Source organism: Mesoplodon densirostris, chromosome 5, assembly GCF_025265405.1.
Source record: "Mesoplodon densirostris isolate mMesDen1 chromosome 5, mMesDen1 primary haplotype, whole genome shotgun sequence".
In the NCBI taxonomy this organism is placed as follows: domain Eukaryota; kingdom Metazoa; phylum Chordata; class Mammalia; order Artiodactyla; family Ziphiidae; genus Mesoplodon; species Mesoplodon densirostris.
The window spans coordinates 122,929,864-123,037,380 of NC_082665.1; the positions used below are offsets into that span (position 1 = coordinate 122,929,864).

At 42.7% G+C, this 107,517-nt stretch overlaps 2 protein-coding genes across 6 annotated transcripts; one reads left to right on the top strand and one right to left on the bottom strand.

The window, feature by feature from the left end:
• Nucleotides 1-31,781: 31,781 nt before the first annotated feature.
• Nucleotides 31,782-35,993, bottom strand: DPH3 (diphthamide biosynthesis 3). 2 transcript variants are annotated; one of them, XM_060099469.1, is made up of 3 exons: nt 35,654-35,991; nt 35,067-35,141; nt 31,782-33,101 (listed from the first exon to the last, which is right to left on the bottom strand). In XM_060099469.1, the coding sequence occupies exons 1-3, from the start codon at nt 35,759-35,761 to the stop codon at nt 33,036-33,038; spliced, it is 249 nt and encodes an 82-aa protein (XP_059955452.1). In that variant the 5' UTR covers nt 35,762-35,991; the 3' UTR covers nt 31,782-33,035. The 2 variants fall into 2 exon arrangements, with proteins under 2 accessions (XP_059955452.1, XP_059955453.1); XM_060099470.1 differs by lacking the exon at nt 35,067-35,141 and having other exon boundaries at nt 35,654-35,993.
• Nucleotides 35,994-36,097: 104 nt separating this feature from the next.
• Nucleotides 36,098-97,722, top strand: OXNAD1 (oxidoreductase NAD binding domain containing 1). 4 transcript variants are annotated; one of them, XM_060099466.1, is made up of 9 exons: nt 36,098-36,128; nt 51,441-51,597; nt 53,650-53,767; nt 54,079-54,142; nt 68,961-69,067; nt 81,036-81,177; nt 94,880-95,122; nt 95,868-95,976; nt 96,651-97,722. In XM_060099466.1, exons 3-9 carry the CDS (start codon nt 53,658-53,660, stop codon nt 96,803-96,805), a joined length of 930 nt encoding a protein of 309 aa, XP_059955449.1. In that variant the 5' UTR covers nt 36,098-36,128; nt 51,441-51,597; nt 53,650-53,657; the 3' UTR covers nt 96,806-97,722. The 4 variants fall into 4 exon arrangements, with proteins under 4 accessions (XP_059955449.1, XP_059955448.1, XP_059955451.1 ...); XM_060099465.1 differs by having other exon boundaries at nt 36,108-36,461; XM_060099467.1 differs by lacking the exon at nt 36,098-36,128 and adding an exon at nt 43,650-43,700.
• The last annotated feature ends 9,795 nt before the right edge of the window (nt 97,723-107,517 follow it).

Here is a 107,517-nt window from a genome sequence, read left to right on the forward strand (position 1 = left end):
GGGAGGCTCAAGAGGGAGGGGATATGGGGATATATGTCGGCATATGCCTGATTCACCTTGCTGTACAACAGAAACTAACACAGTATTGTGAACCAATTATACTCCAATAAAGATCTATTAAAAAAAAAAGACCTGGTACCCATCTCTCTTCCAGGTGGATTTCGCTCTTCACATGGTCAGCTTAAAACCTCCCCTCAAAGATGTTGATCTCCTTGGGCTGTCTCAGGATACAGTGTGTTTCAAATAACAAACACTAAGCAGGAGGTAAGGGTTTCTAAACAGTACACATCATAACTATGCATTTCTTCACCTGTTGAAGTCAATGGAACACTGCATTTTTCCTTCCTCAGAATACACTCTAGACCTGGGCGAGGAGCCACTGGTCACATGTGGTTATCTAAATGTAAATTCGTTAAAATTAAAGAAAATTTAAACTCAGTTCCTCAGTTGTACTGGCCACATTTCTAGTGCTCAATAGCCACTGTGTTGCAAATCACAGAGAATAGAACATTCCGTCCGTGCAAACAGTTCTATTGGATAACATTGACCTAGACAGATTTATCATCCCACTGAGAGAAGAGATTCAGCCACCATCGTCTTGCTTCAGACTTGTCTATATGCAACACAAATTCCCCTAACATCCTGAGGCTGAGATAGAGCTAAAAATTCTCAGATGACAACCTTGTAAAGGGTATTATGGTTGAAAAATAAAAGTTAAACAAGACCTCTATTTTTAAAATGAACTTTGTTATTGGCATTGTTGGTATTTGAAGTTGCTGGAATAAATTAATATAATTAAATAAAAGGCTGAATTCAATTGTATAAGTTGTGTTTGACAGTAATTAACAAAAGGACCCAGAAGGCTTATTGCTTAATTGGTTGAACAAAGCAAGAATGTGGTGTTTCTGCTTCTTTAACCATCCCCATGATTTATTACTTTATTACAGAAATGGCGGTCAGCTCAGTCCCTGGCTGGTACTTCAAGACCCTTAATTTAAACAAAACAGATGCCTCCATTTAGTTCTTAAAAAATTCAACCTTCTTCTCCTCATAGAGGAACAGAGTATTCAAATTCTCTTCTCTATGGGCTCATCTCTGATTTTATCCACAATGATCAATTTAAAAGTAGAGAAACTTGGCAGTTGGAAGATTTGATTCCCAAGAGTTTCATTTGTCTACCTGAATTTTATGATTGACTTTATTGTTTGGATTGTAAGACTGAATTCATCATCACCCCCAACAAGCTCGCCATCATTAGTAAGCATCCCACTGAGGGGACAGAGAGAAGTATTCAGCCAACAATCTAGAGTCAACACTCTTTGTGTTATTACACAATGAAAGCAGATGTTCTCCCTAGAGGGGCCCTGATCTATTTCCTCTTTGGTCTCAATGCCATCAATCTCACTGACCAACTTAGAATCCCAACTCCCACAAACATCAAAAAGTCCCCCAGGTCCACGAGATGGTGCTGTCACTGCACCAGAATTTGACATCATTAGAGTTCGTGGTATTGTGCCCACCACAAGAGGAGTCTTCCATTTTCCACTGAAAGGCCATGAAAAACCAGTTGGACACCAAGTGATCTGTGACCAGTCACCAAATCTGGACATTGACACGGGCTGCCTTGATGGGCACCACTCTACACATTGTATACACTGTTTATGCTTATTCTTTAAAAGCTCTGTTCTGAATGCAACTTGTTTGGCCAAAGCCCAAAGCACCTACAAGTCCGGCCCTGATTCTTCAAACACCTTGATTTGGGCATATTTCCAGTGATGATGTTAAGTGCAAATAGCCAAGGAGATGATATTTTCAGGATTTTAGAATCCTCTCCTATTTCTTTATTAATAACAGTCCCTCCAATCTCCAAACTCTGCAGTTTCAACCGCTTCCTCCATAAAATGTGCTCTTTAAATATGGAAGTGTGTCCTTAGCATTGTTTTAATATTGTGAGGGTCTTTGCTGGTGTGGTAATTCTTTACACAGGACTGGGATGTTGATGTTCTCTCATCACTGAAGTCTCTACATGATATCAATACACTATGCTATAATGACATAAAAGCAGCTCCCCTGATTTTATTTGGCTCAAAAACAGAGTCGGCCTGGTTACTTCACTCCTAGTGTGATAGTTTGCAAGCTCAGCCCAAACAGATTAGATTCATGTTTGAAAATGAAAGTTTCCCAACAATTCCTAAACCGTACAGCTAACACACAGTTAACTTATATTCCAGAACCCTTGACAAATGCTAAATGAAGATGACAGGGCCAATTCTGCTGCAACTTGGGCTTATGAAAGCCTTTTAACTTTACAGTAAAATGTGACCAGAGGGTAGGGCAACTTTACTTCACTGGGCAACCTTCACGAAGGCACTGCTGACCCTTCTCCTTTAGGAATTGGCCAAGGGTGGCATTGCTTAATGTTTTATTTAAATAAGACCCAGGAGAGCATGAGAAGCTGTTTTTAAAGTCATGACCTGTCCAGATACACCAATGCTAACCCTGTTCAGAGGGTGGAGAATATCTGTTGTGTGGGAGGAGAGCAGCAAATGGATTATCTAAGCAGCACAATTCTCCAACTCTAGCCATGTGGCTCCAGTGGGACCTGCCTGTTACCTCCACAGGATTCCACCCCCTGATTGGTTCCAGGGAGGACACTTGACCTAATTGGGTTAACCAGCACATTCACCAATAATTTTGTTACTGAGACTAAGAAATTAGTCTCTCTAGCAGAAATGTAAGAGATAATGTAAGAATTTATGAGCACTGAACAAATCAATTAATTGCTCAAATTTTCAGCTGTTCTCTGCTTCAGCTCCTCTCCTGGAAGAATATGAAGGCACAGAAATACCATTTACTATGGACATAGGATGAAAGGCTACTAGAGGTCCTGCCGATAGTGGTGGGGATATGGCCCTTGTCTCGAGGAGGCAGCTGGGACCCTGGAAAGCAGATAGCCCCATCTAAGTAGAGACTCTATAGGAACCCTCTGGAGATGATCCAGGACCTGTGGCCTCTGAAAATAGCCACATCTAACAGAGAAACATGAGATTATACGATCAGAAAACAAATCATGCCGAAACCCAAAATTTGATTCTCTCAATCCTGAATCCCACAGTAAAGTTAAAGCACCATTAACTAAGAAAGAGATGCCAAATTCACCCTTCAACACCAGACTCTGTAATAGTGACATAGAGTGTTCTGGCCCTGCCCACCTCCGTCTGGTCTTACAGTTTCAGTGAGCTCCTGAAGAAATTGTAACAGTGAGCATCTGCATTTCTTTGCCTGAGGGTTTTCCTCAAAGACAAAGAAGGCTTCTTTATGATATGGGGAAGCCCAGCCATGCCTTGGAATTCACCCCCCAGGGGCAACCCTCAATCACTGACTGACAGGAGTTGGAGTATAAACACCTCAGCTCCCTCACCTCTCCAGCAGGACAACTCTGAGGTGCATGTTCTACACCATTTCCCAGCGTTTACTGTGGGATTAAGCTCTGATCACCCAAGTGGTAAATGGCTTGATTGTGCATCTGTAATTGGCTGCATTCCCGTCCACACACCCCAACTGGTACTTCCTAGGCTCACCTTCCAGATAGACCACTTGCCCTCAAATCCTTATCTCCTAATAGGGAAATCCACCCTAAAATACATGGCCTGGCCCACCAGAAGCTTCCATCTACAAGAGTTAGTTAGCTCATCAAATTCCATTCTTCATTTAGTTATCAATAGTCCCAACCCATGCACCAAATACCCCTATTCCCCTGACCTGAAATTATCCCACCAAACAGCAAGACCAGAGTATGGGCTTCCGGGAAACTGTGTCCCAAGAGAAAGAGACTGAGGAAGGGGCACATGGTCAGTCCTTATCCCAAGCTTATCAATAATATTAGAAGTCCTTCCTCTCTGGGTAAGAATGAGTGAGGAGTAGAGAGAGGCCACTCATGTTCCACTAGCTGATGTCCCTCCTTGTGGAAACCTGAAGTCTAGGGAAGCAAGGTCCCCTCCTGCATCACACAACATTTCCCTCTCATATTCCAGTTATTTTCCAGTAACTGGTACATACCAGTATTAGAGGATGTACAGGTATACTGTGTAAGTCAGTAGTGGAGAGCATGATAGCTCTCCAGGATAAAGTGAGGGGGATTTAGATATGAGGTGGGTATTGGGGAGGAGAAGGGCAAAACAACATGGTGAAGACCTAAAGAGCAAGATGGTCGGAAAGGGATTCCTAGTGGGGGCAGGAAGGGTTGCCAGAGGGATTTTCAGAGTGAGGTGTCTAGTCCTCAGTCTAAAGTTGTGTGCTTTATTTCCATCACTCCACACTTTCAGCCAAGCCTTCCACACTGACCATGTCCTGTTTTGGAGAACGGGAATCAAGGAATTGGGATGAGCTCACTGTCCAGGACAGAGCCAGCAAAAAGTAGCCTTTGCAGTCAGATATATCCAGTAAGACTGGGCTCTCAGGAAGAAGAGCAACATTGGTATAGAAAAGAATGGACACCCATCCTAGCCACACGCCACCACACAGTGCCGATCAAGATAAATTCACTTAGGTCAGAGAGTATTTTTAAATTATATTTGACTGTGAACTAAAGCAGGGGTCAGCAAACTTTTTCTATAAAGGGCTACATAGTAAATATTTTTGGCTTTGCAGCCCCACAGCCTCTGTCACAACTATACAACTCTGCCATTGTAGCAGTAAAGTAATCAGGGTCAATAATAAACAGATGCCCATGCCTGTGTTCCAATAAAACTTTATTTACAAAAACAGGTGGCAGGGGCTTCCCTGGGTGTGCAGTGGTTAAGAATCCGCCTGCCAATGCAGGGGAAATGGGTTCAAGCCCTAGTCCAGAAGGATCCCACAGGCTGTGGAGCAACTAAGCCCGTGCACCACAACTACTGAGCCTGCATGCCACAGCTACGGAAGCCTGTGCACCTAGAGCCCGTGCTCCGCAACAAGAGAAGCCACCTCAATGAGAAGCCCATGCACCACAATGAAGAGTAGCCCCCACTCACCACAACTAGAGAAAGCCTGCGCGCAGCAACAAAGACCCAACACAACCAAAAATTAATTAATTAATTAAAAAAAGAAAAGAGGCTTCCCTGGTGGCACAGTGGTTGAGAGTCTGCCTGCCGATGCAGGGGACACGGGTTCATGCCCCGGTCCGGGAAGATCCCACAGGCCGCGGAGCAGCTGGGCCCACGAGCCATGGCCGCTGAGCCTGCGCATCCGGAGCCTGTGCTCCGCAATGGGAGAGGCCACAACAGTGAGAGGCCCGCATACCGCAAAAAACAAAATAGAAAAGAAAAGAAAAGAAAGTCGGCACCGTTTTAAAAAAACAGAAAAAAAAACAGGTGGCAGGCAACTAGAGAAAGCCCACACGTAGCAACGAAGACCCAACGGAGCCAAAAATAAATAATAAATTAATTAATTTAAAATAATAAATTAATTAAAATAATTTAAATAATTTTAATTTTAATTTTAATTTAATTAATTAAAATAATTTAAAATAATAAATTAATTAATTTAAAAAAAACAGGTGGTGGGGCAGATGTGGCTCACAGGCATCCTTTACCACCACCTGCACTAGAGTTTTTTGTCTCATTCCAGCTGCAGAAGGAGACAAATGACAGATGCTGTAAAAACAAACAGAGAAATATTCCCAAAGAAATTGTAAATAAGCTTGAAAAACATAAAAATAGGGTGTTTTTATAGTATAAATAACCAAAAAAACACAGAAAACAGAAGAGGGGAAATATTAGATCTTATTGTAAGCAGACTCCAATCCTTTTCAGAAAAAAATAGAAATAAGCAAATGAATCATTTTTGTAAATCAAAATATAAAACATTGACACTGTAGCCCTCAGCCGCCTTTCTTTTGGACACTCAGATGCCACGGGCCCTCACTGTTGACAGAGCTTGGGCAGGACCAGCTTTCCTTATGTGACCACAGGCTGCAGTAAGAACATCAACGGGAAAGGGAGGGCTGCTAAGAAGCAAAGCAACTCTCAGCATTTCATCCAAGCCAACGGGATTCAATTGTAGTAACAGATGAAATATGACACTCGAGGTTTTATGTTATAGTGGTGCAGAGACTCACAAAGCACAATGCACACACTCCCTGCCTTCCCCCAACACAATTCCCTTGCAGTTGGGATGTGAGGACAATCAGATATAAGCTCTTGCGTGGAGCAAGAGCCATAGCCTCTATGTATTTATATAAACTCCGATCCTTGGCATCCAATTCAGCCAGACTTCAAAACACCAACAGGAGGAGTCAAGCCAAGTAGAGGGACTCCCAATAGCAGGGCTTGAGGGCAGGCTGTATGAGGCCAGCAAACCTTCCTCCCTGTGCTCCTAAGCCAACATGGGCCCATGGAACATGTTTAAAGGCCAGACCCAGGGATGCCTCCTGCCTGTTACAACCTATGTTCGGGGCTGCCAGCCCATCATGCCCTTGGAGCGTCAGTGCCGGCACATCCAAGTCTGGCTCCTGATAAAACGAACAGCCTGAGGACCACCTCCACCCCACATGCACAGACAGTCCAAAGCTGTCCGGCCCCATCTCTACTCTCCACACTGCTGACCCCACTTGTCACTGTCCAGCAAGCCTTCACCAAGCACAAGGACCAGGCAGCTCCATCACTCTGGCCACGCAGTTGGGAGGAACAGCTGAGGCCTCTTGTCTTCTGCTGCGGTGAGATCTTGGTTTGTTCCTCCATGTTGGTCAGATGCCTCTTATAACAGAAGGATGAGAATCCCCTATTCTTACTCTTTGTTGGGAATGCTATTTTCTTCTCCAGTCAACTCTTTGAGAATATCCTCGACTGCTCTCCATGGGAGGCCTTTGCACATGGTTCTAGGTGGTGGTTGGTTTGCTTGGTGGTGGAACTCCTACCGTCTCCCTGAGGCTCCACCTCCTGACAATGACATCTCCTCACAGATTGATTTGAGCAATGGCCCTCCCAGCTGGTCAGGTCTCCAGTGCCCTCCTCCAACCCGCTGGCTACATCCTTACATTGCCTCCCTACCCATCTGGCCTTAGGCTAACAGGTGGGATCCAGATGGAAACATGATATATGTTTCCTTAAGATGGCCCTTGTCCGACATTTCTGTTCAATACAGTAAGTCTCCTACATATGAACATCCAAGTTGCAAAATTTCAAAGATGCGAATGTGCCCCTGTATGCCAGTTGTTGTACTGTACTACTGTACTTTTCAAGGTACTATACTGTAAGATTAAAAATGTTTTCTTTATTTTTTGTGTTTGTTTGTTTTTTATGTATTATTTGTGTGAAAAGTGTTATAAACTTATTACAGTACAGTACTACATAGCCAATTGTGTTAGTTGGGTACCTAGGCTAACTTTGTTGGACTTACGAATAAATTGGACTTACGTATGCACTTTCGGAATGGAACTCTTTCATCTGTAGGGGACTTACTGTGTAGTTCATGATGGAATTCTATCCCAGACTAAGCAATAGGCTTTTTTAAGCAAAGAGTCATGGTCCATACTTCCTTGTTCCCCCTAACCACTTACCAAAGGGCTGGATGCTCGACTCCATGGATTCTATCACGGAGGAGAGAAAACCAGGAGCTGGCATACAGATGAATGACGTTTCAAGAATTGGGAGAAGGGCCTCCCTGGTGGCGCAGTGGTTAAGAGTCCGCCTGCCGATGCAGGGGATACGGGTTCGTGCCCCGGTCTGGGAGGATCCCATATGCCGCGGAGCGGCTGGGCCCGTGAGCCATGGCCGCTGGGCCTGCGCATCCGGAGCCTGTGCTCCGCAACGGGAGAGGCCACAACAGTGAGAGGCCCGCATACCGCAAAAAGAAAAAAAAAAAAAAAGAATTGGGAGAAAAATCAAGTAGAAAAAACTTTGGACACTAACTGGGCAAGAGACAATACGACCTCTGTGAAAAAACATATGTACCCATCATCAGAAATAATAGTAATAACTGCCACAGGTGTTAAGCCTGTGCTTAGCCCTTTACTCACACCATCTCTTGTTGTATTTACAATAAGCCAACAAAGTAGGTACCAATATAATCCTCATTTTATATTATCCCATTCTATAGTTGAAGAAAGTGAGGCTTACGTGGATGAAACAATTTTCCCAAGGCCACACAACAAGAAAGGGATGCAGCTGTATCACAAACCCAGGTTCATCTGGTTCCAAGGCCTTTACTTTTTATTTATTATTATTATTTTTTATACAGCAGGTTCATATTAGTTATCCAATTTATACATATTTGTGTATATATGTCAATCCCAATCTCCCAATTTATCATACAAACCCCCTGCCACTTTCCCCCCTTGGTGTCCATACATTTGTTCTCTGCATCTGTGTCTCAACATCTGCCCTGCAAACCAGTACATCTGTAACATTTTTGTAGGTTCCACATATATACGTTAATATACAATATTTGTTTTTCTCTTTCTGGCTTACTTCACTCTGTATGACAGTCTCTAGATACATCCACGTCTCCACAAATGACCCAATTTCATTCCTTTTTATGGCTGAGTAATATTCCATTGTATATACGTGCCACATCTTCTTTATCCATTCATCTGTTGATGGGCATTTAGGTTGCTTCCATGACCTGGCTGTTGTAAATAGAGCTGCAATGAACATTGGGGTGCATGTGTCTTTTTGAATTATGGTTTTCTCAGGGTATATGCCCAGTAGTGGGATTGCTGGGTCATACGGTAATTCTATTTTTAGATTTTTAAGGAACCTCCATTACTGTTCTCCATAGTGGTTGTATCAATTTCCATTCCCACCAACAGTGCAAGAGTGTTCCCTTTTCTCCACACCCTCTCCAGCATTTGTTGTTTGTAGATTTTCTCATGATGCCCATTCGAACTGGTGTGAGGTGATATCTCATTATAGTTTTGATTTGCATTTCTCTTATAATTAGTGATGTTGAGCAGCTTTTCATGTGCTTCTTGGCCATCTGTATGTCTTCTGTGGAGAAATGTCTATTTAGGTCTTCTGCCCATTTTTGGATTGGGTTGTTTGTTTTTTTAATATTGAGCTGCATGAGCTGTTTATATATTTTGGAGATTAATCCTTTGTCCATTGATTCATTTGTAAATATTTTCTCCCATTCCGAGAGTGTCTTTTCATCTTGTTTGTAGTTTCCTTTGCTGTGCAAAAACTTTTAAGTTTCATTAAGTCCCATTTGTTTATTTTTATTTTTATTTCCATTACTCTAGGGGGTGGATCAAAAAAGATCTTGCTGTGATTTATGTCAAAGAGTGTTCTTCCTATGTTTTCCTCTAAGAGTTCTATAGTATCTGGTCTTACATTTAGGTCTCTAATCCATTTTGAGTTTATTTTTGTGTATGGTGTTAGGGAGTGTTCTAATTTCATTCTTCTACATGGAGCCGTCCAGTTTTCCCAACACCACTTATTGAAGAGACTGTCTTTTCTCCATGGTACATCCTTGCCTTCCTTTGTCATAGATTAGTTGACCATACATGCGTGGGTTTATCTCTGGGCTCTATCCTGTTCCATAGATCTATATCTCCTTTTTTTTGTGCCAGTACCATACTGTCTTGATTACTGTAGCTTTGTAGTATAGTCTGAAGTCAGGGAGCCTGATTCCTCCAGCTCCGTTTTTTTCCATCAAGACTGTTTTGGCTATTCAGGGTATTTTTTGTCTCTATACAAATTTTAAGTTTGTTTTGTTCCAGTTCTGTAAAAAATGCCATGGGTAATTTGATAGGGATTGCATTGAATCTGTAGATTGTTTGGGGTAGTATAGTCATTTTCACAATATTGATTCTTCCAATCCAAGAACATGGTATATCTCTCCAGCTGTTGGTATCATCTTTAATTTCTTTCATCAGTGTCTTATAATTTTCTGCATAAAGGTCTTTTGTCACCTTAGGTAAGTTTATCCTTAGGTATTTTATTCTTTTTGTTGCAATGGTAAATGGGAGTGTTTCCTTAATTTCACTTTCAGATTTTTCATCATTAGTGTATAGGAATGCAAGAGATTTCTGTGCATTAACTTTGTATCCTGCTACTTTACCAAATTCATTGATTAGCTCTAGTAGTTTTCTGGTAGCATCTTTAGGATTCTCTATGTGTAATATCATGTCATCTGCAAACAGTGACAGGTTTACTTCTTCTTTTCTGATTTGGATTCCTTGTATTTCTTTTTCTTCTCTGATTGCTGTGGCTAAAACTTCCAAAACTATGTTGAATAATAGTGGTGAGAGTGCACAACCTTGTCTTCTTCCTGATCTGAGAGGAAATGGTTTCAGTTTTTCACCATTGAGAATGATGTTCGCTGTGGGTTTGTCATATATGGCCTTTATTATGTTGAGGGAAGTTCCCTCTATGCCTACTTTCTGGAGAGTTTTTATCATAAACGGGTGTTGAATTTTGTCAAAAGTTTTTTCTGCATCTATTGAGATGATCATATGGTTTGTCTTCTTCAATTTGTTAATATGGTGTATCACATTGATTGATTTGCATATATTGAAGAATCCTTGCGTTCCTGGGATAAATCGCACTTGATCGTGGTGTATGATCCTCATTTCTTTTTCTTTTTTCTTTATTCTCTTCTGAGCAGTGAATTCCACCATTGTGTCTTCCAGCTCACTTATCCATTCTTCTGCCTCAGTTATTCTGCTATTGATTACTTCTAGTGTATTTTTCATTTCAGTTATTGTATTGTTCATCTCTGTTTGTTTGTTCTTTAATTCTTCTAGGTCTTTGTTAAACATTTCTTGCATCTTCTCAATCTTTGCCTCCATTCTTTTTCTGAGGTCCTGGATCATCTTCACTATCATTATTCTGAATTCTTTTCCTGGAAGGTTGCCTATCTCTACTTCATTTAGTTGTTTTTCTCCGGTTTTATCTTGTAACTTTTCATCTTGTCTATATTTCTGTGAATGGGTTTTTGTTCTACAGGCTGCAGGATTGTAGTTCTTCTTGCTTTTGCTGTCTCAAGGCGTTTACTTTTAACCTCTACATTTTATTGCCTCCCAGTGTTTGTGACAATGTCCTTCCAAATGGGAATGGGTGAAAACAAAGGTCAAGTTGTTTTAGCATCTGCAAATATTAGATGCATCAGTTCAATTAGTTCAGGTGCAAGTATAAGAATAACTAACTCCCAGAGGCTGAAGAAATAAAGATCTTCAGTTATTTCACACTCTTGATTCAAAGGTAGGTTCCCCATTGGCTGCAATAGCTCACAGACAGCATTCATCAACTGGCTCTTTTTAACCTTCTGTTCACCATTCCTGTTGGCTTTTGATTCTGATATCTACTGCTTCGTGGTTACAGGATGTCCATCACAACCCCAAACATGACATCCTTGTCCTAGCATCCCAAATAGGAAGGAAGAGATGCCACACAAGGAAGCTTTCCTCTAACATCTTTGCCTCTGTTGGGAAAGAGAGGTCTTTCCCAGAGACACCCCCCCCCCCCCACTTCCCATCAGTGGACTTCCCTCTGCCCCAGTGGCCAGAACCATGCCACGTAGTCACGGAAAGTACCCCACAGGGAGGAAAGGGCTGGGCACACTGCCACACAGACCTCACTGGGGTTCTGTGGGCCAGGAAGCTGGGAGGTTGACTGGTGCAGGGCCAGTGTCTGCAGTTGCAGATTACCCCTGTCTCAGGCAATACTGGGCTCTGCTTCCGTTCTTTATCATTATGAAATGAAAATTGCCAGACCCTGAGTCCAAGACCTATACAATTCTGTGCTCACAACTCCAGGGTGTTATCCAATCAGCTCCTGCCCCACCCCAAGGTAGAGATCTTCCAGCACCCCCAAATCAGCTCGGTTTTCTCAGTTTGGGGGTGTGGGGAAGGCATTGTGTGCCTGCCATCCACATCCCACCTTCCACCACCACGGCTGCTCAGACATGCTGAGAGGCAAAGGTGTTTTGATCTCTTTTCTTACACACCCTCTGGAAAGCATTGTGGCCCAAAGCACCATCCCATAAAACTCTTCCTTTATTCGCGTCTCTGAGAGACAGGTTTCTATTTGCTTTCTAAAAAAAAAATATGAACAGCAAGTAAGTACGGCTTCTGAAAGTGAGAAGGGAACTTCCCTTGGGATTTATAATGAATTTCTTCCTGTTTTGTGTATCATATGGGAGTACATGATATAGGAAGTTGTTTGCAGATTTTATATAAAACAACAGTTTCAGCCTGTTAACTCCATCTGCTTCCCATGAGCGGGAGAAGTCATTACACAGCAGTGCCAAGGAGCCTCTGGATTTCCTCAAGGCTTTCTCATAATGCGAGTGCTTAAGACAAAATCCTTCAACACTTTGGTCCTAATCCTCGCCTTCTTTGTCCAGTCATTAAACACAGAGGTATGGCATCTGGTGAAAACCGTTCTGTGCTCTGACAAATTTCGATGCCTGGGCTTTCGGAGGCCCGCAAAACACAAAGTTAAGTTTCTGAATGATAAGTTTACTAACAGCAACCAAGACTATATTGCTCTTTCCAGAGTGATTTCTAAACACTTAGGGTCACTTTCCAAATTCAGAAACTACAAATATTTCTTGAATCTCTATTAAGTACCAAGGACACGGCTAGGTCCTTGTCCCACGTGTTTTGTTAGGAATGCTAAGCTTGGATGACCTTGATGAGTCACCCATGAATCAGAAAATTGCAAAATATCATCTTTAATGCATATTATGTCACCACAGACTCAGATGGAATTGGATATGTACCCTCAGGTTTCTGGGAAGGCAGAGCTATTTATTTCAAAAACAATTCCAGGAAAGTAAATGAATATGCTTTTTTTTTTTTTTTTTTTTTTTTTTTTTACTACATTTGCCAAGTGGGACAAAAAATAGACTTATATTTGTAAATAATTATTTGTCAAAAATTGCCATGGCCACAGGCCCAGCATCAAGTGACCCTTTAAATACCTATTTGTGATGTAATAATCCACCTGTGTTCAGATAATTCCCAGGTGTTTCTCCAGCCTTAACCCCTCCTTTGCAGGATTCACTCATTCAAGCACCGTCAGTCTTCCATAAAGCTCAGGTGATCTCACCAAAATGCTCCCCTGATGGACCCCCCTCCATGGCTCCCCATTATTTTCAGAATAATGCTCTAGGTCCCTGACACGGCCTGCCTACAAGCTCCTTCCTTGCCTAGGCTTCAGCCTCTGGACCCACCTCCTGCCACTCATCCCACTGTCCCCTAATATATCACTCTTTCTTTTGTCCCTGGTTTTGGACGCTGTTCCCTCTGCCGAGAATGCCCTTTTCTAGAGAACCCTCCTACACTGTTGGTGGGAATGTAAGCTGGTGCGGCCACTATGGAGAACAGCATGGAGGTTCCTCAGGAAACTAAACATAGCCTGGCTCTAGGAGTCTCAGCCTCTCTCATGGTCCCTGCAGCAGGGTTGTCAGCTCTCTTACCCAGCGGCTCAGCACACCCAGACCAACACAGAAGCTGCTGGTCCTCTTAAAGACCAGACCTGGAACTTGTATAGCACCCCTTCCACTGTTCTCCTTGCTCAATGCAACCAAGATCAGCCCACATTCAAGAGAAGGGCAAACAGACCCCACCCAACAAAGGGAGGAGTGAAAAAATGCAGTCACCCGTAAAAATCCGTCCCCACAGGCCGAGCGGAAGAGACTGGGTTCGTGTCCTAGAATCCCCAGCAAGAGCTCTGAGGGTCACTCTGGTTAAACTGGCTTGGGGAATGCGCATGCCCCTGAACCAAACTCTGTGACCAGGGGCTTGGGAATTTTGACTGGAGCTGGGGTGGGGGAAACAACCCCAGCCAACATTACGGCTAGGAAATTCTGCAGGCAGGAGCTGGGGGTGGGTGGGTCCTAGGGAGGCGTGTTACTTTGGGGTAACTTAAGAGCAGACGGAGCAAGGCCTTGGATGTGGGTGCTTTATTTGAGAGGTGACCCCAGGAGGCAGGAGGCAGGAGGCAGGGAGTCAGGAGAGTGGGGCAGAGAGGGAGCAAAAGCCAATGCAAGGGGATCGGGAGCTTGGTTCTGCCTACTCTGAGATGCCTGCAGAACATGTTCCAGAACCATCCACCGGAAGGGCAGAGGCCGGGACGTTTTTCCACCAATTTTTCTCCCTTCCTGGTTGACATGACCTCTGGGGACATCAGCTGTCTCCAGGGCACCTTTCAGACTGCAAGGGCAGAGCAGCTCCCAGGCTTCAGAGAAGGCCCCCAGGCAGGAAAGTGGAGAGGCCTGGGCTTGACCGTCACACGGTGCAAGATGAGTCGGAGCCCGCATGGAAAGGTGCCCTAGAGCTGAAATCTGGAGGTGGCCAAGGACAAGACATTGGGCACCAAAATGTGTGCCACAGGAGACAATCAAATGCCCCCCGCAGGGCCAGAGCCCCAGTGGCTCCCCCAGTGGCTGCTAGGAGCACTTCTGCAGCTGTTGAGGTGGCTCAGGAGCTCCAGGTCAGCACTGGCCTTCTCCCAGCCAGCCAACACCAGCAGGGATACACCTGTGGCCGCGGAACTTGGGGTTATTGCCCAGAGAGACCACACACTGTGTGGAACCATGGGGATCTCAGCAGGAGGGTGCAGAGTGGCTTGCAGATCAGAGCTCGGGCAAGGGGACCTCGGAGAGGGTGCTAGGAAGCATGGTCTTGCTCTAGACTGGATGCGAGCAGAAAATGGGGCAATTTTATGATTGGGCATCTCACTTTTTTTTATTTTTACTTTTTTATATATTTATTTATTTTATTTTTGGCTGCATTGGGTCTTTGCTGCTGCGTGGGCTTTCTCTAGTTGCGGTGAACGGGGGCTACTCTTCATTGCAGTGCACGGGCTTCTCATTGCGGTGGCTTCCCTTGTTGCGGGGCACGGGCTCTAGGCACGTGGGCTCAGTAGTTGTGACTCGTGGGCTCTAGAGCGCAGGCTCAGTAGTTGTGGCGCATGGACTTAGTTGCTCCACGGCATGTGGGATCTTCCCGGACCAGGGCTCGAACCCATGTCCCCTGCATTGGCAGGAGGATTCTTAACCACTGCGCCACCAGGGAAGCCCCCGGGCCTCTCACTTTTATATAGAAGGTGATGGGAGGAACAGAGCGAGGCTAACGCTATCACTGGTGGACGGACAACCACTCCTGCTCTCCAGGAGAGGGCCTCTCTGATCATTTTTGTAATGTGCCCAGTGTTTTTGCTTTGTCTTAGCTCACACTGATGACAGTGTGGCTCTGTTTTGGTTTCGTTCCATCGCAACAGGCACAGAGCAGCCTTGTCTGATGTTGGTTTTGGGGAAATTGTGTGCTGAGGAAGATGGGGGCTCCACAGCCTGGGGGTGGGTTTCCTTTCTCAGATCTCATATGGCACAGGCTCTGTGCCCTCTTAGGAGTGGCAGGTGCCCCATTAGCCCAGCTGTGTGAATCTAGGCAACAATCAGCTCATGGAGAACAAGGGTAGAGAATAGACACGGATGAAGAGGGCTCTTCTGTCTCTCGAAGAGCTCTTTCTAAGTGTGGCTGCAGACATTTGAGTGGATTCTCTCCACCTCCGCAGTGACTCACAGCTGGGATGCTCACGGTTGAACCCAGGAATGATGCCAGCGACAAGGAAACTGACAGGGCTTGCCGACCCATTTCCTGCCATCCATTTCGGGGTGACAGAGCATGACGGTGACAGCTCAGATAACATTCTGGGCCACAAAATCCTTAAACTAAATGGAGCCAGGCTGTCAGAGAGGAGAGTGACAGGCACTCCACGTGTTGCAGTCTCTGCAGCTAGCTGCAACCATCACAGGAGAACCTGAATGTGATTTGGAGCCTGCAGAGCAGTTTTGGAAGCAGAGTTTGTGCACGGCCACTATGTTGACCAGTGCCACGGTGGCCCAGTCAGGGCAGTACAGTCAGGCATCCTAACACCACTGGGCAAATCAAAGGCTTAAGGAAGTCGTCATAATTGGGGTACACCATAGAGAATGCTACATGTTCCAGACGAGGTGCAGACTCTTGATCCCCAAATTAGCCTCACCAATGGCACTTAAACTGTGCAAAATCAAATAAAAATCTCGTCAGAATTTCTGGAAGCTCAATTCTTTCCTGCCAGGCCCATGCTTAGACTGGAGTTCTGCAAAGAGGTTACATTCTAGAGATAAGCCAGGGACTATCTCATCTGGGGCAGCAACACCTCCCACAACCTGGGGTTAGGTCAGGGGTCCCCAACCTAACCGGTCCAGTTAGGTACCGGTCCATGACCTGTTAGGAACCAGGTGGCACAGCAGGAGGTGAGCAGCGGGCAAGCGATTGAAGCTTCATCTGTATTTACAGCCGCTCCCCATCGCTTGCATTACCGCCTGAGCTCCGCCTCCTGTCAGATCAACAGCAGTATTAGATTCTCATAGGAGCACAAACCCTACTGTGAACTGTGCACGCAAGGGATCTAAGCTGCATGCTCCTTATGAGAATCTAATGCCTGATGATCTGAGGTGGAGCTGAGGCAGTGATGCTAATGCTGGGGAGTGGCTGCAAATACAGATTATCATTAGCTGAGAGGTCTGACTGCACAGAGACCATAATAAATCAATTGCTTGCAGACTCATATCAAAACCCTATCGGTGAGTGGGAAGTGAAGACAAGCTCAGGGCTCCCACTGATTCTGCATTATGGTGAGTTGTAGAATTATTTCATTATGTATTACAAAGTAATAATAATAGAAATAAAGTGCACAATAAATGTAATGCGCTTGAATCATCCCGAAACCATCCCCCGCCCCTGGTCCGTGAAAAAACTGTCTCACACAAAACTGGTCCTTGGTGCCAAAAAGGTTGGAGACCACTGAGTTAGGTAACTTACAATATGCAGCAAAGTTCAGTAAGACTCTGTTGGTGACACCTCCTGTGCCTGCATCACATGCCTTCAGGCTGGCTCTGCTTCAGCCCCAGTTCCTGGTCAGCTCCGTGTGGCTCTGATTCCTTTAGCCCCATGCCAAGGGTCTTCTGCCCCAGGGTCTTCTCTGAAGGCAGAGAGCAGGAGCGAGCATCCCTGAGAGTTAGCACCCCAGGCAACTCTCAGTCACTGAGGGGATAGGACCCAGTGGAAGATCGCTCCAGCCTCCACCTTTCAGGAGGTAATTCTGAATGGAGGCATTCTGTTCGCCTCTCAGAATCAAGCAGAATAAAGCAGCAGCTGGGAGAATGTGCCCTTATATTCACCTTTCCTTCTTCCCCATCTCAGTTCCTTGCTCACACTCCCCTGCTTCCCAGGCTCACCTCCTACATCAACCACCTGCACCCAATCCTTGCCTCAGGCTCTGCTTGCAGGGGAAGCCAAACCAAACCACACATGAACACAGCTTTCCTTTATGATGTGGCTGGTCCTGGCTAACACAGCTGATGCCAAGTAGGCCTTCAGGCTAATCCTGCCTACAGGGCTGGCCCTGCATCCTAACACAATCAAGAAAGTCTTATCAGTTTTCTTCAGTGGCTCTGCCTTTCTAGCAGGCACCTTTGGGTGGCAGGTGACAGAAATGCAAATTACACAAGCTTAGTCCTGCAGAGGCTGGGGAGATTCGTAGGAGAATAACAAAGCATCTCATGTAATTGAAGGGAAGTTTGCACAACCAAACCATGGGAAGGGCAGGGGCACGGCAGGGCCTCAGAGGACAAGCTATGATGCTGGCTTTTTCACACGGGGAGGCAGGTGGCCCCCAACTGCTCAGGTGGCCCATAGAAGACAGGTGCATATACAAATATTGTAACATGAATGGGTTTCTGTAAGTTCCAGGAAGAAGCTTTGTTGCTGTTGTTCACTGATTAACCCTAGTGCCTGAAACATATCTGCAATATGGTATATAGGGTCAATAGATCTTTGCTGAATGAATGAATAAATGAATGAGTAAATAGAAGGAGGAGAGGACAGGAAGAGAGGAGGAGGGGTGGGAGAAGAAGTTCGGGTGGGATTAAGGATGAAATTATCCAGCCCCCAGCTTTAGGCAGACACTGCTCTTTCTAGGGTTTGGGGCTGGTAATGTTGCCCTGTCATTCCTCAACTCAGAAGGCAGCGGTGGCTCCCCACTGCATGTGACAAAAACGGATGTGCTTAGTGTTACATGCAATCCCCCCGACAACACAGCCCTAACAACCTCCCTTCACAACGCTGCACTCAAGTCACATTGGCCCACAAGCCCAGGGCTGTCCTCCCTCCTCTGGGGAAAACATCATACATGTTTTGAAGGGGATTTTAAGTTGGTTGTATGGGGCAACATATTATCTTGTTTGTATAATACTCTACAGTGGAACCCAGTGGGGAATAGCAGGTTCTGAACACATAGTAACACTCTTCTAGGGTTGCTACGTCTTTTACCATTATTTTAGCTCTTCAGAATGTGGCTTTTTGTACCTAAATGCATTTGAACAAGAGGAAATTTTGGATGACTTAGGTACTGAAGGGTAGAGGGTATGTCTTGTATTCCAGTAACTACAGTAGTGTGTATGTGTGTGTGTGGTGTGTGTGTGGTGTGTGTGTAAGACACTCTGCGCCTTTATGAGCCATCGCACAGAAACACCGGTCGATAAATGTGCACTGAATGAATGAAAGAGGATAGAGTAGGGCCGGGATTACAGAACATCCACTGTGTGTCTGAACTGTGCAAGGCGCTTAGCCTTTGTCATCTTATTTAATCCTCACAGCTGCCCTGCAAGGTGATTTGCACCATTCCTCGTTTGCAGAAGGGGAAACTGGCTTTCCCAAGGTCACAATGCAACAAAGGACTCAAATCCTTTGACGCTTGAGGAGCGTCAGAGCTCAATCCTTCGCGGCACTGCGGCGCTGAGAGGCGAAACTGCGCCATCTGGTGGCCGGACTGGATCAGACACAGGCCAACGCGCCGGGACACTCAGCACGCCTCCTTTTCACAAAACGGCTTGTGAAACCAGGAGAAGCAAACGCTCACTCCCAAACCCACTATCCAAAAAAGGCAACGAAAGCTACTGGGACTGTCAAAAGAAGAGCAAATAGCGCCAGTATGTTTCAGGACAAGTAACAACCGCTGGGCTGCTGGTCCTGCCCTGAGGAGGTGAAGTGATTCAGAGAGGAATCTCCCATTTCCTTGTAAGCATCACCAGGCTTGGATAGCTCAAGTCACCCCCTGAAGATTCCAGCTACGATTTTAAATACCCATCATGTGGAAGATGAGGTGTCAGGCAGGGGCTGCTGTGAGCGTCTAGTTTTTAACTCTGAAACCTCTACTATGGGAATTATCATATTTCATTTTTTCTTTTTTTAATTTAAACATAACTTTTTTTTTTTTTTTTTTGGTGGGGGTACGCGGGCCTCTCACTGTTGTGGCCTCTCCCGCTGCGGAGCACAGGCTCCGGACGCGCAGGCTCAGCAGCCACGGCTCACGGGCCATGGCTCACGGGCCCAGCCACTCTGCGGCATGTGGGATCTTCCCGGACCAGGGCACGAACCCGTGTCCCCTGCATCGGCAGGCGGACTCCCAACCACTGTGCCACCAGGGAAGCCCCAAACATAACTTTTTTTAACTTTCATTTTCTATTGGAGTATAGTTGATTTTCAATATTGTGATAGTTTCAGGTGTACAGCAAAGTGGTTCAGTTATACATATACATGTATCTATTCTTTTTCAAATTCTTTTCCCATTTAGGTTGCTACATAATATTGAGCAGAGTTCCCAGTGCTATAGAGTAGGTGCTTGTTGGGACTAACATGTACACACTGCTGTATTTAAAATGGATAACCAACAAAACTTTTAATAAGTGACTCTTCTTTACTTAAATGAGCTGGAAGAGTCTTTGTAAATCTAACAAACTGATAAGACACCAATATGTCACCCCATCTAAAGCTTATGGTTATAGCCCAGCCACTCAGAGGGGCCTTTTGACATAGGTACCAACTATCTCTGTAAATTCCACAGCAATGCCCTCCCACTCTATTCATCTACCAACTGGGGAACTGAGACCAGTGAAAGCTGACAACCAAATCCATCTGTAACCACAAGGGACCCAGGTTATCACCTGAATCTGCACCCTCCAACATCCTTTACCCACACCTCCCCAGATCAGCTACCTACTCAGGAAACTCAGTCTTCGTAAAGCTCTCATTTATCAGATTCCCTGGATCAAACAGAACCAAGAAGATGGACCTAGATAGGACTTATCACCTTCAGCACTATTAACATTTGAGGCCAGATAAGTCTTTGCTCGAGGGCTGCCATGTGCCTTGCAGAACTTTTTGGAGCATCCCTGGCCTGTACCTACTACACAGATGCCAGGAGCACCACTCACCACCCAATTATGAAAACTAAAAATGTCTCCAGACATTATCAAATGTCTTGTAGAGGCAAAATCACAAGTGCTTTAACATTAATTCTATGATTTAACCTCACACCAACTCTTTAAAGCTCAGAGAGAAAATCTGGGATAAGATTTCCAAACTGAGACTAGAGCAAAGAACTTCCATTTCCATGACCAAGGTCCTCTCCACCATCCCACCGGTACCCAAAACGAGTGCTAAAATGCAAATGGGCCAAGGTTCATTGGATTTTTCTGTTCAGTGCTAATCCTGCTTTTTAGGAACCAGAAGGCACATTCACAACCTTCCAGATTGCTCTCTTCTTGATTTGCCTATTGCTTTAGTAACTCAGCTTCACCTCAGATAACCCAATTCATTCACCAACAGATATCACTCCTACTTATTAGATTTTTGGACGGATTTCACAACAGACTTTCTTTAGGATAAGCTGTTCAAATTAGTTTTTCTCATTTAACACAGAAGCATCTAATGCCTGGACACTGGAGTCATGTGAGGTGTGAGGATGCTCCTAGCCAGGAAGAAGACAATGCTGACTACTGAGCTGGAACTCAATGATTCCCTGTGAAAAAGGGAAAAGAGGGGCAAGGGCAAGGCCCGCATAATGGGGATCTGAGCTTTCCTTCCATCCACGCTTGCTCTAGAGCACTGTCACCTCTAAGCCAGCAGTTGTCACATTTCATTTTAATTGTTGATTTAAGAAACAAACCAACAACTTTTCTCTGGCCACAAGTGTGAATTTCTTGAGCCTGTCTGCTTCCATTTCCCCTAACTTCAGCACCTGCCACGGTGCCAGGCACAGGACAGGTTCTCCATGAATGATAAGAGAATGCAGATTCCACTGTTCTGTTCTGTGGGGCAACCTTGGGACAGGATCATGCAGACCATGAGCTGGCAACTAGACTGTCGACGTATACATTTCAAAAAGTTAAAAACTATGACCCTCTTTCATAGTAGAATAAGCATGTGGCAAAGATTTATTTAACTCATTAATGAGAGAGTCAGCAGATTGGTAAAGCTAGTTCAAAGAATAGGAAAGATTGATATAATGTTAGTGGAAAAAAGAATATTGCCTTCCAACAAAGAAAAACAAAAAAGTAAGTAAACAAAGCAAAATAAAGCCAAGAAGAAGGAGGAGTGGGGGGAGGGAGGAGGAGAAGAAGAAGAATAAAAGATGTTGAAATAGATTGCAAAATTAGATAATGTCTTCTTACAGGACAATAAATCTTTTGGGAGTTATATTTTTTGGTGGCTAGAAATCATTCGCATCTGTAGCAGGCTAAAATCACTTGGAACTTACTACTCTTCTACACATTAATATCTGACTTCTTAGAGTCTGAGCCCAAATCAGTAATACATAGTAAGCCAAACAGAGGTGCATTTCTATGGCGACTTAGATGACCTGGGTGCCTTGACTCCATCACCCACTTCCTTTCATGCCCAGAGGTGTACAGGTCGCTCACCTCTTCTCCCCCCTTCACTTTCCACCTGACCCCTCCTCAATCTTTGGAAAACTATTCAAAAATAATTCTTTACAAAATGGTAAAATCATGACTCTCATACAGATATAAAAATGAACTCATGTTAAAGATTTTATTGATTTCATGAGGGACCTAAAGCTTATGGTTATAGCCCAGCCCAGTAGAGACTATAACCAGTTCAAAAGAGACACCTTATACAGGAGGAATATTGACATGAATATGTACATAAATGGAGGCAAAACGGGTCTTGTCACACGGTGGGAGGGCAAACAACTGAGCCTTTCCTGGTTAGTAGAGGACTTGCACACTTCGAGATCAGAGCGACCTCACGTTGCTGTCAGCTGCCCTCAACTACAGAGTTAAAACAGCTCAGAGACAGTCAGAGTCTAGAAGCAGATAAATTGGAGGCGATCTAACCTCTAGATGAAACATAGTTTCCCATTGAAATACACTTTTTTCTCTACCCTGGGAACATAGAAGGCCCTCACCATCCCCTTGCCCCTTCCAAATTTCCAGGGCTTCCCTTGACCCCAATCTGTAGATCTTTTAACACAAAAGATCTACCTTGTGTCTCTCTCTGTCTCTGTCCCTGTCTCTCTGTCTCTGTCTCTTTCTCTCTCTCTCTTTCCTTCCCTCCCTCACTTGCTGTATCTGTATCTTTCTTTCATACACACACACACACACACACACACACACACACACACACACACACACACACCTGATAGGAGATCATATATAAAATTACATTTAAGGGGACTTCCCTAGTGGCACAGTGGTTAAGAATTCTCCTGCCAATGCAGGGGACATGGGTTTGAGCCCTGATCCAGGAAGATCCCTCATGCCACGGAGCAATGAAGCCCGTGCGCCACAACTACTGAGCCCATGTGCCACAACTACTGAAGCCCGCGCACCTAGATCCCATGCTCTGCAACAAGAGAAGCCACTGCACTGCAACAAAGAGTAGCCCCCACTCGCCGCAACTAGAGAAAGCCCGTGTGCAGCAACGAAGACCCAACTCAGCCAAAACTAAATAAATAAAACTAAAAAAAAATTACATTTAAGGATTTTGAAGTATAATACAAAGTGAGTGTAGCAAAGGGCAGACAAGCCGCAGGTGTCCAGGGAGAGGCTCCGGGGCCAGGTACTGAGGGCAGGAGGCCTCCTGAACTTGGTCTGGGGTGGGGGGGAATGAGGGGCTGCCAGTCTGAGGGTTGTTGTGCCTTCAACTCCTAGGAGAAAAAAAAGAATCCCCCTGGGAGGAACAGAAATGGAATGAGGCAAGGGAAGTTGGAATTATAGGAGCTCTTGTTCTTTATTTTCTTTTGTTTGTGTTTTGTGATTTTCCTATAATGGGGCTGCATTACTTATAGAATGAGACAAAACAATAAAATAAACAATAAAACTATTGTTGAACATTTAATTTGTACCAGTGGAGCCCCTATTTTTCAACATTTCTGTCCTTCCTGCCCTCAGTCCCTGGCCCCGGAGCCTCTCCCCTGTAATTATAAACAACGTGGAACCAAGAATATTGGCAAAATATGAATAAGAAATAAACAGAAAATAATGGAAAATTCTGAACGTTGTCCAAAAGTGTATACATGTGCAAAGCAGTTGTCGAATGTCCCGTGATGTAGCAAAATTACTAATCCTTGAAGGAATATTGACTGGAATATATGTATTGTAGATATTTGTTTTGACCAAATTCTTCCTTGAAATTGTCAGCTGACTTGCTTTTCAGCCCCAAATGTGAACCCCAGGTTTGTGGGCAGGGCTGGTCCCTCCCTTGTCTGCCCATGGGCTCCTTTGTTCTTACAGGCCCCGGGCCCCTCGCCCCCTGCTTTGTCCTTTGCAGCCCACTTGATCGCCAACTACTCTTTTGCAAAAGGCACACAGGCCCCCAGAATCTGCCACCTGCTTCCGCAACTAATTCACAGTAGGACTTGGGGCTCCTTCCCAGCTTCTTCTAGAAAACTGAAAGGACTTTTTCTTAGTTGCCATCGAAGTTAGAGTGATTTGAAATCTCATGCAAGACAAAGCCCCATAGCACTTAAAATGGAAATTTCACTTCATGGACTTTTATAGGAGAAATCACAGGATTAGGGTTATCAGTGAGTCTGTCACACACTTAGCAGGCCTAATCCTCTCCCTTCCTGGGCTACGTCCCTACTGGGCCCCTGGAAACCAGAGCACATTCTCTCTTCTGGTTGGGTCTCAAATGCTGGCATCCCAGGAGGGGAAATCAGCCAGAAACCCAGCCTTTCCCTCCAATCTGAGCCCATCACCTCCAGAGGGGGGCTTTCCCCTTGCCACCTCCACTCCACATGGGAAACTCAAGTCTCCTTTGGTCCTGTTGGAGAAATAAAACAATCCTGCCAACACAAAGACCCCTCTGTACTAATACAGAAGAGAGTGAACATGACTCATTATTGGTAAGAACTAACAGACTCACGTGCATTAAGGTAACACGAAAGTGACCTCAGAGTCTGGACAGAATTTCCCATGAATTTATGCAGTAAAGTAGAAGAAGGAACAATGAAAATGTCTCTCATCCCTTTGAGAGACAGATGGGTGGACCATGTGATTGTCTCCTGTCCACCTCCAGAGGCTCTGAGTTCATTTGCACAATGTGTGTCTATGGTTTTAAGGGTCCGAAGGCCCTTGACCTTGCATTATAAAACCAAAAGGTTGGGCTTCTTATCAGGCCTATTAATGTTTTCAAAACGACTCACTAAGGAGAGGGGAGTGGGAAGGAGTTGCCTCTCTTCTCAGAGGAAGCATTATTATTTTACCTTTACAGTCCCTTCTGAAAAACCACCAATATTATTCCAAAAACCACCTCTTTTTTTGACAGAATTTTAATGGCTATCACCCCTCCCTTTTCTCTTTGTGCATCGCTTGGTGAGGATATGTACAGTGCATGGGGCTTATCAGCAACTTCCTGTTTATTATCCCATCTGATTTTCCTAACCCAGGGAGGTGGTTAATTATCCTCATTTTATTGACACAGAAACAGACCAAGTAACTCTTGTAAACTTGATGTGGGGAAGCTGAGGCTTGAACCCAGGTCTTCGATATCAAACGTCTAAGAATCTATGGGGACTTCCCTGGTGGTGCAGTGGTTAAGAATCCGCCTGTCAATGCGGGGGACACGGGTTCGAGCCCGGGTCTGGGAAGATCCCACATGCCGCGGAGCAGCTAAGCCCGTGCACCACAACTACTGAGCCTGCGCTCTAGAGCCTGTGAGCCACTACGGAAGCCCGCACGCCTAGAGCCTGTGCTCTGCAACAAGAGAAGCCACTGCAATGAGAAGCCCGTGCACCGCAACAAAGAGTAGCCCCTGCTCGCCGGAACTAGAGAAAGCCCGCGTGCAGCAACGAAGGCCCAATGCAGCCAAAGATAAATAAATAAATAAATAAATTTATTTAAAAAAAAAAAAGAATCTATGGCCAAGATATTCCAATGCAAGCAAAGAAAGACACGTAATAGAAGAAGAAGAGGAAGTCCAGAGAGGTGTTTTATGTTTCTTCAGTATACGAGCACTCTGGCGAATTCTGGAACAGAGGTCTCCAGTAGAACTTCCTGTGATGATGGAAATGTTCTTTACTTGGACCGTCCAGTATGGTAGCCACAGGCCACAGCAGCATGTGTACTTGAGTATGTGAAATATGGTAGTATGGCTGAGGAATTGACTTAATTTTATTTCCTCTTAATTGAAATATGAATTTTAGCTACTATGTTGGACAGGGCAGCCCTGGAACTCAAAGACCTAGCTAAGTGTGTCTTGAGATGCTGAGGCCAGTAAGCAGCGGACGAGTTTGCCCCAGACCTGGGCTGAAGGTCCCGCAGGTGGCATTTGCATTAAGTAGGCTGCCCCCTGGGATAAAGGACACGTGGGACAGGGAGGTTTTGGCTGCACATGTCCTCCTGCAAGCTGGCGGGGCTTGGGCTACCCACACTCGTGTCCAGTGGGGCTCTGGCTCCCCCAACAGGCCCTGGCCACTGTCATTCACAGTCATTCCTGCGAGGGCTTCTCTCCTCCACTCCTCTCTTCCTGCCCCCGCTCCCCAGCCCAAAGCACGGCTGTCACCTCAAGGTGGCCCCTTCAGGCTTGAGAGGACAAGTTCATCGGAGACTGGAAATAGTCATTCACCCACTCAAAGTCACATCAGAACAGAGCTGAGATGTCTGAAATCATTCTTTCAGCTACGCCCGCCCCCCCGCCCTGTATTACAGTAGAGAGACCAAGGCCTGCCCAGGTGACCAGTATTGTCCTTGGCCACTTTGCCCAGGGCCCTGCCCCACTGAGTCCACAGATGGGGAGGAACACGTGTGCAAGCGAGGAAAACTGGAGCCATCTGGCCAAGGTCAGGCCCCCTTCTGCCTCCTGATGTCCAGATGGTACTTGACTGCTTAAAATACCTGATGAGTAAGGGGGTGTGTTCGGCAAAGAGAACAAAGTTTCCAATCATTTAGCTACCAACATCTACATCTGTGTCACTTACTGGTGAAAAGTGTTTCCATCCTGTTCTTTAAGTTTCTCTGTAATACAATTCTGTGTTTGTAAAATCCCCCCTTGGCACAGAGATTAGGCCTAACTCATAAACAGAAAAGGCTTGCAGCATCTTTATTGGTTGAATGACACTGCTTATCCATTTTGGTGGGTAACTACTAGTAAACTTAACACTTCTACAAGCAGAGAGTCCTTTTTTATGTCTAACTTCATGGATTTTTTTCCCCTTGACCTCAGCATCATGTGACGAGTGCTTAGCCAAGCTAGATGGACAAGTCCCGAGTAGGCCATATTTTGCCAGGAATATAAAAACTATATCTGGCAGATTCTGTTCAAGGTCCAAAGTTCAAGTTTTCAGGCCTGGCCATGCAGATCATGTCACACTTGAAGTGTGAGCTTCTCACCTGATTTGAAACGGTCTGGATAACAAACTGTTGGACACCACTGAAATGTATCAGGGAATTTGTTGCAATAAAAACACTCAAAACGAATCATCCCCAAATTCCAGCACCAGGAAACAGACTCATCAGTAAGGGGAGGTGGGGGGGGTGGTCTAGGTTCCCAGGGGTATTACATCTCACTTTGAATGACATTGTATGAACATATGTCCCATTTCTCTCTAGAATTAGAGCTCATAAATCCCTTCATGTGGATATATAGAGCAGACTTTGGAAATATTAACCTATTATTACTAGAATGACATGGCTCTAAATTTGAATACAGAAAACACAGCCAAAACCTTGCTCAGCTCACAACGCAAGTGTAGCAAAAATTAATCTCATGGGACTGTTGTCTGATGTCTGGCCAGCCAGAGAGGCTGACTTGATCTAGTGTTTCAGTTAACATGGGGATAATGAAATCAACACCACAGTGTGATCTAAATAATGTCATGCTATTATCACTTTACCTGTTTAAAAACAAAAATGGTGTCCCACCCCTGCCTCGGCTTCCCCAACATTGTGTATGGTGGCAATCGGCTAAACTGGGACTATAGGACTACATATCACAGAATTCCCTTCTGTGTATGGTCCTGGGTGAGCATCGACCAAAAGAGAAATTTTGTGCAAGATTTGGAAATGAGGGAATTCCCTGGCGGTCCAGTGGCTAGGACTCAGCGCTTTCACTGCCAGGGCTCGGGTTCAATCCCTGGTCGGGGAACTAAGATCCTGCAAGCTGCACGGCCAAAAAAAAAAAAAAAAAAAAAAAAAAAAAAAAAGTTGGAAATGAGAAGGAAAGCAGCAGACACATTTTTATGTTCGGAAGGTTGGAGCAGGGCAGCAGGGCAGTGGGTGCACACACACACTGTTGCCATCTTTGCCTTGTTCTGTGCCAACTACTTATGCAGCTCCCTAGGGAATGGTGCCAGCCTCCTGCAGACATCACCCACTGAGTCAAGGTTGGCAGTGGGGAGAGACAGATGTAGCTCCAGTTTGTATTTTCTTTTGTTCACACCAAGTTTGGCTGACTTGTAGCTACTTTAGTCTCAAGACCAGACGCAGAGATAACAGCCTTGATGCCTCCTTCTCACTCGCACAACCACATAAAGCCTAACCCTCAAACAAATCCCTCGTCCTCTACTGCACATGGCTCTTTTGCTTTTCTGGGTTGACCCCTGACACATCATGGCTGAGTTCTGTGCTGTCTTAACCTTTAAATTCAGGCAAGTTCCTCAGACCATAAGTCTTGGGTCATTTCTGATAGAGCAAAAAATAAGTACGATTAAACTATTTTTTATTGAGTTCTTACTATGTGCAAACACTGTGCTCACTGCTTTACATGTATTATTTCACTTAATCGCATTAAATGGTCCAAAGGCCCCATCCTCGTCAGTTCGCTCCTTCATCATCACCAGTTGGTAGTTCAGAGATACCTGCTGGCTACAGTAATAGTCCAGGTTCTGCCATCTGGGATTGTAGACTGGGACCCAATGCCCTCTGGGGTGTCCCTGGGTGCCCTGTCCTGCCCTCATGGAAAGAGCCTAGAACACAGGTGGTGCCCATTAACAGTTTGTTTCCCCTCTTCTGCACCCTCAGTCTTGGCGTTAATCTTTGCCCAAACGTACAGGAAAGAGCTCAATTCCCCTCTAAAGATGAAGTCTGGCCCCAAATCTTTGCCTAGTGACTGGGTCCTGCTTGCCTGTCTCAGTCCCAAGTGTTGACCCCCTGAAGCAGTGCCTGGGCTCTGTGCCACATACTGAGATGCCCCACCCCTTACTAGACATTCACCTCTATTTGGGAGTCACTTCATATGGAACCCCTTGCCCCATCAAATAACCCTCGTTTGCCAGGACCAAGGTGGCTGCCTTCCTTGGATATCCCTCCCCCATTTTAAGAATTTTGTGAGCTAGGGGATAGTATTTTTAACTGTGATTTATTTTTTATGTGTCCTTTTTAAAAATATATAAATTATTTTCTTATTTATTTATTTGTTTATTTTTGGCCACGTTGGGTCTTCGTTGCTGCGTGTGAGCTTTCTCTAGTTGTGGTGAGCGGGGGCTACTCTTGGTTGTGGTGTGCGGGCTTCTCATTGCGGTGGCTTCTCTTGTTGCTGAGAACAGGCTCTAGGCACACAGGTTTCAGTAGTTGTGGCATGTGGGCTCAGCAGTTGTGGCTCCCGGGCTCTAGAGTGCAGGCTCAGTAGTTGTGGTGCACGGGCTTTGTTGATCCGCGGCATGTGGGATCTTCCTCGATCAGGGCTTGAACCCGTGTCCCCTGCACTGGCAGGTGGGCTCCTAACCACCGTGCCACCAGGGAAGTCCTTTTCATGTGTCCTTTGTTTTGAACTCTTAAGAAGGAATAATTTGTAAAATGGTTTCCCAATGTAGTATGTAATCAAGAGCAATTTGCTTTGTAGGAAGTAGGGAATGGAGTTAAAGCAATCCTAATTACTTACACATGCAGAAGCTGTCACTTCTGTAAAGTGTGTAATTAGCAGCCAGAGTGTGTTCTGGGAAAATGTGATTGTTTAAGCAGGGGGTGCAGCTAGAGGGCTACCCAGATTGGGGCTCTCCCACTGGGGTCATTAGCCCAGCTTGGGCTCTGTAGTCACTTGTTAAGGCTGATTGTATGTCTGGACACAAAGCAAGTGGCCGACTAAGCCCACTCCTGTTTCACGTGCAAACAAGGTGTGACCATTGAAAAAACTGGATCCTTCTTACTTTGTGATGATGAATTTTCTTTTCTAGCTGAGTCTAGTGGTTCTCAGCTTGGTCTGCACGTTAGAATCACAAGGGAGACTGTACTATTCCTGACGTTCAAGCTGCACCTAGACCATATGAATCAGCCTCTCTTGGGCAGCACGGCTTTTAAAATCTCCTCAGGTGGTTCTAGTGCATTGCCAAGTTCGAACGCCGGTGCTCAGCCAGTGCTTCTCAAACGTTAGCTGCATCAGAACCACCTGGAGGGCTTGTCAAAACCCAAGCCGAGAGAGATTCAGTAAGTGTGGGCAAAGGGTGTCCAATACTATGCACTTTTCGTATTTATTCTAATAATATTGTCAGTGCTCAAAACAATGAATTCCTTTCGGTATTAGAGTAGATAACTTTTTGTTTTTGCACGTATGACAGGCGTTGTGCTAAATGTTTTAGTCATTAGCTAATGTAATCATTTTCACAAGCCTGCTTCATTCTCATCCTTCAGGTCTCAGCAAAGGTGCCAGACCTGAGAAGACTTTCATCTATTCTTTAGAAAGGCACCTGTATCACATCACGTGGTTTGTTTCCTCCTGGGCCCTAAACACAGCCTGTTCTCTTATTTCCTCTCTTCTAGTTGCAAGGAAGCTCCACGATGGCAGAAACCTACCTGTCTTCCTCACTTAGTGCCCACTGTGTGGCAAGCACTCCACAGACCCTTGCTGAATGAATGAATCCACAGGGAATGCTGGGGAAAAGGTACTATCATGGTCTACATTTCACAGACCAGGACACAGTGATACAAAAAGAAACCTGTCCGAGATCACAGTGGAGGAACTGAGATTCAAACCGTGCCCTAACTAGAGCTGGGCTCTCAAACCACTGTAAGAACTGATCATCAGTCTTAAATACCAGCCTTTCTTCCCAGCAATAAACTGAATTACTTACAGTCAACTATATCTGCCTTTCTGCCGCTTAATTCAAAGCTATTTTTTCCAAATAACAATAAAAATCCAGAACTGAAACCCATGTGGCCAAACTGTAGAAAGAGTGGCAATTTCTTTCCTACTTAAAAACTGTACTGTCCATAACAGAAACCTTACAAAGTCCTAAAGCGGGTTAAAGATTTCTACCTCATATAAAAATCACATTATAACCTTTTAATACATAATGTTGGTATTTAGGGGAAGAAAAACTACATGAAAACAAATGGATGTAAATAATCTGGCTTTACTTAGCATGCCAATACAATTTATTCTGGTAATAAATTAATACAGTTATCAAAAATGTTGGGTGCTTTCCAATAAAAAGGTTTCTGACTGTGTACACTAAAGTATATGCAGAATCCTTTGACATGGAGTTGCTGAAGAATGGAGTGTCTTTCTCTGTAATTCATCTTCAGCTCGTGTTTAGTTTAAAAAGGTTTCAATTACCATTCCAGCTCCTGCAAACTATGAAGCCTGAAATTATAGTACTGAGTTTAGAAATACCCTGATCCAGTCTCCTAACTGGACGGATGAGGAATCCACTGGCCTTGCCAAAGATTACAAAGCTAGCAAGAGACAGAGCCTGGATTACAACTCAGTCCTCAGAGGGGCTCTGAAATGTCTGTGAAGCTAAACAAGGCATATACACCACACCAAACTCGAGTCGTATCTTTAAGACCCTGGTTTTACTTTCTGCTTAACACAGGATTAAATCCTGATGTGTTCTTTTGCGGTTAACAGATTTAGCAACTCAGCTGCTTTGGAAATGAAACCATTCCCGTTATCACAGATTATCACCGATCGCCAGTGCCGTTGGCTTTTCTCCTGGGATGTTTGGACTTGGGCAACTTTTCTTCCTGCTCTTCTACGCTCACAGTGTAAGTGACATCAGGGATGTCTGTTCTTGTTTGAAATTCATCATCATTTATCAGTATCTACAAAACCATCACATCTGAGTATGGGACGGTTCATTTCTCTCTGTAGCTCATCCCCACCAGTCAGCACACACCCTGCTCTGTTCGCCTGAGCCGTCACTCGTTCCAAAGTGACTGTGGATTACTTCTGGGGTGTCAGTGTCCCGAATAGCGATGAGATTTTTCAACACATCAACATGCCGTACGCTTCACATAATGTACCAAGCAGTTCTGGCATACAGTTTTTGGTGATTTATGTCTCAGCCTAGTGGCTTCACATAGCCATGCTGCTGGCAGGGGAAAAAAGGCCACTGGTCTGCTTTAATTTAAACCTCCAATGAGTGGGCTGCACATTTATCAGTTAGTAATAAAATGCTCACATGCTGGCAAGCTATTTTCCTCTCTAATTGCAGAAGCCATTTACAGAGCAACCCACCAGACATAGGTGAGTTTAACTTTATGTACATACAGCAGAGGTGTGTATGTAAAGGGAATTTTGGAATTTCAGTGCAAGTCGTTCTATTTCTTGCTATTCTCAGGGCTGTAGCAAAGGAAGACCGATAGCCTATCTTTGTATGTTTCTTTTTCTCCAGGGCAAGAGTGAATGTCTGATGTGGTTGCAGCTTATAGAGGCTTATTAGATGTGCCCTCAGGGGCATATTTAATTGGAACAGGCATCTCATTTTTAAGTTCCTCCTCAGCAAATACAAGAGTTGCTGTCGAAGCTTTACCTTTTAGGACTAGTGACTCGATTTGGTGGTAATGCTGAAAGCAGGGCTGCTAGCCATGAAGACTTGACATTAACCCCTACCTAGAGTGAAATTTCGTTAGCCTTATCTAAAAACAAATACACACACAAGAACCCAGATACAGAAATGTTACTTGGTCTGTTCTCACAAAACCACTCAAGCAGTTAAGTTACTAAAAGTAGGCATATTTTTCTCCTCTCGTCTGTTACCAATTTCACTTTCTTTGGCTGTTTTTCTTTTTATCTTGTCCTGATTTTCAAGGAACATGCAGAATATTGATAAGGAAATTCTGTATTCTTTGACCATATCACTTTTTGACTTTTCTTCTTAACTCACTACCTTTTAACTCTGGAAAAATTGTGAGCCCAGTATATTTTCTCTTTAACACCATGACCAGAACCCAGTGTATGAAGTATAATGGAAATGACATGCTTAACAGAACACAGACATCTGACTCATGGCCAGCTCTTGAAAACTGGCCTGGCCAACTGAAGGTACAGTCCCGACTGACTAAAGGCAACTGATTTCCTTCAGTTTAGAACAGCAGAGCTGATGTCAAACTACAAAGAAAGGGCTGATTTTAATAATCTTAATAACCAAAATAAAAAATAAAATCTCTTTTTAAATTAAAGAATCTTAATGACTTTGAGGTACATGAAGCTGTTGTCAGATAATGAAGTAATTAGGTGTAAGATATAAAAATAACAAAATTGAGCAAAAGAAAGCACTGATTTGAAATTATCTTCTTTTAAGTTCTGATGGAAAATTAAGAGCCCATCCAATTCAAAGTTCTAGGCACAAAATCCGGGTATGTCATGTGGTGGACTTGCTTCTTCAACTGGAGATGAACTTGGCAGCTGATGGAAAGAATCCACACTCTATGGAACACCAAACTACAAAATGACTGTCGCCATGAAGAAGCCAGTGACTTTGCATTCTATTTTTCCAATTTGGCTCATTCCCCAAAGTTCAGGCTTTGGAATCCTAAAGTCTGCTTCAGCACTTAACTAGCTCTTTGTTGGTGGAAGGGGCCGGGACTGTCTCTCCACATATAAACTGATCCTAAGACAGAACAAGAAATTATATTAATCACGGAGTGTCTGTGTCACAGATGCATCAATGGTAAACTCATTTTGTTACAGAATCAATCCAGCTGTTAATCTAAGTTTTTCCTTTGCTCTATCACTTCATTCTTGTTCAATGAGTCAATGCCAGCACCAGAATCATAATCTTAAAAATGTATCAGTTTTGGGCTTCCCTGGTGGCGCAGTGGTTGAGAGTCCGCCTGCTGATGTAGGGGTTACGGGTTCGTGTCCCGGTCCGGGAAGATCCCACATGCCGCGGAGCGGCTGGGCCCGTGAGCCATGGCTGCTGAGCCTGTGCGTCCAGAGCCTGTGCCCCGCAACGGGAGAGGCCACGATAATGAGAGGCCCGCGTACCACAAAAAAAAAAAAAAAAGTATCAGTTTTTAGTCCTGAATTCATATTTAATGCACCTTATCTTATAAACAAACATGTCCCTTGTCACTATAGGGCACCCATTTCTCAGAAATCACATTTATAAAACAGACGTCACACCTTTTAATTTTCTGTATTAATTACTATTTGCACTACTACTTCTCCACTTCAATATTTGGTCACTCAAATACCTGCCCTCTTCAAAGTAATTACTTTTTTCAACTAAAGGGATAGCTCTTTATGTTTCCCAACATAGATAATGTGCAAATTAGCTATTTTGTAAATGAAGTTCGATCTCTGATGATTTAGCCTGGCTTACGCCGCCAGCCCAGGAAACCTCTGCCTCCCAGGTTACCCCTCATCTCCTGCAGTCTGATCCCCGTAAGGATCAGCCTGTATTCTGTCCCTATCGATCTTTGACTCCTGCCCAGCACCTGGAACCCTCCCACTGTGCTCTTTGGAGTTTATGGTCCACCACCAACACGATGCTCCATATTCTTTAAAATGGCCCCGTGCCTTCTTGCTCTAACACGAGGTTCTCAAGGGGTAGCGGGGAGGAGGCGTGGCTTTTGTCTCTGGGGATATCTGTCAATGTGTCGAGACATTCTGGGTTGACATACTGCGGGGTGCTACTGGAATCTAATGGGTAGAGGTCAGGGATGCTGCTAAACAGCCTACAGTAGGTGATCACCCGATTTAAAATTGCAATCTCTTCTCATACCAGCACTCCTGCTCACCCTTACCCTGTTTTCTTTTTGTTCCAGAACACATTTAAATGCAAGAATAAATCAGTAAACCTCTTAAGTGTAGTCTAAATTATAGCCTGCTTATGTCATGAGGCTAAGTGCCTTGTTCCCCCACCCTGCCTATACTCATTTTAGAGTTTTTCCTTAAGAATGTTAAGCTTTGTTATATGACAATTATATCTCAAAAACAACAACAACAAAAACAAAAAACAAAACCCAGAGAAAAGAATGTTAAGCTTCTTATGATGTTAAGACTCCATTCAAAGTACTGAAAGTACCTCCACTTGGGGTGGAGGTGGGCATTTATTTTGTTTTCTTTTGTCAATGTCCTTGGGTGAAAACAGCAGAACAGCTAAAGACTAAAATGAAAATTGTAAAATTGCAACTATGACTTACATCTCAAACAAGATAATGCAGAGTTCAATGTATAAGCCAGGTAAGAGATACTATACAAATGTTCCCTCAAAATAAGTCCAAGAGCTCTAAACAATTTTAATTGCTTATTAAATAAGGGAGGAATAAACACTGTCAATTAAATAATCTTTATAATTATTTTCCTCTATTTAATAAGTAATCATAATATTCACTAGATACAGAACAGTTTTCTTTATTGCCTTCTCCAAAGCTAAAAGAGTTAATCAATTTGAGCTTTTAAAATTTTAATTTACTATACAGCTGCTTATTAATGGTTTTAAAAATTTGTTTTAAAAAACATAGCATTTACCTAACACAAAATTAGAAAACATTCTGCACCTACCTATCACAGGCAGACTACTCTAGGTGCCTGCAACCCACCCCCCACCTTTTAAAATCTGACTCCTTACTTTGTCATAAATCACTTTTATAATGAGAGAGCAGCTAGGGCACGTTGCCACGTCTTCCCCATTCTCCAAATCTTCCTATAACAAAATCGAACACCGCACGGTCAGCATAGTCTTCTCTTGGCGATCTCCTTCTCCCAAACCCTCCCACCTCTGTGGGCAAGCTCCTTTGAGGCTGACCTCCCCACAAGGCATGTGAGGACCAAAAGCATCTTCCAAGAGAAATGCCAGCCCCACTCTTCCCTGGAAGCGTTCACTTGGGATAAACACCCAGGAGGGTGAGTCAAGGTTCAGTCGCCTCAAAACCCCCGGGAAGACAAAAACACATACCTTCCTCCAAAGGAGTGTCACAGGAAGTGGAAGCTTAAGTTGGGAAGGATGGCGCCATCCACACCCTCCCCTCCCCGCTCCGGCCCGACTAAAGGCCAGAACCAAGTGCCGCCGACAGCGCGGAGTATCAAATTTGGGGGAATTCAGAAACGGATAAAAAAGGGAGTATATAACTATGAGCCGCGTGGATCGGCGGCAGGAACTCGGCAGAGCGAAAGCGCGCCTGCTCCGAGGAGTCGCCGGGCGGGTTCCCGAGTTACCTTGGTGATGCAGAAGTTATCTCCACACGGGCAGGGGTAGAAGTACGTCTCCGAGTCCTCGTCATATTGGAAGTCCTCGATCTCCACCTCGTCGTGAAACACCGCCATCGTTACTGGGGCCAGCAAAGGTCTGCCACCTCCGCCGTCCGACCCAAGCCGGGGCCGGTCCAACTTCTAGGGCGTCGTCGCCGTGCACCTGCGCAGGAATGACCGCTTCCGGCTCAGAGACAATGACGCAACTCAGGGTTTGAGGTCAAACGGGTGACCGGGTAGCGGTCACCATGGAGATGGCGGAGCTAGGGGGCGAAGACACGGGCGGACGGAAGTGGCTGCTCTGTGGGGTCGCGCCCCGCCCCGCCCATCGGACGGCAGCAACCAATAATATGTGGGGTTCGCTCGCGCGGCTACTGCGTCACGTGAGGGAACACCGGAAGCTCTCCGGCGCCTGGGGCGGAGCTTGTCCCTACTTTGCGAGGTGAGTTCCAGAGGCGGCGGCGGGCTGGAGGTTCCTTATTGGGGGGTTGGTTACCTGCCTCAAGTCCGAGGGCCTTAGAGAGGCCTTAACCAGATCCCGCAGCGGGCGGCGGCCGGCCTAGGTATCGTCGACCCTGCCCCTCGGCGACGCTGCGGAAAAGCGGGCGCGCTTTTTGAGTCTGAGGTGGCGGCGGGAACTGCTCGGACTCCGGAACGTCCCTCCCTGCCTCCCCGGTGACTGACGAAAAGCTCCCTTGGAATAGTGATTTCACCGAGTGACCGTGAGCTCTGGGCGACGCGTAGCTTGTAGTTCTGGCTGCACTCGGCTATTCAGGTACATCCCCGCCTCTTTCTCACCCTAGATTGTCTTCAAATGCCCTAAATTGTGTTGTCGAAAGGACCAAGCAAGATCTGTTAGCAAGTTGAGTTCTAGTCCCGTGTTTGCCAAGCATGTGTTGATAATATTATATAACTACAATCAGGTGTTTCGCTAAGTATAATTCTTCCATCAACCCTGGGACTTTAGACGTTATTCCATATTATTAATCTTTAAACTGAGATACAGAGAATAACGTATCTTGACCAAAATCACACACCTAGGAAATGAAGAGCTTGTCTGTCCCCAAGCCTATGAACAAATTACTTAACTTACGTGAACCACAGTTTCTTCTTTGTAAAAGAAATGGCATCAGCATGCAGAGTTACTACCATGAGGCCTTTGTATACCTTAATGGGAAATGCAAATAAAAAGTGATTTGTCTCGAAAGCAGCACTAGTGCCTGTCTTGGTAAAACGGGGTTTCATGGGAGTATTGCTCCATTACTAGGCATTAATTCAAATCTTGGTAGAGAAGAATGCAGTGGGAAAACCACTATTTAGAAGCAGATCTGGGCTCAGAAGATGACCACTGGGAACTAACTCTGGCGGATGGACATTTACATTCTTTGGGCCTTATTTCCTCTTCTGACTGAAAGAGGGTTGGATTAGAGATGATTTACAAGATTCCTTTCAGATCCAACATTCTACTCTTGCGTGGAAATTATGAGTTTTACTTGGTTCAGCAATCACATATACGATATTCAGTTTATATTTATATAATACATATGCATAATATACACATGTACACATCCTTATGCTTATTTATGTACACGTACTCCGACGTTTGCATGAAGTTACCAATTTTGTGCACGCTGAAGTTCCACCTGGTTTAGCCCTTTTAAGGCTTGAAAACCTAAAGGCAGACGAGTCTTTGGGAGAAAATTTAGAAGTTATGTTAAAGGGATTTGTAGAAGATTATTTCAGAGGCTTCACCAACATTCTATTTTGCCTAATTGGAGATCCACCCAGGAGTTAGGAAACATTTGCTAAACTTGTTGAGGGTTAACTGGGATGGTTCTACTCTGAGCAAAGGAGAAAGCCCACATAGCTCAGAGCCCACATAGCTCAGAGGCTGCTCCCTGAATCTTTGCAGACACGGATACTTCCCAGGTAGCCTCTTGGAGAGAGGAGGGCAGAGAGTCTCCAGTGTTTATTCTGTAGTCCCAGTGATCATTTTGAGGTTGGGAACTTTCTTTAGTTCTTCTGAGCATAAGTACCTACAAAATAAAGGTGAGCCATTTTTGAATGTACAGAAATGGGTGCAGCAGTCATACTTGGTTCATGGAACTATAAATTGGTAGACCTTTTAGAAAACAGTTTGGATCTATCAAAAACAGTTTGCTGGGGAATCTTAAAATCTGAGGTTTGTAATCCTGAAAGTTTCAGCAGTCGTTGGATAATTTTTCTTTATAATTTCCTTGTAGTTTTCCAACTTTTCTTTGAGTGTGTATTACCTCAAATGGAAAAAGAGAAATGAATGAACCACTTATTAATAGTAATTGACACTGTGCCAGGCCCTGTACCAAATGGTTTACATGCATCATGTCATGGAAACAGCCCAATGAGGTATAGGTATCATTAATCCCATCTTCAACATTGGGGAACCTGAGCTTTAGGGGCTTAGGTTTAGGAGCTTACCAAAAGGGGCAAAGCTGGTAAGTGACATTAAGCTATGGTGATCACTCAGACCTGTCTGACCCCAGAAACTAGGCTCTAATTACCTTCAGTACCATCTGTGATATGATGGTGCTTGAAGCAAAGCTAGATTAAACAAACAGCCCTGGCACCCTGTAGACTGCTGAGATTTTCTGCTAGAGCAGTGCTGGTTCCCTTGAGGCCTAGATTTGGGGGTCTCCTTGGCCTTCTATACCACTTTCAGCCTGCCGTCTGTTGCCATATCCCTTGTCTGGCCAGAGGTGGTTTCCCATATCGTTCTGCCAGTTTGAGTTCATCCTGTGCTGAGGAAAGTAAAACTGTAGCCAGTCCTGTGAGGCATTATTTTACGCCACCCAGCATTTTTTAATAAAACATCACAATGACTACTAAACTTTACATTTATTCCTAAAAGGGAATAGACATTTTATAATATAACGAGACATCTTTGGACTCTGAGAGCATGACAAAAGCAAGTTTATTAGTTGCTATACAGTCATTTGAGATCACAAATTTATGGTTTAAAAATAATTTTTTTTAATTGTAACACTGCTGATTTGGAAAATAACAGTGACCAAAATTCTTAACGTGAGATTGAGTTTAGAACTAGATCATACTTATGTCATAGCAGCTGTTTTTTATGAGTGCTGTTGTAGATCAGGCTAAGGAGTTGTTTACTGGCAATATCAACCCACTGACTCACTAGATTGTTGGGCAGGGATAACGTATTTGGGTTGATTTTTAGTGACACTCCTGCTTGCTAGGTATTTCCCCGGACGTTTATTCCTTTCAGCAATCTAGTGAGGTAGTGTTGTCATTCCCATTTATAAATGGGAAGAGGTGAGTGGCCTAAGGTCAGCAAGCAGAAAGGAGTCCGATCTGAGCCCAGTTCTGCTGATTCTGAGTCGAGCACTCTGTTACAACTTGTATTCCACTCGGGTCCCCTTACCAAATGCCGGGATCCCTTGTGCTTCCTCACTGGCACCTAGGATTATAAATCAGCAGGTGCCATGCTAGCTCTGTGAGTTTATCTCAGTGCATTCATGCTCTTTGAGGCATTCTTGGTTTTGCTTTCTCTCTCTGCTTGCTCACACCTCATCCCGTCTATCAGCAAGTGATAGGGCTCTAATTCCAAAATCTGTTCCATGTTCATCTGCTTCTGTCTGAGTTTTATCCTGTCTACGCTTAGCCTGGTGCCTTCTAGCTGAACTTCCTGCTTCAACTCTTGCCCCTCTGCGCTCTGTTCTTTACAGGGCAGCCTGAGTGATCCTTTAACGTAAATTAGATCACATCCCTCCCCTGGTTTATTTAAACCCTTCAGTTGTTGCCCATCGCCTTCAGAAGCAAGTCCACACCCTTCCTGTGGCCTGCTGTGACCTGGCACGTGGCTCCCTGCTTGACCTCATCTCCTGTCACTGTCCTTGGCTCACTGCTTTCCAGTCACACTGGCTGGGCTTCCTCTACCACACACCAGGCTTGTTTCTGTGATGGGGCCTCACCCCAGTGCTCTGCACCCAGCGCCTGCTTGGCTGCCTCTTTCCCCTCATTCGGGTCTCAGCTCTGATGCCTCTTGAGAGAGACCTTTCCTGATATTCCCCCACCTACCCCATCACTCTTATTTCCTTTATCACACTCATTGTAATCTGTGTCTTGTTAATTATCTGTTTACTATTATCTGTGGTAGACACTGTGATAAAAGCCTCACGATGGCAGAGGCCTTGTGTCTGGTTGTTTATTGTGTCTCCACAACCTAAAATAGTGCCTGGTGCGTCAGTAATTGTTAAAGAATTTGAATATAGTTATTGAACAGAAACTAGTATCATTCATTTTAAATCTTAATCTGTTGCTTGCAGTTCATTGCTTAAATGGATATCTGTTTTATTTAGCATTTATGATACTCTTCTCTGTTTTAAAAATAAAATAACTTTTTGGTGAGATAAGGCCCATGAGGATACAAATATTGATGGAATATTCTTTCTTGTATGGTTTTGAAAATTACCTAATATGTTAATTTTATATAGTTAATTAATACATTGAATGTATAAAACCATTGGACATAAATTTCAAAATATGTGTATTTTTTTTCTTTTTTTTGTATTTTTTGAGTGTGGCTTTGTTTTTTAAAACAGATTTTTATTGAAGTATAGTTGATTTGCATTGTTGGTTAGTTTCAGGTGTATAGCACAGCGATTCAGTTATACATACATAAGTATATATGTTCTTCAGATTTTCCTCCCTTATAGGTTATTACAAAATATTGAGTATAGTTTCCTGTGCTATACAGTAGATCCTTGTTGGTTATCTATTTTATATATAGTAGTGTGGATATGTTAATCCCAAACATGTATTCCTCCCCTTCTTTCCCCTTTGGTAACCATAAGTTCATTTTCTATGTCTGTGTGTCTGTTTCTGTTGCATAGATAAATTCATTTGTATCATATTTTGGATTCCACATATAAGTGATATCATGTGGTTATTTGTCTTTCCTTGTCTGACTTCACTTAGTGTGAAAATCTCTAGGTCCATCCATGTTGCTGCAAATGGCATTATTTCATTCTTTTTTATGGCTGAGTAATATTCCATTGTATATATATACGCCATCTTTATCCATTCATCTGTCAATGGCCACTTAAGTTGCTTCCATGTCTTGGCTTTGTAAGTAGTGCTGCAGTGAACATTGGGGTGCATGTATCTTTTTGAATTATGGTTTTCTCTGGATATATGTCCAGGAGTGGGATTGTAGGATCATATGGTAGTTTTATTTTTAGTTTTTTAAGGAACCTCCGTACTGTTCTACATAGAGGCTGCACCAGTTTACATTCCCACCAAGAAGGTAGGAGGGTTCCTTTTTCTCCACACCCTTTCCAGCATTTATTATTTGTAGACTTTTTGATAGTGGCCATTCTGACTAGTGTAAGGTGATACATCGTTGTAGTTTTGATTTGCATTTCTCGAATAATTAGCAATGCTGAGCATCTTTTCATTGTGTCTTGGGCCATCTGTATGTCTTTGGAGAAATGTCTATTTAGATCTTCTGTCCATTCTTTGATTGGGTTGTTTGATTTTTTGATATTGCGCTGTATGAGCTGTTTGTATATTTTGGAGATGAACCCCTTGTTGGTTGCATTGTTTGCAAATTTTTTATCCCATTCTGTAGGTTGTCTTTTCGTTTTGTTCATGGTTTCCTCTGCTGTGCAAAAGCTTTTAAGTTTAATTAGGTCCCATTTGTTTGTTTTTATTTCCGTTACTCTAGGACAGTGGCCCCAACCTTTTTGGCACCAGGGACCGGTTTCGTGGACGACAGTTGTTCCACAGACCAGGGTGGGGTGGGGTGGGGTGGGGTGAGGGGATGGTTTGAGGATGATTCAAGCACATTACATTTATTGTGCACTTTATTTCTATTATTATTACATTGTAATATATAATGAAATAATTATACAACTCACCCTAATGCAGAATCAGTGGAAGCCCTGAGCTTGTTTTCATGCAACTAGATGGTCCCATCTTGGGGTGATGGGAGACAGGGACACCCGAAGTGTGTTGCTTATGTCCACTCTACTCCGTGATCTCATTTTGGTTGCTGTCCCTGCAGAAAACCCTGCTTCACAAGGATAGGATGTTGGAAATGGAAGCAGGCTTTTCAGTGCTTTTGTGGCAATCTCAGAATATCCCGCCTTGACTTTAATCCAGAATGTATGGAGATTTGAAGTCGACTCAAACATACTTTAAAGGACACCGTCATTTGCGGTCTCAAGCAGTTGATTCTCTTCTAGCACGGATGAAGTCGATTCACCTGGCTTATTCACAGATGGGTCGCGGATCCATTCCTTCCTGGTTCGGGAGTCTTTTGTGGTTGGGGAGTAATGCTCAGACTCTTTTGAAAGCTGAGATAGGTGATCATGCACTAGTGGGAGAAAGAAGGCCCTGGCTCAGTCTCTTTCAAAATCTCTGCTAATGTTTGAAACATGTCAAAAATCCCAATGTTCACTCGTCGCCCCCATAATTCCAGTTTGGCTTTGAATACAGCCACTTTATCTGCCAACTTGAACACAGTTGTCGTTCTCCTGTGAAATGACAGATTGAGTTCATTGAGCAGGTTGAATACGTCACACAAGTAAGCAAGTTTTGCAGCCCATTTGTGTCACTGAAATGTAGTGCCAGTGGTGACTGTTTTTCTAAAAGAGATCTCAGGAGCGGCTCTTGTAACTCAAAAACTGTGGCCAGTGATCTACCTTTAGAAAGCCATCTCACTTCTGTGTATAAGAGAATACGTGTGTGCTCTGTGTCCATCTCCTCACAGAGCTGCACAAACAGATGTGAGTTAAGGACATGTACTTTAATGTGGTTGATAATTTTAATCACATCCTGCAAAACCTTAAGTTCAGGTGACATTTTTCGGCTAACCAGCCTTTGTCTACAGATGACACAGTGAGTAGACTCACATTCATAAGCGACCTCTTTGACCCAAGTGGTGAAACCAGAAAGCTGTCCAGTTGTGGCAGGTGCTCCGTCCGCACATACTGACACAAAATGACCAATTCAGGGCTTCCCTGAAGCCTGTGGCGCAGTGGTTAAGAATCCACCTGCCAATGCAGGGGACACAGGTTCAAGCCCTTGTCCAGGAGGATCCCACATGCCCATGTGCCACAACTACTGAGCCTGTGATCTAGAGCCTGCGAGCCACAACTACTGAGCCCGTGTGCCACAACTACTGAAGCCTGTGCGCCTAGAGCCCGTTCTCCACAGCAAGAGAAGCCACCACAATGAGAAGCCCATGCACCACAACGAAGAGCAGCCCCCACTTGCCACAACTAGAGAAAGCCCGTGCACAGCAATGAAGACCCAATGCAGCCAAAAGTAAATTAATTAAATAATTTTTAAAAAATGACCAATTCAGTTTTCCTGATATGTCCCGATAAGTCCAAAGAGTTGAATAGTTCTGCAGCTGTGGTGTTGGTTGGCAACAAAAGTGCGCATAACTTAGCCTCATGCACATCCTTCTGAAAAATATATTGCACAAAAAACAAGCGTTGTTACCTTGTTGTCAACATCAGTAGACTCGTCAACGTGGATTGCATACCACGGTGACTCATAAATCCTCTCTAACAATTGTGTCTCAGTATCCTCTGCTGCTATTTCATCAGTTCATCTAGTTATGGTGCTAGCTGCAAGAGGAATACATGCCACCTTTTGAACTGCAGCCTCTCCTAAAAGTTCATGACAGATGTCCTTAATAGCAGGCAGGATCAGCTTTTCACCAATATAAAGGGCTTCTTAGCTTTAGCAATGTGGTCAGCCACTAAGAATGATGCTCTCAGTGCAGACACATTTGATGAAGTGGTGGCCTTCAATAATTGCTTCTGTTCTTTGTGTTCATGTTTTTTTCTTTTGAAAAACTCCAAAGGCTTGTCTTTTAATGCAGGGTGCTTGGTCTCCGTGTGGCGAAGCAGTTGAAGGTTTCATGGCTTTGTTGGATAGCCGGTTGCCACGTATTACACAAAAGCAGGCTTGGAGAATGTGAATAACTTGTTGCAGTGAACCGGTAATTATGTAGGACTCTTGGTATTTTCTTTTAAATCCAGCTTTCTTTCTGTTGGCAGTCTGAGAGTCTTCTGCCATCTCATCATTGGGTCTTTCCCCATTTTCAAAGAAGCTCTCCAGAGACGTTTGTTTCTTATGCATTTTGGCTAGGGTTAGCTTGTGGGCTTACCAAAACTCTGACTGAGACAAGTGCGCAGTGTGGGAAAGAGGCACAGTGGAAGTGGTAAATAAAATAATGGGTGGGCCACGCGTGGACTAAATAAGTGTCGGATTCTGACTCGAAGCCTGCCACTAGATGCAGCTGTACAATTGAAGTACAGCAACTCACTTGCCACTATAAAGCCTGCCACTAGATGCAGCTTAATTGTCACTTACCACTCACTGATGGGGTTTTTTTTTTACATCTTTATTGGAGTATAATTGCTTAACAATGGGGTGTTAGTTTCTGCTTTATAACAAAATGAATCAGTTATACATATACATATGTTCCCATATCCCCTCCCTCTTGCGTCTCCCTCCCACCCTCCCTATCCCACCCCTCCAGGCGGTCACAAAGCACCGAGCTGATCTCCCTGTGCTATGTGGCTGCTTCCCACTAGCTATCTACCTTACGTTTGGTAGTGTATATATGTCCATGCCTCTCTCTCGCTTTGTCACAGCTTACCCTTCACCCTCCCCATATCCTCAAGTCCATTCTCTAGTAGGTCTGTGTCTTTATTCCTATCTTACCCCTAGGTTCTTCATGACATTATTTTTCTTCTTAAATTCCATATATACGTGTTAGCATACGGTATTTGTCTTTCTCTTTCTGACTTACTTCACTCTGTATGACAGACTCTAGGTCTATCCACCTCATTACAAATAGCTCAATTTCATTTCTTTTTATGGCTGAGTAATATTCCATTGTATATATGTGCCACATCTTCTTTATCCATTCATCCGATGATGGACACTTAGGTTGTTTCCATCTCCAGGCTATTGTAAATAAGGCTGCAATGAACATTTTGGTACATGACTCTTTTTGAATTATGGTTTTCTCAGGGTATATGCCCAGTAGTGGGATTGCTGGGTCATATGGTAGTTCTATTTGTAGTTTTTTAAGGAACCTCCATACCGTTCTCCATAGTGGCTGTACCAATTCACATTCCCACCAGCAGTGCAAGAGTGTTCCCTTTTTTCCACACCCTCTCCAGCATTTATTGTTTCTAGATTTTTTGATGATGGGCATTCTGACTGGTGTGAGATGATACCTCATTGTAGTTTTGATTTGCATTTCTCTAATGAGTAAAGATGTTGAGCATCCTTTCATGTGTTTGTTGGCAGTCTGTATATCTTCTGTGGATAAATGTCTATTTAGGTCTTCTGCCCATTTTTGGTTTGGGTTGTTTGTTTTTTTGTTATTGAGCTGCATGAGCTGCTTATAAATTTTGGAGATTAATCCTTTGTCAGTTGCTTCATTTGCAAATACTTTCTCCCATTCTGAGGGTTGTCTTTTGGTCTTGTTTATGGTTTCCTTTGCTGTGCAAAAGCTTTTAGGTCCCATGTGTTTATTTTTGTCTTTATTTCCATTTCTCTAGGAGGTGGGTGAAAAAGGATCTTGCTGTGATTTATGTCATAGAGTGTTCTGCTTATGTTTTCCTCTAAGAGTTTGATAGTGTCTGGCCTTACATTTAGGTCTTTAACCCATTTTGAGCTTATTTTTGTGTATGGTGTTAGGGAGTGATCTAATCTCATACTTTTACATGTCCCTGTCCAGTTTTCCCAGCACCACTTATTGAAGAGGCTGTCCTTTCTCCACTGTACATTCCTGCCTCCTTTATCAAAGATAAGGTGACCATATGTGTGTGGGTTTATCTCTGGGCTTTCTATCCTGTTCCATTGATCTATCTTTCTGTTTTTGTGCCAGTACCATACTGTCTTGATTACTGTAGCTTTGTAGTATAGTCTGAAGTCAGGGAGCCTGATTCCTCCAGCTCCGTTTTTCGTTCTAAAGATTGCTTTGGCTATTCAGGGTCTTTTTGTTTCCATACAAATTGTGAAATTTTTTGTTCTAGTTCTCTGAAAAATGCCATTGGTAGTTTGATAGGGATTGCATTGAATATGTAGATTGCTTTGGGTAGTAGAATCATTTCCCCAATGTTGATTCTTCCAATCCAGGAGCATGGTATATCTCTCCATCTATTTGTATCATCTTTAATTTCTTTCATCAGTGTCTTATAATTTCCCCTTTTATGGCTGTTAGTATTTGCCTTATGTATTGAGGTGCTCTTATGTTGGGTGCATAAATATTTACAATTGTTATATCTTCTTCTTGGATCGATCCCTTGATCATTATGTAGTGTTCTTCTTTGTCTCTTCTAATAGTCTTTATTTTAAAGTCTATTTTTTTTATTTATTTATTTTTTTTTTTATTTTTTTTTTTGCTGTACGCGGGCCTCTCACTGCTGTGGCCTCTCCCGTTGCGGAGCACAGGCTCCGGACACACAGGCCCCGCGGCCATGGCTCGCGGGCCCAGCCGCTCCGCGGCATGTGGGATCCTCCGGGATCGGGGCACGAACCCGTGTCCCCTGCATCGGCAGGCGGACTCTCAACCACTGCGCCACCAGGGAGGCCCTAAAGTCTATTTTGTCTGATATGAGAATTGCTACTCCAGCTTTCTTTTGGTTTCCATTTGCATGGAATATCTTTTTCCATCCCCTTACTTTCAGTCTGTTTGAGTCTCTAGGTCTGAATGGGTTTCTTGTAGACAGCATATATATGGGTCTTGTTTTTGTATCCATTCAGCCAATCTGTGTCTTTTGGTGGGAGCATTTAGTCCATTTACATTTAAGGTAATTATCAATACGTATGTTCCTATTCCCATTTTCTTAATTGTTTTGGGTTTGTTATTGTAGGTCTTTTCCTTCTGTTGTGTTTCTTGCCTAGAGAAGTTCCTTTAGCATTTCTTGTAAAGCTGGTTTGGTGTTGCTGAACTCTCTCAGCTTTTGCTTGTCTGTAAATGTTTTAATTTCTCCATCAAATCTGAATGAGATCCTTGCTGATTAGAGTAATCTTGGTTGCAGGTTTTTCTCCTTCATCACTTTAAATATGTCCTGCCAGTCCCTTCTGGCTTGCAGAGTTTCTGCTGAAAGATCAGTTGTTAACCTTATGGGGATTCCCTTGTGTGTTATTTGTTGCTTTTCCCTTGCTGCTTTTAATATGTTTTCTTTGTACTTAATTTTTGACAGTTTGATTAATATGTGTCTTGGCGTGTTTCTCCTTGGATTTATCCTGTATGGGACTCTCTGTGCCTCCTGGACTTGATTAACTATTTCCTTTCCCATATTAGGGAAGTTTTCAACTATAATCTCTTCAAATATTTTCTCAGTCCCTTTCTTTTTCTCTTCTTCTTCTAGAACCTCTATAATTTGAATGTTGGTGTGTTTAATGTTGTCCCAGAGGTCTCTGAGACTGTCCTCAGTTCTTTTCATTCTTTTTTCTTTCTTCTGCTCTGCAGTAGTTATTTCCACTATTTTATCTTCCACGTCACTTATCCGTTCTTCTGCCTCAGTTATTCTGCTATTGATCCCATCTAGAGTATTTTAAATTTCATTTATTGTGTTGTTCATCGTTGCTTGTTTCATCTTTAGCTCTTCTAGGTCCTTGTTAACTGTTTCTTGCATTTTGTCTATTCTATTTCCAAGATTTTGGATCATCTTTACTATCATTATTCTGAATTCTTTTTCAGGTAGACTGCCTATTTCCTCTTCATTTGTTAGGTCTGGTGGGTTTTTATCTTGCTCCTTCTCCTGCTGTGTGTTTTTTTGTCTTCTCATTTTGCTTATCTTACTGTGTTTGGGGTCTCCTTTTTGCAGGCTGCAGGTTCGTAGTTCCCGTTGTTTTTGGTGTCTGTCCCCAGTGGCTAAGTTTGTTTCAGTGGGTTGTGTAGGCTTCCTGGTGGAGGGGACTAGTGCCTATGTTCTGGTGGATGAGGCTGGATCTTGTCTTTCTGGTGGGTAGGTCCACGTCTGGTGGTGTGTTTTGGGGTGTCTGTGGACTTTTTATGATTTTAGGCAGCCTCTCTGCTAATGGGTGGGGTTGTGTTCCTGTCTTGCTAGTTGTTCGGCATAGGGTGTCCAGCACTGTAGCTTGCTGGTCATTGAGTGAAGCTGGGTGCTGGTGTTGAGATGGAGATCTGTGGAAGATTTTCACCGTTTGATATCATGTGGAGCTGGGAGGTCTCTTGTGTACCAGTGTCCTGAATTTGGCTCTCCCACCTCAGAGGCACAGCACTGACTCCTGGCTGCAGCACCAAGAACCTTTCATCCACACGGCTCAGAATAAAATGGAGAAAAAGTAGAAAGAAAGAATTAGTAGGAGGAAAGAAAGGAAGGAAGGAAGGAAGAAAGGAGGGAGGGAGGAAGGGAGTGGGGGAGGAAGGAGGGAAGGAAGGAAAAAAGGAAAGAAGTTAAAGTAAAATAAAATAAAGTATGATAAAATATAATAAAGTTATTAAAATAAAAAATAATTATTAAGGAAAAAAAACGGACGGATAGAACCCTGGGGCAAATGGTGGAAGCAAAGCTATACAGACAAAATCTCACACAGAAGCATACACATACACACTCAGAAAAAGAGGAAAAGGGGAAAAAATTCATAAATCTTGCTCTCAACGTCCACCTCCTCAATTTGGGATGATTTGTTGTCTAAAGGAGGGAAGGAAGGAAGAGAGGGAGGGAGGGAGGAAGGAAGGAAGGAAGATAAAGTAAAATAAAGTAAGATAGAATAAAATAGTTATTAAAATAAAAATAATTATTAAGAAAAAAGTTTAAAAAAAAACGGACAGAGAGAACCCTAGGACAAATGGTGGAAGCAAAGCTGTACAGACAAAATGTCACACAGAAGCATACACATACACACAAAAAGAGGAAAAGGGGAAAAAATCATAAATCTTGCTCTCAAAGCCCACCTCCTCAATTTGGGATGATTCATTGTCTATTCATGTATTCCACAGATGCATGGTACATCAAGTTGATTGTGGAGCTTTAATCCGCTGCTTCTGAGGCTCCTGGGAAAGATTTCCCTTTCTCTTCTTTGTTCTCACAGCTCCCGGGTCTCAGCTTTAGATTTGGCCCCGCCTCTGCGTGTAGGTTGCCGGAGGGCGTCTGTTCTTCGCTCAGACAGGACAGGGTTAAAGGTGCAGCCACTTCGGGGACTCTGGCTCACTCAGGCCGGGAGGGAGGGAGGGGCATGGAGTGCGGGGCGAGCCTTTTGGGAGGTCTGAGGTCTTCTGCCAGTGTTCAGTAGGTGTTCTGTAGGAGTTGTTCCACGTGTAGCTGTATTTCTGGTGTATCTGTGGGGAGGAAGGTGAGCTCCGCATCTTACTCTTCCACCATCTTCCCCGGAGTCTGATAGGGTTTTGATATGAGTCTACAAGCAGTTGATTTATTATGGTCTCTGTGCAGTCAGACCTCTCTGGTAATGATAATCTGTATTTGCAGCCGCTCCCCAGTGCTAGCATCACTGCCTCATCTCCACCTCAGATCATCAGGCATTAGATTCTCATGAGGAGCATGCAGCTTAGATCCCTTGCATGCACAGTTCACAGTAGGAGTTGTGCTCTTATGAGAATCTAATGCTGCTGCTGATCTGACAGGAGGCGGAGCTCAGGCAGTAATGTGAGCAAAGGGGAGCGGATGTAAATAGGATGAAGCTTCGCTCACTCCCCTGCTGCTCACCTCCTGCTGTGCGACCCGGGGGTTGGGGACCTGTGCTGTAGGAGACAGATCCAAAAAGATATAGCTGCAATTTATGTCAAAGAGTGTCCTGCTTATGTTTTCCTTTAGGAGTTTTGTCGTACCTGGTCTTACATTTAGGTCTTTAATCCATTTTGAATTTATTTTTGTGCCTGGTGTTAGAGAACATTCTAATTTCATTCTTTTACATGTAGCTGTCCAGTTTTCCCAGCACCACTTACTGAAGAGACTCTCTTTTCTCCATTGTATATTCCTGCCTCCTTTGTCATAGGTTAATTGAGCATAAGTGTGTGGGTTTATTTCTGGGCTTTCTATCCTGTTCCATTGATCTACATGTCTATTTTTGTGCCAGTACCATGTTTTGATGACCATAGCTTTGTAGTATAGTCTGAAGTCAGGGAGCCTGATTCCTCCAGCTCCGTTTTTCTTTCTCAAGATTGCTTTGGCTACTCAGGGTCTTTTGTATTTCCATACAAATTTAAAAATTTTTTGTTCTAGTTCTGTGAAAAATGCCATTGGTAATTTGATAAGGATTGCATTGAATCTGTAGATAGCTTGGGTAATATAGTCATTTTGACGATAATTGATTTTTCCAGTCCAAGAACATGGTGTATCTTTCCATCTGTTTGTGTCATCTTTGATTTCTTTCATCAGCATCTTATAGTTATTGTAGTAGAGGTCTTTTACCTCCTTAGGTAGGTTTATTGCTAGGTATTTTTTTTTTTTTGATGTGATGGTAAATGGGATTGTTTCCTTAATTTCTCTTTCTGATCTTTTGTTGCTAGTGTATAGAAATGCAACACATTTCTGGGTATAATTTTTTATCCTGTGACTTTACCAAATTCATTGATGAGCTCTAGTAGTTTTTTGGTAGCATCTTCAGGATTTTATATGTATAGTGTCATAATTATCTGTTGCTTGCAGTTCACTGTTTATTTTATTTATTTATTTATTTTTTTAGTTGCTGTATGTGGGCCTCTCACTGTTGTGGCCTCTCCCGTTGCGGAGCACAGGCTCCGGACGCGCAGGCTCAGTGGCCATGGCTCATGAGCCTAGCCGCTCCGCGGCATGTGGGATCTTCCCAGACCGGGGCATGAACCCGTGTCCCCTGCATCGTCAGGCGGACTCTCAACCACTGCGCCCCCAGGGAAGCCCGCAGTTAACTGTTTAAATGGATATATGTTTTATTTAGCATTTATGATACTTTTCTCTGTTTTAGAAATAACCTTGGTGAGGTAAGGCCTATGAGGATACAAACATTGATGTTCTTTTTTGTATGGTTTTAAAAAATTACTTAATATATGTTAATTTTCCATAGTTAATTAATACTTACATTGAATATATAAAACCATTGGACATATTTCAAAATATGGGTAGGTTTTTTTTTCTTTAAATACCTATTGCTTTGGAAGGCACTTTGAACACAATTTGGTGAAATACCCTTCTTTTTACCAGTAGGTGGCGCTCTTGGTCATGGTTACTATTGTTACAAAACAAGATTTTAGAATTTTAAAGAGAACAGCTTTTAAAAATTAACATTTCTTTGTTTTCCAGTTCAGTTGAGCAGTAGACCGTTCAAACAGCATAATCACTAAAATATGTGTCTCAGATGAGGACAACTTATTGTAGCAGTAGTTGTCCAAAACGTTGAGCAGAACAGGGTGTCCATATGTACCTACATATCAGTTAAGTTTTATCAGGGAAGTTGACCCCAAGTGACATGTAACTGTATCATTCCAGCCATTGAGCTGGTTGTTCATGGGGTGGATACCCTAAGCAGCAGGAGTTACAGACAGGCCAAGGAAGATGAAAGAGAGAAGCAGCAAGACAATCAGACAAGAAAAGTGGAAACAGGAGGAGGAATGAATGGGAAGGGGGTCTTTGGGAGTCGGCTTGCTCCGCGGTGATGCTTGCTGATTACAATGAGCCTTTCCTTTTGCCTCTAAGAGACGGTGCTTTTTAATTTTCCCCAACATCGTTCGTATATGTTGTCTCTGCCGTTGCAGGAACTTTGTGAGAATTTCAGTATATGGAAACACTGTCTGTGTTCCAACTGGTATATATTCCAAAAGTCTCAGTGTAAATGCAGGACCAGAATATTGCCTGTCAGTCAGTCAGCCAGCCGTACTCTTAATGACTCCTGAACTCTCATGGACTTCTAAAGTAAGTGTTGCCTTCTTTCTTTCAATGATTTATGTACCATTTTTGGTTTAGTGCATTCAAAGGAGAAAAACTACGTGTAGTAGTTTTACATGAGTTGAAAGAGGCCTTATACTTATTTCATTTACTAGAGAGAAAAATAGTGAGTAGCATGTTTATCCACAGTGATGCTGCATGGCAAGAAATAGATCTTTTATCTTGTCTAAAGACTAGTTATTGAAACAGTGGATTTTTGATATGATTTGGTTATAACTGAATACATTACATATGACTGCTATCACTGCTCAATTTGCTTACTTTTATTTATTTCTTGTTTCTGTCTTTTAAATGTAGGCTCCCTAAGGTCTTTGTTTTGTTCATGTTTGTATCCCCAGGACCTGCCATGTGATGGGCTTTAATAAATATTTGTCAAATGAAGGGCTAAATTAATGAATGTGGAGTAGGAATGCAGCACAGCTCACTTGAATATTTTTCTAACACTGTATTTGTTACAATTAATTTATGTAGTACCTTCCAGAGAGCTCAGGAAATAGAGTGTTCACATACATTTTCATTTATTCTCAAGCCAACTGAGATAGGAAAGGACAGATATATATGGCAATGTAACGTGTTAAAAGTGGCCATCTTAGGCAAAGAAATATTTAAAAATTGGCAGAGGAAAACAGAGTGATAGGAAGCAAAAAAAAAAACGTATCATTTGACTTCCAGTCAGTGCTTTCCCTGATAGGCCAGTAGTTTTTAGAATTTGAAATGTTGGAGAATCTTTCTGGCTTTTTTTTTTTTTAACTTGTTATTGAAGTGTAACATATAAACAGAAGTACATAAATCCTAAGAGGACTGCTTCATTGAATTTTTAAGACTTAATTTTTTTTTTTTAGAGCAGTTTTAGGTTCCCAGCAAAACTGAGGGCTAGTAGAGGGATTCCCCATACACCCCCTGCTCCCACACGTGCATCGCGTCCCCCAGCATCCACATCCCCCACCAGAGTGGGACAGTTGTTATAAGTGATGAACCTGCACTGATACATCATAATCACCCCAAGTCTAACACCACGGCTCACTCTTGGTGTTGTATGTTCTGTGGATTTGGACATATGTTTATAATGACTTTTGTCATTATGGTACCATGCAGAGTATTTTTACTGCCCCAAAACTTCTCTGTGATTTGATGAATTTTTTTCAAAATGAAAATACCCATGCAATCAGCATTCATATTAAGAAAAGACATTGTGGGCCTCCCTGGTGGCGCAGTGGTTAAGAGTCCACCTGCCGATGCAGGGGATACGGGTTCGTGCCCCGGTCTGGGAGGATCCCATATGCCGCGGAGCGGCTGGGCCCGTGAGCCATGGCCGCTGGGCCTGCGCATCCGGAGCCTGTGCTTCGCAACGGGAGAGGCCACAACAGTGAGAGGCCCACATACCGCAAAAAGAAAAAAAAAAAAAAAGAAAAGACATTGTCATTGGCACCTCACCAGGAGTAAATACTAACTTGATTTCTAACTGCGTAGATTCGTTTTTTCTGTTTTTGTACTCTGTGTGGCTGACTTCTTTGAGTCTGGCTTCTTTCATTCTTTTCATTTACTGTGATATTTGTGATACTCACCTATGTGACTGCATGGAGTTGGAGTTTGTTTATTCTCATTGCCGTGAACCTCAGAAAATTTGTCTGCCCCTTTCACTTTATCTAACAAGAAATATTAAAGACTTATGCGGTGCTCTGGGCAGAATATAATTATTAGGCAGTTATAAAATCTACTGTCCTCTTCTGTAATAGCAGAAGATTAGTCCCATGAGTTTGGTCAGAGATGTTGGAAACTAATAGAGAACACGAATATTTGAACACCAATAATTACATACGTATGTGCTGTGGAGATCAGTTGAATCAGTTGTATGTAGTAGCAGAAATTTTGTCAGGGTGAAGTTAATTGTTTTGCTGTTAGATCAGCTCATAATGTCAGCAACAAAAATCCAAACTCTTCTTCACTGGCCCGTAAGATAGTCTGATATTTCCCTACTTTTCCTTAAAATATTTTAACTTTCAGTTTGTTGTTTCCCAGGAAGCACCATGGCTCTTGTGATTCCTGCGTTGCTGCAAGGCTTTGTGGGGGCCATCTGCGCTCAGGCTGCTTCGAGTAGACTGACACCCAGCACTTTGCGCCACCTTACTCTAAGCAGGTGAGTTGTCACCTTCAGTGTCATTTGAGGTTGATTTTCAAAAAGACCTGACCTGCTGATGATCATGGGAGGCATATCGTAACATCTTGCTTACATATTCATGCTATCAGTGGATCGTTAAGCTTTAGTTAGATGTGTAGATTTTCATGGGCCACTTTCTGGGATCCATGATGTTACATTGTATTGTGGATGGTCATGCTGTTGCTTTTCAGCTACAGGTATGACAGGTATTGGATAGTCAGGATAATTACTAGTGTAATTAATTTTCAGGAGGATAATACTTAATAACTTAATTTTACTTTCTATTAAAGCGTAATGAAATCCAAAAGGAAAACTGATCACTTGGAGAGAACTGCAGATGTCGTTCGCCGGGAGGTTTGTATCTTGGGCCAGGGCAGGTTCTCCTCGCTGGCAGTTTGCACGCAGTTAGGACTGGCTTACTGAGAGGGCATTACATGAGCTTGATCCCTGTGAAGACAGTCAGGGCAAGTTTGTTATTTTTCTCTTCAGGACTTTTCTGAACAGGGTATATGACAACTGATTTGAAAAGATGACAGCAAAATACTCAAATTGTTCCCTTTAAACTTGGAATGGATGGATTTTTTTAAAGATTTATTTATTTATTTATTTATTCATTCATTCATTTTTGGCTGTGTTGGGTCTTTGTTGCAGCCCGCGGGCTTTCTCTAGTTGTGGTGAGCGGGGGCTACACTTCGTTGCAGTGCGCAGGCTTCTCATTGCGGTGGCTTCTCTCGTTGCGGAGCACAGGCTCTAGGCACGTGGGCTTTAGTAGTGTGGCACGTGGGCTCAGTAGTTGTGGCGCACGGGCTTAGTTGCTCCGTGGCATGTGGGATCTTCCCGGATCAGGGATCGAACCCATGTCCCTGAATTGGCAGGCAGATTCTTAACCACTGCACCACCAGGGAAGTCCTGATGGATTTGTTTTTGATGAAGGGAGTGTAGCAGCAATGGAGGGAACTATCCTCACAGGCATAAGGTTTAAGGTTATGTTTTAGGGATAGAACTTCTTTTAGAGCCTACATTTTATGAGTAGCTTGCTTTTTCTTTCTTTTTTTTTTTTTTTTTTTTTTGGCACCATGTCTCAAAGTCCTTGTTCTTATCCCTACTTTAGAACAACTTCCTATTTCATCAAAAGGGAGAAAGCACTAACATCTGAGAAAGGAAGGTGGACGAGCTCTCGTTACCCCTTCCTATGTGCAGATATTTTCCTCCATATTCAGACCATAGACGGGCTAATCCACTAACCCGAAGGGGTGTCGAGGGCTGGGAAATAAAGGATCCTCACCCTTTATCTCCGTGAGTAACCCCATTTTCTTTTAAAAGTGTCAGTTGGATATTTGATTTTGCTTTTGAATGATTCTTCACGTATTTGGAAATACTTAGCTTAGTTTTGTAAGTGTATTTAAACTAACAGTTAAAAACCTATTTCATATAAGGAAGGATTATACACTTCTATAAACATGGTCAGAAATTGCATTGTCGCAGTAGTTTAATTTTTAGTGTTAATAATAGAATGTACTTTAAAAGAGTATTATTTAGGCGCCACCCTCAAGCTTATTCTACTTTCAGAAAATTGCTTTGGGGCCAAGAGTGATGTGTTTGTGGATTCAGCTTTAAGCCAATGTGTTTTTGAGGAGTTTATGTAAAGTAGTTCAGCATAATAGATTTATGGCTGTGTGGGAAAATATGCTTTTCTCGCTGATGATAAATCTGAAAATGCTTTTTTTTGGTTTGTTCAACATGCAAAAATGCTGACTCTGTAAAAGTGAGATTTGTTAGTTTTTTTTTTTTTTTAAGTGAAACCTTGCCAGCTTTGAAGAAAAAGCAGTTTATTTAATTTAACAGGTTTGGACTGTACTCTCTTCTGTTGTATTTTGAGGCAGGTAGAATTACGAGTTGGGTTTGGCAAACTTTTCATAAGGAGCCAGATAGTGAGTAATTTAGGCTTCCAGGGCCACCCTGTCTCAGTTACAACTACAAAACTCTGCCTTTGTAGTGTGAAGATAGCCCTAGGCAACATGTAAACAGATTGTTGTGGCTGCATTCCAATAAGAGGCATTCACCAGAACACTCAGATTTGGCCTGTGGGTCGATTGTAATTTGCCAATCCCTGAATTCAAATTTTACAGGACAGAATTTCTGAGACTTCTGAGGGGTTATTTTGAGCCAAGTTTAAGAAAACTGCACAGAAAGTTAATGGAAATTCCAGTAATGTGATTGAACAGTTGAGAGTTATAATGCCTGGAAGTTAGAGAATTACAGGGTAATTCCAGCCATGGTATCAGCTAGGCGGGAGATTTTCCAGTTGCACCTCCCCTCCTTCTCTGTTTCTCATTTCTGCTTCTCTACCACACAGAATGAGAGTGGGGTGCTGGGGTGGGGGGAGCTGGATAAGCCAGGTGGTGTCTGGAACCACGACCTTAGTGGTGTAAGGTCATCAGGGGCTCACCTGCATCCCTCCAGAGTGCAGCTCCTAGCCATGGAACAGGCGCTCAGCTTGGACTTGTGGAAACGACCAGCACCTCTGGTCAGGCCAGACCACTTTCTCCTCTCTTGTCTGCAGACCCTGCCTTCCCTTTGTACGGCTAGCATACTGCACAGAACTCCCCATGTGTCATTTGCCCTTCAGTTCCAGCCTGTGAGGCAGCCTAAGGATAGCTTGGCATCTCCATGTTACAGCAGAGGCAGCAGAGCCTGGGGCCAGAGGGAAGCTCCAGGTCTCTGATTCCTAGGCCAAAGGCCCCTGCTGCTTCCTGGAGTGGGTCCAGAATGGAGCGCTCACCCGCCCGGAAGTGTCCTTTCCTGACTAGGCCTGGGGTTCCCTCTGGAGAATTTACTGAATGACCATATTATGATGTTAATATTTCTTACTTGGGGCTGTAACTGTAAGCTGTCTGGAGTCCTGCTGATGAAGGAAACTGAGCTCTGAACTGAATGACATTTGACTGTGATGCTGTGGCTAGGACTTACAAAACTATGTTGAATAAAAGTGGCAAGAGTGGACATCCTTGTCTTGTTCCTGATCTTAGAGGAAATGCTTTTAGTTTTTCACTGTTGAGTATGTTTGCTGTGGGTTTGTCATATATGGCCTTTATTATGTTGAGGTAGATTCCCTCTGTGCCCACTTTCTGGAGAGTTTTTTTTATCATAAATGGATGTTGAATTTTATCAAAAGCTTTTTCTGCATCTAATGAGATGATCATATGGATTTTATTCTTCAGTTTGTTAATATGGTGTATCACACTGATTGATGTGCCTATATTGAAGAATCCTTGCATCCCTGGGATAAATCCCACTTGGTCATGGTGTATGATCCTTTTAATATATTGTTGGATTTGGTTTGCTAGTATTTTGTTGAGGATTTCTGCATCTCTATTCATCAGTGATATTGACCTGTAATTTTCTTTTTTTGTGGTATCTTTGTCTGGTTTTGGTAGCAGAGTGATGGTGGCTTCATAGAATGAGTTTGGAAATGTTTCTTCCTCTGCAGTTTTTTGGAATAGTTTCAGAAGAATAGGTGTTAACTCTTCCCTATTTTAATTTAATTTAATTTTTTTATTGGCATATAATTGCTTTACAGTGTTGTGTTTGTTTCTGCTGTACAGTGAAGTGAATCAGATATATGTATACATATATCCCCTCCCTCTTGGACCTCTTCTCTAAATGTTTGATAGAATTCGCCTGTGAAGCCATCTGGTCCTGGACTTCTGTGTTCTGGAGTTTTTAAATCATAGATTCAATTTCAGTACTTGTAATTGATCTGTTCATATTTTCTATTTTTTTCTGGTTCAGTCTTGGGAGATTGTACCTTTTTAAGAATTTGTCCATTTCTTCTAGGTTGTCCATTTTATTGGCATGTAGTTGCTTGTAGTAGTCTCATGTGATCCTTTGTATTTCTGTGGTGTCTTGTAAATTCTCCTTTTTCGTTTCAAATTTTGATTTGGGCCCTCTCCCTTTTTTCTTGATGTGTCTTGCTAAAGGTTTATCATTTGTTTATCTTTTCAAAGAAGCAGCTTTTAATTTCATTGATCTTTTCTGTTTTCTTAGTCTCTATTTCATTTATTTCTGCTCTGCTCTTTATGATTTCTTTCCTTCTTGGTGTTTTGTTCTTCTTTCTCTAGTTAGTTGCTTTAGGTGTAAGGTTAGGTTGTTTGAGACTTTTCTTGTTTCCTGAGGGAAGCTTGTATTGATATAAACTTCCCTTTCAGAACGGCTTTTGCTATGTCCCACAGGTTTTGGATCATTGTGTTTTTGTTTTCATTTGTGTTTAGGTATTTTTTTATTTCCTCTTTGATTTCTTCAGTGATCTGTTGGTTGTTTAGTAGCATATTGTTTAGCCTCCACATGTTTGTGTTTTTTGTAGTTTTTTCTTGTTGATTTCTAATCTCATAGTGTGGTTGGAAAAGATACTTGACATGATTTCAGTTTTCTTAAATTTACTGAGGCTTGCTTTGTGGCCCAGCATGTGATCTGTCCTGGAGAATGTTCCATATGCACTTGAAAAGAACAGGTATTCTGCTGCTTTCAGATGGAATGCTCTGTAAATATCAATTAAGTCTGTCTGGTCTAATGTGTCACTTAAGGCCTGTGTTCCCTTATTGATTTTCTGTCTGGTTGATCTGTCCATTGATGTAAGTGGGGTGTTAAAGTCCCCCACTATTATTATGTGACTGTCAGTTTCTTTTATTTCTGTTAACATTTGCCTTCTATATTGAGGTGCTTGTGTGTTGGGTGCATATATATTTACAATTGTTATATCTTCTTCTTGGATTGATCCCTTGATCATTATGTAGTGTATTTCTTTGTCTCTTGTAACAGTCTTTATTTAAAAGTCTATTTTGTCTGATATGAGTATTGCTGCTCCAGCTGTCTTTTGATTTCCATTCGCATGGAATACCTTTCTCCATCCCCTCACTTTCAGTCTGTATGTGTCTCTAGATCTGAAGTGGGTCTCTTATAGACAGCATGTATATGGGCCTTGTTTCAGTATCCATTCAGCCAGTCTGTATCTTTTGCTTGGAGCATTTAGTCTGTTTACATTTAAGGTGATTATCCATATGTATGTTCTTATTGCCATTTTATTAATTTTGGATTTGTTTTATTAGGTCTTTTTTCTTCCTTTCCTCTTTTGTTCTCTTCTCGTGTGATTGATTATCTTTCGTGTTGTTTTTGGATTCCTTTTTCTTTTTCATGTATATATCTATTACAGATTTTTCATTTGTGGTTACCGTGAGGTTTTGATATAGCAGTCTATATATATACATGATTGTTCTAAATTGCTGGTCTCTTAATTTCAAATGCATTTCAAATATCCTGCCCTTGTACTCTCCTCCTCATGATTACTGGTTTTGATACCATATTTGTGTGTGGATGATTTCCTACTTTTACTATATGTTTGCCTTTACCGGTGAGCTTTCCCCTTTCATAATTTTTTTGTTTCTAGTTGTGGCCTTTTCTTTTCCACTTAGAGAAATTCCTGCAGTATTTGTTATAAAGCTGGTTTGGTGGTACTGAATTCTTTTAGCTTTTGCTTGTTTGTAAACTTTTGATTTCTCCGTCAGATCTGATGAGAGCCTTGCTGGGTAGCGTATTCTTGGTTGTAGGTTTTTCCCTTTCATCACTTTAAATATATTACGTCACTCCCTTCTGGCCTGTGGCGCTTCTGCTGAAAAATCAGCTGATAGTCTTATGGGGATTCCCTTGTATGTTATTTGTTGCTTTTCCCTTATTGCTTTTAATATTTTCTCTTTGTCTTTAATTTTTTGTCAATTTGATTACTGTGTGTCTACGTATGTTCCTCCTTGGGATTAATAACTTTTTAAATTGTACTAGTGTACTTCTTTTAGAAGCCTATGCCTTATCCTACAAATGCCTTATGTGTATTGTTGCCTGTTGTTTACAAAGCCCTCAATTAGACAATAAGTTGTTACTTGATTCTCACAGCCACCCTGGTGCTTATCCCCATTTCACAGATGAGGAAAGTAAGGTTTAGAGATTTAGATAGGATGACCCTGCTTTCTGTTTGCCTGGGGTAGTCCTGGCTTATAACTCTTCCTCTGGTATAATTGTCAGTAGCACCCCCTTTCACTCTCACAAGGGCCCTGTTTTGGGTGATAAATTACATTGTTGGCCTAAGTTTAAAGGACTTGTTCAAGTAAATGGAGAACTCAGCCCTTGAACTCAGATCTTTGTTATCAATTGGTCTTTCTTTCTAATGTAGCAGAGGATCGTGACACTGGATTTAGACAAAGTTCAGTTGAGCAACAAAATGGGAGGTAAATTTCACACAGCCTTATCTCTGTTCTAGATCAAAACTTCACTTAGTGTTACTGGGCATAACAGACAGGGAGTTACTGCTGACACAGTAAAACCAAATGACTGGGCTCCTGGGTCAGAGACATTTGGGGATCCTGTGAGTCCCGTTGCTGGTTACTGAGTGCTGAGAATCTGCTTGACTTTGGGTTTTGCCGAGGCTTGGATTTGAGTGGAATAGGCTGCTTAGTTGGAGAACTGGATGGTGTTCTGAGTTTACCTCTTACACTTCTCGGCTAGTCATCACCTGTACCTTTGGGGAAGATTGTGTGCTGGAGCGGCCTTCTTCAAGTTGGGAGGTGGGGGGGGGGGGCATCTTCTTAATATGAATGTTTCCCAGCAGTTGGACAGCTAATTTGCTTCGACTGATGGTCAGAGAACCTTTTAGAGATTATCCAGATTGAGATGAACAGTACTTGGCATTCATGGCACTGTCAGCTCTGACAGAGCAGAGGGGGTGGGGAGACCTCAGGCACCTGCCACCTAGAGGCAGCTGGGGGCTTGGGGGGGGGTCTGGGCCCCAGTCTCTTGGAGAATCTCCCAGGGGGGTGCAGTCTGATGGCCCTGGCAGCTGGCCTCCAGCTCCTCAGGTACCCAGCACCCTGCTGTGAGTGGAGGCCTTCGAAGAGGGAAGCCACTGTAGCCACAGAACCTGGCATAGTGCTGACATGACATAGGCACTCAGTACCTGTTTCACTGAGTAGAATAAACAAGTGTTACTCCCACTGTGGACAAAGAATGTCACCTGCCCATTTGGGGCCATCAAGCCATCAGCCACTGTAACCACCATCCCCCATGGTGCACACTGAGGGGATTCAGGATAGAGAAAAGCAGGATACTGGCCCTAGATAGCCAAGGTGCATATCAAAGGGATGATTTCAGTAAGCTCAGACTCTTGCATCTTCCCATACATAGAAAAGCACTAAATTCATTAACCTGAGATGTCTGGTTTTTCTTTAATTAGCAGTAATCTTTTGATGGTCGATTACAGGGTTTTTTTTCTTTTTTGCAGAAACTCCTATATATCCTGGCTCCCCCCTTACCTCTTTGGAACAGTATCTCAGAGCTATCTGGGAGGCTGTATCCTAGACTTAAGTCTGCAGTAAGTCCACGGAATAAAGTATAATTCTCAACTTTTAGGTTGTGTATTTTTTTTCACTCGACACCTCTTCTGTGGCTGATTACCTGTACTGCCTTGGATGAGTCCCTTTGTAAGGTAGGGACAGTGATGATACGCAGATAAGGCCTGTGAAAATGAGAACTTGCCTCACCTGCTACTTCTTAACTAGACCCAGAACTTAACTTGTTAGTGTCTAAAATGTATAGTGTCATTGCTTTTCACAGACACACTTTCTTTCAACAAATTAAGTAATCTAAGAGGTGGCTCTTTTCCATTTTTCCCTTAGGGGATCCAATCAAATGAAACAGACATTCATTGAGTGCCTGCTGTAACCTAGCCCCATTCCAGATGTGGGGAATACAGCAGTGCATGAGGCAGGTAAAGCCCCTGAGGTATGTGGGGCAGGTAAACCAGAAAATGTCAGATGTGATAAGCACTATGAAGGAAATAAAACAGGGTAATGGGGTCATGGGGGGTGGGAGGGTTATTTCCTATTGGTTTGTAACATTTGGGCTGAGACTCGAATAAGGAGAAAAGCCAGCCAGCCTAGTGCACAGCATTCCTGGCAGGGGGACTGGAGAGTGTGGAGACTTTGAGGCAGGAACGAGCTCAGCGTGTTCAGAGAAGGTGATAGATGAGAGGTGGGCAGGGTCCAGGTCATAGAAACTGCTGTGGCCTTGGACAAGGAGTTGGGGTTTTATTCTCAGGGCGACAGAAGGTTTAAAGCAGGGAAATGACGTGTGGTTTACATTGTAAGTGGGTCGTCTGTTGGCTCGGTAGAGCTCTGGGCTTCTGCGGTACTTTGACACCAAGTTGGAGGCTACTGACATAGTCTGGGGAGAGATGACGGTGGCTTAGGGTAGCCTGGTGGGGTTGTGGGTGGGGCTGATGGGATTCACAGGTGGGGAGGGGGGTGTACAGCTAGTGAGAGGACAGGAGACCAAGAGACTTCTAGTTTGGGATTTGAATCATCCGGGTAGATGATGGTGGTGGCACATATTTACTAAAATAGAGAAGAACAAGTTTGGAGGAGGGGGATAAAGAGCTCAGTTTGGGGATAATCTGGGGTGGGAGGTAGATGGAGTTACAGATGAGACAAGATCAGCCATGAGCTTTGTCACCTCACATCAACTGTTGAATGTGGGTCATGGCTACATGGAGATTCATTATACTATTTTTACTAGTTTTGTGTATGTTTGACGTTTTCCATAATAAAAACGAAGAAACTTTGAGAGATAAAAGAGCTCTATGTTGGATGTTTTGTTTGAAATGGAAATTGAAGTCAGCAGTTGGGTATACGAGATTGGAGTTCACTGCTGGAGATGAAAAGTTTAAGCCACATAGAGAGGAGAGGAAGAGGACCCGGCACTCAGTCTGGGGCATGTCAACATCTAGAGGTCAAGCAGGAGAGGAAGGGCCAGCGGAGGAGATGGGGAAGCAGGGGCTGAGCAGGCAGGCGGGCGATCAGCAGGTGTTGGTGAAGCCAGGAGGAAAAGTGTTTCCGGGAGGGAGCAGCCAACCACGTGGAAGTCTGCTGAGAGGCCGTCACTGGATATAGCAGAGTGGATAGCGGGCCACCGGAGTGGCTGGCTTCAGTGTCAGTGCATTGCTGAGCGTGAATGCCTGATGGATGTGTTGGGGAGAGGGTGGGAAGTAGGGAAGTGGAGCCAGGACCATATATCCCTCTGAAATTTTTTATGTGGATGGTAGCAGAGAGATGGGGTAACAGCTGGATTAAGGGAGAGGCTTGTTTTAATTGTTGTATTTTGAGAAGCAGCAAAGCACAGTGGTCAAGTGCCTGGATTCAAATCTCGGCTTTGCCACTTACTAGCTCTGGGACCTCAGTTTTCTCACATATAAAATGGGGATGATAGCAATACCCACCTCTTTGGGTTGTTGTGATGATGGAATGAATGCTGTACGTGGAGTGGCTAGCCCGTGGTGAGCGCTGTGTGTAGGCGTTTGCTGCTGGTGTCCTTATGTGAGGCGGCAGACCCGAACGCTCGCATGTGTTGTCATGGAGACAGGGGAGCGGGGGGGTGATGCATGAGAGAGTGAAGGCTTGAGGGGGCAGAGAGCAGACTCAGCCCAGGTGGACGGGTGAGTCTTTGGGAGGAGCAGGGAGAGCGCATTGTCCCAGCAGGCCGTGGTGTTGACGGCACACACCGCTGAAGAGGTTATACAGTTGACAGAATTGTGTGGTCTTTCCTTGTCAGTAATTTACTTCAGTAAAACCATTTTCTTTTACTCAGATTCCTACTCATCAGATTGGTGTTCAGCCACAGTTAAAATCATGTCTCTGGGCCTTGGTGTCCTTATGTGTAAGATGACACACTATTCTGGATGATGACTAAATTTTCCTTCACCTCTGAAATGCTCTGTGCCCCACCTGTGTTTTTGTTTCAGGTCGTCTCTACTCCTGACTTTGTCTAAATTTTTAAGCCAGAAAATGAATGAATGGGAGTGAACTGGGGAAGGCGGCCAGGTTTCCCAGAGAAAGGCCCATTTCCTGAACAGAGACTTTTGTAGCAGCAGTAACATCAAAATATCGTCCATAAAACCCTTTCAGTCAGTATGATGGCATTTCCTTTTAGATGCTGACTCTGACAAAGCATTAAAAAAGTGTGCTAGTAAAAACTGGCAGATGTATTGTTATTTTACTGAACAGTAGAAGAGTCTAGATGTTATTTTATGGAAAACTTCATTTCCTGCCATGTGTTTTAACTTAGGACGTGGCTAGCTGAGGTTTCAATTGCGAAATCTTTTGATCCATTAAGTATGAGAACAAGTACAAATGTTAAAACATACAGTTTCTCCATCATGTTTTGCTTATTCACCAAAAGTAGAGAAAGAATGGCATATAACCAGAGCCACAATCATGGCTTAATTATATGAAATAGCTTCAGAATAAAATAAAAGACACGGCCTTCAAAAAGATTTTGCTAATGTTTTTAATCCCCATTGCTAGAAATCTTTGTATAGTGAACAGTATTTATATTAAGAAAATAAGGTGTTAGGAGGGAGGCATGTCTTTAAAAATCATGAATTGTGCAAAGGTATTTTGTGTGACCAGTTACAGCAGCTTTGCCCAGATTATTTGGACTAATAGCAACAGGTATGTTGCTTTTTGTATTAATACCAGTAGGCATAAAGCATCTGGCATCATTTTTGGTCATGGGGGCTATCCAGATGAAAATAGGACTTCTTCAATGGGAAGTATAGCTTCTTTCCCTTCTTCATTGAATTTTTTATTTGGACATTGGCAGATGATTGTTGAATTCATTTTATATAGTCTAGCATTTGCTGGTCAAGCATGCTCATGTTTCAGCTGAAATTCTCTTTGCCTTTTCCCCACCTCCCCTGTGATTATGCATGTCATTTCCCTGTGACCAGGTGACTCTGGGATGTGTTTAAAGCTTATACATATCTAGTTTTTAATGAATCTGACAGCTGCCCATTAAACTGTTACAAATGAAATAATCTAGCTCTTGGCTATGTTTTTGCAGATTATTATATTGAAAGAAAATAATGACTGTTTACAAAAACAAATGTTTCTTTTTTTGTAGACCTAAAAAAAATGAGAGTGATAATGTCATGGAGAGTCCTCTGCTGGTGGTTGTTACTTTGTCTTTGTAATAAGATATTTAAAATAGAGTGTGTGGCAAACAAAGGAAGATTCTTTTTTTTTTTTTTTTTTTTTTGTGGTATGCGGGCCTCTCACTGTTGTGGCCTCCCCCGTTGCGGAGCACAGGCTCCGGATGCGCAGGCTCCGGATGCGCAGGCCCAGTGGCCATGGCTCACGGGCCCAGCCGCTCCGCGGCATATGGGATCCTCCCAGACCGGGGCACGAACCCGTATCCCCTGCATCGGCAGGCGGACTCTCAACCACTGCGCCACCAGGGAGGCCCCAAAGGAAGATTCTTATTCTACTGAAGAAATCCCTGCCTTCCCTGACTTTTCCACACTTTTGAACATGAATTTAGATTTTCTTTAGTGGTCCCCCACTTGCTTTTTTTTCTTTTTTTGTTTTTTTGAACAACAAATAGCTCCTGAATTTCTACTAACCTTTGTTTTGGAAACCAATTTTAAGTCACTTTAAGTTAGAGTTTTCATTCATTCTGCAGATATTTACTGAATCTTAACTATGTGTTTGGCTCCATGCTTGAGGCAGGGAAGTGATCTAGATGGAAATTCTATCCAGTACGTGACCTCAGGAGGCTTGTGGTCTGTGTGTGGAAAAGATCTGTTCACGAGTATTTATATTTACATTAAATGTGCTAAGTATGATAAGACAGGCGGAAAAATTTTATTGGCAGAGTTGAGAGGATGAAGAGGAGAGGGAGGACCTGGGCCTGGGCGAGGGGTGGTGTTTGAGCAGGGCCTGGGGGCCTGGGTGGGAGGGTGACAGGACTGAGGGCGGGTGCCTGCCCAGAGACCTCAGCAGGGCTTTGAGAGGTAGGCAGGTGTCAGGTGCCTTTAAGGACTGGCAAGTTGTCTAGTTTGGCTGGTAAACCAGGAGGAGCTCAGGCTGGTATGAGTTACCAAGGCCTCTGAGCATTTTGTTTGTAGTTGAGAGTTAGGGAGCCCTTGGAGGGTTTTGAGCTGGTGAGTAACTCGGTGAGGTCAGAACATTAGGAATATTCGCCTGTTGGCTGTTTTGAGAGAGATAAGAAGGAGGCTGAGGCAGAAACTCAAGTGAGAACAGAGTTCTTGGCTTAGGATGGTGGTGGGTGAGCAAGGGGAGGAAGAGGCGTAAGCTGAATTCGTGGAACTGGCCTGTGTTAACGATGAACCAAGACTGTGTGTGCAGGTACCAGTCGATCATGGATTTGACTTACTGACTCCAAGGTCGATCCAGAATTGAAACCCTGGTCGTGAAAGGCGGCTGCTTTTGTGGGGCCCTCTGAGGGCAGGAGCAGCCTTCTCCACCTCTGCGCCTCCAGCGCCAGACACCAAGTTCAAGAAGGGTTTGTGCAAGGAATGAATGTGCTGGGTTTAGTTGTGCACATCAGTGAGTTTGCCATTGGACCAGGACTTTCAGGTGGTCAAGGGCCAAGCAGACCTGGGTGTGAATCCCGACACGGCCATTTCTGAGTGATCTGGAGCAAGTTACTGAACCTTTCCATTTCCTCATCTGCAGAATGGAGGGTAACAATGCTCTCTCTCGGGATAGAATATGGTTATTCATATTAGCTGAATGAATTAATGCACATAAAACATTTAGCTCAGCACCTGGCATACACCTGAGATAGATGCTCCTCAGACGTTGGCTGTTTTTACAGGGGCGTGTAGATGTGAGCCTGTGATTGGCAGAGAAGTAACTGTGAATTGGGGTGGAGGGTTGTAGCTTTGGGAGTGCTTGAGGGCCTCAGCCCGGAGGTGAAGAGGGTGCAGGAGGGAGGCAGATCAGAGGAAGTGCCTGGTAAGGAAGTGGGAGGAGGGGCGGAGAAGGGGCAGGAGGACCAGGTCAGAGAGGCAGGAGGGGGCCGGGAGAGTTCAGTGTCAGCTGTCCCAGGCAAGGAGGGTGCTTCAGGACGGAAAGGAAGTAGGAAACATCAAATTCAGAGAGACCAGGGACGCTCAGAAGGGAGGCTGAGAACTGGGACTGGATGTTGAGTTTGGTTGTTCGGCAAGACATCCACCGAGCTTGGGAGAAGTCACAGGAGAGCAGAAGCCAGGTTTCCCATGGGTGCAGAGGGCATCAAGGGAACAGGGAAGGTTCTGTCGGATAAAGAAGTATAGGTAGAGGCCAGTGTTAAAGGCAAGATTTCCAGATTAGCTTTTAAAGACGGTATGACTTTTAAGTTTGTTCTAGCAAAACAATGAATAGGCTGTGGTACCAAGACCACCATGCTTTATAGTCTGTACTGTTGTCCGTGAGAACAGCTCCCCAGGGTGTGCGGTGCTTGGTCTGCGAGGCCCTGCATGGCGGCACTGGTGAGGTGGCATGTGCGATCGTAAATGGATAAAGTGTGAGATTTCTTGTAATAACAAATAAATACTGATAAATTCATTATAACTAATGCAATAAGATACATTAAAACAGGCACTTAAGGAGCACTTACTGTGGGCCAGCAGCGTTATGTGAGCTTTGCATATGTTGTCTCCTTTAATCTTCCCACCAACTCTGTGAGGTACAGGTGCTGTTATTCTCATCTCCCAGCTGAGGTGGCCTAAGGTCACACGTGTGCCCAGGGTCACACAGCTGGTAAGTGGTGGCACCAGGCTTCAATACCAAGCAGTCTAGCTGTAGAGCCTGTGCTGTTAAAAGCCATACTCTGCTGCTTCCTTTTTGCTGCTGAATTGTTGAGGATGAGCAGTTAGCATTAGACCTCATGTCTGATGAGTCAGGGGGTCTAGAGGAGCAGGTTGAACGTGGAAGAAAGGCTGGTGGGAGCTGGTGAAGCAGCATTTCGTGCAGGGTGGGGGTGGGGCCAGGCTCAGAGGCTCCAGAGGGGATATTCACCCCACTTGCTCTCAGGGAGAGGAGGAGAGAGAGGACTGGCAAAAGTACAGAGGAAGAGAGGCAGGGGATTTTACAGGAGCAAGAGAAAGGGAGAACATTTTAAGAGGTTTGTTGAGGTAGAGAGGGAGACCATCATATCTGGAGAATTTTCCCGTGGATTTTTAAGAATTGTCTCCCGCTGATAGTTTGACTGGACTTGGTCCTATTGGAAAAAAGGGGCTAGGGGAGCTAGCATTAGGGTGGGAGGCTCACTGACCTCGACAGATTCCCAAGGCGCCCCCTAATGGAGCTGTGAAGGTAACACAGTCAAGGAGGACTGTGTTTGGTCACCTGCTACTGATTTGATTTGCTGCCAGAAGTGGAGCTGAAGGGCAGTAGGTGGAGGAAAGGGTCATATTGTCTTTTCAGCCCTGTTGTGAAGAAATCCCAGGTTTAGGAGGAAGGGAAACCCACAGGCGGAAGAAACAAGGAATGTAGGAAGTAGAGGCATTTGGAATTTGAGGGGTGTTGGAGGCATGGATGTCACTGAACTCAAGAGTATCTGACTCAGACCTTTTTAGAATTTTCTAGAAATCAGGTACGTCGTTTAAAATAGTGTTTCTCCAATTATCTGTAGCAAAGGGTCGTTTTTGTTGTTTGAAGGTTGTGAACGGTTTATATCTTGTAAAATATAATAAGAAATGAATTAGAAAAAATAAATGAAGAAAACAAAGGCACAAGGAGTACAAACCCAATTTGTTGTCTATTATTAGATTAAACAGGCACACAATTTACTCTGTGAAAATTGCTTTAAAAAAAAGTTTCTAAGTGCTTGCTTTTAATTTCTGAAGTCAGCTTGGTATGGGCTTCTGGCGGGCTCAGAACAAACACAGGCTTGTGGCTGACAGTGGGTCTCATTTGCGTGCATAGTGCTGACAGAGCAGTCAGGCTCCAGGCAGGGCTGCATGGGGCTCTGGTGCCCCGGCTCTTCCCCAGAGCACCCAGCCTCATGCGTGGCACACACTGCACACTCCACAAATAACACGCTTGTTAAATAGTCCCTTTCAGAGGTGAGTATTGTATGCAGAATAAAATCCTCCCAAAATAATTAAAATTTGTTCACCTGGTGGTAGGCAGAATTCTAAAGCAAAGTGTGCTTTACCTTGTTTTGCAGTTTTCAAAACCCACATCTTTGTAGATTTTAAAAAAACCCCAAAACCTATCTACCAGAAAGCCACAGTTTGTTCCTGAGTTGTGTGCACCTAACCTCAGCCACTGTGGTCCTTTGGCTCCAGGTCGTGTCAGCAGCTAAGGTGTGTGGAGCAGCTGATGAGTCCCCGTCTGTGAAGAGGCTCCTCCTGCTTGTAGCTGATAAAGACTTTTCTTTTAAAGCCGGCCAGTGGTAAGTGGCTTTTCTGTTTCCTAAGTGTGTGTGTGTTCAAGGTGCCCTCAGATACAAGAGCTTGTTTTTCCTTCTGGAAAGGACTTCTATGGCTACTGTTTCTCCCAGGGATTAGGAATTCTAGAGCATCTCCATTCGGCCTGAGCCTCTTTTTGGCATGGAGAATCTGATTCATTTCCTATCCTCAGCTCACCTTGGTTTTGAGCCCATGACCCTCTCAGTCTTAGATCAAAATTGCTGCCTTGAGTTTTCCAGATTGAAACAAAGCAGCTAGTTGCGGTCCGAGGACCTGACAACTCTGATAATTACATTCTGCAGGAATGGCTGCTAATAGAATGCACTGCAGTAATCTAATCTGCTTCAGTTGTGTGTTGCTGGGGGTTGAAAAACTTTTTAAAAATTTTTTATTTTATTTATTTTTTATACAGCAGGTTTTTATTATCTATTTTATACATATTGGTGTATATATGTCAATCCCAATCTCCCAGTTCATCCCCCCTCCGTCTTTGTTGTCTACATCATTTGTTCTCTACATCTGTGTCTCTATTTCTGCCTCGCAAACCAGTTCATCTGTACCATTTTTCTAGATTCCACATATATGTGTTAATATACAATATTTGTTTTTCTCTTTCTGCCTTACTTCACTCTGTATAACAGTCTCTACATCCATCCACATTTCTACAAATGATCCAATTTTGTTCCTTTTTTATGGCTGAGTAATATTCCATTGTATATCTGTACCACATCTTCTTTATCCATTCGAATGTTGATACGCATTTAGGTTGCTTCCATGACTTGGCTATTGTAAATAGTGCTGCAAGGAACATTGGGGTGCATGTGTCTTTTTGAATTATGGTTTTCTCTGGGTATATGCCCAGTAGTGGGACTGCTGGGTCATAATGGTAATTCTATTTTTAGTTTTTTAAGGAACCTCCATACTGTTCTCCATAGTGGCTGTATCAATTTCCATTCCCACCAACAGTGCAAGAGGGTTCCCTTTTCTCCACACCCTCTCCAGCATTTGTTGTTTGTAGATTTTCTCATGATGCCCATTCTAACTGGTGTGAGGTGATACCTCACTGTGGTTTTGATTTGCATTTCTCTAATAATTAGTGATGTTGAGCAGCTTTTCATGTGCCTCTTGGCCATCTGTATGTCTTTGTTGGAGAAATGTCTATTTAGGTCTTCTGCCCATTTTTTGATTGGGTTGTTTGTTTTTTTAATATTGAGCTGCATGAACTGTTTATATGTTTTGGAGATTAATTCTTTGTCCATTGATTCGTTTGCAAATATTTTCTCCCATTCTGAGGGTTGTCTTTTTGTCTTGTTTATAGGTTCCTTTGCTGTGCAAAAGCTTTTAAGTTTCATTAGGTCCCATTTGTTTATTTTTCTTTCTATTTCCATTACTCTAGGATGTGGGTCAAAAAAGATCTTGCTGTGATTTATGTCAAAGACTGTTCTTCCTATATTTTCCTCTGAGAGCTTTATGGTGTCTCGTCTTACATTTAGGTCTTTAATCCATTTTGAGTTTATTTTTGTGTATGGTGTTAGGGAGTGTTCTAATTTCATTCTTTTACATGGAGCTGTCCAGTTTTCCCAGCACTACTTATTGAAGAGAGTGTCTTTTCTCCATTGTATATCCTTGACTCCTTTGTCATAGATTAGTTGACCATAGGTGTGTGGGTTTATCTCTGGGCTTTATATCCTTTTCCATTGATCTATATTTCTGTTTTTGTGCCAGTACCATGTTGTCTTGATTACTGTAGTTTTGTAGTAGAGTCTGAAGTCAGGGGGCCTGATTCCTCCAGCTCCATTTTTTTCCCTCAAGATTCCTTTGGCTATTCGGGGTCTTTTGTGTTTCCATACAAATTTTAAGATTTTTTTTGTTCTAGTTCTGTAAAAAATGCCATTGGTAATTTGATAAGGATGGCATCGAATCTGTAGATTGCTTTGGGTAGTGGAGTCATTTTCACAATATTGGTTCTTCCAATCCAAGAACATGGTATATCTCTCCATCTGTTTGTGTTATCTTTGATTTCTTTCATCAGTGTTTTATAGTTTTCTGAGTACAGGTCTTTTACCTCCTTAGGTAGGTTTATTCCTAGGTATTTTATTCTTTTTGTTGCAGTGGTGAATGGGATTGTTTCCTTAATTTCTCTTTCTGATCTTTCATTATTAGTGTATAGGAATGCCAGAAATTTCTGTGCATTAATTTTATATCCTGCAACTTTACCAGATTCATTGATTAGCTCTAATAGTTTTCTGGTAGCATCTTTAGGATTCTCTATGTATAGTATCATGTCATCTGCAAACAGTGACAGTTTTACTTCTTCTTTTCCAATTTGTATTCCTTTCATTTCTTTTTCTTCTCTGATTGCCGTGGCTAGGACTTCCAAAACTGTGTTGAATAATAGTGGCGAGAGTGGACATCCTTGTCTTGTTCCTGATCTTAGAAGAAATGCTTTCAGTTTTTCACCATTGAGAATGATGTTTGCTGTGGGTTTGTCGTATATGGCCTTTATTATGTTGAGGAAGGTTCCCTCTATGCCCACTTTCTGGAGAGTTTTTAATCATAAATGGGTGTTGGATTTTGTCAAAAGCTTTTTCTGCATCTATTGAGATGATCATATTCAGTGATCTCTTGGTTATTTAGTAACGTTATTGTTTAGCCTCCATGTGTTTGTGTTTTTTACGTTTTTGCCCCTGTAATTGATTTCTAATCTCATAGCATTGTGGTCAGAAAAGATGCTTGATACGATTTCAATTTTCTTAAATTTACCGAGGCTTGGTTTGTGACCCAAGATGTGATCTATCCTGGAGAATGTTCTGTGTGCACTTGAGAAGAAAGTGTAATCTGCTGTTTTCAGATAGAATGTCCTGTAAATATCAAATCTATCTGGTCTGTTGTGTCACTTAAAGCTTGTGTTTCCTTATTAATTTTCTGTTTGGATGATCTGTCCATTGGTGTAAGTGAGGTGTTAAAGTCGTCCCCCACTATTATTGTGTTACTGTTGATTTCCTCTTGTACAGATGTTAGCATTTGCCTTACGTATTGAGGTGCTCCTATGTTGGGTGCATATATATTTATAATCATTATACCTTCTTCTTGGATTGATCCCTTGATCATTGTGTAGTGTCCTTCCTTGTCTCTTGTAACATTCTTTAAAGTCTGTTTTGTCTGATAGGAGAATTGCTACTCCAGCTTTCTTTTGATTTCCATTTGCATGGAATATCTTTTTCTATCCCCTCGCTTTCACTCTGTATGTGTCCCTAGTTCTGAAGTGGCTCTCTTGTAGACAGCATACATATGGGTTTTTGTTTTTTTTTTTTGTATCTGTTCAGCGTGCCTGTGTCTTTTGGTTGGAGCATTTAATCCATTCACATTTGAGGTGATTATCAACATGTATGTTCCTGTTACTATTTTCTTAATTGTTTTGGGTTTGTTTTTGTAGATCCTTTTCTTCTCTTGTGTTTCCCACTTAGAGAAGTGCCTTTAGCATTTGTTGTAGAGCTGGTTTGGTGGTGCTGAATTCTCTTAGCTTTTGCTTGTCTGTAAAGCTTTTGACTTCTCCAGTGAATCTGAATGAGATCCTTGCCAGGTAGAGTAGTCTTGGTTGTAGGTTCTTCCCTTTCATCACTTTAAATATATCATGCCACTCTTCTGACTTGTAGAGTTTCTGCTGAGAGATCAGCTGTTAACCTCATGGGAGTTCCCTTGTATGTTATTTGACGTTTTTCCCTTGTTGCTTTTTTAAAAAAAATCTTATTTATTTATTTATTTATTGTTGTTGTTCCTCATGGGAGTTCCCTTGTATGTTATTTGACGTTTTTCCCTTGTTGCTTTTTAAAAATTATTTATTTATTTATTATTGATTGATTGATTGATTGATTGTTACGCTGCGTCTTCATTGCTGCACGCCGACTTTCTCTAGTTGCGATGAGCTGGGGCTCCTGTTCGTTGCGGTGCACAGGCTTCTCACTGCGGTGGCTTCTCTTGTTGCAGAGCATGGGCTCTAGGCACTTGGGCTTCAGTAGTTGTGGCTCGCAGGCTCTAGAGTGCAGGCTCAGTATCTGTGGCGCACGGGCTTAGTTGCTTTGCAGCATGTGGGATCTTTATGGACCAGGGCTCGAACCCACGTCCCCTGCATTGGCAGGTGGATTCTCAACCACTGCGCCAGCAGGGAAGCCCCTCCCTTGTTGCTTTTAATAATTTTTCTTTGTCTTTAATTTTTGTCAGTTTGATTACTATGTGTCTTGGCATGTTTGTCCCTGGTTTATCCTGCCTGTGACTCTCTGTGCTTCCTGGACCTGGGTGGCTATTTCCTTTTCCATGTTAGGAAAGTTTTTGTGTATAATCTCTTCAAATATTTTCTCGGGTCCTTTCTCTCTTCTTCTTCTGGGACCCGTATAATGCAAATGTTGGTACGTTTAATGTTGTCCCAGAGGTCTGTTAGGCTCTCTTCATTTCTTTTCATTCTCTTTTCTTTATTCTGCTCTGTGGCAGTGAATTCTACCATTCTGTCTTCCAGGTCACTTATCCTTCTTTCTGCCTCAGTTATTCTGCTATTGATTCCTTGTAGTGTATTTTTCATTTCAGTTATTGTATTGTTCATCTCTATTTGTTTGTTCTTTAATTCTTCTAGGTGTTCTTTAATTCTTCTAGGTCTTTGTTAAACGTTTCTTGCATCTTCTTGATCTTTGCCTCCATCATCTTCACTATCTTTATTCTGAATTCTTTTTCTGGAAGGTTGCCTGTCTCCACTTCATTGTTTTTCTGGGGTTTTATCTTGTTCCTTCATCTGGTACATAGCCCTCTGCCTTTTCATCTTGTCTATCTTTCTGTTAATGTGGTTTTCGTTCCACAGGCTGCAGAATTGTAGTTCTTGCTTCTGCTGTCTGCCTTCTGGTGGATGAGGCTATCTAACAGACTTGTGCAAGCTTCCTGATGGGAGGGACTGGTGGTGGGTAGAGCTGGGTGTTACTCTGGTGGGCAGAGCTCAGTAAAACTTTAATCCGCTTGTCTGCTGATGGGTGGGGCTGGGTTCCCTCCCTGTTGGTTGTTTGGCCTGAGGCGACCCAGCACTGGAGAGTACCTGGCTCTTTGATGGGGCTAATGGTGGACTTTGTGAGGGCTCATGCCAAGGAGTAGTTCCCAGAACTTCTTGAGTTTTCCAGATTGAAACAGAGCAGCTAGTTGTGGTCTGAGGACCTGACAATTCTGATTACGTTTTGCAGGAATGGCTGCTAATAGATTGCACTGCAGTAATCTAATGTGCTTCAGTTATGTGTTGCTGGGGGGTGATCCACTTTTAAAAATGTCTTCTTTATGTCAAATGCAGAGTAAACACAGCAGTCTGAAACTGGTTGTTCTAACGAGGTATGTCACAGAGCTGCCCACCCTCTCGCCTGAATTCCTGTATCCCTCATAACTTGTCTGGGTTGAGTTGAAATATTTTGCTGAATTTATTATCAGGATCCCCCATGGGGCCCAGCCCACATCACACTCAGGACTCTGAGAGGTGGTCAGTACGCTGACAGGGTAACAACAGCCCAGCTGTCCCACTGTTCCCACAAATGGCCTCACTGCGTTGGGATTCAAGTTGAATTATAAATAAAGCAACTTGTATTTCCTTAGGAAAGGTGTGTTTGGGTGTCTGTTTCCTTTATTTAAATAAAGCATTCATTTCTAAATGAATTTCTGGCATGTCAGTCTTGGTCGTCTTTCTTAGGAGTCACTTGACTAATTTTGGCAGTCCATCTGGAAATGTGGTTTTGTTAGAAGGAGGATGTGTGATAATAGCAAATGTGATAATAGCAAGAGTTAGCAGTCTTGTGTTAATAGTTTGCCTTTGAATTTAGAACTAGAAAACAAGATGCTGATTGCAATAATTTGCGTTTGTGAAGCAATTTACTGCAATCTTTGCACATGTTCAGTGATACATATTAAGTGAATTGGGGCTGTTTTAGGGGGGAGGGCAGCGTTTTTACCCTTCCAAACTAGTTTAGCAGTTATTACATTGAAAAGTGCAAACTTTAATTGTAATGATCTGTCTTTCCACATTTCCCTTCTGGGGAAGTGTTTGTGTCCTGTGCACACAATTATCTCCCTGCCTCCAACTCAGAATTGTGCCAAGACTCTGACCCCAGCGTCCTGATTAGAAAAAGCGTGTGCCTTCGTTACACTGCTGCTCCCATGGCGTGCGTGCGTTTGAGTGTGTTAGCACTTGCAAACTGTAAGTTTGCAAACTGTTACCTGATAAGAAAAATGTCATCGTTCCCTGGTGATACACATAGAAATAGGGTCTCCCTGTGGGCCTCAAGATAAAATCACTCAGGGTGGGCGTTACATGCACCGTATCAGTGAATGGATTTGGAAATATCACCAGTGTTGGGTCTGTCCCCCTGGGAAGCTGTATCATAGCGTCACACGCCTTGTGCTCTGCAGACTGCCTGGCCCAAAGCCTCGCTTTTCTACCTGCTGGCTCTGTGATATGGGCGGCTTCCTTCTTGCTCTGGGCTTCCGTTTCCATGTCTTTAAACAGGGAATAGTACTATTTTTGTGTCTTGGGGTATGTCAGGCAGAGTTTGTTTTGTTTTTTGTTGTAGCCAGTGTTTCACAGTCAGTTAGATCATCTGTGTAGGTGAGGCCCAGGGGACAGCTTGTAACTCTTAGCTCCTCTGCCAGTTCCCCTGCAGTGAGGCTCTTGTTGGAAGAGCAGCAGAGCTGCGAGGAGTGGCGAGTGCACAGCTCCACTCCCTGTGATGCTGCCCTCGTGTACGGTCAGTGCGTGCTCCACACCTGGGCTGTGCACAGACACACCCAGGGGAGCAAGGCCCAGGCGTTTCTGGAGAGAGAAAGGTGTGTCTCTGACTTCGTACAAGATAACACAAGGTTTTATGCTTGCAAGTGACTGGGCTGTACTAAGAGGAGGAGAACACTGAGAAGAAAGCGATTAGAGGAGCAAGATTAGAGAAATAGCACTCTTCCCCCCCGCCACCCGCTGGCAGGGCAGCTGTGCTGTAGATGTATATGGACGGCCTCACAGCCCTGACTCACAGGGCCACACTGAGGAAGTGCTGCGTTCCTTGACGTCTTTGTTCACATGGTGTCCTCCTCCACTGCTTGTCTGATGAGCACTGTTTTTCAGGACTCCTCTGTGAAGTCCTTCCTAATTCCTCCACCCCTAGTGGAATTGACTACTTCTTCCTCGCCTCCCCTCCCCACGTCCCACCCCTCAAGCAAGTTTTTTTTTAAGTAAAGCAGCGGCTTTATTAGTATTTGCCTGAGAAAATCAGGATCACATATGTTGGAGCGAAGAAGAAACCTATACTAAGTACAGGTACTTCCAGACATATCTCAAATGATGAGCGTTTTCTCTCTGCCAAGCAGAGTTTTTTCATAGCCCCATTAATCGTGTTTATTTGTTAATTTTCCTCCCACTTGGGAGTTTTTTGAGGGCAGGAACCAAGACATACTTGCATCTTTACCTGCAACACCAACCCCAGTGCCCGTTCATGGTGGGCAGATGCCGTCTGTCACGTTTGCCGAGTACGGTAGCTGACGGCTAAAGCATTGTCATTCGGCTGTGGTTTGTGTGCCTGCTCTGTGCTGGGCCCTGGGGCAGGATGCGGCTGCCTGGTGTGTCACATTGGATGTGGATATGTGCGCTTCACTACAGAACTAGGTCCTTTCTCTCCGCTCTTCATGTACTCACTCATCTGGGTGCTGATTCTGCAGAGGGCATTTTTAAAGGGGTGCGTGTGCACGCGCTTGTGTGTTTAAAACTTAATTCTTTCTTGGAAAGATGTTTTATTAAATACGTATTGTACATATTAAGTCCATTCAGATGAGGTTCTTCTGTAGCATTTCACGAAGGAGTCCTTTTAAAGGCAAAGGGTTTCCAGAGTTACTAGAGAAGAGGGATTCCCTTTCACTCACCTGAGAGAAAGGTCTTTATCAACATCAAGCAGCAGAGGGTGCTGTAGTTCAGGAGATAAAGCAGCAAAAGTAGCTCAGAGATTAATTTTTTTAAACACAGAAGCTATGGAGATGCCATTTACCTCTTCTCTGAAAGCATATAGCAACTGTGTTAATAAATGTTAGCTATAGTCTTTTAAAATTTGTATCTTGTCTGAAATGGAAGGGGAATTAGAGTATTCATGGGAAAGAAGGAAGTGAATAAATGCGAAAACAGCCTGGGGACCTTTTCTGGAGCACTTCCAGTCCAGAACTGGTTTTCTAAGAGTATAAAAAAATGACCAGATATCTAAGGCCAGAGATGAGAAGAGAACATCTTTTAAGGCCATACATAGATCAAATCAGGAGAGAACATCAAGTGCTTTTCGTGTAAGCCTGCTGGTAGGGAAGCAACTGGAGGGGAAATGATACTATTGCTTTTTTTAAATACTGTCACTCTTTGATGGCTGAGAAACAGCTATATTGGATATTTGAGTTTCCTGGACATGGAGATGAGAATTTCCTGTGGTCCCAGTTTCTAATAAGTTTCTCTTTCCTTGGTGTGTGACTAGATTTGTTGCATTTCCTAGAATCCCCACCCCACCCCCCAGAAAAAAAGTTTCTGTGGCATAGGATTCAATTCAGTAGAAGGCTTGAGACTCATAAGAGTTCTCGACTACAGGAGAATGGTTAGAAGAGAAGAAGGAAAATGAGACTCTTGGAACTTAGGAGCCTGCATCAGCCTGTTTAGTTTTTCAAATGCCAGTGAGAGAGTGTTTGTTGCCATTTTTTTCCCCACACTTAAAAAAAAAACTTTTATTGAGATATACTTTACATATCATAAAATTCATGCATTTAAAGTGTACAATTCAGTGATTTCTAGTATATTCACAGAACTGTACAGTGATCAATCAGCCCAGACAAATTTTAGAATGTTCTCATCATCCCAGAAAAAAACTCTGCACTGATTATCATTTAGTCCCCATCCTCACCCTCTTAGGCAACCACTGTTCTACTTTCTGTCCTTGCAGATTTGCCTAATCTGGACATTTAATATCAATAGAAATATACAATATGTGATCTTTTTTTGTGACTGTTTTCTTTAACTTAATTTCGTTATCCATCGATGTGGTGGCATGTGATCAGTATTTAATTCCGTCGTGTGGATGTACCACATTTTGTTTATGCATTCATCAGTTGATGAATGTTTAGATTATTTTGAAACTTTTAGACTATTATCAATAATGCTGCTGTGAACATTCATGTACGTGCTTTTGAGTGGACATATATATTTTTTTCTTTTCAGTATATACCTAGGAGTGGAATTGCTGGTCACATATGTTTAACATTTTCAGGCACTGCCAAATTGTTTTCTAAAGTGGCAAGACCATTTTACATTCCCATCAGCGATGTGTAAGGGTTCTGATTTCTCTGATCCTCACTCACACTTGGTATTGTCTTTTTGATTAGCCATCCATCCTAGTGAGTGTGAAGTGATAGCCCATTGTGATTTTGATTTGCCTTTCCCTAATAACTAATGATGTTGAGGATTTTTCATGTACTTATTAACCATTTGTATATCTTCTTTGGAGAAACGTTTGTAAAAATCCTTTGCCCATTCCCTGGTGGCGCAGTGGTTGAGAGTCCGCCTGCCGATGCAGGGGACGCGGGTTCGTGCCCCGGTCCGGGAAGATCCCACGTGCTGTGGAGCAGCTGGGCCCGTGAGCCATGGCCGCTGGGCCTGCGCGTCTGGAGCCTGTGCTCCGCAGTGGGAGAGGCCGCGGCAGTGAGAGGCCCGCGTACCGCAAAAAAAAAAAAAAAATCCTTTGCCCATTTTTTACTTGAGTTGTCTTTTTATTACTGACTTGTTAAGAGTTCTTTATATAATGTATATCCAAGTCCCTTATTAGATACATGATTTGAAAATATTTTCTCCCATTCTGAGAGTCATCTTTTTCTTGATGGTATCATTTGTGGCACAAAGTTTTTCATTTTATGCAGTCTAGTTTCTCCATTTTTTCTTTGACCTTTGTGTTTTAGTGTAATTTCTAAGTATCTGTTGCCATAAAGAGTTACTCCTGTGTAAGTCTTCTAAGAGTTTATAATTTTAGCTTTTATATTTAAGTCTGTGATCTGAGTTAATGTTTGTATATGGTGTGAGGTAGGGGTCCAACTTTATTCTTTTTGTGTGGCTATTCAGTTGTCCCAGCACCAGTTGTTGTTTGTTTGTTTTAATTGAAGTATAGTTGATTTACAATGTTGTGTTAGTTTCAGGTGTACAGCAAAGTGATTCAGTTATATATATATATATATATATATATATATATATATATATATATATATTCTTTTTCAGGTTCTTTTTCCTTATAGATTACTACAAAACCAGCACGACTTGTTGAAAAGACTATTATTTTGCCATTGAATTGTGTTGGTATTGTTGAAAATCAGTTGACTGTAAATCTAAGAGTTTATTTCTGGATTTTCAGTTCTTTGCCATTGATATATACGCCTGTCCTTACACCAGTACACAGTGTCCTCATTACTGTAGATTTATAATAAGTTTTGAAATCAGAAGGTATGAATCCTCCAAATTTATTCTTCTGTGATTCTGGGTTCCTTGAATTTCATATCAGTTTTATGATCAACTTGTCAGTTTCTGCAAAGAAACCAGCTAGGGTTTGATAGGTATTGTATTGAATCTGTAGATCACTTTGGGCACTAATGCCATCTTAACAGTGTTAGGTCTTCTAGTCCATGAGCATGAGAAGCCTTTCTGTTTATTTAGATCTTCTTTGATTTTTTTCAACAACGTTTTGTAGTTTTCAGTGTACAAATCTTAAACTTTTAAGATTATTCCGTGATTTTATTATTTTATTCTATTATAAATAGAATTATTTTTCTTAATTTCACATTTAGATTGTTCATTGCTAGTGTGTAGAGGTAAAATTGGTTTTTATTACTGATTTTAAATCCTGCAGCCTTATTTGAACTTGTTTATTAGTCTAATATATTTATAGTAAATTCCTTGGAATTTTCTATAAACAATATTAAGTCATCTGCAACTTCTTTCCCTCTAATCTGGGTACATTTTATTTCATTTTCTTGCTTAATTGCTTTGGCTAGAACCTTTAGTACAATGTTGAGTAGAAGGGGTCAGAGCAGACATCTTTGTGTTGCTTCTGTTCTTAGTGGGGGAGTTTTTGGCCTTTCAAGGTTAAATATGATGTTGGCTGTAGATATTTTATAGTTGCCTTTATCACGTTGAGGAAGTTCACATTTATTCCTGGTTTGTTGAGTATTTTTATTATGTAAGGGTATTGAATTTTGTCAGATGCCATTTTTGCATCTATTGAGATGATCACATGGATTTTGTCCTTTATTCTGTTAAGTGAGTTTATTTCATTGGATTGATTTTCATATGTTAAACCAATCTTGTATTCCTGGGATTTTTGCATCTATATTCACAAGGGATGTTGATCTATAGTTCCTTTTCTTGTAATAGCTTTGTCTGGTTTTGGTATCAGGGTAACTGACCTCATAGAATAAGTTGGGAAGTGTTGTTTTCTGTTTTTTTTTTGGAAGTATTTGTGAAAGATTAGCATTAATTCTTCATTAAATGTTTGATAGAGTTCACCAGTGCTGCCGTCTGGACCTATTCTTTTCTTGTGGGAAGTTTTAAAATTACTAATTCAATCCATTTACTTATTATGGGTCTGTTCAGATTTTCAGTTTCTTCTTGAGTCCAGTTAGGTAATTTGTGTCTTTCAAGGAATGTGTCCATTTCATTTGAGTTAGCTAATTTTTTATCTTATTCATAGAATTCCTTTATAATCTTTTTTTTTTTTTTTGGTGAGGTTGGTGATAATGTCCCATCATTCATTCTTGATTTTAGTAATTTTATTTTTTTCTCCTTTTTTCTTAGTCTACCTAAAAGTTTGTCAGTTTTGTTTACCTTACTACCCACTTTTAAAATTGCTTCAACAATAGTCATTTACTTGCCTTTCCTTTTAGGGTTGACTTCTTCATCCCAGGAGTCTCTGTGGTTGGTGGGTTCTCAATATGCTCCAGCCCCAGACTGCTAGAACAAAAGAGAATGATAGAATTGGCAGTGAAATACACAAACCACCCTCCTGCTCTCTGGATTCACAATCAGGTGAGCAAACCTCTGTTTAAACTTGGAGATCTGGGATCTCTGTCTCCCACAGAATTTGTGTTCAGCTCACTTAATCCACCTAAGAAACCTAGGCTTGTGTGAAAAGGGTAGAAGCTCACAAAGAGCTCCCCTCCATCCAGAATTCAGACTGTAGCAAGGTTAAAGAAGCAGAACCTTTTTGATGCACTAAGGATGATGCAAAGATACTTTGGGGTCTTGAAATACCTTCTGGGTCACCAAACAGTATTCAGTTGAATGCTGCTTTAGGACTCAAACATTTTACTTCATATGTACATTTTTGAAAATTGGCTCTGTGTGTGTCTTGTAACTGGTAAATCTATAAATCAGATTATTTTGTCCTAACGATCTTAAACGAAGGGAACTAAGCTAATCATTCTCTCATTATTTGGAGAGGAAACAATCTCCGATTACTTACTTCTCATGCCCCGTTGAGCACTGCTAAACCTGTGGTGCCACTGCCTCTCCATTTCAGTCTCTGGAGAGCGCTTCACATGTGATTTTGAGGAGTCCACATTTGCTGCTAATAATTCATGGTTCATCATGGACCTCAACATGACCCTATGCTGCTGTTCATTACCTACTAGAACTCTGATAACAAAGTGTGAGCTCAGAACAGATCAGTTATTTGTCTTCTTAGCTTTTGACCTTTGTCTTTTTTTTAACTGCCATCCCCTTCACTTCTAGAGTGTGCCTTCTGTATTTACCAACAACCTCCATCCCATCTCAGGCACTTGCTTATCCCCTTTACCAAAAAGGAATGTGCTATATTGCAAATATTGTAGATACAAATAAACTGATTTTAAAATTTATATGGAAGAGCAAAGGAACTAGGGTAGCAGAAACAGTTTTGAAAAAGAAGACTAACGGGAGGAATCACATTACTCAAATTTCAGATTAAAATAAAACTACAGTAATAAAAACAGTGTGGTATTGGTGAAGGGATAGATATATAGATCAATGGAACAGATTAAAGAGTTCAATAGACCGGCACACATACGGCCTTTTGATTTTTGACAGAGGTGCTGGAAAGAAATTCAATGGAGAAAGGATAACCTTTTCAACAAATAGTGCTGGAATTTGTCTATCCATATGCAAAAAAAAGGAACATTGACCTAAATCTCATACTTTATATTCAAAGTTAACTCAAAATATATTGTAGGTCTAAGTAAAGGTTTTTAGAAGAAAACACTGGATATATTCTGAACATCAGGGTAGGCAGATAGTTCTTAGACATGACACCAAAAGCAGGATCCCTCAGAGGAAAGACTTATATATCAGACTTAATCAAAATTAAAAATTTTTTTCTGCAAAATATGCTATAACAGAATTTTCAAAAAGAAGCCACAGCCTAGGAGAAAGTATTTGCAAATTAGATAGCCAACAAAGGACTCAAATCCAGAATATATAAAGAACTTGCAAAAGGCAGCAAAAATAAAACAAACATAATTTTTAAATGGGCAAAGGATTGAACAGATGCTTCCCTAAAAAGGACATAAGGATGGCAAATAAGCAATGAAACAATGGTCAGCATCATTAACCATTAGGGAAATGCAGATTAAAACCATATATAGTGAGATACCTCTACAGACATATTAGAATGACTAAAATTTAAAATATCGACAATACCAAGTGCTGCCAATGATGTGGAGCAACTGGAACTCTTATATTGCTTATATTGTTAGAAGGAAAGCAAGATACTACAGCCATCCTGGAAAATATTTTGGCAGTTCCATATGAAACTAAATATACACTTAGCATAATACCCAGCAGTACCACTCCTGAGTATTCATCCTAGAGAAACAAAAGAATTGTCCATATAAAAACCTTACATGAATGTTTATAGTGGTTCTATTCATAATTGTCAAAAACTAGAAACAACCAAAACATCCCTCAGCAGGTGAATGGATAAATAAACTGTGATATCAATACATTCATACAGTGTACAGGCAGACCTTGTTTTACTGCGCCTTACTTTACTACACTTTGCAGATAATTGTGTTCTTTTACCAATTGAATGTTTGTGGCAACCCTGCCTTGTCAGATGATAGTTAGCATTTTTTTTAACAATAAACGTTTTCTTTATATGAAGAAATTTTTTAAATTAAAGTATAGTTGGGCTTCCCTGGTGGTGCAGTGGTTGAGAGTCCTCCTGCCAATGCAGGGGACATGGGTTCGTGCACCGGTCCGGGAAGATCCCACATGCCGCGGAGTGGCTGGGCCCGTGAGCCATGGCCGCTGAGCCTGCGCATCCGGAGCCTGTGCTCTGCAACGGGAGAGGCCACAACAGTGAGAGGCCCACGTACTGCAAAAAAAAAAAAAAAAAAAAAAAAAAAAGTATAGTTAATTTACAATGTTATGTTAGTTTCAGATGTACAGCAAAGTGACTCAGCTATACATATATATGTATGTGTGTATATATATATATATATATATATATATATACACACATACATATATATCTTCTTTTTCAGATTCTTTCCCATTATAGGTTATTACAAGATATTGAATATAGTTCCCTGTAGTATATAGTAGGTCCTTGTTGTTTATCTGTCTTATATATAACAGTAGTATATGTATGTTAATCCCAAACTCTTAATTTATCCCTTCCCCAGCTTTCCCCTTTGGTGGCCGTAAGTTTGTTTTCTATGTCTGTGGGTCTATTTCTGTTTTGTAAATAAGTTTTTTTGTATTATTTTTTTAGATTCCACATACAAGTGATATATGATATTTGTCTTTGTCTGGTTTACTTCACTTAGTATGATCATCTATAGGTCTATCCATGTAGCTTCAAATGGCGTTATTTCATTCTTTTTTATGGCTGAGTATTATTCCGTCATATATATGTACCACGTCTTCTTTATCCATTCATCTGTGGATGGACATTTAGGTTGTTTCCATGTCTTGGCTATTGTGAATAGTTCTGCTATGAACTTTGCAGTGCATGTATCTTTTCGAATTAGAGTTTTCTCTAGATATATGCCCAGGAGTGGGATTGATGGATCATATGCTAATCTCTAGATATATGCCCAGGAGTGGGATTGATAGATCATATGCTAAGTCTGTTTTTAATTTTTTAAGGAACCTCCATACTGTTCTTTATAGTGGCTGCACCAATTTACCTTTCTACCAACAGTTTGGAAGGTTGCCTTTCCCCACACCCTGTCCACCATTTATTTGTAGATTTTTTGATGATGGTCATTCTGACTGGAGTGAGGTGGTACCTCATAGTAGTTTTGATTTGCATTTCTCTAATAATTAACAACATTGAGCATCATTTCATATGCCTTTTGGCCATCTGTATGTCTTCTTTGGAGAAATGTCTGTTTAGGTCTTCAACCCATTTTTTAATTGGGTTTTTTTTTTCATATTAAGCTATATGAGCTGTTTGTATATTTTGGACATTAATCCCTTGTTGGTAGCATTGTTTGCAAATATTTTCTCCCAGTCCATAGGTCGTCTTTTCGTTTTAGTTATGGTTTCCTTCATTGTGCAAAAGCTTTTAAGTTTAATTAAGTCCCATTTGTTTATTTTTGTTTTTATTTCCATTACTCTAGGAGATGGATCCAAAAAAAATATTGCTGAAATTTATGTCAAAGAGTGTCCTGCCTGTGTTTTTCTCTAGGAGTTTAATAATATCTGGTCTTAACATTTAGGTCTTTAATCCATTTTGAGTTTGTTTATCTATATGATGTTAGAGAATGTTCTAATTTTATTCTTTTACATGTAGCTGTCCAGTTTTCCCAGTACCACTTAGTGAAGAGACTGTCTTTTCTCCATTGTCTATTCTTGCCTCCTTTGTCATAGATTAATTGACCATAAGTGTGTGGGTTTATTTCTGGGCTTTCTATCCTGTTCCATTGATCTATGTGTCTGTTTTTGTGCCAATACCATACTGTTTTGATTACTGTAGCTTTGTAGTATAAAGTATTTTTTAATTAAGGTATGTACGGTTTTTTTAGACATTGCTACTGCACGCTTAATAGACTAAAGTATAATGTCAACATAACTTTTATATGCATTATAAACATAATTGTTATATGCACAGCAACCAAACAATGGCTGTGACTCACTTAATTGTAGTACTAGCTTTATTGCAGTGTTCTGGAATCGAACCTGCAGTATCTCCCAGGTCCGCCTCTATTTGTTAATTAAGCAGTAAAAACAGATCAACTGTTGATGCACACCACAACTCAGCTGAATCTCAGGGGTGTTATGTTGAGTGAAAAAAGCCAGTCTCAAAGGTCCCATACTCTATAATCTCATTTATGCCACAATCTGGAAGGCAGAAATACAGTGATGGAAACATGGTTGACAAGGGATAGGGTGGGGGTGGGTGTGAGCAGAAAGGGATAGCATAGGGGAGTTTTGGGGGGTGATGGAACTGTTCAATACCAATTTTGGTACTACACTTCTCTATGTTTGTGTTAAAATTCATACAACTGTACAACAACAAACAACTGTTACCGTAAAGATAATGTAGAAAATAAAAGATTTCTAAATCTACAGCAGCATAAAAAAATATTCTTCCTATGGTTTACATGTCAGGCTGTATCTGTTTACACACATTTCCAGCTGCTTGCCTTAGCATTTCCATTGTAAATGTATCCTGTCACATTTCTACCCTGCGACCTTCTGAGTCCTTCCTTGGGTGTGGCCTCGGCTATCTCATTCCTTTTTATATTCTTTTTGGGTTTTCTTCCATCACTATCTCCAGGTTGCATCCTGAGTTGTTAAAGTATGCCCTGAGGGTGGGACCAGCAAGGGGTCCATGTGCCCCGAGCTCAGTGCTAAAAGGAGCTTAGCCATCCTGGCTCCTGGTTCCACATGCCCCCTCCAGTTGTTGGCCACCTACGTGACCTGGACCTGTTCCTGGTCCATAGCTCCCTGCTGGGTTTCATGGCTCATTGGCATTTCAGTGAAGGAACTTATTCCAAGAGGCTGTAGAAAATCTCCAAGTGGCATTGCTTGAGTGCACATCCTAATTGTAGTGCCAGCTCCACTCTGCCCAGTGGGAGTTGCAAACAGCCTTTATGAAGTCAGATTTTTCTTGGAACCATTCTCAGGTGTCTGTTTTCCTCCTGAGGATTCATCTTATTAAGCTATTAGAGTGGACAATAGAGGCACGTGAGTGTCTCGGTGGCAGCAGGCTGCTGTGTTGGGACATGGAATAAAGTGCCATAAATGTCTTCCTTTATTTTCTCTGCTTTGGCTCAAGCTCCTGGTAGGGTAAAGGGTTGTAGACAGCTATTGTGTGCTGGGCGCCAATTGCTGTGGAAAAGTTGTTTATTTCAAAACTAGAAAATCTATATCCAAATTAGATACATTGCCATGTAATTGAAGGTAATGTCCCTTTACTCTCTTCCATTTTATACTCTACAGCACTTTGAGTCTCATGTTCATGCTACCCTGGCAGTTTTTATTGATCAACAAAAGACAAAGATGGCTTTTGATTCTTTCCAGATGCTAGCAAATTAGGAGATAGATCTACTGAAGATTATTTTGTCACTAAGGAGACAACAGGCTTCTTGATTATTATCTTTCTCTGGGGCATATTTTCTTGACAACTTAAGGGTTGAAAATGCTCTGGTTTCTAAAAACAGTAACCTAAAGGTTTTGTTTGTTGTCATTACTAAGCACTCTGAAGGTGACCATTGGAGGGAATTATTTCTGTCTTGTTTCTTAGTCTCTTTTACTCTTAGATTCTTAGAGATAAAGAGAAATGTACGGGCAAGAAGGAGAGGAGGGGAGAGAGACTAACTCTGCTGTCATCATTAGACAGAGCCTCCACAGATTTCTATTTTCAAGACTTGAAAGGAAAGAGCATTTTAAAGCACTTTAGAAGCCAGTGTAGCAATTTCTAGATTTTAGTTTTTCCTAAAAGAATGCACCCTTGCTGCTAATTCCTTCTGTCAAAAATGAAAACCCACGTACCGTCCTTCATGTAAAAATCTGCATCTTTAAAATAGTTAAGTTCAGATGGGTTTTTTTTTCCCCCTCAGAGAAAGGATTTCCATTCATTTAACATTTCTTGACCAAAAAGGACCTGTTCTGTGAATTCACATAATTTTCATTTTTTCTTAGATTTTCTCTAAGTTCTTTAAATTGTAGAGCCCCAAATTAAATTCATATCAAAAAGTACTTACTGTGCACCTGTCAGGCAAGGTACCAGTTGAGTGCTCAGGGTTGGTCTTCAGAAAGTGCCTGAACTGAGGGAGTCTACTCAGTTGATTTGTGTCAAGAATGTTCCTAGTCTAAATGATTTCTTTATTCCTAAGTTCTGTTTTTTGGTGACAGGGAAGAAGGAAGCAGGCACCCCCTACGTTTTTTCTTCTGTGACAGCCACATGACCAAAATACCGTCCATGTAGTGCTTGATGCCAGCAGGGGTTCCCCCACAGTGTCATGCAATGCCCACCGTGGCCCTGGGGGGTGAGCAGGACGGGCTAGAACCCATTTTCCACATGCGGCAGCAGAGGCTGAGAGGAGTGAAGGGACTTGCTGGATTTCATAGGGGCTGTGATTAAAAGTTAGCTTTCTGACTCCTAGATCAGTGTGTTTTTCTCCAAACTAAGGGTTCTCAACACTGCCGGATCCAATGCCCCCTTTCATTTCTGAAATGAAATTCAAAGTTAGTATATACATAAGTACATACATTAAATAAATATATTTAAAATATAACATAATTCTCTAAATACAATACAAAGGAGAAATAAAAGAAAGTGATCCATATTCAAAGACTGTATTTCAGTGTATAAATGGTGGGACATGTCTAAACTAGAAGGTAGAATGAGGTAGGCAGGTTGCTGTTCCTCAGTGTAGGATCACCGTGAATACACGTATACAGATGCAGATGGTGCAGGTGTTTCCTGGCAACAGAAGGACCACGCGTATGTGCTGTACACTGGGATGTGGTTCTCCAGAATAGTGAACATGTTTGGTAAATTTCTGGACACAGCAACATACAATTTGCATGGCAGTGACGTTCTGGAAAACTCAGACCACATTAGATCCATGCAAACAATACTTTGAATTGTTTTTGTTTCTGTTTTTTTTTTTTTTGTTTTTTGGTTTTTTTTGGCAGTAAGTGGGGCTCTCACTGTTGTGGCCTCTCCCATTGCGGAGCACAGGCTCCGGACGCGCAGGCTCAGCGGCCATGGCTTACGGGCCTAGCTGCTGCACGGCATGTGGGATCTTCCCGGACCAGGGCACGAACCCGTGTCCCCTGGATCGGCAGGCAGACTCTCAACCACTGTGCCACCAGAGGGAAGCCCTCTTTTTTTTTTATACAGCAGGTTCTTATTAGTTATCCATTTTGTACACATCAGTGTATACATGTCAATCCCAGTCTCCCAATTCATCACACCACCACCCCCCAGACCCCGCTGCTTAACCCCCTTCATGTCTATACGTTTGTTCTCTACATCTGTGTCTCAATTTCTGCCCTGCAAACCGGTTCATCTCTACCATTTTTCTAGGTTCCACATATATGCGTTAATATACTATATTTGTTTTTCTATTTCTTACTTACTTCACTCTGTATGACTGTCTCTAGTTCTTACCATGTCTCTACAAATGACCCAATTTTGTTCCTTTTTATGGCTGAGTAATATTCCATTGTATATATGTACCACATCTTCTTTATCCGTTCATCTGTCGATGGACATTTCGGTTGCTTCCATGTCCTGGCTATTGTAAATAGTGCTGCAGTGAACATTGGAGTACATGTGTCTTTTTGAATTACGGTTTTCTCTGGGTACATGCCCAGTAATGGGATTGCTGGGTCATATGGTAATTCTATTTTTAGTTTTTCTTTTTTTGTGTGTTTTTTTGCGGTACGCAGGCCTCTCACTGTTGTGGCCTCTCCCATTGCGGAGCACAGGCTCCGGACGTGCAGGCTCAGCGGCCATGGCTCACGGGCCCAGCCGCTCCGCGGCATGTGGGATCTTCCCGGACCAGGGCACGAACCTGCGTCCCCTGCGTCGGCAGGCGGACTCTCAACCACTGCGCCACCAGGGAAGCCCTATTTTTAGTTTTTTAAGGAACCTCTATACTGTTCTCCATAGTGGCTGTATTAATTTACATTCCCACCAACAGTGCAAGAGGGTTCCCTTTTCTCCACACCCTCTCCAGCATTTGTTGTTTGTAGATTTTCTCATGATGCCCATTCGAACTGGTGTGAGGTGATACCTCATTGTAGTTTTGATTTGCATTTCTCTAATAATTAGTGATGTTGAGCAGCTTTTCATGTGCTTCTTGGTCATCTGTATGCCTTCTTTGGAGAAATGTCTATTTAGGTCTTCTGCCCATTTTTTGATTGGGTCGTTTGTTTTTTTAATATTGAGCTGCATGAGCTGTTTATATATTTTGGAGATTAATCCTTTGTCCATTGATTTGTTTGCAAATATTTTCTCCCATTCTGAGGGTTGTCTTTTCGTCTTGTTTGTAGTTTCCTTTGCTTTGCAAAAGCTTTTAAGTTTCATTAGGTCCCATTTGCTTATTTTTGTTTTTATTTCAATTACTCTAGGGGGTGGATCAAAAAAGATCTTGCTGTGATTTATGTCAAAGAGTGTTCTTCCTGTGTTTTTCTCTAAGAGTTTTATAGTGTATGGTCTTACATTTAGGTCCCTAATCCATTTTGAGTTTATTTTTGTGTATGGTGTTAGGGAGTGTTCTAATTTCATTCTTCTACATGGAGCTGTCCAGTTTTCCCAGCACCACTTATTGAAGAGAGTGTTTTTTCTCTTGTATATCCTTGTCTCCTTTGTCATAGATTAGTTGACCATAGGTGCATGGGTATATCTCTGGGCTTTCTATCCTGTTCCATTGATCTATGTTTCTGTTTTTGTGCCAGTACCATATTGTCTTGATTACTGTAGCTTTGTAGTATAGTCTGAAGTCAGGGAGTCTGATTCCTCCAGCTCCATTTTTTTCCCTGAAGACTGCTTTGGCTATTCAGGGTCTTTTGTGTCTCCATACAAATGTTAAGATTTTTTCTAGTTCTGTAAAAAATGCCATTGGTAATTTGATAGGGATTGCATTGAATCTGTCGGTTGCTTGGGAAGTATAGCCATTGTCACAATATTGATTCTTCCAATCCAAGAACATGGTATATCTCTCCATCTGTTGGTGTCATCTTTAATTTCTTTCATCAGTGTCTTGTAGTTCTCTGCATACAGGTCTTTTGTCTCCCTAGGTAGGTTTATTCCTAGGTATTTTATTCGTTGTGTTGCAGTGGTAAATGGGAGTGTTTCCTTAATTTCTCTTTCAGATGTTTCATCATTTATGTATAGAAATGCCAGAGATTTCTGTGCATTAATTTTGTATCCTGCAACTATGTTGACTAATAGTGGTGAGAGTGGACATCTTTGTTTTTTTTCTGATCTTAGAAGAAATGCTTTCAGTTTTTCATCATTGAGAATGATGTTTGCTGTGGGCTTGTTGTATATGGCCTTTATTATGTTGAGGAAGCTTCCCTCTATGCCTACTTTCTGGAGAGTTTTTATCATAAATGGGTGTTGAATTTTGTCAAAAGCTTTTTCTGCATCTATTGAGATGATCATATGATTTTTATTCTTCAATTTGTTAATAATGGTGTATCACATTGATTGATTTGTGTATACCGAAGAATCCTTGCATCCCTGGGATAAATCCCACTTGATCATGGTGTATGATCCTTTTAATGTGTTGTTGGATTTTGTTTGCTAGTATTTTGTTGAGGATTTTTCCATCTGTATTCATCAGTGATAGTGGTGTGTAATATTCTGTTTTTGTAGTATCTTTGGTTTTGGTATCAGGGTGATGGTGGCCTCATAGAATGTGTTTGGGAGTGTTCCTTCCTCTGCAGTTTTTTTGAAGAGTTTGAGAAGGATGGGTGTTAGCTCTCCTCTAAATGTTTGGTAGAATTCACCTGTGAAGCCATCTGGTCCTGGATTTTTGTTTGTTGGAATATTTTTAATCACAGTTTCAATTTCATTACTTGTGATTGGTCTGTTTATATTTTCTATTTCTTCCTGGTTCAGTCTTGGAAGGTTATACCTTTCTAAGAATGTGTCCATTTCTTCCAGGTTGTCCATTTTATTGGCATAGAGTTGCTTGTAGTAGTCTCTTAGGATGCTTTGTATTTCTGCAGTGTCTGTTGTAACTTCTCCTTTTTCATTTCTAATTTTATTGATTTGAGTCCTCTCCCTCTTTTTCTTGATGGGCCTGGCTAATGGTTTATCAATTTTGTTTATCTTCTCAAAGAACCACCTTTTAGTTTTATTGATCTTTGCTGTTGTTTTCTTTGTTTCTATTTCATTTATTTCTGCTCTGATCTTTATGACTTCTTTCCTTCTACTAACTTTTGGTTTTGTTTGTTCTTCTTTCTCTAGTTCTTTTAGTTGTAAGGTTAGATTGTTTATTTGAGATTTTTCTTTTTTCTTGAGGTAGGCTTGTATTGCTATAAACTTAACCTCTTAGAACTGCTTTTGCTGCATCCCATAGGTTTTGGATCATTCTGTTTTCATTGTCATTTGTCTCCAGGTATTTTTTGATTTACTCTTGGGTTTCTTCAGTGATCTCTTGTTTATTTAGTAACGTATTGTTTAGCTTCCATATGTTTGTGGGTTTTATGGGTTTTTTTCCCTGTAATTGATTTCTAATCTCATAGCATTGTGGTCAGAAAAGATGCTTGATATGATTTCAATATTCTTAAATTTACTAAGGCTTGATTTGTGACCCAAGATGTGATCTATCCTGGAGAATGTTGTGTGCACACTTGAGAAGAAAGTGTAATCTGCTGTTTTTGCATTGAATGTCCTATGAATATCAAATGTATCTGGTCTTTTGTGTCATTTAAAGCTTGTGTTTCCTTATTACTTTTCTGTTTGGTTGATCTGTCCATTGGTGTAAGTGAGGTGTTAAAGTATTATTGTGTTACTGTCCATTTCCTCTTTTATAGCTGTTAGCAGTTGCCTTATGTATTGAGGTGCTCCTATGTTGGGTGCATATATATTTATAGTTGTTATATCTTCTTCTTGGATTGATCCCTTGATCATTATGTAGTGTCCTTCCTTGTCTCTTGTAACGTTCTTTATTTTAAAGTCTATTTTCCCTGATATGAGAATTGCTACTCCAGCTTTCTTTTGATTTCTATTTGCATGGAATATCTTCCATCCCCTCACTTTCAGTCTGTATGTGTCCCTAGGTCTGAAGTGGGTCTCTTGTAGACAGCATATATATATGGGTCTTGTTTTTGTATCCATTCAGCGAGTCTGTGTCTTTTGGTTGGAGCATTTAATCCATTCACATTTAAGGTAATTATCAGTGCATATGTTCCTATGACCATTTTCTTAATTGTTTTGTTTTTTTTTTTTTTTTGCGGTACGTGGGCCTCTCACTGTTGTGGCCTCTCCCGTTGTGGAGCACAGGCTCCAGGTGCACAGGCTCAGCGGCCATGGCTCACGGGCCTAGCCGCTCCACAGCATGTGGGATCTTTCCGGACTGGGGCACGAACCCGTGTCCCCTGCATCGGCAGGCGGACTCTTAACCACCGCGCCACCAGGGAAGCCCTTGGGTTTGTTTTGTAGGTCCTTTTCTTCTCTTGTGTTTCCCCCTTAGAGAAGTTCCTTTAGCAGTTGTTGTAGAGCTGGTTTGGTCGTGCTGAATTCTCTTAGCTTGTCTGTAAAGCTTTTGATTTCTCCATCGAATCTGAATGAGATCCTTGCTGGGTCGAGTAATCTTGGTTGTAGGTTCTTCCCTTTCATCACTTTAAATATATTGTGCCACTCCCTTCTGGCTTGTAGAATTTCTGCTGAGAAATCAGCTATTAACCTTATGGGAGTTCCCTTATATGTTATTTGTCATTTTTCCCTTGCTGCTTTCACAATTTTTCTTTGTCTTTAATTTTTGCCAATTTGATTACTGTGCGTCTCTGCGGGTTTCTCCTTCAGTTTATCCTGTATGGGACTCTCTGCACTTCCTGGACTTGGGTGGCTATTTCCTTTCCCATGTTAGGGAAGTTTTCGACTATAATCTCTTCAAATATTTTTCTTGGGTCCTTTCTTTCTGTCTTCTCCTTCTGGGACTCTGTAATGCGAATGTTGTTGCATTTAATGTTGTCCCAGAGGTCTCTTAGGCTGTCTTCATTTCTTTTCATTCTTTTTTCTTTATTCTGTTCCACAGCAGTGAGTTCCACCATTCTGTCTTCCAGGTCACTTATCCGTTCTTCTGCCTCAGTTATTCTGTTATTGATTCCTTCTAGTGTAGTTTTCATTTCAGTTATTGTATTGTTCATCTCTGTTTGTTTGTTCTTTAATTCTTCTAGGTCTTTGTTAAACATTTCTTGCATCTTCTCGATCTTTGCCTCCATTTTTTTTCAGAGGTCCTGGATCATCTTCACTATCATTATTCTGAATTCTTTTTCTGGAATGTTGCCTATCTCCACTTCATTTAGTTGTTTTTCTGGGGTTTTATCTTGTTCCTTCATCTGGTACATAGCCCTCTGCCTTTTCATCAGGTCTGTCTTTCTGTCAATGTGGTTTTTGTTCCACAGGCTGCAGGATTGTCGTTCTTGCTTCTGCTGTCTGCCCTCTGGTCGAGTCTTTTTGTAAAATGATTTAGGGTCTAGTCTCAGGTCATTCCAAACCAGTTTTCACCTGCATGTATGTCCCATGGGTCTTTTAGAAGTCTGTGCAGGGCAGCCCTGTGCACCACAGAGACTGGTGTGTCACCAGACCAGCTCTCTGACTTAAAAGCCCTCGTTTGCCTCATTTGCTGATTTCTGTGCTGTAAATACTCCCACAGTGGCTGGCATCAAACTACCAGTAGAAAGTGGCCCACAGAATTCCTGCAGATTTAGCCATCCGCTTAGTAGGAGCTAGTTTCGGGACACCACTAACTTCACAGGACATCTGGTGTCGCTGGCCCTGCCCTCTAAACGCCAGTTGGATTCCGTACGTCATCATGACCTGAAAAAAGTGTCACCACAGATTTCCAAAACACCTCCGTCAGGGGCAGTATCGCCCCCATGAAGAACCAGTGCATTCAGCTCCGATGGTATCTCTGGTGTAAGTGACCTCACCCAGTTGTAGCTGCTTTACCTGGGTGGGTGTGAGTGGTACTTAACCCCTAAGCTGGAACCTCTGGCTGCCTGTTCTGCTTCAGGGAGAAGCTGACAGCACTGAGCAGGACCGCAGTGCTGGCCTCAGCCTGTGGAGCAGCCTGGCTGTTCCCTGCTGGCGGCTAGGAGGAAGCCCGGGGACCCCTACTTCTCAGCCCTGATGAGCCCATGGTAGCCCCATTCCGCCTCTCGGCTCCAAGGCTTTAATCAGAACACAGGAGCACAGCTCAAAAAAGGACACTTATACTTCAGGGCTGTCCCCTGGGCCCAATGCCTCTTTGCACAGCCCAGTTAGTTCAACACCTGAGAAGTTAGCAAATGGCAGGGTTCCTGAAGCGAGCCTCCGTCTCTCCACACCAGAGTGGCTGTGCAGCTTGCATCCTGAAGGTGGAGGAGCACATGGCCTGTAGGAGGCACAGGTCGGATCAGTTCACGGCCCTGCGAGAACTGAGGGCAAGCTGTAAAAATGGCCCTAGAAACTGACCAAAATATATGAGGTGGATGTGCTCTGCTTTCCGAAGGAAGAACATGGTTTAAGACCTCTGCTACACAGCATTAAAGGCTCGTTTCTCTCCCCCCTCAGTGTACACTGGACTCGGAAGTGGCCTTGAGAGTGGGTGGAGAGTTCTTCTTTGACCCTCAGCCTGCAGACGCCTCTAGAAACCTTGTGTTGATTGCGGGAGGAGTTGGAATTAACCCTCTGCTTTCCATCCTGCGCCACGCAGCAGACCTCCACAGAGAACGGGCGAACAAGGGACGTGGGTATGAGATTGGAACAATCAGACTGTTCTACAGCGCAAAAAACACCAGCGAGCTCCTGTTCAAGGTAAGGGAGGAGTGTGTGTCACATAGCTTGCTGTGAGCAGACTCGCATCGTGGTACTAGTGTCCACGGACCTTTCTTGTCTCCATTGTGTCTTCTCTGCAACAGTTCAGAGGCTGGAAAGGCTGAATCATGTTCACATGAGGCCCAGGACAATTTAACAAGCTAGTGCTGAGGAGGCTCCCAGTGCAGTGACAGGAGAGGGCAGGGCTGGGGGCTTGAATCAGGAGGTGGACGAGCAGGAAAGTCAGCGTGGCGCTGGGGTTCCCCAGAGAGTCACGGGGACTGTGGGTGGGCTCAGATGGCACAGGAGTAGGTGAGACCCAGCTGGGTGTGTGGAACCCCCAGCGGCTGCATCTGTGGAAGCTGAGTCCATTTGACAGGAGAAGGGGTTCACTCTGGATTGCTTTGCAGCTGCAACGATAACAAAAGAACAGAAACAGTTAAAAGACACAACTGTGGTCAGTGAAACTGCTGCTTAATTGCCCACGCTGGAGAAGAAGGAAAAAGAAAAAACTCCCGGAGAGTTAGTAATATGCTTGTTAGCATATTCAGATTTCAATTAAAGCCAAATAGCCCTCTGTACTCTGAATGCTCTGGCCTGCTCGGCTGCAAACAATATCTCTCTAAGTAGAGAGCGGAGGGGCAGACGTGTGCAGAATGGCAGTGGAGGTTCAGCGTCCCTGGGGGTGCACATCTGTTTTGATTTTTTTAAATTGTAGTGTGACCAAATATGTTTGACATTCCAGAAAAATATCCTTGATTTAGTAAATGAATTTCCTGAGAAGATTGCATGCAGTTTGCATGTTACAAAACAGACTACACAAATCAGTGCAGACCTCAAGCCATACATCACGGGTGAGTCCCCTAAAGATGTTTTGACTGTATCCATACCGTTATTTTGTGGATGTGCCAGTTGGTTGAGTGTAGATGCTTTATTGTTGGGAGTTGCTGGCTGGAAATGTCACTACCTGGGGAATTGAGAGATGATTCATCATGGAAAAATACGGAGAGGTTAGTTGGATTTACTTATTATATACAGATCTCCTGCTGCCCATATTAAAAATTTATTTTCTGCATTTTTTAGGGGACCTTTGCGTCATTGCGGTAGTATGCATACAAAGAATTATACTCCGGCTTTGACTGAATCAATTCCATTTGCCATTAATAGTAATTTAAATTTCTCGTGGTTTCCCCTCCCTGGAAGGAGTTCTCACAAAGCAGTTTATTTACTTTGCTGAAGGCAGTTTTGAATCTCTCCCAAAGATCAGTATGCTCCCTGGCCCTGTCTGGAGAGTGCATTATGATCAGCTGCCCTCATTGCTTGCTGTGGATTCAGGAAACCTGGAGACGCGCTCTCTGCTTGGGTCCGGCCCGGACACCAGCAGGAGCCGGCATGCTGATGACTCAGGACGCGACCCACTGAGCTTAGTTACTGAAAATAAACACTGTTGCTGAGTTGTGGTTAGTCCTTCCTCTTTTCAGTACAGACACGTCTGGCTTAAATTGGTGTTTATTCTGTTTTTTGGTAGAAGGAAGAATAACAGAGAAGGAGATAAGATATCATATTTCGAAAGAGACCTTGTTCTACATTTGTGGCCCACCTCCCATGACAGACTTCTTCTCCAAGGACCTGGAGAGCAGCCACGTTCCCAAAGAGCACATCTACTTTGAGAAGTGGTGGTAGGGGGCAGGCGCAGGGGCAGAAGGGTGGGATGGAGGGCCACGAGGACAGGGACAGACAGTACACTCTGTGATTCGTGGGGGATGAATTCACCTCTGCCCAGCCTTCGTTTTTAAGGCTGTGAACTCAGTGACCGGTTGGAGAAACAAGAAAAACCAGCTGACAGACTTAGATGATAAACTTGTTGCAAAAACTTCATTGATTAAACTGATTTTCACTACGTTGACTTTCTTTTATGAATAACTGCTTGATTATCTCATGATGTACCTCGAATTGGTTGATAGGGATTTTCTTTGCCCTTAAGGGAAAAAAAGACATAGACTTTTATTCAGTCATATGAAAATATGGTTTTGTGTGTGAAATGTAGGCTATCTTTAAATTATTTGATAACAACCTATATATCTTATGTTGAATAAATTTAAACGTAGTTTCATTTGAAATGCTTTATTATATTTAATGTCTTAGGGACTTCCTTGGTGGCACAGTGGTTAAGAATCCACCTGTCAGTGCAGGGGACACGGGTTCAAGCCCTGGTCTGGGAAGATCCCACATGCCATGGAGCAACTAAGCCCACGTGCCACAACTCCTGAGCCTGCGTGCCACAGCTGCTGAAGCATGTGCGCCTAGAGCCCATGCTCTGCAACAAGGGAAGCCACCGCAGTGAGAAGCCTGTGCACCGCCACGAAGAGTAGCCCCTGCTTGCTTCAACTAGAGAAAGCCCGCATGCAGCAACAAAGACCCAACGCAGCCAAAAATAAATAAATAAATAAAAATTTAATGTTTTAGTTTACCTTATTGTGGCCTGCAGCCTTGCTTCTTCAGAAGTTGAGTTTGGAAGTAGAAAATTATTAGAAAAACTGCTTTATGGAATTGAACATCCAGCATATTTGTTTCATGTTAATAAACAACCTCAGTATGTATCCTCATTGTTAGTTTCTTCTCAGATGAAACCCTTCCTGGGGTCTGTGTCTTGGCCACCTGCCTCAGTGCTACATGTGGGAGGCGGCTTCATGTTTGGGACAAAGGTAAGGATGACTGCCATGTTCCCTGGTGAATCTGCCCTTAGTGGCTCGGCTGGCTGGCTATAGTAATGTGCTTAGGATTGATTAGGGGGTACAGAGCCAATTCCAAACCCTGTTCCTCTGCCTTTTATTTCATTCTTTTGCCAGGGTTGTTCCTGGCACAGCAGCTTCTCATATACCTGTTGAGTGACTAAAAGCAAGCAACTACCGTTTAACCCCTTGCTAAGCCTGGGGTTGGGAGGTGGTCCCCAGGATGCATGGAGAGAGTGGATAGCATCGTCCTAAGGCTGCTCTGGTGGAACTGCTAGAAAGCAGACTTTACTTCTTATCTCTGTTTAGAGTTTAAAAAATGTGAAATAAGTCCCCAGGCTCAGGCCAGGCCCTCCTTTCTGTGACAGGCAGTCTTGGACCATGGCCACTTTCCTGGAGAGCCCCATGAGGTAAGGGGGGGTCCGGGAAGAAGGGCAGACCAGAGCCGGAGTGCAGGGGTCCATGGAGAGGATTCTGTTCTCCAGCTGATGAGAGAGGGCAGGAGACCCTTTCTCCTCTCTGGGGTTGCAGGTCTCACGGGGACTCCAGGGCTTAAACACATCACTGATTTATGGGGTCTGGTGACGGCTAGCATCACCATTCTAGCCTCTGCCCTGTTTTGAATTTTGTTTTAAGCAGGGATCATTTGTCAACTGTTTCAATCCCAGATTTGAATTCCGTAGGAGGAGAGGGGGACCCTTGACCCGACAGGAATATCAGAGTCCGTTCAGGGTAATGATCATCACCATTTCAGAGGTGAGGGGAACATGAGGAGCTCTGGCCTCCCTAAGGAGCCTGAGTCACCCGTTGGCCCCAAAGTGTCCAGGCTGAGGGCTGGCCTTGAGGGCGGAGCACTCAGAGGCACAGAGCATGCTGAGGTTCAAGGGCGTGGGAGCACGGCAGGGCCCTTCCACCCACTGGCCAGGGCAGCTGGTAGGGAGGGGACACCCAGTTACTGAGAGGGAGTCCGCCCCAGGCCTTTCTGTGTTGGGAGTGGAGGTGCCAGGGAGTAGCTTCAGTGCAGCATATGGGACGGGGGCCTGTGTGCCCGCTGTTGTGTCACAGAGCGAGGGCCACCTGTCGAGATCCCAGCTCTGCCCGCCACCCTGCCAGACACTGTCGCCATCTGTAAATCACTGAGGGTCCAGGTCATGACCTTTGCCTAGACTGTAGCTCCTTCCAGCTCTGTTCTTTCTGGTGCTGAGCGCTGAACAGTATTTCTGGTCCCCTGGCCAAGGATGTCCTTTTGCCCTTGCTTGCTGGGCCAGTGAGAATCTCTTTGGTCCTCAAATTAAGTCCAGCCAGGGTGACTTGGAATTTATAGCGTGGTGGCTGAGAATGTCAACTGGAGAGAGCCTGTGAGCCCGACTGCTTGGGTTCAGACCTCAGCTCTGCTATGTACTGGGTAGATGACCTGGAGCATGTCACTGACCTGCGTGATGCCTCTGTTTGTAATTACACACGTGGGCACATACGTGCCCCTGCGTGTGAAACAGGTAATAATACCCCGTCCCTCGTAAGGCTGTTATGGGGATTAAAGGTGATGAAACATATGAAGTGCTCGGTAGAGCAGTGCATGAGTGTGAGTGTGTTATTACTTTGCTTTTCCTCATCCTATTCAGGAAGGGTGTAAGAGGCTGGATGGCGCCGGTTTAGTCCACCTGCCTGTAACCTGCACACGGTAGGGCTCTGTTGTTCAGCGCTCACTTTGGCACATGGTAAGTACTTAGTAGATACTTCTTACATGGGTGAGAGGACCTGCCCAGAGCTCATGGGCTGTTTTAAAGGCATTCTTAAGGATCCTTCTGGCCTTATGACTTTGTGAAAGGATGTTTCCTCTTGGGACATGAGGCCCTTTCAGAGTCTACTCAGAAGATAGGTTAAGCTGATGTGTGAGACTCTCAAATTTTGTGTTAGAATGAATGCTAATGCTCACCAGAAAAATGGATCAAATACCTTGGCCTTTCCCAAATAGTCTGCCATTAAAAGGGCTTTCTCTGAAGCATGGGGCACTTCCTCATCCACAGGGTGTCTGTAGGTGGACGTGGAGCTCTGAGATAAGGATGTTCCCTGGGAACCTGTTTCTGGTCAGTAGCCCCTACTCTGAAAGAAAAAAAAAAAGTCTTATTATGAAAATGTTCAAAGATACACCAAAGTAGAGAAGACAGTAGAATTATACATCCATCACCCAGCCTCACTGATTACCAATATTCTGCTGTTTATTTTTGTCTGCTCTTAACTTCATTGTGTTTTGATGTTTCAGGAGTATTTTGAAGTAAATCCTAGAAATCATATCATGTCACCTGTAAATTCTTCAGTGTGTAACAGCCATATCACCTCAGTGTGACCACCATGCCATCATCATACTCAGCACAAGTAACAATGATTCCTTAATATCATCATCAAAACAACCTTCCTGAGTTCTTTCCCCCACTGCCTCAAAGTCCACGTGTTGCAATTCGGTTGATATGTCCTTTGAGCTTCTTTCAACCCACGGTCCCCTCTCCCTACCTCACACACATATCCGTAGACACTTCATTGAAGAAACTGGGGCATTGGTCCTATAGACTTTCCCACATTGTAAACCCAGCCTACTGTATCTTCAAGGTGTCATTGAACATCACCCTGTATCCTCTGTATGTCACATAAACTGGTAAGTAGATCTAGAGCTCATTTAGATTCAGATTCAAGATTTTTTTTTCTTTTGCAGGACTACATCGTAAGTGGTGTTATGTATTTTTTTTTTTTAAAGAAGATGTTGAAGGTAGTTTATTTTTGCTGTGTTGGGTCTTCGTTTCTGTGCGAGGGCTTTCTCTAGTTGTGGCAAGCGGGGGCCACTCTTCATCATGGTGCGCGGGCCTCTCACTATTGCGGCCTCTCTTGTTGTGGAGCACAGGCTTCAGGCGCGCAGGCTCAGTAGTTGTGGCTCACGGGACTAGTTGCTCCACAGCATGTGGGATCCTCCCAGACCAGGGCTCGAACCCGTGTCCCCTGCATCAGCAGGCAGATTCTCAACCACTGAGCCACCAGGGAAGCCTGGTGTTATATGTATTTCTGTTGCATCCGAAGGAGGCACCTAATGTCTGTCCCACTTCTAGTGTTTTTAACATTGACCAGTGGGTTCAGCTTTTGTCAGCCTGGTCTCCCCAATAAAAAGTTCTCTATCAGTCTTTCACCTAATTATCTTAGTAGCTGTTGATCATTGTCTATACCTACTATTTCATTAAGGATTAATCACCCATCTCTATCATTTTTCCTGCATTTATTACTCGTGACTCTTCTAAAAAGAACTTTCCCTCATTGACTTTGCCCTAAAATGAGTCTGACTTGGAAAGACAGAATCAGTGCTTGATTCCCTTTATTCATCAGTTAGCCTATTAAGAGTTGGTGTCTGAGCAACCTCTGAAGATCGAAGATGACCAGTGAGATTATTTTTTTTAAGTATCATTATGTACTCTTTGGCTTTTTGTACATTTGATTGTTTGCATCCATTGTGTTCAAATTTTCGATGGTTGGCTTGTTTGGGGATGCCCCAGCCGCGTTAGGGGCCCCCACTAAGTCGTGGGGTATTGATGAGGTTTGGGGCTATTAGAGTTGCAAAAAGTGCTTGAATAAACAGAAAAGAGAAAAAGGTGAGTGTGCTGTCAGAAACCCACATGAAGAAAGTGTTTCAAGCAGGACGGACTGGTCAGCTGGGTCATTCTTGATGCAATAGGAGAGAAGTTCTCATGAGCAGCCATTGATGTAGCAACTGGAAGGTCACCGGTGATCTTGATAAGAGGGATGTTAAAAGTGAAACATTGGAGTGGGTGTGGGAACAACTGGGAGGAAAGAAATTGTAATGAGTACAAATAGTTGTTTCAAAGAATGTTACTGTAAAGGGAAGGAAAAAGATGGGATGGTAACTGGAAAGGGAAATGGGGTCAAGAGAACTCCATTTTTAAAAATTCATTTAAAAAAATTATTGAAGTAGATTTACAATGTTATATTGATTTCTGCTGTACAGCAGTGATTCAGTTATACATATATGTATTCTTTTTCGCATTCTTTTCCATTATGGCTTATCACAGGATATTGAATATAGTTCCCTGTGCAGTACAGTAGAATCTCATTGTGGATCCATCCTGTATATAATAGTTTGCACCTGCTAACCCCAAACTCCCAATCCATCCCTCCCCCACACCCCCCCCTTGGCAACCACAGGTCTGTTCTCTGTGTTTCTGTTTCGTAGATATGTTCATTTGTGTAGTATTTTAGATTCCACATATTAATGATATCATACGGTATTTGTCTTTTCCTGTCAACTTCACTTAGTATAATAATCTCTAGGTCCATCCATGTTGCTGCAAACAACATTCTTTTTTATGGCTGAGTAGTATTCCATTGTGTATATGTACCACATCTTCTTTATCCATTCCTCTGTCGATGGACACTTAGGTTGTTTCCATGTCTTGGATATTGTGAATAGTGCTGCTATGAATATAGGGGTGCATGTATCTTTTTGAATTATGGCTTTCTCCGGATACATTCCCAGGAGTGGGATTGCTGGATCATATGGTAACTGTTTTTAGTTTTTTGAGGAACCTCCATACTGTTCTTCATAGTGGCTGCACCAATTTACATTCCCACCAACAGAATAAGAGGGTTCCCTTTTCTCCACACCCTCTCCAGCATTTATTATTTGTAGACTTTTTAATGATGGCCATTCTGACCAATGTGACATGGTACCTCAATTGTAGTTTTGATTAGCAATGACAAGTGTCTTTTTATGTGTCTATTTGCTATCTGTATGTCTTTGGAGAAATGTCTATTTATGTCTTCTGCCCATTTTTCAATTGGATTGTTTTTTTGTTATTGAATTGTATGAGCTGTTTGTGTATTTTGGAAATTAATCCCTTGTTGGTAGCATCGTTTGCAAATCTTTTCTCCCAGTCCGTAGGTTGTCTTCGTTTTGTTTATAGTTTCCTTCGCTGTGCAAAAGCTTTTAAGTTTAATTAGGTCCCATTTGTTTATTTTTGCTTTTATTTCTGTTGCCTTGGGAGACTGACCTAAGAAAACATTGGTACGATTTAGGTCAGAGAATGTTTTGCTTATGTTCTCCTTCTAGGAGTTTTATGGTGTTATGTCTTATATTTAAGCCATTTTGAGTTTTTGTGTATGGTGTGAAGGTGTGTTCTGACTTCATTGATTTACATGCGGCTGTCCTACTTTCCCAACACCACTTGCTAAAGGGACTGTCTTTTTCCCATTGTATATTCTTGCCTCCTTTGTCGAAGATTAATTAACTGTAGGTGTGTGAGTTTATTTCTGGGCTGTCTATTCTTTTCCATTGATCCATACGTCTGTTTTTGTGCCAATACCATGCCGTTTTGAATACTGTAGCTTTATAGTGTTGTCTGAAATCAGGTTGTGCCTCCTTATTTGTTCTTTATCTTCAGGATTGCTTTGTCAATTCTGGTCTTTAATGGTTCCATATAAATTTTAGAATTATTTGTCCTAGTTTTGTGAAAAATGTCGTGGGTAATTTGATAGGGATGGCATTAAACCTGTAGATTGCTTTGGGTAGTATGGACATTTTAACAATATTAATTCTTCTAATCCAAGAACATTTACTCATTTTTTAATGTTTGTTTTTTAAACTTTATTTTTAAATAAGTTTAGATTTATAGAAGAGTTACAAAGATAGTACAGAGTTCCCATACAACCTTTTCCCAGCTTCCCCGAGTGGCAGCATCTTACATATACATGGTATGTTTATCAAAACCAGGGATGGGCCTCCCTGGTGGCGCAGTGGTTGAGAGTCCACCTGCCGATGCAGGGGATATGGGTTCGTGCCCCGGTCTGGGAGGATCCCATATGCCGCGGAGCGGCTGGGCCCGTGAGCCATGGCCGCTGGGCCTGCGCGTCCGGAGCCTGTGCTCCGCAACGGGAGAGGCCACAACAGTGAGAGGCCCACATACCGCAAAAAGAAAAAAGAAAAAACAAAAACAAAAAAAAACAGGGAATCAACAGCACAGTTAAATTGGTACAGTACTATTAACTAAACCAAACTCTGAAAGAATCATTTAGTGGGAGTCCAGGTGGCTTTTTCTAGAGGATGCTAAATTAGTTAACTGTTATTTTCTGAGCACCTACTATGTGCAGTCACTGTCTAGAAATTCAAGATAAGAAAGTATAAGACAAAGTTTCTTTTGAGGAGCAAGTTTAATACTTTGGAAAACTTTTTTTATGATTGAAAGTGGAAACGCTTTGGGGAAAAATGTTTTTTTGCAACTCTGCTTGAAAGAGAGGTGTAGAATGTGGCTGACTGGATGAATCATTGGAGTGATGAGGAGGTGGGAGGGGGCAGTGTGGAAGGTTGTACCCGGTCTGGCGACAGTGCTCGGGAGAATTTTTACTACGGGATGCAGAGCTGCAAGTGGGTACATGCGCGTGTGCAGGTACCAGTGTGTGGACACATGCACTGATTGTCAAACAGCATCCAGTGTCATGTGCCTCCGCCTGAGGTTTTTTTTAACTTTCTGAATGGAAACCAGCATTTTCTTCATTCCTGCGTATTGTAGACGATCATATCCTGATAATTCAACCTGAGAGCTGTTATTTCATTTTATTTTAAATGAAACTCAAAGAAGTATACTGCTCTCATCTTAGAGAACTAGTGAGATGTCTTGTCTTTAATATTACTCCTTCCTAATATGCACATATGCAGCAAGCATGGAGATGACATTTAAAGATACCTCCTAACCCACCATCAAATCAAGGTGTGCATTTTAAAATGTTTTGTGCTTAGGAATCCAGACTGTCCTGGATGTTGAGCAGCTATCTTGATCCAATCTGAGCTCTTACAAACCCTGCAGGGACCCGTTAGCCTAAGCTGGTCTCTTCCATCTCATCCCCATGTCCCATTTTGCTGTGCTCAAGTGTACCAAGATTCTGTCCATTTCTTTTTAATCAATATGATTGTGAAAAATCAAATCATACAAAAGCATGTAAAATAAAAAGTTGAAGTCCCCACCACCACCGCCCCGTGCCACTCCCTCACCTAGAACGAACTTCTATGTAAAAATCTTGCTGGGTATTCTTTTAGACAGTTTACAGTGCATTAACATGGAATACATATGAAATATGTGTGCTTGTGGATTTCATTCTTTTAACACACTCCAAATTATGGATATATATCAGAATGTACTTTACCGTATCTCTATGAATGACATCTAGATTGTTCCCAGTTTGGGGCTGTTACAATTTGCAGTGAACAAACTTGTTCATTTGGTTTTTATGCACATAATCCCGTACATTGCTAGAATTGTCATTTCTGGATCAAAAATTGACTGGTATTGTCAAACTGCTTTATAAAATGACTAATCGATTTATAGTCTAATGGAGTATGAAAGTACCCATTCCCCTTCCTTCTGGCTAATACTAGATAGAATAAGTCTTTAAACTGTTTTTCCTAGTCAGTTGGGTCAAAGTTGCTTTTTTTTTTTTTTAACTTATTTTCTGATTGCTCTCTAGCATTTTTTTTTTTCCTTGAGTGTTTTAGCTACTTCTCTTTCTTCTTTGGAGAATGGTGTGTTCACGTTTTCTGTCCATCTTGATATCTGATTTGTAACTCCTTATAGAATGAATGTTAATCCTTTGTTACATGTATTGCAGATATTTTTCCCAGTCTATTCACTTGTCCCTGAATTCTGTTTTTTATAATGTATACCAGAATTTTAAATTTACATATAATCAAATATGTCAGTCTTTTCCCTTGGATTTTATGGATATACTTTCTTCTGATACTTTTGCAGGTCTTTAATCCACTGGGAATTAATTTTGTGCTGGAGGAGGGATAGGGGTCCGACTTTTTCCATATGGCTCTCCAGTTGCTCAGCACCATTTATCACACTTTTCCCCATAATTTGAAATGCCTCCTTTATCACATACTGAGTCCCCTCACTACTGTTTCCTAAGTCTACTTATTTATTCCTGCTCTGAAATCACACTGTTTTCATTACTCAAGCTTTTTAGTATATTCTATCATTTCTTTACCACATCTTTCTCATCTTCAGGTTATTTAAACACAAATAGGTCTTATCCATAGCGATATAACTTCAGTTTCACAGGTAGTTATAAAGGGGGAGTGACGGAATAGAAACTCTGGGGCTAACCTGAATTCTATGGTGGTCTGGATTTTGGTGGGCGCTCCAGTATCAACTGAACACTACAGAAGTACTTGGCATTTGACAAGTAGTTTGTTTTGTCTCAGTAAATTACAACATTTCTGTGAAGTAGGCAGTGTGAACAATGCTGTGCCATTTACCTACAGGGGAAGTGAGGGAGAGTGGTTAGATGGCTTGCCCATGTACACCTGGCTGGGAGTGACAAAGCCAGACAGATGGGACTCAGCCTCCTTCCTCTCCTTTTGGAGGACTTTCCTCTCCACAGACTCCACCTTGGGCTTGTTCCCAAATCCTCCCTGCCGCTAAAGGGTGGGCTCTCCTCCATCTTTTGAGAGAGACTCAATTAACCAGAACACCCCATCACCAGAGCATTCCAGTTGGTGAGATTTTTTTTTTTTTTTTTTTTTTTTTTTTTTTTTTTGCGGTACGCAGGCCTCTCACTGCTGTGGCCTCTCCCGCTGCGGAGCACTGGCTCCGGACACGCAGGTTCAGCGGTCATGGCTCACGGCCGCTCCGTGGCACATGGGATCCTCCTGGACCGGGGCACGAACCCGTGTCCCCGGCATTGGCAGGTGGACTCTCAACCACTGTGCCACCAGGGAAGCCCCCCAGTTGGTGAGATTTTTAAATCCCGCTAAGCCTCTCTGTTGTAAGGCGCCTAGAGAGAAGAAACATGGAATGAGAGTGTGGTTGGCTGTGTGGTCTGATGGAAAGAACATGGTGCCTGGCATCCAGAGACCTTGCTTCCTGCGTGACTCACCCCACCTTTCTCCATAACCTGCTCTCTTCTGTCAAGTAGGTAGGAATGTGCAGCTTAAGTCCCTTTCAGCTTTACCATCCTACAGTTTCATGATGGAAAAATGGGCCTTAGGGATCAAGGGGCGGTTGAGGTTGGCCATTCTGATGAGCGATGAGCAAGGAGTGCCTTAACTGTCTTCAGAGATTTGATTAATTGTCGCAGTGACTATTGTTTGCATCTCCAGTGTTGACAGAAGAAGAAGAAATTGCCTTGCACTGAAGCAAGGGGAAAGTTTGATTTGATGTAGAGGGCTTTTGCACTCTACCGGTGATTAAATTCTGGAGTTGGGGCTCAAGAGAAATGGTGGAATCACCATTAATAAGAAAGAAAACTGACAACATTTGCCTATTGGGGCTCCAGGGGGGCTGGACTGAGACAGGGGGTGAATTGATAGTTCCCTAGCTTCAAGAAAGGGAAGTTTTAGACAGTTAGCAACTTAGGCATTTTGTGGATCCAGAAACTGGCAAGCTTGCTGGTTGTCCTTCCTTCCAAGATGAATTTCTTGTTATTTTCGTTGAAAAATCAACAAGATAGATGGTACCTAACACTGAAGGTTCACGGACACAGAGGTCCATTACAAGAAGCATTTTAATACTCACTCTGAAAAGTCAAGTCTATTTCTTACCATCATTGAGCCTTTATGTTATTTAGAGGCAGCAGAAAAATCCAAAGCCATATTGGGTTTGATGACTAGTG

What these genes read in the sequence shown, in the direction of transcription:
- OXNAD1 (XM_060099466.1), top strand. Translation starts at nt 53,658, where the DNA reads ATGGCTCTTGTGATTCCTGCGTTGCTGCAAGGCTTTGTGGGGGCCATC. An exon ending in CAGATGTCGTTCGCCGGGAG is followed by an intron (nt 54,143 to 68,960) that starts GTTTGTATCTTG and finishes CTTTGGCTCCAG; the next exon opens with GTCGTGTCAGCAGCTAAGGT. An exon ending in CCTCAAGCCATACATCACGG is followed by an intron (nt 95,977 to 96,650) that starts GTGAGTCCCCTA and finishes GTTTTTTGGTAG; the next exon opens with AAGGAAGAATAACAGAGAAG.
- DPH3 (XM_060099469.1), bottom strand. Translation starts at nt 35,761, where the DNA reads ATGGCGGTGTTTCACGACGAGGTGGAGATCGAGGACTTCCAATATGAC. An exon ending in ATAACTTCTGCATCACCAAG is followed by an intron (nt 35,142 to 35,653) that starts GTAACTCGGGAA and finishes ATTTTGTTATAG; the next exon opens with GAAGATTTGGAGAATGGGGA. An exon ending in TAAAAGTGATTTATGACAAA is followed by an intron (nt 33,102 to 35,066) that starts GTAAGGAGTCAG and finishes GTTCTGTCTTAG; the next exon opens with GATCAGTTTATATGTGGAGA.